We start from the raw sequence: 132,480 nt of genomic DNA, 5'->3' as shown, positions 1-132,480 counted from the left end.
GACAGTGCATACATTATCAGAGTTGTTTTTTTTTGTTTGCATTCCGACCGCAGGTATTGTGGTCAATGTAAACATGACTCCTTGTAAAAAAGGTGTCAGTTTAGTTGCCAGATAAAAGGGTAAAAAAACAATTATCAAAACATTTGTCGTAAAGAACGTCTTGATCTTGTTTTATTACAGAGCCACGTCAATCAACATCAATCAAACTCCGCCCACTGTTGTAAACATCTGGCAACTACTGTACTGCAGAGCGATCACGTGGATTTCGGATTAACCGGAGCACATATTCGGTTTAAGCACCTGACTCGTAATGAACATTTTCTCGAATAACAATGTTGTCTCACTATTTTTAGATGATTAATTTGGGCTTCAAGGAAAATCCATGAGTTATTAATGTCAAAATATCAGGTGCGCGCAGTTAATCCGCAAATCAGATAAGAGTCTGCTGTAAAACTATATATTCTTTATTTTACCAGGTAAGGTCCACTGATTTCTAGCTCTTTTTTTCAGAAGCTACCTGCCAATCACAAATTATAGCTCAGGAAGTGGCTTATTATCATGTGGCAATTTCTAGCAGCAGCCGAACACAATAAACGCGTGGTGACGTTGATTCTAAATGTTGGAGGGAAAAAAACGGAGGACCCGGAGAAAAATCCAAAAAACGGAGGACCCGGAGAGAGAGAGACACGCAAACTCCAAATATACAGCAGCAGGCGTCAGGGTCGGGATCGAACCCATTGCCTCATGTAGACCAGGCGATGTGTGTGCATTGCGTTAGTGTCACGGTTAGGGGCCATCTATTTAGTACGTACGCTTGCGTATGGCGGGTCTACTCACAATGTGCATACGCATAGGAAACGGGGGGGGGGGGGGGGGGTGAAGCCTCAATAAACACATTCCTGCGGAGGGAGCTGGTAGGAACGTTGGGTTGCTCGGTCAATGGGCAGGGTCAACGGCGGCGTGGTGTATTCCGCAAATATGAGTAGGTTAAACGTTGAGTTTTATAAGGGCACCACGGGGTGACCAGCCCCTCCCCACCCAGCCCCACCCTTCCCACCCCCCCACCCAGCCCCACCCTCCCCACTCAGCCCCACCCTCCCCACCCAGCTCCTCCCCACCCAGCCCCTCCCCACCCTCCCCACCCAGCCCCTCCCCACCCAGCCCCACCCTCCCCACCAAGCCTCTCCCCACCCAGCCCCTCCCCACCCAGCCCCACCCTCCCCACCCAGCCCCTCCCCACCCATCCCCTCCCTCCCCACCCAGCCCCTCCCTACACGACGGACGGACACAATAATCCCCTGCGGGCTGGTGGAACCAGTGGGTTCCTACCAATATAATTTGTCTACATTGGCCTTCAACTGAGTTAGATAGTCCGGCGGTGGACTATCTGTTTGCTTAAACACGTTAATATTATTAATCCTTGATCGTTTCGGCGTGGCTTAAATATCAGCCGTTCTATAGGATTCGGGGGGGTGCGTCAGGCGAACGTACGCAGGTGGGGGGGGGGGGTGTAAAATTCCGCGTGCGTACAGAGACGGGGGGTCACGTTTTGACAGATTTTTGCTACCTACTCAATGGATGGGGGCCGTCCGTAAATGGCGTCACGCGATTTTGGACGATTTTTGAACCCCCCCCCCCCTCGTCACACGGCGTCACAAAAAGTCAGACCCCCCCTCAAATATAACGTCACAAAGCTCTGCCCTCTCCCCCCCCCCCAAAACCATATTTCCATTTTGAAAATAAAACATGCTTCGAATCGCTTTAAACTATTGCCATTGTCGTGCGTATTTAATGTGGCGCTGCACTCTGTAATAAATGTTTTCTCCTACAACATCAAAGTCTATTTAATTAAGTAGAACGTGTTGTCTATATTTATTTAAAGTTGCGCATTTTTATGTGACGTCACAATTCTCAACCCCCCCCCCCCCCCATCGTCACACATCGTCACAAATGTCTGACCCCCCCCCCCTCCCTAGGTGCGTGACGTCATTTATGGACGTCCCCTAAGGCGGTTAAAATGTGCCCTTTCTACCTAAGAAATATCGCCAGAATGCATCGCTTCCTGTCGCCTGCTGACTTGGACAGCCTGGTCCATGCTTGTGTGTCATCCCGAGTCGATTACTGCAACGCCTCACTGGCTGGGATACCGAGCAAAGAGCTGGGCAGACTGCAGCTTGTCAAGTTCAAGTTCAAGTTTCATTTATTAGCTATAGCCCTGTGAGCCATTCGGCTCTTGAATCGGGTGCAACCGCAACAAACAAAAAACAAAAACACGAACAAGAAACATATTAAAGAATGCAGCTGATCGAGTGTTTACACCACTCACACCATACCGTGAGCACATTACACCAGGTCCTCTGCCGGCCAAATTCCGAGTGGGTTTTAAGATAATACTATTAACCTATAAGGCTTTAAAAGGACTCATCCCCACATTACTTGCAGGAGCTAATACATTGATAGATTCAATCAACGTCCTTAAGATAATTCTGATCTCGATTTAAAGCTTTCGTGACTGCAGAGATGCATCTTCTTGGTTCTTTCGGTGAAATCACGTAGAAGGGAAATAATAAAATAATAAAAAATAGAACATAATAAAATACAATGTTATTCACCTGAGGACGGCTGCTTGCGTTGTGGCCGAAACGTCGTGAGAATTGTATTTTATTATGTTTTATTTGTATTATTTTATTATTTCCCTTCTACGTGACTTTACCGAAAGAACCAAGAAGATGAATCTGATCTCCAACTGCTCAGCACTCCTAGGTCTAGGCTGGGCTCTTTTGGTGAGCGGTGCTTTTGTGAGCGTGGCACCCACGCCACGGAACGCCTCGCCACTTGAAACCAGGGCAATCGGAGTCGGTAGACAGATTCAAGTCTGCTTTGAAACCCTCATCTCTTTAAAGTGGCCTTCCCTCTTTAATTGTTTCGGTTGCCCCTGGTTCTGCTTTTGTTTCCTGTTTTTCGTGCACTGCGTATTGGGACCCTACGATGGAATTCCGCATTATACATTTGAATTATTATAGGGCTTATTAATCAGGGTGGGCCAAAAGTCGGCTTCGTAATGCTGTGTGGAAGCTGCCTGGTCTCTCGCTCCACGCGACGCTTTGGATCATCTCGGCCGTGGTCATACCAAACCCTTCTCGACGCTTGCGAAACGTGGACCCCTCTAATGTAACAGCTGCGCCAGACATTCAGGCTGGCCTGCCTACGATGCATCCTGGGTTTAACCAGGCTGGATTGTGTGAGCAGCTCACACAATCCTTGACAAATCTGGACAGATTTCCGATCAGTGAGCTCCTCCGGCAGGCAAGGCTGCATTGGCTGGGTCATGTGGCCCGCATGCCCAGCCACCGCATGCCTAAGCAGCTTCTGTGCGGCTGGATCGAGGGGGCTAAACGGGCGCGGCACGGGCTAGAGAAGAGATGGAGTGATGTGGTACAGGAGGACGTGGAGCTGAGTGGACTTGCCTATGACTGGTACCAGCGGTGTCAAGATCGGCCTCAGTGGAGGAGGCTCGTGAAGGACGCTACTGGGCAGTTGGAGGCAGTCGCCCTCCAGCAACAACGGAGGGCGGAGGAGCGGCGCTCACAACAACGAGCGGAGCGCCGGGTGGCTAAATCACAGCAAGTTGGCACAATAGAGGGCACAGGTGGTGGTGCATCTAAACGCCATGTGGACCTGAAAACTCACTTTCCCTGCACAACAATACGGGGTTAAGGAATTTTCACCTCCCTGGGGGTGCGAGATGCCCTTTCTACTGGGTAGGGGGGTGAGGGGGGGTAGGTGCGAGACACGGACAGATTTTAGTTTCGAATGTGAATCGTCGAAACGCAACAAACTCAGCACGGCACGTACGTTACAACTTTGTTTCATCAACCCCCCGATGTCGCCGTTGGTATTAACGACATATTTGTCGTTTCGATTTAAAGCTTTCGTGACTGCAGGGATTCATCTTCTTGGTTTTTTCGGTAAAGTCACGTAGAAGGGAAGTAATACAATAATAAAAATAAAACATAATAAAATGAAACAATTCTCACGACGTTTCGGCCACAACGCAAGCAGCAGGACGGCTGCTTGCGTTGTGGCCGAAACGTCGTGAGAATTGTTTCATTTTATTATGTTTTATTTTTATTATTTTATTACTTCCCTTCTACGTGACTTTACCGAAAAAACCAAGAAGATATTTGTCGTTGCTTACGAATGAGAAGCAAAGGGGCCGTCCATAAATGACGTCACGCGATTTTGGACGATTTTTGACCCCCCCCCCCCATTTCTTCACACTGCGTCACAAAAAGTCAGACCCCCCCTCAAATATGACGTCACAAAACTCTGCCCCCCCCCCCCTCCCAATTTGTTTTTAACATGCTTCAAATCGCTTCAAACTATTGTCATTGTAGTGCGTATTTAATGTGGCGCTGCACTCTGATATTGTAGGAGAAAACATTGATTAGAAAGTATATTTAATTAAGTAGAACGTGTTGTCTATATTTATTTAAAGTTGCGCATTTTGATGTGACGTCACATTTCTCAAACACCCTCCCCCCTTCGTCACACATCGTCACAAATGTCTGACCCCGCCCCCCCCCCTAGGTGCGTGACGTCATTTATGGACGTCCCCTAAGGCGGTTAAAATGTGCCCTTTCTACCTAAGAAATATCGCCAGAATGCATCGCTTCCTGTCGCCTGCTGACTTGGACAGCCTGGTCCATGCTTGTGTGTCATCCCGAGTCGATTACTGCAACGCCTCACTGGCTGGGATACCGAGCAAAGAACTGGGCAGACTGCAGCTTGTCAAGTTCAAGTTTCATTTATTAGCTATAGCCCTGTCATATAATGAATCAATGTTCGCGACAGAACATTGATTCATTATATATTTTTTCAATCCAACATTAATTTATGTCTGTGTTACGTTGCTCAATTCCTCCCGCAAAGCGGTTGTTTCTGCTGCGATGTCTGTCTGTCTGTCTCTGCTGCGATGTCTGTCTGTCTGTCTCTGCTGCGATGTCTGTCTGTCTGTCTCTGCTGCGATGTCTGTCTGTCTGTCTCTGCTGTGGTGTCTGTCTGTCTGTCTCTGCTGTGATGTCTGTCTGTCTTTGCTGCGATGTCTGTCTGTCTGTCTCTGCTGTGATGTATGTCTGTCTCTGCTGCGATGTATGTCTGTCTGTCTGTCTCTGCTGTGATGTCTGTCTGTCTCTGCTGTGATGTCTGTCTGTCTCTGCTGTGATGTATGTCTGTCTCTGCTGTGATGTCTGTCTGTCTGTCTCTGCTGTGATGTATGTCTGTCTGTCTCTGCTGTGATGTCTGTCTGTCTGTCTCTGCTGTGATGTCTGTCTGTCTCTGCTGCGATGTCTGTCTATCTGTCTCTGCTGCGTTGTCTGTCTGTCTGTCTCTGCTGCGATGTCTGTCTGTCTGTCTCTGCTGTGATGTCTGTCTGTCTCTGCTGTGATGTCTGTCTGTCTGTCTCTGCTGTGATGTATGTCTGTCTCTGCTGTGATGTCTGTCTGTCTCTGCTGTGATGTCTGTCTCTGCTGTGATGTCTGTCTCTGCTGTGATGTCTGTCTGTCTGTCTCTGCTGTGATGTCTGTCTGTCTCTGCTGTGATGTCTGTCTGTCTCTGCTGTGATGTCTGTCTGTCTGTCTCTGCTGTGATGTCTGTCTGTCTCTGCTGTGATGTATGTCTGTCTCTGCTGCGATGTCTGTCTGTCTGTCTCTGCTGCGATGTCTGTCTGTCTGTCTCTGCTGTGATGTCTGTCTGTCTCTGCTGTGATGTCTGTCTGTCTGTCTCTGCTGTGATGTCTGTCTGTCTCTGCTGTGATGTCTGTCTGTCTCTGCTGCGATGTCTGTCTGTCTGTCTCTGCTGCGATGTCTGTCTGTCTCTGATGTGATGTCTCTCTGTCTCTGCTGCGGTGTCTGTCTGTCTGTCTCTGCTGTGATGTATGTCTGTCTCTGCTGTAGTGTCTGTCTGTCTCTGCTGCGATGTCTGTCTGTCTCTGCTGTAGTGTCTGTCTGTCTCTGCTGTGATGTCTGTCTGTCTCTGCTGCGATGTCTGTCTGTCTCTGCTGTGATGTCTGTCTGTCTGTCTCTGCTGTGATGTCTGTCTGTCTCTGCTGTGATGTCTGTCTGTCTCTGCTGCGATGTCTGTCTGTCTCTGCTGCGATGTCTGTCTGTCTGTCTCTGCTGCGATGTCTGTCTGTCTCTGCTGTGATGTCTGTCTGTCTCTGCTGCGATGTCTGTCTGTCTCTGCTGCGATGTCTGTCTGTCGCTGCTGCGATGTCTGTCTGTCTCTGCTGCGATGTCTGTCTGTCTCTGCTGTGATGTCTGTCTGTCTGTCTCTGCTGTGATGTCTGTCTGTCTCTGCTGTGATGTCTGTCTGTCTGTCTCTGCTGCGATGTCTGTCTGTCTGTCTTTGCTGTGGTGTCTGTCTGTCTCTGCTGTGATGTCTGTTTGTCTCTGCTGCGATGTCTGTCTGTCTGTCTCTGCTGCGATGTCTGTCTGTCTCTGCTGTGATGTCTGTCTGTCTGTCTCTGCTGCGATGTCTGTCTGTCTGTCTCTGCTGCGATGTCTGTCTGTCTCTGCTGTGATGTCTGTCTGGCTCTGCTGTGATGTCTGTCTGTCTCTGCTGCGATGTCTGTCTGTCTCTGCTGTGATGTTTGTCTGTCTCTGCTGTGATGTCTCTCTGTCTCTGCTGCGGTGTCTGTCTGTCTCTGCTGTGATGTTTGTCTGTCTCTGCTGTAGTGTCTGTCTGTCTCTGCTGCGATGTCTGTCTGTCTCTGCTGTAGTGTCTGTCTGTCTCTGCTGTGATGTCTGTCTGTCTCTGCTGCGATGTCTGTCTGTCTGTCTCTGCTGTGATGTCTGTCTGTCTGTCTCTGCTGTGATGTCTGTCTGTCTCTGCTGTGATGTCTGTCTGTCTCTGCTGCGATGTCTGTCTGTCTGTCTCTGCTGCGATGTCTGTCTGTCTGTCTCTGCTGCGATGTCTGTCTGTCTCTGCTGTGATGTCTGTCTGTCTCTGCTGCGATGTCTGTCTGTCTCTGCTGCGATGTCTGTCTGTCTCTGCTGCGATGTCTGTCTGTCTCTGCTGTGATTTCTGTCTGTCTCTGCTGTGATGTCTGTCTGTCTCTGCTGTAGTGTCTGTCTGTCTCTGCTGTGGTGTCTGTCTGTCTCTGCTGTGATGTCTGGCTGTCTCTGCTGTGATGTCTGTCTGTCTCTGCTGTGATGTCTGTCTGTCTCTGCTGTGATGTCTGTCTGTCTGTCTCTGCTGTGGTGTCTGTATGTCTCTGCTGTAGTGTCTGTCTGTCTCTGCTGTGATGTCTGTCTGTCTCTGCTGTGATGTCTGTCTGTCTGTCTCTGCTGCGATGTCTGTCTGTCTGTCTCTGCTGCGATGTCTGTCTGTCTCTGCTGCGATGTCTGTCTGTCTCTGCTGTGGTGTCTGTCTGTCTCTGCTGCGATGTCTGTCTGTCTCTGCTGCGATGTCTGTCTGTCTCTGCTGTGATGTCTGTCTGTCTCTGCTGCGATGTCTGTCTGTCTGTCTCTGCTGCGATGTCTGTCTGTCTGTCTCTGCTGCGATGTCTGTCTGTCTGTCTCTGCTGCGATGTCTGTCTGTCTGTCTCTGCTGCGATGTCTGTCTGCCTGTCTATGCTGCGATGTCTGTATGTCTGTCTATGCTGCGATGTCTGGCTGTCTCTGCTGCGATGTCTGTCTGTCTGTCTCTGCTGTGATGTCTGTCTGTCTCTGCTGTGATGTCTGTCTGTCTGTCTCTGCTGTGGTGTCTGTCTGTCTGTCTCTGCTGCGATGTCTGTCTGTCTGTCTCTGCTGCGATGTCTGTCTGTCTCTGCTGTGATGTATGTCTGTCTGTCTCTGCTGTGGTGTCTGTCTGTCTCTGCTGTGGTGTCTGTCTGTCTGTCTCTGCTGTGATGTCTGTCTGTCTGTCTCTGCTGTGATGTCTGTCTGTCTGTCTCTGCTGTGGTGTCTGTCTGTCTGTCTCTGCTACGATGTCTGTCTGTCTCTGCTGCGATGTCTGTCTGTCTGTCTCTGCTGCGATGTCTGTCTGTCTCTGCTGTGATGTCTGTCTGTCTCTGCTGTGGTGTCTGTCTGTCTCTGCTGTGGTGTCTGTCTGTCTCTGCTGTGATGTCTGTCTGTCTGTCTCTGCTGTGATGTCTGTCTGTCTGTCTCTGCTGTGGTGTCTGTCTGTCTGTCTCTGCTACGATGTCTGTCTCTGCTCTGGATGTATATTGGACTCCACGTGACGCCCTCTGCTCAAGTGTCCTCACCCTGGCTGGTCAAACACGAGCCATGCCTGCCGCTGAGACCAGCGCGGGCAGACCTCAGCTTCCTCGCCGAATTATTTCCTGAGAACCGTTCGTAAGTCGAACGGTTCGTAAGTCGGAACACGGCAATGGGCTGTATTTAAATGCCCAATACGGTGAGTGTAAATGAAATGCGATGCGGTTCAACTAACGTGGAAACGTTGGTAAACTCATAGTTAAGAAGAAGTGTTGTAGATTTGCATGTAACACTCTTAAACACCTACCTTGAGTCTTGATGCTGGCTTGCTTGTCGGAAAAGGGATAATGAGACACAAAGACAAAGATCCCCCGTGTAGCCTGAACAGACTGTCGGGGCAAGTGCTGTTAGCGAGCACCTATGAAGGTTGGCACGGCACACGAGGGGGTGGGTGGCCAGCAAACACGCCCGGCCGCCTTTGTCTCCCCAGTGGCGATGTTTACACACCGCACCAGGTACTAATTTGAGGCATAGTCGACCTAGGGGATGCCCGGGACGGGTTCAGATAATCGTCACCGGTGTTGGCCGTGAGCGGGAATTGAGACGCTACAATTGCACACGCGCACGGTAGCACGCGCGCACACACACACATACACACACACACATACACACACATACACACACGCGCATGCAACAACAACAACAACAACCGCCATTCGCCACTAAGTGGCGGTGACGTCACCACGACGCTTGTGCCAGGCCATGTGCACCCTGAGGCCACGTGAAGTGTCGAACGCCCGCTGGCAGGAGGTCACGGGGCAGACCCAGGTGCCACGGGTCGACTGACCGAGATGACCGAGATGACTGGCTGATGCACCACCTGTGCCCCCTACTGTGCCAACTTGCTGTGCTTTAGCCACCCGGCGCTCCGCTCGTTGTTGTGAGCGTCGCTCCTCCGCCCTCCGTTGTTGTTGGAGGGCGACTGCCTCCAACTGCCCAGTAGCGTCCTTCACGAGCCTCCTCCACTGAGGCCGATCTTGACACCGCTGGTACCAGTCATCGGCAAGTCCACTCAGCTCCACGTCCTCCTGTACCACATCACTCCATCTCTTCTCTAGCCCGTGTCACTCACACACTCACCCACTCACTCACCCATCACTCCATCTCTTCTCTAGCCCGTGCCGCGCCCGTTTAGCCCCCTCGATCCGGCCGAACAAAAGCTGTTTAGGCATGCGATGGCTGGGCATGCGGGCTACATGACCCAGCCAACGCAGCCTTGCCTGCCGGAGGAGCTCACTGATGGGACTTTGCCCAGATCTTTCAAGGACTTGTGAGCTCCTCACACAATCCAGCCTGGTTAAACCCATGATGGATCGTAGGCAGGCCAGCCTAAATGTTTCCAACCGGCGAAGATGCTCCACTAGGGGGGTCCACGTTTCGCAAGCGTAGAGAAGGGAGGGAATGACCGTGGCCGAGAAGACCTGAAGCTTCGTGCGGAGCGACAGACCAGGTAGCTTCCACACAGCGTTACGCAACCGATGAAAAGATATTGCCGCTCGACTGATTCGGAGTGAGACCTCTGCTGATAAACTGGAGCCGGTCATAAGCACACTGCCCAGGTATGGGAAACTCTCCACTCTCTCCACAACTGCCCCATCACCGATTGGGAGTTGTGGGGGTGGAGTGCCCGATGGTACAAAATACCCAGGCAGGTGCTTAGTTTTGGTGGGGCTGATGGTAAGGCCCCACCTCTTAGTGGCACGCTCCAGTCTCAGCAGCAGCGTCTCCAACTCCTCTTCTGAATGAGCAGCTATTACCAAATCATCGGCATACATAACGTGGTTGACCAATAGGGAGCCATCCCTTGATCGCACCCGGGCGTCGATCAGCCTCCCATTATATCTGTACCAAATGGTAATTCCCCCGGTACGCGCATGCACACACACAAAGACAAACATACACACACACCCCAACGACAACGATCCCCTGTATACTAGCAATACCTACATTTATATATCGCCTTTCATCAAGGATCTCATAGCGCTGTACAGGCACATGAGCAGCAGACACTCCGCATAAAAAGAATATAAATACATTTTAAGTAGCATTTACTAATAGGCTGTTGGGGGCATGGAAGCTGGTTCATACGTACTCGTGTTCGTAAGTGTGGGTGTTCGTATGTACGAGTGTTCGTATGTACAAGTGTTCGTATGTACGGGTGTTCGTATGTTGGGTGTTCGTATGTTGGGTGTTCGTATGTACGAGTGTTCGTATGTACAAGTGTACGCATGTACGGGTGTTCGTATGTTGGGTGTTCGTATGTACAAGTGTTCGTATGTACGGGTGTTCGTATGTTGGGTGTTCGTAAGTGCACGTGTTCGTATGTTGGGTGTTCCTATGTACGAGTGTTCGTATGTACGAGTGTTCGTATGTCGGATGTTCGTAAGCCCGGGTGTTCGTATGTTGGGTGTTCGTAAGCGTGCGTGTTCGTAAGCCCGGGTGTTCATATGTTGGGTGTTCGTATGTATGGGTGTTCGTAAGCCCGGGTGTTCGTATGTTCGGGTGTTCGTATGTTGGGTGTTCGTAAGCCCGGGTGTTCGTATGTTGGGTGTTCGTAAGCGCGCGTGTTCGTAAGCCCGGGTGTTCGTATGTTGGGTGTTCGTATGTACGAGTGTTCGTATGTTCGGCTGTTCGTGAGTCGGGCACTGCCCGTAACTGTTCTTACGGAAGCCGCCCCCTCCCCGCGCCCCACCTCAGCCGTGGCGAGCCAGGCAGGCAGGCGAGTCGGCGGTCAAGGGAACAGCCCCACGTCAAATGGAATAAGCGCGAGACGGGAAACGGCTGATGAAGAAGGCTGCCCGATAGCGCCATATTAGGGCATAGGGGAGAGAGCAGCGGGCAGGGGGGGAGAGGTAGGGGCGGACGTGGGGGGGGGATGTGGGGGGGGGGTGAGGGATGTGTGTGGGGGGTGGTGAGGGATGTTTCGTGGAGAGGAGGAAGCCGGAGGGAGGAGTGGATCGTGAAGGACTCTGCCGAGTGTTCAGAGTTTGCGAGCTCCTCTCCCCCTTGATGCTAAGTGGAAGCGGCGTGCGAGTTGGGAGAGGGGGTGAGTGATTGTGTGCGAGTCGGGGTGTGTGTGTCGGGGTGTGCGTGTGTGTGTGTCGGGGAGTGTGTATGTGTTCTTCGTGTGTTGGAATGTGAGTGTGGGTGGGTGTGTGTCTGGGTGGGGTTGTGTGAGTGTATGTACAGTATGCATGTGTTAAATGTGCGTAAAAGTTGGTGTGTCGGGGTGTGCGAGTGTGTTGGTATGGAGGGGTGTGTGAGTGTGTGTCGGGGTGTGTGTGTGTCGGGGTGTGTGTCGGGGTGTGTGTGTATCTATGTGAGTGTGTGACTGTGAGTGTGTTGGTGTGTCGGGGTGTGTGAGTGTGTGTCGGGGTGTGTGAGTGTGTGTCTGTGTGAGTGTGTCGGGGTGAGTGTGTGTCTGTGTGAGTGTGTGTCTGGGTGAGTGTGTGTGTGTGTCGGGGTGTGTGAGTGTGTGTCTGTGTGAGTGTGTTGGTGTGTCGGGGTGTGTGTGTGTCTGTGTGTGTGTCTGTGTGAGTGTGTGTCTGGGTGAGTGTGTGTCTGGGTGAGTGTGTGTGTCTGTGTGAGTGTGTTGGTGTGTCGGGGTGTGTGTGTGTCTGTGTGTGTGTCTGTGTGAGTGTGTGTCTGGGTGAGTGTGTGTCTGTGTGTGTCGGGGTGTGTGAGTGTGTGTCTGTGTGAGTGTGTGTCTGGGTGTGTGTCGGGGTGTGTGAGTGTGTGTCTGTGTGATTGTGTGTCTGGGTGAGTGTCTGGGTGGTGTAGCGGTTCGCGTGCTGCGCTACGAACCCGGCGACCCGAGTTTGATTCCCGCTCACGGCTAACACCCAGTGACGATTATCTGAACCGGTCCTGGGCCTCCCCTAGGTCGATTCAGCCTCAAATGAATACCTGGCGCGGTGTGTAAACATCGTCACTGGGGAGACAAAGGCGGCCGGGCGTGGTGCTGGCCACCCACCCCCTCGTGTGCCGTGCCGGCCTTTATAGGTGCTCGCTAACAGCACTTGTCCCAACAGTCTGTTAGAGGCTACACAGGGGATCTTTGTATTGTGTTGGTATGCGTGTCTTGAGTGTGTCTTGAGTGTCATTGGGGTGTATGTATGTGTGTATGTGTGTGTATGTATGTGTGTGTATGTGTGTGTGTATGTATGTGTATGTATGTGTGTGTGTTGGGGTGTGTGTCTTGAGTGTGTGATTGGGGTGTATGGGTGTATGTATGTATGTGTTGGTGTGCGTGTGTGTTGGTGTGTGTGTGTATGTGTGTGTGTCTTGAGTGTGTGATTGGGGTGTGTATGTGTGTGTGTTAGTGTGTGTGTCTTGAGTGTGTGACTGGGGTGTGTATGTGTGTGTTAGGTTGGGTGTGTGGTGACTGGAGTGTGTGCTGTAAGCTGTGTATGTCTGGGGGGTGGGGGTGTGTGTGTTTGTGTGTGTGTGCTGGTGTGTGTATGTATGTGTGTGTTGGTGTGTGTGTATCTTGGTGGTGACGATTATCTGATCTGAGCCTCCCCTAAGTCGACTCAGCCTCAAATGAGTACCTGGTGCGGTGTGTAAACATCGGCACTAGGGAGACAAAGGCGGCCGGGCGTGGTGTTGGCCACCCACCCCCTCGTGTGCCACAGTGCCCGGCCTTCATAGGTGCTGCAACTCGCTAACAGCACTTGCCCCAACAGTCTGTTAAGGCTACACGGGGGATCTCTGTCTTGTGTTTATATAATATGGGTGTGCATGTGGGGAAATCGTGGAGTCTGTACGGTTGGATGTGTGTGTGTGAGGCTGTAGGAGTGTGTCATGTTCAAGTGTTGTACAGTACGTTGTGGTAGCACGGTTGGCTACGTACGGTGCGAAAGAAGTCCAACATGTCACGTGTGTTCTGTACGGGGAGACAAAGGCGGCCGGGCGTGGTGCTGGCCACCCACCCTCTAGTGTGCCGTGCAGACCTTAATAGGTGCTCGCTAACAGCACTTGCCCCAACAGTGAGCGCTAGGCTATCCGGGGGATATTTGTCTCTGTGTACACACCCAGACAATCTGTGTATACACACACAGCCACGCACACGGCTGTGTAGGAGTCTGAATTTGCTGAGTGTATTTCCTGTGGTCTGTGGTATGGTGGCGAGATGTTAACTACCTCGCCCGGTGTACAGGAGATCGTGGGTTCGATCCCGACCCTGACGCCTGCTGCTGCTGTATATTTGGAGTTTGTGTGTCTCTCTCATCATCATCATCACGGTGGCTAGGAGATGTCAACTACCTCGCCTGGTACACAGGAGGTCGTGGGTTCGATCCCGACCCTGACGCCTGCTGCTGTATATTTGGAGTTTGCGGTGTCGCTCTCTCTCATCATCACGGTGGCTAGGAGATGTTAACTACCTCGCCTGGTACACAGGAGGTCGTGGGTTCGATCCCGACCCTGACGCCTGCTGCTGCTGTATATTTGGAGTTTGCGGTGTCTCTCTCTTTCTCTCCGCGTGGTCGGGTGGACTTTTTCTCCGGCTCCTCCTCTTCTCACCCTCCACATTTAGAACCACGCCTTGAGAGCATCTGGCTGCTGTACATTTCCACGCGATGATGATGATGATAATCAACCATTTGTGGCCTAGACAGCTCAGTGGGCCTTACCTGATAACATAAACAAAGTTGATGGTTTAGTTTATGGCTTTAACAGCCGCTCAAAAACGTCCGGCAGTAACAACGACGACACCGCGTGTGTGTGGTCTTGGAAGGAAACCGTTTTTACAATATCCGACGTTTCGGGCGATGGCCCTTTTGCCGCTATCGTTGTGGTGACGCCAGGCCACCCGTGCGAATGAGACTCCTCTCCTGGTGGGCCGAGTACTCGCCCTCGCCACGCGGAGAGGAAGCCACGCGGCCGGTCACTGCCGCTCCCCTCACGGGGAGGCCTCGTGGCATGAGAGTCACTCTTGAGCAGTAGCGGTGTCTCACCTGAGCCTCACCTGTGTGTGTCTGTGTGTCACTGTGTGTGTGTGTGTCACCTGTGTGTGTGTCTCACTGTGTGTGTGTGTGTCACTGTGTGTGTGTGTGTCACTGTGTGTGTGTGTGTCACCTGTGTGTGTGTCTCACTGTGTGTCTGTGTGTCACTGTGTGTGTGTGTGTCACCTGTGTGTGTGTCTCACTGTGTGTGTGTGTGTCACCTGTGTGTGTGTGTCACTGTGTGTGTGTCTCACTGTGTGTCTGTGTGTCACTGTGTGTGTGTGTGTCACCTGTGTGTGTGTCTCACTGTGTGTGTGTGTGTCACTGTGTGTGTGTCTCACTGTGTGTGTGTGTGTCACTGTGTGTGTGTGTGTCTCACTGTGTGTCTGTGTGTCACTGTGTGTGTGTGTGTCTCACTCTGTGTGTGTGTGTGTCTCACTGTGTGTGTGTGTGTCACCTGTGTGTGTGTCTCACTGTGTGTGTGTGTGTCACTGTGTGTGTCTCACTGTGTGTGTGTGTGTCACTGTGTGTGTGTGTGTCTCACTGTGTGTGTGTGTGTGTCTCACTCTGTGTGTGTGTGTGTCACTGTGTGTGTGTGTGTCACTGTGTGTGTGTGTGTCACCTGTGTGTGTGTCTCACTGTGTGTGTGTGTGTCACTGTGTGTGTGTCACCTGTGTGTGTGTCTCACTGTGTGTGTGTGTCACTGTGTGTGTGTCTCACTGTGTGTCTCACTGTGTGTGTGTGTGTGTCTCACTCTGTGTGTGTGTCTCACTGTGTGTGTGTATGTCTCACTGTGTGTGTGTGTGTGTCTCACTCTGTGTGTGTGTGTGTCTCACTGTGTGTGTGTGTGTGTGTCTCACTCTGTGTGTGTGTGTGTCACTGTGTGTGTGTGTGTCACTGTGTGTGTGTGTGTCACCTGTGTGTGTGTCTCACTGTGTGTGTGTGTGTCACTGTGTGTGTGTCACCTGTGTGTGTGTCTCACTGTGTGTGTGTGTCACTGTGTGTGTGTCTCACTGTGTGTCTCACTGTGTGTGTGTGTGTGTCTCACTCTGTGTGTGTGTCTCACTGTGTGTGTGTATGTCTCACTGTGTGTGTGTGTGTGTCTCACTCTGTGTGTGTGTGTGTCTCACTGTGTGTGTGTGTGTCTCACTGTGTGTGTGTTTCACTGTGTGTGTGTGTGTGTCTCACTTAGGCCTCGGCAAGGTAAAGTAATTTACCCTTTTTACCGGGTAAAAGGGTAAAGAGTCAAGGTGTCGACATGCCAAGGGGTAAGGTAAAGAGTAGGGTAAAGGTAGCTCGGAAGAATTACCCGGTAGGGTAGAGGTAGCGCGAAGTATTACCCAGTAAATACGGTGCCTTGTTTACCGCTAGAAGCTCCGTCGCGCAGTCCTTGGCCTCCATTTAATAAGTATTATTAAAAAAAACCTTTTTTTTTAAACACGCTTTTATTAAATGTACCCTACTAGTAATGGCAGAACTCCACGACTCCAGGAAGTGGCCCGAAGCTTGCCACAACGTAAGGGGCCGTGGCCAATTACAGCCAACGTCAGTTGACTGTGGACAATTAGACCCAAACCGAAACATAACATATAAACAAGTAATGTTTTAAAACATTTATTTTTTATGATAGAATATAGCGTTGTCATAAGTATGACCTAAGTATACCAAAGTTTGCAGTCTATACCATATTGGGAAGTGGGTTAAAATTGAGTTGCAAGATTTGAGGATACAACAACGACAACAACAACGGCAGAGTGAATGCAAATTGGAATCATCGAGAGTATGTTATATGTATAAAGCGCTCTACCTAGCATTTACCGTTATAAACCTTGTTGATGTGTAGTAGTACCCCAGTAATTACTCTGTAATTGGGTAATTTGTATGGAGTAAGGGTAAAAGGTAGGGTAAAGGTAGGCTCGTTGCTTTTTACCGTTTACCTTTCACCTTACCTGCTAAAGGGTAAAAGGTAGGGTAGAGCGATTGTATTGTGGTAAGGTAAAAGGTAGGGTAAAGTTTGTCTTGTTTTTTTACCGTTTAACTTTTACCTTACCTTGCCGAGGCCTAGACTCTCACTGTGTGTGTGTGTCACTCTGTGTGTGTCTCACTGTGTGTGTCTCACTGTGTGTGTGTGTCTCACTCTGTGTGTGTGTCTCACTCTGTGTGTGTGTCTCACTGTGTGTGTGTCTCACTGTGCATGTGTCTCACTGTGCGTGTGTGTCTCACTCTGTGTGTGTCTCACTCTGTGTGTGTGTCTCACGGTGTGTGTGTGTGTCTCACTGTGTGTGTGTGTGTCTCACTGTGTGTGTCTCACTGTGTGTGTGTGTGTCTCATTCTGTGTGTGTGTCTCACTGTGTGTGTGTCTCACTGTGTGTGTGTGTCTCACTCTGTGTGTGTGTGTCACCTGTGTGTGTGTCTCACTGTGTGTGTGTGTGTCACCTGTGTGTGTGTCTCACTGTGTGTGTGTGTGTGTCACTGTGTGTGTGTGTCACTGTGTGTGTGTGTCTCACTCTGTGTGTGTGTGTCTCACTTTGTGTGTGTGTCTCACTGTGCGTGTGTGTGTCTCACTGTGTGTGTGTCACCTGTGTCTCACTGTGTGTGTGTCTCACCTGTGTCTCTGCTGCGTGTGTCTCCCCCCACCGTAGACATGTGGGAGTCACGCACGCAGCAGGCGGCCGCAGGCCCGGGCCCTCGCAAGGCCCCTCCGCCAGCCGTGGCCCCCAAGCCCAAGTTCAACCCCCACGCGGGGGGGGCCGCCGGAGCCGGGGGGGGCCCCCGCGCCGCGCAGGGCATGCTGGGAACGGTGGGGCGGCTGCCCCTCTTATCCGGAGACGGTGAGTGAACGCCAGTGGCTGCCAAAGGTCACACAGAACCGCATTGCCGTGCGTGTAGCGGATCGTTCGCCCCTCGGGAGAAACGTACGAACGGGAGATCGAGCGAACGGGAGATCGAACGAACGGGAGATCGAACGAACGGGAGATCGAACGAACGGGAGATCGAGCGAACGGGAGATCGAGCGAACGGGAGATCGAACGAACGGGAGATCGAACGAACGGGAGATCAAACGAACGGGAGATCGAACGAACGGGAGATCGAACGAACGGGAGATCAAACGAACGGGAGATCGAACGAACGGGAGATCGAGCGAACGGGAGATCAAACGAACGGGAGATCGAACGAACGGGAGATCGAACGAACGGGAGATCAAACGAACGGGAGATCGAACGAACGGGAGATCAAACGAACGGGAGATCGAACGAACGGGAGATCGAACGAACGGGAGATCGAGCGAACGGGAGATCGAACGAACGGGAGATCGAACGAACGGGAGATCGTGCGAATGGGAGATCGAACGAACGGGAGATCGTGCGAATGGGAGATCGAACGAACGGGAGATCGAGCGAACGGGAGATCGAGCGAACGGGAGATCGAGCGAACGGGAGATCGAACGAACGGGAGATCGAACGAACGGGAGATCGTGCGAATGGGAGATCGAACGAACGGGAGATCGAGCGAACGGGAGATCGAGCGAACGGGAGATCGAGCGAACGGGAGATCGAGCGAACGGGAGATCGAACGAACGGGAGATCGAACGAACGGGAGATCGAACGAACGGGAGATCGTGCGAATGGGAGATCGAACGAACGGGAGATCGAGCGAACGGGAGATCGAGCGAACGGGAGATCGAGCGAACGGGAGATCGAACGAACGGGAGATCGAACGAACGGGGGATCGTACGACGCCGGCCTGACGCCGTCGCCAGAGCGGAGGAAGAGAGTTGGCGCCCGCTGGCTCCTTCCCACCACGGGGTGGCGTCAGAGGCAGCCTCCTTGTGTCCACTGGCACAAATAACTCATCACATAGGGACTGTTAACTGCAGAGTCTGGTATATTACAAAAATATATAATTTTAAAATCTGTCCTGCCGAGCTGCTGCTTACAGCTAGATGCTGGCACGCGTTCTGGGGGCGCTCCTGGCCCCCTGCTGCTGGCTGGAGCTCGAGAGCAGAGATGCTCGTGGCTGGGGTCTTCATCGCTTCACCCTCCACTATTCTGTGGTGTGGTGTGTGGGTGGGGGGGTGGTGGAAGGTGGTGGTGGAGGGAGTTGGTGGTGGTGGAGGGTGGTGGTGGAGGGTGGTGGTGGTGGAGGATGGTGGTGGTGGTGGAGGGTGGTGGAGGGTGTTGGTGGTGGAGGGTGGTGGTGGATGGTGGTGGGTGGTGGTGATGGGTGGTGGTGGGTGGTGGAGGATGGTGATGATGGGTGGTGTTGGGTGGTGGTGGGTGGTGGAGGAGGATGGTGTTGGTGGTGGAGGATGGAGGTGGTGGATGGCCCCTATTTATAGGAAGCTGGGCACATGCACGTGTGATTGACACCTCGCTTGCTGCACGCTTTCATCATTTCCAATCGCTCCCTTTCCCCTATCCAGGTGGGCCCCGCCCACCCCATTGTGTTTCCCCTCCTGACTTACGTGTCACATGTGACACACACAAGAACGTCGCGCCGGGAGCCGACTGTGGTTCATCGCGTTTGTTTCCCACCCAAGCTTGGGTTGGCTAAAGGTCTGGAGGTAGAGATGGGGAGGGCAAGAGGCCCGTGGGAGCGGGGTCACGCGGTGGGCAGGCTTTAATTGAAGTAATGAAAGGGGAAATGAAAATAAACACAAACGTGATTCTTGGAGGCAGCCTGGAGCACTTCCCTTGCTGGGGGAGTGCGAAGCGATCCTCACCCCCCCCCCCCGGGGCCCCCTCCCCCTCCCCCCCGGGAACCCTCCCCCTGCGGCCCCTCCCCCCCGGGGCCCCCTCCCCCCAACCTGCGCCCGCTCGTCGCTTTATTTCCTGACTAGCGGGAAGTACCTGGAGTTGCCCGGGCGAAAAAGATACACACATACATCGACTTGGACACACACACAGACATCGACCCACACACACAAACACATCGACTTACACACATATATTAACTCACACACACAGACATCCACTTTAGAGACACACACATGGAGTTACACACACAAGTCGACGTACACACATACAGCGACTCACACACACACATACGTAGACTCTCACACACACATCGACCTAAGCACACATATGGACTTACACACACACATATCGACTAAGACACACACACATGTGGAACTACACACAAACATCGACTCACACACACATATACATAGACTCACACACACATTGGCCTACACACACATATGGACTCACACACACATCGACTTACACACACATCGACTCACACACACAGACATGGACTTTAGATACACACACATGGAGTTACACACACAAATCGACTCACCCAGCTGCCTCGCGCTGTAGGGAGTTCTCGAACGATGGGTCCCAAGCATCGCAACTGTGGCTAGGAGATGTTAATTACCTCGCCAGGTCTACAGGAGGTCGTGGGTTCGATCCCGACCCTGACGCCTGCTGCTGTATATTTGGAGTCTGCGTGTCTCTCTCTCTCATCATCACCACGGTGGCTATGAGATGTTAACGACCTCGCCTGGTCTACAGGAGGTTGTGGGTTCGATCTCGACCCTGACGCCTGCTGCTGTATATTTGGAGTTTGCGTGTCTCTCTCTCTCATCATCACCACGGTGGCTAGGAGATGTTAACTACCTCGCCTGGTATACAGGAGGTCGTGGGTTCGATCCCGACCCTGACGCCTGCTGCTGCTGTATATTTGGAGTTTGCGGTGTCTCTCATCATCTCCCTGTGGTCGTTTGAATTTTTCTCCGGGTCCTCCGGTTTTTACCCCTCCACATTTAGAGTCAACAACAACGTCGTCACGTGTTTAGAGTCTTTGGCGGCTGTACGTTTCCACACGATGACGGTAAGCCACCTCGTTGAGCAATCGTTTGTGGCCACGTCGATTGGGAAAGAGAGCTAAATAGCTCTGTGAGTGCCTTACCTGGTAAAACTAAAAAAAACTAATTGTGATATAGTAAATAGTTAGCTGGTAACTGAGGTGCTCCATTACTGCCACGGCGTATGGAGAGCTACGGCAAGAGCTGTAGGTGGAAGGTTCATGGTCTCTGTGTGTACGTACGTTGAACTTCTTTCGCACCGTACGTAGCCAACCGTGCTCATCGGCGGGGCGGGGGAAGGACAACAAACTAAACATCACAAAAAATAGTTCCAAAGAAGTGAGTTTGTCAATCTGGGCTTCAAGTGTGCGCACATCTCCCAGTGGCTTCCTCATATCGGAAGGGGAAGAACGTTCCAGACGGCCACAGAAGCGGCGCATCCGAAAGCGCCGCGCGATGCGGCGACCGCCGTCTTTGTTCGATGGGCAGCAAGAGCCGCTGCGAGGAGGCCTGGAGTTGGGGCGATGATGGTTTATCCTTTACACTATGAGACATCTCCTTTACCAGTGGCAAAATATAGTAGTAGGTTTTTTACCCTTTAAACTGGTACAAAACTGACACCTTTATACAAGGCATCATGTTTGCAATAACCACAACACAAGCAGTCAAAATGCAAACAAAAAGAAAAGAAACAACTCTGATAATGATAACAAAGGACAGTGCATTTTATTATCATTATCAAAGTTGTTTATTTTATTATGTTGAGGCTACGTGGTTATTAGAGTGGCCGTGTTGACGTGGTTATTAGAGTGGCCGTGTGGACGTGGTTCCCCGTGTTGATGGAGGCCACAGACAGAAATAGTCTCCGCCAGGAGCCGCGTGTTTACAGCGAGGGGAAGGGGAAGAGGAAGAGGTGGGAGGAGGAGGAGGAGGTGGGGAGAGTGAGCGAGGCCACTGTCCGAGCTAGGGAGCGGTTCACGATCGGTCGTAGTTCTTGTGGGAGACGCAGGTCCCACCGGGCGACAGTCCTGCTGCTGCTGCAGCTGCTGCTGCTACTGCTGCAGCTGCTTCTGCTGCAGCTGCTGCTGCTACTGCTGCAGCTGCTTCTGCTGCTGCTGATGCTGCTACTGCTGCAGATGCGTCTGCTGCAGCTGCTGATGCTTCTGCAGCTGCTGCAGCTGCTGCTGCAGCTACTACTGCAGCTGCTTCTGCTGCTGCTGCTGCAGCTGCTGCTGTGCGCCGTGGTGCACAAGCACAGACAACAGCGCCCTGTGTGGACAATCCGAACAAACAATCGCGTGCACAATTCTCAAAAGCGTCACTTGTATTTCCACAGTGCCCAGACGTCGCACGCAATTTGGGGTCGAAAGCATTTGGAACCGTCAAGTTTCGTGTCTTGTCCTCTGGCTGACTCTCTCATCAAAGTCACCGGAGTTGCAGCGCCAATGTGATTTTACAACATGGGTTGCTTATTATTAATCATCTTCTTGGTTCTTTCAGTAAAGTCACGTAGAAGGGAAATAATAAAATAATACAAATAAAACATAATAAAATAATTCTCACGACGTTTCGGCCACAACGCAAGCAGCCGTCCTCGGGTCTCATTCAGACGCTGTCTCCCCGACAGACCTGTTCTTCACCTGAGGACGGCTGCTTGCGTTGTGGCCGAAACGTCGTGAGAATTATTTTATTATGTTTTATTTTTATTATTTCCCTTTTACGTGACTTTACCGAAAGAACTATGAGAACCTCATTTGCCAGTAAAAATAGGATAATTGTTTTTTTACCCTTCTATCTGGCAACAAAACTGACACCTTTTTTGTGCGCCCTTTGGCGTCATCTGGTCCAACCCATGTGAGACTAGGCTCTAAGGAAAGCTGCCTCGGGTGTGGACCAATCAACTTCAAGGACAGCGCACATTATCAGAGTTATGTCTTTTGTTTGTATTATGACTGCAGGTATTGCGGTCTATGCAAACATGACTCCTTGTAAAAAGGTGTCAGTTTTGTTGCCAGATAGAAGGGTAAAGAACAATTTACCGAAAGAACCAAGAAGAAGATTCTCCCTTCTTATTCTTCTTCTTCCTCAGCACTGCCGTCCGGCGAGGTCACCCATTCCGGCCTTCCGGCCTTCGAATGCCGAGCTCACACACAGGGCGGCGGCGGCGGTGTGGGGTCGGGGGGGTAGTTATGAGTCTTTTAGCTGCAGCGAAGCAATGATTGTGCCGATTGGATGTGCTCACGTCTGATACGGCTGTTGCTCCACAATTTCACCCACGTTGTTTTAATATAATAATAATAATAACATTCAAAGGTCGTTCACGTCCATGGGCACCCAGACCTCGGCACGAACCCGATCCGCCCGCTGTGCCGCGGAGAACGGGCACGGCGGTTGTTGTTCCCTGACGGGGCGTGCACGTGCGTATGTGCACGTGCGTGTGTGTGCACGTGTGTGTGCTTCCTCTGTGGAGAAGGTGTCTATGTAGGCCTTGCCAGTCTCTGTGGGTCTCTCTTTGAGTATATAGCTTGTATGGGAGTCTATTGACTTTTTGTTGTGAGTCTATGCGCCAATAAGCAAGCCTATGAGTCTCTGTGTGAGTCTGTGGGTCTCTGTGGGAGTCTCGGTTTTTCTGGGAGTCTTTGGGTTGATGTGTGAGTCTACGGGTCTCTATGTGAGTCTATGAGTCTCTTTGTGAGTCTATGGGTCTCTATATTAGTCTGTTGGTCTCTTTGGGAGTCTAGGTTTTTCTGGGAGTCTTTGGGTTGATGTGTGAGTCTACGGGTCTCTATGTGAGTCTATGAGTCTCTTTGTGAGTCTATGGGTCTCTATATTAGTCTGTTGGTCTCTGTGGGAGTCTAGGTTTTTCTGGGAGTCTTTGGGTTGATGTGTGAGTCTATGGGTCTCTATGTGAGTCTATGAGTCTCTTTGTGAGTCTATGGGTCTCTATATTAGTCTGTTGGTCTCTGTGGAAGTCTAGGTTTTTCTGGGAGTCTTTGGGTTGATGGTTGATGTGTGAGTCTATGGGTCTCTATGTGAGTCTATCGGTCTCTATGTGAGTCTGTGGGTCTCTATGTGAGTCTATCGGTCTCTATGTGAGTCTGTGGGTCTCTGTGGTAGTCTCGGTGTTTGTATGAGTCGATGCATCTCTGTGGGAGTCTTTGGGTTAATGTGTGAGTCTATGGGTCTCTATGTGAGTCTATAAGTCTCTATTTGGATCAATATGGGTTTATGAGTATAGCGATCAGTTCTGTGCGTCTCTTTGGGTCTCTGCGTGAGTCTATAGGTTCCATGCGAGTCGATGTGTTTAACGTGAGTCTACAGCTTCTCTGTGTTAGTTTGTGGGTCTCTGGTGCAGTAGAGTGACGTGGTTGGCTTGGGCCCTGGTGCATAGACTGAAATGAAGGGCTATTTGGACCCCCCCCCCTTATCCGGCCGTTATGCCCTGGCGCAGTCGCACCGCCCTGCGCACTCCCACTGCCCCATCGCTGCGAGCGCCAGCGTTGTGCAGACAGATCGAGCCTCTGTGCGAGGGCTAGGCACAAGCAGTGGGTCAGGGGAAATTGCTGCTGCGTGTGGAGGAATTTGCGGTTGTGGTCGTGTCGGTGGTGGAAACGTGGGGTGGGTGGTGGTGCCCCTCCTCCCCCTGCCCACCACTGTGGCCCACGCAAAGGGGAAGTGCGTGCTTGGGCTAACACCAGAGATGGGGGGGGGGATAAAGTCGCGGCTACGTGCCGAATGAAATCATGGGTCGTGCCGAATGAATTCGAGGGCCGTATCTGCCCCGAGAGTTGTTGTTCTTCTGCCCCTACTTGACACCCTCTCGCCCGCTCCTTCCCCCGCTCACCCAAACCAGGTGACCTCCCCCCACCGCCGCCACCGCCGCCGTGCGAGGAGCAGGAGGAGGTCTCGGGGGGCCCCGTGTCTCCCCCGGGGGGCTTCCCCCTGCCCCCTCCGGTCGTGTCGCCAATCGCGGTGAGGACGAGGGGAGACACACGGGGGGGGGGGGGGGTGAGGAGGGGTGGAGACACGGGGAGGCACGGAGAGATAAAGGGAGACACGGGGAGACACGAGGAGACACAATGAGATAAAGGGAGACACGGGCAGATACGGAGAGAGCAGGGAGACACGGGGGACACGGGGAGATGCAGGGAGACACAGGGAGATAAAGGGGAGACACGGGGGACATGGGGAGACACAGGGAGATACAGGGAGATACAGGGAGATAAAGGGGGACACGGGGAGACATAGGGAGATACAGGGAGATACAGGGGAGACACGGGGGACATGGGCAGACACAGGGAGATAAAGGGGGACACGGGACATGGGGGACATGGGGAGACACAGGGAGATACAGGGAGATACAGGGAGATACAGGGAGATACAGGGAGATAAAGGGAGATAAAGGAAGACACAGGGAGATAAAGGGAGACACGGGGGACATGGGGAGACACAGGGAGATACAGGGAGATACAGGGAGATAAAGGGAGATAAAGGAAGACACAGGGAGATAAAGGGAGACACGGGGGACATGGGGAGACACAGGGAGACACAGGGAGATACAGGGAGATAAAGGGGAGACAGGCACAGCACGCACGTGTTTAGGACTCACACACAATGTGCACACAGGTGCCTCTGTCCACGTGTTCGATTCCGGCTCGGGGTGACCAACATCTGAACTGGTCCTGGGCTTCCCCTATGTCGTCCGAGCCTTGTGCCTGGTGAGGTGTGCAATCAAAATCAGCATTGGGGAGACAAATGCTGCCGTGGGCAGCTGGCCACCCACCCCTCTCGTGTACCGTTGTGGGCCTTGGTAGGTGCTCACTACCAGCACTTGCCTCAACAGTCTGTGACAGGCTACACGGGGGGGGAATCTTTGTCTTTGTCTTGTAGAAGCAGCCTCTGGGGAAGCAGTCGAGCATCGAGGTGGAGATCGATCAGCTGAACAGCCTCATCGCCGAGATGGAGAGCCTGGCTCCACTGGAGCCACGCGGGTGGCAGGTACGCACGCGCGCACACACACACGCACGCACGCGCACACACAACAACAACAACCGCCATTCACCACTAAGTGGCGGTGACGTCACCACGACGCTTGTGCCAGGCCAAGTGCACCTTGAGGCCACGTGAAGTGTCGAACGCCCGCTGGCAGGAGGTCACGGGGCAGACCCAGCAGGTGCCACGGGTCGACTGACCGAGATGACCGAGATGACTGGCTGATGCACCACCTGTGCCCCCTACTGTACCAATTTGCTGTGCTTTAGCCACCCGGCGCTCCGCTCGTTGTTGTGAGCGTCGCTCCTCCGCCCTCCGTTGTTGTTGGAGGGCGACTGCCTCCAACTGCCCAGTAGCGTCCTTCACGAGCCTCCGAGGCCGATCTTGACACTGCTGGTACCAGTCATCGGCATCCACTCAGCTCCACGTCCTCCTGTACCACATCACTCCATTTCTTCTCTAGCCCGTGCCGCGCCCGTTTAGCCCCCTCGATCCGGCCGAACAAAAGCTGTTTAGGCATGCGGTGGCTGGGCATGCGGGCTGTGGCCGAGAAGACCTGAAGCTTCGTGCTTAGCGACAGACCAGGTAGCTTCCACACAGCGTTACGCAACCGATGAAAAGATATTGCCACACGACTGATTCGGAGTGAGACCTCTGCTGTTAAACTGGAGCCGGTCATAAGCACACTGCCCAGGTATGGGAAACTCTCCACTCTCTCCACCACCGCCCCATCACCGATTGGGAGTTGTGGGGGTGGAGTGTCCGATGATACAAAATACTCAGGCAGGTGCTTAGTTTTGGTGGGGCTGATGGTAAGGCCCCACCTCTTAGTGGCACGCTCCAGTCACAGCAGCAGCGTCTCCAACTCCTCTTCTGAATGAGCAGCTATTACCAAATCATCGGCATACATAACGTGGTTGACCAATAGGGAGCCATCCCTTGATCGCACCCGGGCGTCGATCAGCCTCCCATTATATCTGTACCAAATGGAAATTCCCCCGGTACAGCTTTTGAAGGCTTCACAAACTACGTGGTCAAAATAGATGTTAAATAATGTGGGAGCCAGCGGACATCCCTGTCGCACCCCAAGGTGTACAGGGAAAGGCTCTGACTCCCGGCCACGTAGTTTTACCCAGAGCCCGCTCGCCATCATGAAGGTCCTTAATGATCGTGAGCAGAGGGTCAGGGACTCTGAAAGCACGAAGAACAGCCCAGAGCCCAGGCCTACTGATGGTATCATAGGCCTTGACCAGGTCAATAAAGCAGAAATGTAGGTCTTGTTGGAATTCCCTACACCTCTGCTGTAGCAGACGGACAGAAAATATGGCATCTGTGCAGGACCGCCCTTTCCTGAAACCGCATTAGGGCTCCACAAGCCTCTCCTCAGCGTGCCTAGCAAGGAGATGTTGAATAATCCGTGCCAGGACCTTTCCCGGCACACTGAGGAGTGAGATGCCCCTTTAGTTGTTACAGTCTGTGCGGTCCCCCTTCTTAAAGAGGGGGACCACCAGGGCATCCTTCCAATCCTGCGGAACCCGTCCAGTGGTCCAGACTGTTGTTATCATGTCATATAGGGCAGTATGTGCACAAACGCCACCGTCCCTCAGCATTTCGCCTGGGAGATCATCTCTGCCCGGTGCCTTTTCTGGTCTCAGACTCCGGATCGCCTTCAGAACTTCCTCAACAGATGGCACCTCAGCCAGCCACTCACAGGGGGTGACCTCTTTCAATATTTGAGGCACCGCAGCCTCAGCAGGGTTATCCCCACTTTGTGCCATGATGTTTTCCTGGCTGAGAGATTTCCCCTCCCCCAGGACCTCACTGAAATGTTCAGCAAATCTGCAAACCTGTTCCTGGGGGTCGGAGATTTGATTACCGTTTTTTCCCCTAATGATGGTAATAGGTGTGGCGCTGCAGGTTACTTTGTTGATGGAGTTAAATAGTGATTTGTGATCGCAGGCCACTGAGGCAGACTCTAGCTCCTCAGCAACCCGCGACCACCACCCATCCTTGCAGCGCCTTACGGCTCTCCGAACCTCCGAGCGAAGGCTGCGGTAAACCTCCTCATTCTCTGACGTGGGATGCTATAGCCGATGAGAGTGGGCCTGTCGCTTTTTCTCAACTAACCTGAACACCTCCTCTGTCAGCCAGGGTTTCTGGGGAGGTCTGGACCGCGTACCCAAAGCAGCCATTGCAGCTGCATGAGTCACAGTCCTAAACCTCGCCCATTTACCCTCAACATCAGGAGGAGTGGGGGACGATGCCAACCCCAGCTGCAAGCGATGATGAAATTCTCGCTTGCAACTTTCATCAGCTAACTGAGACCAGGCCACTTTTGGTTGGAATGGGGTCCTGGGTGTACACCCACCACCAGAGTGGAAGAATGGCAGGCGCATCTAACAGATGACTAGTCTATGGTCAGATGGCAGATCAGCTCCACGGTAGGTCCTGGTGTCAAGGACATGGGCTCGCATCCGCTGGTCCGTCACTATGTAGTCCAGCAGATGTTCTTGCTTGGACCCGGCATGCATCCATGATGTTGTGTGGATGCGCCGATGCCGGAAGAGCGTGTTGGTAATTACAAGCCCATGGGCTGCACAAAAATCTAGCAGCCTCCTACCGTTGTTATTGAGCTGATCTGGCCCATGCCTTCCAATCACTCCAGACCAGGTGCCAGCATCATGACCAACTCGGGCATTGAAGTCACCCAACAAGATGACTCTGTCCCGAGTGGCCACTTTAGCCAGCACCTGTGACAGGAGGTCATAGAAGGCATCTGACTCATCGGCTTTGCCTGCATCCCTCCACGGATGTTCATCTTCGGTGGGGGCATAAGAAACCACGACCACCACTCCTCGCCTCCGGTTGATGGGAAGGTGAGCCCAAAGAATCCTGGAGCTTACAGCTTCCCACACCTCACCGCCACGCTCCCACGTCCCCTTCATTCTTTTGTTCAGAAGAAGAGCCACACCCTGTTGTTTGGCAGTCTCCTGTCCCGAGTGGAGGACTGTCCACCCCTCATGGTGGCAGGAGCCAGAACCGGTCCACCGGACCTCCTGAATGCCACAGAGATCCAGGCGCTACCGGTCCAGCTCCCGACAAAGGAGTGGCAGACTCTCCTCCGCAGTGAGCGTTCGAACATTCCACGTGGCCATCCGCAATGGTTTTTCGTTGTTTCTGGAGGAGCCCCGAGGGTGAAGATTCAATCTCCTGGCTCCACCAATTGGGGTTTGGCCGGGAGACGTCATATACGCCTGTTCCCCCGGGGCCTCCGGCACAAGCTTGTTAGTTACATATTTATGTTTAAGTCGTGGTTTCGTGGTAATGAATTGAAGGTGGAAGGGTTACCAGCCCCTCGCACCCGTCCAGAGCCCCCGTTTAGCCACTGTGGTGGTCACAGACGCCATTAGGGGAGAGGCCAATGGGCATTGGCCCTCCCCCTATAGCAATGTCCACGACAGTGTTGCCCGTCCGGCACTGCGAGGAGGTTGGGGGTTGTTTTGCCGGACTACATACACACACGTGTACACACACACACACACGTGTACACACACACACACGTGGGTACAAAGATCCCCCTGTTGAAGAGGCTGTTGGGGAAAGTGCTGCCAGAGCGGAGCACCTTTGAGGGCGCCTCCCCGTGAGTGACCATCTCCTTGTGCTTTCGCAAATGGTGGCACCAAGTGCCGCCGGACGCCCGGCTACCAATGTTAACAATGATTCTTCTTCTCCTTCTGCGTGTCTGTTACAGGCGGCCAAGGTGACGTCCCACGCTGTGTTTGCTGGGGACGCCCAGGGCCCCGTGGCTCCTTCCAAACCCTCCCAGGGCCCCATGGCTCCCTCCAAACCCTCCCAGGGCCCCCTGGCTCCCTCCAAACCCTCCCAGGGCCCCCTGGCTCCCTCCAAACCCTCCCAAGGCCCCATGGCTCCCTCCAAACCCTCCCAGGGCTCCGTGACTCCCTCCAAACCCTCCCAGGGCCCCCTGGCTCCCTCCAAACCCTCCCAAGGCCCCCTGGCTCCCTCCAAACCCTCCCAGGGCTCCGTGACTCCATCCAAACCCTCCCAGGGCCCCCTGGCTCCCTCCAAACCCTCCCAGGGCCCCCTGGCTCCCTACAAGCCATCCCAGGGCTCCACTCAGATCAAGTCGAGTGAGGCCTCCCCTGGGCCCAACCAGGCCGCTGTGCCCCGCCCTGGAGGGGCGGCTGGCAGCGGGGCCCGCTTCAGTGGCACCGCCGTCATGGGAGTGGTGGGAGCTGCCGGTGGTGGTGCGGTAGTGCATGGTGGTGGTGGTAGTGGTGCGGTAGTGCATGGTGGTGGTGGTAGTGGTAGTGGTGCGGTAGTGCATGGTGGTGGTGCGGTAGTGCATGGTGGTGGTGGTAGTGGAGCAGTAGTGCATGGTGGTGGTGGTAGTGGTGCGGTAGTGCATGGTGGAGGAGGTGGTGGTGCGGTAGTGCATGGTGGAGGTGGTGATGCTGGTGGTGCCGTAGTGCATGGTGGAGGTGGTGGTGGTGGAGGTGGTGGTGGTGCGTTAGTGCATGGTGGAGGTGGTGGTGGTGGTGCGTTAGTGCATGGTGGAGGTGGTGGTGGTGTGGTAGTGCATGCTGGTGGAAGTGGTGCGGTAGTGCATGCTGGAGGGGGAGGTGGTGGCATGGCGAGGCCCGCCGGCAGCGCGGGCGTCCACTCCGGCTTCTCGGCGGAGGCCACGCCGAGCCGCCCGGCGTTCAACGTCCAATTCAACACCCAGCCCAAGGAGCACGCCCAGGCAGGGCCCCACAGCGGAGGAGGTCCCCACGGTGGAGGAAGTGCCCACGATGGAGGAGGGGCCCAAGGTGGAGGAGGGGTCCTTGGAGGAGGAGGAGGGGCCCACGGTGGAGTAGGGCCCCACGGTGGAGGAGGGGCCCACGGGGGAGGAGGGGCCCACGGTGGAGGAGGGGCCCAAGGTGGAGGAGGGGCCCACGGTGGAGGAGGGGCCCACGGTGGAGGAGGGGCCCACGGTGGAAGAGGGGCCCACGGTGGAGGAGGGGCCCACGGTGGAGGATCGGCAGTGCCTCCTGATGCGGTGGTCCCAGTTGTGCAGCATGGAAAGGTGAGTCCAGTGGTAGTGGTGGATGGGGGTGGCACCGTGTGTGTGCGTGCGTGTGCGTGTGTGTGTGTCCATGCGTGTTCTGGCTCCTGCCACCATGAGGGGTGGACAGTCCTCCACTCGGGACAGGAGACTGCCAAACAAGGGTGTGGCTCTTCTTCTGAACAAAAGAATGAAGGGGGCGTGGGAGCGTGGCGGTGAGGTGTGGGAAGCTGTAAGCCCCAGGATACTTTGGGCTCGCCTTCCCATCAACCGGAGGGGAGGAGTGGTGGTCGTGGTTACTTATGCCCCCACCGAAGATGAACATCCGTGGAGGGATGCAGGCAAAGCCGATGAGTCAGATGCCTTCTATGACCTCCTGTCACAGGTGCTGGCTAAAGTGGCCACTCGGGACAGAGTCATCTTGTTGGGTGACTTTAATGCCCGAGTTGGTCATGATGCTGGCACCTGGTCTGGAGTGATTGGAATGCATGGGCCAGATCAGCTCAATAACAACGGTAGGAGGCTGCTAGATTTTTGTGCAGCCCATGGGCTTGTAATTACCAACACACTCTTCCGGCATCGGCGCATCCACACAACATCATGGATGCATGCCGGGTCCAAGCAAGAACATCTGCTGGACTACATAGTGACGGACCAGCGGATGCGAGCCCATGTCCTTGACACCAGGACCTACCGTGGAGCTGATCTGCCCTCTGACCATCGACTAGTCATCTGTAAGATGCGCCTGCCATTCTTCCACTCCGGTGGTGGGTGTACACCCAGGACCCCATTCCAACCAAAAGTGGCCTGGTCTCAGTTAGCTGATGAAAGTTGCAAGCGAGAATTTCATCATCGCTTGCAGCTGGGGTTGGCATCGTCCCCCACTCCTCCTGATGTCGAGGGTAAATGGGCGAGGTTTAGGACTGTGATTCATGCAGCTGCAATGGCTGCTTTGGGCACGCGGTCCAGACCTCCCCAGAAACCATGGCTGACAGAGGAGGTGTTCAGGTTAGTTGAGAAAAAGCGACAGGCCCACTCTCATCGGCTACAGCATCCCACGTCAGAGAATGAGGAGGTTTACCGTAGCCTCCGCTCGGAGGTTCGGAGAGCCATAAGGCGCTGCAAGGATGGGTGGTGGTCGCGGGTTGCTGAGGAGATAGAGTCTGCCTCAGTGGCCCGCGATCACAAATCACTATTTAACTCCATCAAAAAAGTAACCTGCAGCGCCACACCTATTACCATCATTAGGGGACAAAACGGTAATCAAATCTCCGACCCCCAGGAACAGGTTTGCAGATTTGCTGAGCATTTCTGTGAGGTCCTCGGGGAGGGGAAATCTCTCAGCCAGGAAAACATCATGGCACAAAATGGGGATAACCCTGCTGAGGCTGGTGAGTGGCTGGCTGTGGTGCCATCTGTTGAGGAAGTACTGAAGGCGATCCGGAGTCTGAGACCAGGAAAGGCACCGGGCAGAGATGATCTCCCAAGCGAAATGCTGAGGGAGGGTGGCGCTTGTGCACAGACTGCCCTATATGACATGATAACAACAGTCTGGACCACTGGACGGGTTCCGCTGGATTGGAAGGATGCCCTGGTGGTCCCTCTCTTTAAGAAGGGGGACCGCACAGACTATAACAACTACAGGGGCATCTCACTCCTCAGTGTGCCGGGAAAGGTCCTGGCAAGGATTATTCAACATCGCCTTGATAGGCACGCTGAGGAGAGGCGTGCAGAGCCCCAATGCGGTTTCAGGAAAGGGCGGTCCTGCACAGATTCCATATTTTCTGTCCGTCTGCTACAGCAGAGGTGTAGGGAATTCCAACAAGACCTACATCTCTGCTTTATTGACCTGGTCAAGGCCTATGATACCATCAGTAGGCCTGGGCTCTGGGCTGTTCTTCGTGCTTTCGGAGTCCTTGACCCTCTGCTAACGATCATTAAGGACCTTCATGATGGTGAGCGGGCCCGGGTAAAACTACGTGGCCGGGAGTCAGAGCCTTTCCCTGTACACCTTGGGGTGCGACAGGGATGTCCGCTGGCTCCCACATTATTTAACATCTATTTTGACCATGTAGTTCGTGAAGCCTTCAATAGCTGTACCAGGGGAATTTCCATTTCGTACAGATATAATGGGAGGCTGATCGACGCCCGGGTGCGATCAAGGGATGGCTCCCAACCACGTTATGTATGCCGATGATTTGGTAATCGCTGCTCATTCAGAAGAGGAGTTGGAGACGCTGCTGCTGTGACTGGAGCGTGCCACTAAGAGGTGAGGCCTTACCATCAGCCCCACCAAAACTAAGCACCTGCCTGGGTATTTTGTACCATCGGACACTCCACCCCCACAACTCCCAATCGGTGATGGGGCAGTAGTGGAGAGAGTGGAGAGTTTCCCATACCTGAGCAGTGTGCTTATGACCGGCTCCAGTTTAACAGCAGAGGTCTCACTCCTAATCAGTCGAGCGGCAATATCTTTTCATCAGTTGCGTAACGCTGTGTGGAAGCTACCTGGTCTGTTGCTCCGCACGAAGCTTCAGGTCTTCTCGGCCACAGTCATTCCCTCCCTTCTCTACGCTTGCGAAACGTGGACCCCCCTAATGGAGCATCTTCGCTGGTTGGAAACATTTAGGCTGGCCTGCCTACGATCCATCCTGGGTTTAACCAGGCTGGATTGTGTGAGGAGCTCACAAATCCTTGAAAGATCTGGTCAAAGTCCCATCGGTGAGCTCCTCCTGCAGGCAAGGCTGCGTTGGCTGGGTCATATAGCCCTCATGCCCAGCCACCGCATGCCTAAACAGCTTTTGTTCGGCCGGATCGAGGGGGCTAAACGGGCGTGGCACGGGCTAGAGGAGAGATGGAGTGATGTGGTACAGGAGGACGTGGAGCTGAGTGGACTTGCCGATGACTGGTACCAGCGGTGTCAAGATCGGCCTCAGTGGAGGAGGCTCGTGAAGGACGCTACTGGGCAGTTGGAGGCAGTCGCCCTCCGACAACAACGGAGGGCGGAGGAGCGACGCTCACAACAACGAGCGGAGCGCCGGGTGGCTAAAGCACAGCAAGTTGGTACAGTAGGGGGCACAGGTGGTGCATCAACCAGTCATCTCGGTCATCTCGGTCAGTCGACCCGTGGCACCTGCTGGGTCTGCCCCGTGACCTCCTGCCAGCGGGCGTTCGACACTTCACGTGGCCTCAAGGTGCACTTGGCCTGGCACAAGCGTCGTGGTGACGTCACCGCCACTTAGTGGCGAATGGCGGTTGTTGTTGTCCGTGCCTGTGTGTGCGTGTTCGTGTGTGGGGAGCGGCGGTGTAGTGGTTAGCGCGCTGCGCTAAGAACCCGGCGACCCGGTACGATTCCCGCTCACGGCCACCACCGGTAACAATTATCTGAACTGGTCCTGGGCCTCCCCTAGGTCAACTCAGCCTCAAATGAGTACTTTGTGCAATGTGTAAGCATCGCCACTCGTGTGCTGTGCCGGCCTTCACAGATGATCGTTAACAGCACTTGCCCCAACAGTCTGTTAAGGCTATATGGGGGATCTTGGTCTTTGTTGAATGTTAGGGAGCCCCAATGTGGTTTTCAAGCCAGGGTGATATTGGACGGATGCCAAATTCTCTGTCCATCTGTTACAGCAGAGGTGCAGGGAATTTCAACATGACCTACATCTCTGCTTTCTTGACCTGGTCAAGGTCTATGATAACATCAAAAGGCCAGGGCTCTGGGTTGTTGTTCGTGTCTTTGGAGTCACTGACCCTCTGCTCACAATCATTAAGGTCCTTCATGATGGTGGGCAGGCCCGGGTAAATTTACGTGGCCTAGGGTCAGAGCCATTCCCTGTTCACCTTGGAGCCCAACAGCGATGTCCTCTGGCTCCTACAATATTAAACACATTTTGACCACGTAGTTTGGGTAGTTTCATGACGTTACTAGCTGGTACAATGGGAAGCTGATCGATGCCCAGGTGCATGCAAGGGATGGCTCCCTATTGGTCAAGCATGTTGTGTACGCTGATGGTTCAGTAATTGCTTCTCACTCTGAGAACAAGGTGTAGGTTCTGCTTCTGAACCTGGAGTGTGCCATTAAGAGGTGGGGCCTTACCATCAAATCCCACCACAAAACTAAGCACCTGCGTTGGTATTTTGCGCCATCAAAGACTCCACTCCCTCAACTCCCCACCAGCAGCATTATATTTTCATCTGCCGCGTAACTCTTTGTGGAAGCTACCTCGACTGTCGCTCAACACGAAGCTTCGGGTCTTCTCGGCCACAGTAATGCCATCCCTTCTCTGTGCTCCCGAAACATGGACCCCTCTGGAAGAACATCTTTGCCGGTTTAAAACCTTCAGGCTTGCCTGCCTACGATCCATCCTGGGTTTAAGCAGGTTGGATTGTGTGAGGACCTTGAAAGATCTGGACACGTTCCCATCAGTGAGCTCCTCCGGTAGGCGAGGCTACATTGGCTGGGTCATGTAGCCCGCATGCACAGCCACCGCATGCCCAAGCAGCTTCTGTTTGGCCGGATAGAGGGGGCTAAACGGGCGTGGAACGGGCTGGAAAAGAGATGGAGTGATGTGGTACAAGAGGATGTGGAGCTGAGTGGACTTGCCGATGACTGGTTCCATCGGTGTCAAGATCGGCCTCTGTGGAGGAGGCTCGTGAAGGACGCTGCTGGTCAGTTGGAGGCAGTCGCCCTCCAACAAGAGCAGAGGGCGGAGGAGTGACGCTCACAACAACGAGCGGAGCGCCGGGCTGATAAAATACAGCAAACGGGGACAATAGGGGCCACAGCTTGTGTATCTTCCAGCCATCTCAGTCGATCAGCCCGTGGCACCTGGGGCTGTCCTGTGACCTCCTGCCAGCGAGCCTTTCACACTCCACATGGCCTCAACGTGCACCTAGCCTGGCACAAAGCGCCGTAGTGGCGTCACCGCCAGTTAGTGGCGAACGGCAGCTGCTTTTGTTGTTGTTGTTGGTGTTGTTGTTGGTGTTGTTGTTGGTGTTGTTGTTGGTGTTGTTGGTGTTGTTGTTGTTGGTGTTGTTGGTGTTGGTGTTGTTGTTGTTGGTGTTGTTGTTGGTGTTGTTGTTGGTGTTGTTGTTGTTGGTGTTGTTGTTGGTGTTGTTGTTGGTGTTGTTGGTGTTGTTGTTGGTGTTGTTGGTGTTGTTGTTGTTGTTGTTGGTGTTGTTGGTGTTGTTGGTGTTGTTGTTGGTGTTGTTGTTGGTGTTGTTGTTGGTGTTGGTGTTGGTGTTGTTGGTGTTGTTGTTGGTGTTGTTGTTGTTGGTGTTGTTGGTGTTGTTGGTGTTGTTGGTGTTGTTGTTGGTGTTGTTGTTGGTGTTGTTGTTGGTGTTGGTGTTGTTGTTGTTGTTGGTGGTGTTGTTGGTGTTGTTGTTGTTGGTGTTGTTGTTGGTGTTGTTGGTGTTGGTGTTGTTGGTGTTGTTGTTGTTGGTGTTGTTGGTGTTGTTGTTGGTGTTGTTGGTGTTGTTGTTGGTGTTGTTGGTGTTGTTGGTGTTGTTGTTGTTGTTGGTGGTGTTGTTGGTGCTGTTGTTGTTGGTGTTGTTGTTGGTGTTGTTGTTGGTGTTGTTGTTGGTGTTGTTGTTGTTGGTGTTGGTGTTGTTGTTGGTGTTGTTGTTGTTGGTGTGCGTGCACACACACACGCACCGCGGGGAGCGGCGGCGGAGCGCTTGGCACCCCGCGCTATGAACCCGGCAACCCGAGTTCAGTTGGCTATCTGAGCCAGTCTCGGGCCTCCCCTAGGTCGACTCGGCCTCAAATGAGTACCCGGTGCATCTGTGTAAACATCGCCACTGGGGAGACAAAGGCGGACGGGCGTGCGGTGCCTGGCCACCCACCCCCACGTGTGCCGTGCAGGCCTTCACAGGTGCTGCAACTCGCTAACAGCACTTGCCCCAACAGTCCGTTGAGGCTACACGGGGCGCCTTTGTCTCGCGTGGTCTCCGGGGGCCACCGGGTTCAGTCGCCCCGGGGCCGCAGCGACGCCGCCGCCGCCGTCTCCGTGACGCCCTGACGCGTGCGTTGCCATGGCGACGCTCCATTGTTACCAGGGACCACGGGGAGGGGATGATGGGGAGGGGAGGTCGGCAAGGGGCGGGGTGGGGTGGCGAGACGCCACCCATCCACGCACTTCTCCTGCGCACGCACGCAGCCTCGTGGTAGATCCACTGCTGGATGGATGCCCCCCGTCCCTCACGCCGTGGGGGTCATCTTGACCATACTTCCCCGCGCTGGTCAGTGCGGGTTGCCGCGCGCGGGAGAGGCCGCTGACAGCGCTGCGCTAAAGTCACGAACCCACGTGACCGCTCACGGCCATTGACGCCGGTGACGATTGTCTGAACCGGTCCCTGGGCCTCCCCTAGGTCGGCTCAGTCTCAAATGAGTACCTGGTGCGGTGTGTAGTAAACATCGCCACGAGGGAGACAAAGGTGGTCGGGCGTGGTGCTGGCCACCCACCCGCTCGCGTGCCGTGCCAGCTTTAATAGGTGCTCGCTAACAGCACTTGCCCCAACAGTCTGTTAAGACTATTCGGGGGATCTTAGTCTTTGGTGGCGGTGGTTGTGATGGTGGTGGTGCTGGTGGTGATTGTGGTGGTGCTTGTGGTAGTGGTGGTGGTTGTGGTGGTGTTGCCCATGCTCTGCACGTGACTGCCCATCGTAGTCACCCAGCGCCCTGTGGAGGCAGCAGCAGGGGGGGGGGAGGTGGGGTTGGTGGCTCACACACGGATGATGTGGAACTCCCTTCCCGCGGCTCGCTAGGAGGAGGCAGTGCAGCAAGTGGGATCATCGCCACCTGTTCATTCCATCTCTACAGGGGGGTGGGGATAGAGCGTTGCCCCCTCGCGCGAGGCGTGGGTTGTCTCCGGGTGCTCCGGTCTCCCCCCCCCCTCCCCCCACGTGCATAATAAACACGACGACTCGTCATTCATCGGCTGTAAACATCTTTAAGTCAATAAACGCACTGTGTGGCAGCAGCAGCAGCAGCTGGAGCAGTTGGAGCAGCTCCCTGGCTGAACAAGAGTCATTGCGACTCGTGTCGCGTTCTCTGGATAAACTCCGTGACACCGCCGTTGTAAGATAAGTGCAGAGCATGTTCGGATATGTCTATCAAGCCAGCACAAGTATTGCTCGCAGCTGCAATGGGCCATGTTAATAGCGTCGCCAAATGAGTATGTGGGTCTCTATGAGAGTCTGTGGATCTCTGTGATTATATTGATGTGTGTGAATTTGTGGGTCTCGGTGTGAGTCTATGGGTCTCTGTGTGAGTCTGTGGGTCTCTGTGTGAGTCGCTGTGTGAGTCTCTGTATTAGTCTGTGAGTCTATGTGTGAGTCTGTGGGTCTCTATGAGTCTATTGATCTGGGTGAGTTTGTGGGTCTCGGTATGAGTCTGTAGGTCTCTGTGTGAGTCTGTGGATCTCTGTGTAAGTCTCTGTGTGAGTCTCTGTGTGATTCTGTGGGTTTCTGTGTGAGTTTGTGGGTGTCTGTATGAGTCTATGGGTCTGTGTGTGAGTTTGTGGGTCTCTGTTTGAGTATATGGCTCTGTGTGTAGGTTTATGGTCTCTGTGTGAGTCTATGGGTCTGTGCAAGTCTATGGGTCTCTGTGTGAGTCTATGGGTCTGTGTGAGTCTATGGGTCTCTGTGTGAGTCTATGGATCTCTGTGTGAGTCTATGGGTCTGTGTGAGTCTATGGGTCTCTGTGTGAGTCTATGGATCTGTGTGTGAGTCTATGGGTCTGTGCGAGTCTATGGGTCTCTGTGTGAGTCTATGGATCTGTGTGTGAGTCGATGAGTCTGTGCGAGTCTATGAGTCTGTGTGTGAGTCTATGAGTCTGTGTGTGAGTCTATGGGTCTGTGTGTGAGTCTATGGGTCTCTGTGTGAGTCTATGAGTCTGTGCGAGTCTATGGATCTCTGTGTGAGTCTATCAGTCTGTGTGTGAGTCTATGGGTCTCTGTGTGAGTCTATGAGTCTCTGTGTGAGTCTATGAGTCTGTGTGTGAGTCTATGGGTCTCTGTGTGAGTCTATGAGTTTGTGCGAGTCTATGGGTCTCTGTGCGAGTCTGTGGGTCTCTGTGTGAGTATATGGGTCTCTGTGTGAGTCTATGGGACTCTATGTGAGTCTATGGGTCTTTGTGTGAGTCTATGGGTCTCTGTGTGAGTCTATAGGTCTCTGTGTGAGTCTATGGGTCTCTGTGTGAGTCTATGAGTCTGTGTGTATGTCTATGAGAACCCTAGATGACTGCTCACTGTGTTTGGAGCTAAAACCCAGATTGAAACCCGGGCTGTCTCAGCCTCGGCGTCACCTTAGCTCCGAACGTAACATATCCACGGCGGAGTGGTGGCGCAGCGATTAGCGCATTGCGCTACGCCAACCTGAGTTCGATTCCCGGCCACATCCAACGTCTTATCAACTACTAAACTAAAGTGCCTGTAATTACTCTACCAGGTGAGGCCCACTGAGCTCTTCTTCAGAAGCGACCTGGCCACAAATGATAGCTCAACGAAGTGGGCTCATCATCGCGTGGAAATGTCTGGCAGCTAAAGACTCTAAACGCGTGACGTTGATTGTAAATGTGGATGGATAAACCGGAATACCCGGAGACAAATCCACGCGACCACAGGGAGAGAGAGACGCAGACTCCAAATATACAGCAGCAGCAGGCGTCAGGGTCGGGATCGAACCCACTACCTCCTGTACACCAGGCGAGGTCGTTAACATCTCCTAGCCACCGTGGCGCTACGTCACCACCAACCCCCCCCCCCCGGGTTGTGCTCCCCCTCGCCAACCCCGCACGGACCGGAGCGGTGAAGTACGGTCAAACAACCCCCCCCCCACCCCCCCAGGGGGGGTGGGGGGAGGCGTTCATCCAGCAGTGGATCGGGAAAGGAGAACATCTCTATTGACATCCTCCTCTCACCCCCCCCCTCACCCCCCTCTCACACCCCCCCCCCAGGCGCGTGAGGGTGAGGGTGAGGCTGCCGCCGTGGACGAACCCCTGGGTGAGTGCGGGCGGTGGGGGCGGTGAGCGGTGTGCGCTCTGTGCGGGGTGCGTGGTGGTGTATGCGGTGTGTGCGGTGTGCGGTGGGGTGGTGGTGTGTGTTGTGTGCGCTGTGCGTGGTGGTGTGCTGTGTGTAGTGTGTGATGGTATGTGGTTGTGTATGGTGGTGTGGTGGTGGTGTGGTGGTGTGTGCGGTGTGCGTGGTGGTGTGGTGATGTGTGCTGTGTGGTGTGCTCTGTGTGCTGTGGGCGCTGTGTGTGCTGTGTGTGGTTGTGTGGCGGTGTGTGGTGTGTGATGGTATGTGGTTGTGTGTGGTGGTGGTGGTGTGGTGCTGTGTGCGGTGTGCGCTGTGTGTAGTGTGCTGCGTGTAGCGTGCGGTTGTGCACTGTGTGTAGTGCGTAGTGGTGTGTGGTCATGTGTGATGGTGGGCTATGTGTGGTGGTGTGGTTGTGTGTGACAGTGTGGTGGTGTGGTGCGGTGTGGTTGTGTGTGGTGGTGTGTGGTGGTGTGGTGCGGTGTGCAGGCCCGTATGCAGTGCGAGTACGGTATCAATCTCTGTGGTGGCACTGGTGGCGCAGTAAGGCTTGTGGTGCGGTGGGAGTGGTGTGGTGACACACGCTGGTGTGGTGCGTGTAGGGGTGTGCGTGTCGGCATGTGGTATTGATCTGTGCGCTGGTGCGCTGGTGCGTGTAGGGGTGTGTGCGTGTAGGGGTGTGGTATTGATCTGTGCGCTGGTGCGCTGTGCGGTGCGTGTAGGGGTGTGGTATTGATCTGTGCGCTGGTGCGGTGCGTGTTTGGTGTGTGCGTGTAGGGGTGTGGTATTGATCTGTGCGCTGGTGCGGTGCGTGTTGGGTGTGTGCGTGTAGGGGTGTGGTATTGATCTGTGCGCTGGTGCGGTGCGTGTTGGGTGTGTGCGTGTAGGGGTGTGGTATTGATCTGTGCGCTGGTGCGCTGTGTGGTGCGTGTATGGGTGTGCGTGGCGTGCATGTGGTATTGACCTGTGCGGTGCGTGTATGGGTGTGGTATTGACCTGTGCGCTGGTGCGTCTAGGGGTGTGCGTGTCGTGCGGGCTGCCCGTGAGTGGCGAGGGCTGCGTGGCGGAGCAGCGGCTGCACCACGTCCACTGCTTCACGTGCGCCACCTGCGCCCGGCGCCTGCAGGGGCTGCCCTTCTACAGCACGCCCGGCGTGGGACACCTGTGCGAGGCCTGCTACCTGGTCAGCCCCCGGCGGCCGGGGTCACCCGCAGGGTCACAGCCGGGGTCACTGGGTCACAGCCGGGTCACAGCCGGGGTTACAGTCGGGGTCACAGTCGGGGTCACAGTCGGGGTCACAGCCGGGTCACAGCCGGGGTCACAGTTGGGGTCGCAGTCGGGGTCGCAGTCGGGGTCACAGTCGGGGTCACAATCGGGGTCACAGCTGGGTCACAGCCGGGGTCACAGTTGGGGTCACAGTCGGTCACAGCTGGGGTCAAAGTCGGGGTCGGGGTCACAGTTGGGGTCGCAGTCGGGGTCGGGGTCACAGTTGGGGTCGCAGTCGGGGTCACAGTTGGTCACAGCCAGGGTCACAGCCGGGGTCACAGTCGTGGTCACAGCCGGGGTCACAGTCGGGGTCGTAGTTGGGGTTACAGTCGGGGTCACAGTCGGGGTCAGAGCCGGGGTCAGAGCCAGGATCACACAATCAGGGCTGATGCTGCCTCCCTCCTGCTGATGTTGACACACCGCACTCCCCGTGCGTCTCCCCATGTCTCGCTGTGTGTCTCCCCCTTGCTTGTCCTGATGTCCCCCCCCCCCGTGTTTCCCCTGCGCGTGTCCCCGTGCGCTCCCCCGTGTCCCCGCGCGACAGGAGACGCTGGAGCGCTGCAGCGTGTGCGGCGAGGCCATCGTGAACCGCATCCTGCACGCCACGGGGCGCGCCTTCCACCCGGCGTGCTTCGCGTGCTCCGAGTGCGGCACGAGCCTGGACGGCGTTCCCTTCACCGTGTGCTCCGCCAACCGCGTGCACTGCCTCGAGGATTTCCACAGGCAAACCGCACAGCCGCCGCCGCGGCCGCCACCGTCGCACAACCGTGATCACCACGATCACCACGATCACCGCGATCGTGGTCGCGCAACCACGATGACCGCAATCATACAACCACCATCACCAGGACCACCACGGTCACTGCAATCACATAACCACGATCACCGGGACCACCACGGTCACCGCCACCACGGACAACCACGATCACCGGGACCACCACGATCACCACCACTACCACGATCACCAGGTCCACCACAACGATCACCAGGTCCACGACCACCACCACCACGATCACCAGGACCACCACGGTCACCGCAACCACGGACAACCACGATCACCGGGACCACGATCACCACGATCACCACCACCACCAAGATCACCACAACCACACACAACCACGATCACCAGGACCACCACAGTCACCACAACCACACACAACCACGATCACCGGGACCACCACCACCACGATCACCACCACCACCACCAAGATCACCACAACCACACACAACCACGATCCCCGCACGATCACACAGCCGAGAAGCAGGAAGGCCTCGCTCGCATCATCATCATCAGCATCATCACTCCGCGTGTTCACCCAGGAAGGCTTTGCCGAGTCTCAAGAGCCCCTTGGTTCGGGAGGGTCCTGCCAGGTTGTATCGGTAGGGGGCGATGCTGCCGCTGTGTGAACCCTCTAGAGTTTACTTTGCAGGGGATGATGTCTCGGCGTTGGGGGACGTTTTTTTTTGGCCGATAGCCGTTCACAACGTGCGATCAGCTACGGGAAGAGAATTGAGAATCCAGAGGAAAGCCGCCGTGTGGGACAGGGGCAGAACGTGCAAGCTCCATTCACTCGCACCAGCCCTGGCGGATAGCGACCCCTAGTGGATAACGGCCGCTTACGATGCGGTGCATGTGTGCGGTGTGGAGTGTATGGTGCGGTGCATGTGTGCGGTGTGGAGTGTATGGTGCGGTGCATGTGTGCGGTGTGGAGTGTATGGTGCGGTGCATGTGTGCGGTGTGGAGTGTATGGTGCGGTGCATGTGTGCGGTGTGGAGTGTACGGTGCGGTGTGGAGTGTATGGTGCGGTGCATGTGTGCGGTGTGGAGTGTACGGTGCGGTGCATGTGTGCGGTGTGGTGTGTACGGTGCGGTGCATGTGTGCGGTGTGGAGTGTATGGTGCGGTGCATGTGTGCGGTGTGGAGTGTATGGTGCGGTGCATGTGTGTGGTGTGGAGTGTATGGTGCGGTGCATGTGTGCGGTGTGGAGTGTATGGTGCGGTGCATGTGTGTGGTGTGGAGTGTATGGTGCGGTGCATGTGTGCGGTGTGGTGTGTACGGTGCGGTGCATGTGTGCGGTGTGGAGTGTATGGTGCGGTGCATGTGTGCGGTGTGGAGTGTACGGTGCGGTGTGGAGTGTATGGTGCGGTGCATGTGTGCGGTGTGGAGTGTACGGTGCGGTGTGGAGTGTACGGTGCGGTGCATGTGTGCGGTGTGGTGTGTATGGTGCGGTGCATGTGTGCGGTGTGGAGTGTATGGTGCGGTGCATGTGTGCGGTGTGGAGTGTACGGTGCGGTGTGGTGTGTACGGTGCGGTGCATGTGTGCGGTGTGGTGTGTATGGTGCGGTGCATGTGTGCGGTGTGGAGTGTACGGTGCGGTGCATGTGTGCGGTGTGGAGTGTATGGTGCGGTGTGGTGTGTACGGTGCGGTGCATGTGTGCGGTGTGGAGTGTATGGTGCGGTGTGGTGTGTACGGTGCGGTGCATGTGTGCGGTGTGGTGTGTATGGTGCGGTGCATGTGTGCGGTGTGGAGTGTATGGTGCGGTGTGGTGTGTACTGTGCGGTGCTTGTGTGCGGTGTGGAGTGTATGGTGCGGTGCATGTGTGCGGTGTGGAGTGTATGGTGCGGTGTGGTGTGTACTGTGCGGTGCTTGTGTGCGGTGTGGAGTGTATGGTGCGGTGCATGTGTGCGGTGTGGAGTGTATGGTGCGGTGTGGTGTGTACGGTGCGGTGCATGTGTGCGGTGTGGAGTGTATGGTGCGGTGCATGTGTGCGGTGTGGAGTGTATGGTGCGGTGTGGTGTGTACTGTGCGGTGCTTGTGTGCGGTGTGGAGTGTATGGTGCGGTGCATGTGTGTGGTGTGGAGTGTATGGTGCGGTGTGGTGTGTACTGTGCGGTGCTTGTGTGCGGTGTGGAGTGTATGGTGCGGTGCATGTGTGTGGTGTGGAGTGTATGGTGCGGTGCATGTGTGTGGTGTGGTGTGTACGGTGCGGTGCATGTGTGCGGTGTGGAGTGTATGGTGCGGTGCATGTGTGTGGTGTGGAGTGTATGGTGCGGTGTGGTGTGTACGGTGTGGAGTGCATGTGTGCGGTGTGGAGTGTATGGTGCGGTGCATGTGTGCGGTGTGGAGTGTATGGTGCGGTGTGGTGTGTACGGTGCGGTGCATGTGTGCGGTGTGGAGTGTATGGTGCGGTGCTTGTGTGTGGTGTGTGCAGTGCACGGTGTGTATGATGCGGTGCATGTGTGCGGTGTGGTGTGTACGGTGCGGTGCATGTGTGTGGTGTGTACGGTGCGGTGCATTTGTGCAGTGCGGTGTGTACGGAGTGGTGCTTGTGTGTGGTGCGTCTGTGTGGTGTGTAAGGCGCGGTGCGTGTGGCATTGTGCGCATTGTTTACGGTGTGTGTGGTGCATGTGTGCGTGTGTGTGGTGCGTGCGGTGTGTGCGGTGCGTGCTGTGCGTGTGGTGCGTGCGGTGTGTGCGTGTGCGTGTGGTGCGTGTGGTGCGTGTGTGTGTAGTGCGTGTGGTACGTGCGGTGTTCATGGTGCGTGCGGTGCGTGCGGTGCGTGTGGTGTGTGCAGGAAGTTTGCCCCGCGCTGCTCGGTGTGCGGCGAGGCCATCGTGCCGGCGCCCGGCGAGAAGGAGACGCTGCGCGTCGTGGCGCTCGACCGCAGCTTCCACGTCGCCTGCTACAAGTGCGAGGTGAGCGCGGGCAAAGGTCCCCCGCGTAGCCTGCGCGGCCTCACTGGGGCAAGTGCTGTTGGCGCGCCACTCCCCCCCCACCCCCCACACCGCCTGGTTCAGATTTTGAGGTGGTTGCCGTGAGCGGGAATGGAACTCGGGTCGCCAGGTTCGCCCGTTAACCGCTGCGCCACCGCTCCCCACCACCCAGATTTGTATTTATTTATTTACCAGGTAAGTTCCTGCTGAGCTCTGTAGATATTTTTCAGAAGTGACCTGGCCATGACAGATGATAGCTCCACGAGGTGGCTTACACTGGTCAACAAAAAAAAAACATTTTTTTCTGGCCTGGACTTTTGCAGCTGTTCTAGACTAATTTCAGGGTGCTGATTCCAAATCTGATGTCAGATTTGCTCTATCACATCTCATTTTATGCTATCGGCATACCCCATTTTCATTGATTTTACCCGAAATTAACTCTGTCACTTATGATTGCAAGTTGTTGCGAGGCAGTGACTGCTTTCGTGTTAAAATATGGTGCTGTATTTTTAGGATAGTGTGTTTATAATATAATTTTATGTAGATATCCACATTTATTTAATACTTTTCTTCTGCAGTTTTCATTGAAAATGCAATATTTGATATCTCAAAAACCTGATGTGATTAACAAAAACTGATGCCAGATTTGGAATCAGCACTCCAAAATTACCTTAAAACCGTTGGAATATCTTATGCCAAGAAAAGTGTGTTGACCAGTGTTATCGTCATCACGTGGAAATGTACAGCAGCCAAATACTCTGAGCGCGTGACGTCGATTCTAAATGTCGGAGGGAAAAACCCGGAGGGCTCAGAGAAATAATTCACGCGTGGAAAGAGAGAGACACACAAACTCCAAATATACAGCTGCAGGCGTCAGGGTCGGGATCGAACCCACGACCTCCTGTACACCAGGCGAGGGAGTTAACATCTCCTAGCCACCGTGATGATGATGAAAGAGAGAGACACGCAAACTCAAAATATAAAGCTGCAGGCGTCAGGGTCGGGATCGAACCCACGACCTCCTGCATACCAGGCGAGGGAGTTAACATCTCCTAGCCACCCTGATGATGATGATGAGAGAGACACACAAACTCCAAATATATAGCAGCAGGCGTCAGGGGTCGGGATCGAACCCACGACCTCCTGCATACCAGGCGAGGGAGTTAACATCTCCTAGCCACCGCAATGCCTCCTGGGATTGCTCTTCTGCTGCTGCTGCTGTGTGAACGGAGTGGAACAACGTGGACGTCCAAGACAATAAACACCTCCTCGTTCGAGAACCGAACATCAATCGCACCACCTCCTGGCTACGACATTCCTCCTCTTCCTCGTCGAAGGCACCGCTGGTGGAGTCACCCATCGCATCGGGACGTCACCAAGAGGCCGATGCCGCCCCCTCGTCCATACAGCAGAGGTCGCAAACGGGTTTTGATTCCTTACCCGTACCCGGCCGCACCAGGGTCGCAAACGGGTACGGGTACCTGATTGCGACCTCTGGGATGAAGCCATGTTGCAGGCGCGGGTGGGTTGATTCTAGGAACTTGAATTGTGAGAAGAGACAAGACGTTGGGAAATGAGTGACAAACGGTGACTCACCAGTGACTCACGGCCTACCCGTACCCGTACCCGGCCGCACCAGGGTCGCAAACGGGTACCCGTACCCGGCCGGGAATAAAAACCCGTTTGCGACCTCTGCTTACTAGGTGTTAGGTGGTGGTGGTGGTAGTGGTGGTGGTGGGCACGGTGTGGGCTGCTCACCACCCCTCTGGCCACCCACCCCCTCGTGTGCCGTGCCGGCCTTCATGAGGTGCTACTCGCTAGCAGCACTTGCCCCAGCAGTTTGTTGACTCCCCGTGTGTCTCTGTGTGTCTCCGTGCGTGTCCCCATGTGTGTCGCTGTGTGTCTCCCGTGTGTCTCGGCGTGTGTCTCCCCGTGTGTGTCTCTGTGTGTCCCCGTGTGTCTCCCCGTGTGTGTCGCTGTTTGTCTCCCCGTGTGTCCCCGTGTGTCCCCGTGTGTGTCTCTGTGTGTCTCCCCGTGTATTTCCGTGTGTGTCCCCGTGTGTGTCCCCGTGTGTCCCCGTGTGTGTCTCTGTGTGTCCCCGTGTGTCTCCCCGTGTGTGTCGCTGTTTGTCTCCCCGTGTGTCCCCGTGTGTCCCCGTGTGTGTCTCTGTGTGTCCCCCGTGTGTCCCCGTGTGTGTCCCCGTGTGTGTCCCCGTGCGTGTCCCCGTGTGTCTCCGTGTGTCTCCGTGTGTCTCTGTGTGTCCCCCGTGTGTCCCCGTGTGTGTCCCCGTGTGTGTCCCCGTGCGTGTCCCCGTGTGTCTGTGTGTCGCTGTGTGTCCCCCGTGTGTCTCTGTGTGTCCCCCGTGTGTCTCCGCGCGTGTCCCCGTGCGTGTCCCCGTGTGTGTCTCCGTGTGTCTCTGCGTGTCCCCCGTGTGTCTCCGGCGTGTCCCCGTGACGCAGGACTGCGGGCTGGTGCTGTCCCCCTCGGAGGGCAAGGAGAGGGGCTGCTTCCCGCTGGACGGCCACATCCTCTGCTTCCAGTGCAGCGACTCGCGGCTGCAGGCGCGGCCCGGTCTGGCTGGCCCACAGCCTCTCTCATCATAAACACACTCACACACACACTCACATACATACATACACACACATACACTCACATACACACACTCACATACATACACACACATACACTCACATACACATACACACACTCACATACATACACACACATACACACACATACACACACTCACATACATACACACTCACATACACACACTCACTCACATACACACACTCACATACACACACTCACATACACACACACTCACATACACACACTCACATACACACACTCACATACACACTCACACACACACTCACATACATACATACACATACACTCACATACACACACTCACATACATACACACACATACACTCACTCACATACATACACACACATACACACACATACACACACTCACATACATACACACTCACATACATACACACACTCACATACACACACTCACTCACATACACACACTCACATACACACACTCACATACACACACACTCACATACACACACTCACATACACACACTCACATACACACTCACACACACACTCACATACATACATACACATACACTCACATACACTCACATACATACACACACATACACTCACATACACACACTCACATACATACACACACATACACACACATACACACACTCACATACACACACTCACACACACACACAAGATATACAGAGATGCACACACACACAGGCCGATCCTATGGGGGATAATTTGTTGGACCCACATTACATACACGTACACACACGTGTACACACACCCACACACATTAACACGTGTACACACACAGTAACACCTGTACACACACACGCACAGTAACACGTGTACACATACATGCAGTGGTCCTATGCAATGTATTAGTCCCTGGATTGGTGTCTCCCCGTGTCTGCCCATGTCTCCCCGTTATCTCCCCATGTCTCCGTTATCTCCCAGTGTCTTCCCGTGTCTCCCCGTTATCTCCCAGTGTCTTCCCGTGTCTCCTTGTGTCTCCCAGTATCTCCCGCATGTCTTCCCGTGTCTCCCTGGATCTCCCCATTTATCCCCGTGTCTCACCCGTGTCTCCCCCTGTCTCCTTGTGTCTCCCTGCGTCTCCCCGCGTCTCCCCGCGTCTCCCTCGTATCCCCCTCCCCCCTATCCACTCACTATGCCAAAGACTGCACGCAAGCGCCTAACATCCTCTTGTTAACCCCGGGGGTTCCGATGGGATGAGGGTCAGGTTGGATCGTGGCTCTGCAGGTCCCCTTTCTCCAGGGGGTCTGGGTCCTGACTGTGCACTTGAGGTGCTGGGCTGGGCTAGCTTAGGGTCAGGACAACGGCCTAGAGTCAGGGGTCCGAGGGGGGGGGGTGACCCCACCCCGCCCACCCCCCATCCCTGTCCCATATTACACCCCCTCCCCCGCAAGCCTCTTCGTAAGCCTGGCACCTCGCCCCCCCCCTCACCACCTCCCCACCCCCCTCACCACCTCCCCCCGTGGAGCCCCGGTGCGATTGCACCGACTGCGCACTCGGTAGCTACTTGACCGCCCCCCCCCCTCCCTCGCTTGCTGCGCCCGCGTGGGAGACCGCGCTAGTCCCCCACCCCCTGTATCGTGCTTCGATGCTCCAACGCTGCCAGTGTCTATACGAGTATAAGAAAGCGAGAGAGAAAGAAACCCCCAACAATATTGTTCTGAGAGTCGATTCTCCGGGACTCGCGGAGCCTGCGAGGGCAGACGCTCGATGCGGCGGGCGGCGACGGACAACGTCGGGTCCCACGATGTTGAGGCGGAAGCCTGTCTGGTTGTGTCCATCCGACTGCCTTGTCCAGATATGGTCGCGATATCTGGACAAACAAATAATCCGGGGTACCTGTGGCTCGCGCTCGCGTCCGGGTATCAATCTGGTTACCACGAAGACAGATAACTGCTGGTCGTCCATCTGGAGTACCTCTGGCTAGCATCCACATCCGGTTGTACATCAATTTTCCTGGATCACATGCATCTGGTTGTCCATCTGGGGTACCTCTGGTTGTCACTCATCCGGTTGTCCATCTGGTTTCCTGGATCACATCTGGTTGTCCATCTGGTTTCCTGGACCACATACATCTGGTTGTCCATCTGGATCACTTGCATCTGGTTGTCCATCTGGATCACATGCATCTGGTTGTCCATCTGGTTTCCTGGAAATCAGACATCTGGTCGTCCATCTGGGATACCTCTATCATGATACCTGTCGCGACGATTTGCGTTCGTTGTAGCTCTCCGTCATCTCCGTCTTCGTTGTTTGGAAAGGGCACCCCCAGTGTCAGCTGTCTCCGTGCGCCACGCGGCGACCTCGGAATCCGGCCCTGCGAGGCGGGCATTCGTCTGCTGCCAGTACGGGGTGGCGGGGGGGGGGGGCGCGATGACCGATACGCATTGTACCCAAATTGAATAACTCCACTGCACTTGGTATCTGTCCGACGAGCTGATAACTCCTTTCACATTCAGTTAGCTCTCTGATGGGTTGCTTTGTAGATGTCCACTCCCATCTGGTTAGACATCTGGTTGGTTGGTACGTGGATGTCCAGTCCATCTGAGCATTTGGGATGAGGGCGTTCAATCTGTACAGTCGCCTCGCCGGATAATTGGCATTCGACTTTTCATCTGGGGGACAATCCACGTGGCGAGCATCCACCTGGGTGTCCCATCTGGGCACGGGTCATTCTGGAAATACTCGTGGGGCGCGCTCGCCTATCGCAAGGGTGAGGGCCCACCAGCTTCCCCACAGCAGAACGAACCACAGACAGATCTCTCCGTCAGCACGAGGTCGACCATCGGTAACCGTGCAGTCTCCTGCGGTAAGAATTCAACCAAATTCTCCCGCCCCCCAAACACAGACGCCAGCTCTCCGGACAGGTGGCAGAGCCTAGGTGAGGACCAACATCCCACCCCTGGCCCGCGATGACTCCTCGGGTCGTCGTCTTCCTTACCACGGAGTGGCCTCGCACAGGACTCGATCCGTACCGCCCCCCTCCCCCCACCCACCTCTGGCGGGTTTGTCCGGATTCGCCGTTGAGTGTTGTGTTCTCGCTGCGCGGTGTCGAGTCCCGCGAGTTTCCGCAGGACCGGGAGTCCAGCGCGGACCAAATAAAAAGATACGCCTTTTGTACTCAGTTCCCGTGCCCGGACCCTGTCGCTGTATCACGGTGGTGGTGATGGTGGTGGTGGTGATGGTGGGGATGGTGGTGGTGGTGGTGATGGTGGTGATGGTGATGGTGGTGATGGTGGTGGTGATGGTGGTGGTGGTGATGGTGGTGGTGGTGATGGTGGTGGTGGTGATGATGGTGGTGGTGATGGTGGTGATGATGGTGGTGGTGGTGGTGATGGTGGTGGTGGTGATGGTGGTGATGGTGGTGATGGTGGGGATGGTGGTGGTGGTGGTGATGGTGGTGGTGGTGATGGTGGGGATGGTGGTGGTGGTGGTGATGGTGGTGGTGGTGATGGTGGGGATGGTGGTGGTGGTGATGGTGATGATGATGGTGGTGATGGTGGTGGTGATGGTGGTGGTGGTGATGGTGGTGGTGATGGTGGTGGTGGTGATGGTGATGATGGTGGTGGTGATGATGGTGGTGGTGGTGATGGTGGTGGTGATGGTGGTGGTGGTGATGGTGATGATGGTGGTGGTGATGATGGTGGTGATGGTGGTGGTGGTGGTGATGGTGGTGGTGGCGATGGTGGTGATGGTATCCGTAATAGGGGAGCGGTAGTGTAGTAGCGGTTAGCTGGCTGCGCTACGAACCCGGCGACCCGAGTTCGATTCCCGGCCAACCACAGTGACGATTCTCTGTACCGGTTCTGGGCCTCCCCTAGGTCGACTCAGACATAAATGAGTACCTGGTGCGGTGCGTAAAGTCATCGCCATTGGGGAGACAAAGGCGGCTGGGCGTGGTGCTGGCCACCCACCCCCTCGTGTGCCGTTCTGGCCTTCGTAGGTGCTACTCGCTAACAGCACTTGCCCCAACAGTGTGTTGAGGCTATACGGGGGGTACTTTGTGTTTGGTATCCGCAATAGAGGTTTTTGGGTTAGATCGCGTAAATATCTAAATGTGTCGTTCAACTCGCCACCACCCGACACAGCCAATTAGCAAGGCTTGTCACGTAAACAGAACGTGCCAATTCGTTACTAGAACAGCACTAGTGTGTAGTATATAGTGTAGTGTATAGTAGTGTAGTGTATAGTGTAGTGTATAGTGTAGTGTACTAGTACAGCACTAACCGGTGTGTTGGAGAGCCAAGCCACAACATTTACAATCTGAGTACGACGTTTCACCAGTAATTACAACCAGCTTCATCAGGCGACAGCCAGATTTTAATTGTAAACGTTGTGGGTGTTCTCTCCAACACACAACCGGCTAGTGCTGTACGAGTCACGAATTGGCCACGTTCTGTTTACGTGACAAGCCTTGCTAATTGGCTGTGTCGGGTGGTGGCGAATTGAACGACACATTTAGATATTTACGCGATCTAACCCAAAAAACCCTTCTAGCATGGATAATATTGGTCGCGAAGGCCTACTAGCAGAGGTCGCAACCGGGTACCTGATACCCGTACCCTACCCGATACCCGGCTACCCGTACCCAGCCGGGTACGGGTACGGGGTACCCGTTTGCGACCCTGGTGCGGCTGGGTACGGGTACGGGTAGGCCGTGAGTCACCGGTGAGTCACCGTTTGTCACTCATTTCGGGTAGGGTACGGGTACCCGTACCCGGCCGGGTACGGGTACCCGTTTGCGACCCTGGTGCGGCCGGGTACGGGTAAGGAATCAAAACCCGTTTGCGACCTCTGCCTACTAGGTGTTAGGTGGTGGTGGTAGTGGTAGTGGTGGTGGTAGTGGTGGTGGTGGTACTGGTGGTGGTGGGCAAGGTGTGGGCTGCTCCCCACCCCTCTCACTGACCAAGCCCCGGGCGTGTTTCCCAGGGAGCACTGCGAGGTTCACCAAGGCAGGTGGCCACCGTCGTGGGTGAGTAATTGAGCGGCTCGCAGCAAATGAACGAGTGAATGATGAAAGTGAGGAGTGGGTGGATGAAACGGGTGGGCGATTTAAGTGAGTGAGTTCGTGGGTGACTTACCGGGCGACTTGGAGAATGAATGAGCGAGTGGGTGAGTGGGTTAGTGGGTGAGCGGGTTAGTGGGTGAGTGGAGATGGTTAGTGAGCTGGTGAGCGCGTGAGTGACCAAACCCAGACAGATTTCTCGGTCGGCCGAGGTCTATCAACATTTCACAGTTTATTGCAATAAGTTTCAAACCAATGCCAGCATCCGGTCTCTACACGCATCAATTCCGGCCATCCGAACGGCGGCGAGATGTTAACTACCTCGCCTGGTCTACAGGGGGTCGTGGGTTCGATCCCGACCCTGATGCCTGCTGCTGCTGTATATTTGGAGTTTGCGTGTCTCTCATCATCACAGCGGCGAGATGTTAACTACCTCGCCTGGTACGCAAGAGGTCGTGAGTTCGACCCCGACCCTGACCCCTGCTGCTGTATATTTGGAGTTTGCGGTGTGTCTCTCTCTCCGTGGTCGCGTGGATTTTTCTCCTGTATCTTACGATTTTCCCCATCCACATTTAGAATCAACATCAATCGTTTAGAGTAGTTGGCTGCCATACACGATGATAATAAGGCACTTTATTGGACTATCATTTGTGGCCAGGTCGCTTCTGAAAAAGAGCTATATAGATGAGTGGGCCTTACCTGGTCAAATAAAAACTAATTGTTTAGTTTTAGTTCAGAGTTTAACTTTTTTTTCATTTTACCAAGTAAGGCCCACTGAGCTACGTAGCGAACTGGCCACAAATGACAGCTCAACGAGGTGAATATCATACACGTGGCAATGCACTGCAGCAAAATACTGTACACGCGTGTTGATTTGAAATGTGGAGGGAAAAACCAGAGGGTTCGGAGAAAAATCCACGCGACCATGGGGCGAATATTCAAACTCCAAATATATAGGAGGCATCACTATGAGACCTCCTTTACCAGTGGCAAAATATAGTAATAGGTTTTTACCCTTTCAACTGGTACAAAAACTGACACCTTTATACAAGGCATCATGTTTGCAATAACCACAACACAAGCAGTCAAAATGCAAACAAAAATAAACAACTCTGATGATGATAATGATATGCACTCAATACTCTGATAGTGCGCTGTCTTTGAGTTGTACGCCTTTTGGCGTCATCTGGTCCAACACCAATGGAGACTAGGCTCTAAGAAAAGCTGTCTCGGGTGTAGACCAATCAACTTCAAGGACAGTGCATATCATTATCATCATCAGAGTTATTTATTTTTGTTTGCATTTTGACTGCTTGTGTTGTGGTTATTGCAAACATGATGCCTTGTATAAAGGTGTCAGTTTTTGTACCAGTTGAAAGGGTAAAAACCTATTACCAAAGGAAGCATCGTCAGGGTCGAGAACGGACCAACGACCTCCTGCAGACCAGGCGAGGGTAGTTGGCATCTCGCCACCGCAGCGCCAGAGTGCACACAATGTCCATTGGGTGCACTGTGTAAAAGCGCACCGTGTGAACACCAATTGGGTGCACTCTGTAAAAGCGCCACGTGTGAACACCCATTGGGTGCACTCTGTAAAAGCGCCACGCGTAGACACCCATTGGGTGCACTCTGTAAAAGCGCCTCGTGTGGACACCCATTGGGTGCACTCTGTAAAAGCGCCCCGTGTGGACACCCATTGGGTGCACTCTGTAAAAGCGCCACGTGTGTACACCCATTGGGTGCACTCTGTAAAAGCGCCTCGTGTGACCACCCATTGGGTGCACTCTGTAAAAGCGCCTCGTGTGAACACCCATTGGGTGCACTCTGTAAAAGCGCCCCGTGTGGACACCTATTGGGTGCACTCTGTAAAAGCGCCCCGTGTGAACACCCATTGGGTGCACTCTGTAAAAGCGCCCCGTGTGAACACCCATTGGGTGCACTCTGTAAAAGCGCCCCGTGTGGACACCTATTGGGTGCACTCTGTAAAAGCGCCCCGTGTGAACACCCATTGGGTGCACTCTGTAAAAGCGCCCCGTGTGAACACCCATTGGGTGCACTCTGTAAAAGCGCCCCGTGTGGACACCCATTGGGTGCACTCTGTAAAAGCGCCACGTGTGTACACCCATTGGGTGCACTCTGTAAAAGCGCCTCGTGTGTACACCCATTGGGTGCACTCTGTAAAAGCGCCTCGTGTGAACACCCATTGGGTGCACTCTGTAAAAGCGCCCCGTGTGGACACCTATTGGGTGCACTCTGTAAAAGCGCCCCGTGTGAACACCCATTGGGTGCACTCTGTAAAAGCGCCACCTGTGGATGTCCATTGGGTGTATTCTGTAAAAGCGCCTCGTGTGTACGCCTATTGGGTGCACTCTGTAAAAGTGCCCTGTGTGAACACCCATTGGGTGCCCTCTGTTAAAGCGCCCCGTGTGTACACCCATTGGGTGCCCTCTGTTAAAGCGCGACGTGTAGACACCCATTGGGTGCACTCTGTAAAAGCGCCACGTGTGGATGTCCATTGGGTGCACTTTGTAAAAGCGCCCCGTGTGAACACCCATTGGGTGCACTTTGTAAAAGCGCCCCGTGTGAACACCCATTGGGTGCACTATGTAAAAGTGCACCGTGTAGACACCCATTGGGTGCACTCTGTAAAAACGCCCCGTAGGTACATCCATTGGGTGCACTATGTAAAAGTGCACCGTGTAGACACCCATTGGGTGCACTCTGTAAAAGCGCCCCGTGTGTACGCCTATTGGGTGCACTCTGTAAAAGTGTCCCGTGTGAACACCTATTGGGTGCACTCTGTAAAAGCGCCTCGTGTGGACACCCATTGGGCGCACTCTGTAAAAGCGCCCCGTGTGTACGCCTATTGGGTGCACTCTGTAAAAGTGTCCCGTGTGGACACCCATTGGGTGCACTCTGTAAAAGCGCCTCGTGTGAACACCCATTGGGTGCACTCTGTAAAAGCGCCCCGTGTAGACACCTATTGGGTGCACTCTGTAAAAGCGCCACGTGTGGACACCCATTGGGTGCACTCTGTAAAAGCGCCCCGTGTGTACGCCTATTGGGTGCACTCTGTAAAAGTGTCCCGTGTGAACACCTATTGGGTGCACTCTGTAAAAGCGCCTCGTGTGGACACCCATTGGGTGCACTCTGTAAAAGCGCCCCGTGTGTACGCCTATTGGGTGCACTCTGTAAAAGCGCCCCGTGTAGACACCTATTGGGTGCACTCTGTAAAAGCGCCTCGTGTGGACACCCATTGGGTGCACTCTGTAAAAGCGCCACGTGTGGACACCTATTGGGTGCACTCTGTAAAAGCGCCTCGTGTGGACACCCATTGGGTGCACTCTGTAAAAGCGCCTCGTGTGAACACCTATTGGGTGCACTCTGTAAAAGCGCCTCGTGTGGACACCCATTGGGTGCACTCTGTAAAAGCGCCCCGTGTGTACGCCTATTGGGCGCACTCTGTCACCGCGTCATCCCGTAGGGGAGAGAGATCCCCGTCGTCACCTGCACACCTCACGCTGCTCGTCTCGCGGCCGCGATGTCGGGGTCCGGACCCCCTCAGCTGCGAACCCCCGAACTTGACATCGACCTGGGCAGCGACTCGGAGCTGACGGGACCCCCTTGCCGGGGTCTCCTGGAGGCGGAGGAGCCCCCGTTCCACGCCAGCTCGCTGCGGCTCGCCATCACCGATCCCGAAGGGGAGCCCGAGCGGTCCCCTTGGCGTGGGGGCGTTGGGGTCCTGGGGGTCCCGTGCGGCCCGCGGGGGACCGTGGTCTCCACGGTGACGAGGCTTCGCGTCGAGACCATCACCCCGGGGCCGAGGACCGCGGCCAAGGAGGCGAAAGTGAAACATTTCTTCGTGTTCAGGGTGAGTCTCTCCCCGCTCCCCACTCCCTTGCTGACCGCGGGGACCCAGCGGGACCCAGCGGGGACCCAGCGGGGGAAGGGGGACGAGAGGGAACGAGAGTGAGGGGTGGGGTGGGGGGCACCACCTTCATAGGCCGCGATTCCGACCGCGGCCTTGCCTAGATGCATTACCCGGCGAGGAGAGGGGAGGACTCGAGGGAAGGGAGGGGGGGGGGGGCCCTGGGAGGGGACCCTGGGAGGGGGGGGGACCCTGGGAGGGGGGGGGGACCCTGGGGGGAGGGGACCCTGGGAGGGGGGGGCCCTGCCTGGTTCAGGTCTCCTTTGCGCAGTGAGCCCCGTAAGTGGAGGGAGATGTTCTACGTCACCACCTCCATCATCAGCCATCGTCAATCCACTGCTGGATGAAGGCCTCCTGCCCCAGTCCACCGCCAGCTCTCACGAGCCCGCGATGTGTTCACGATCCACGCAGCACCTGCACACGAGCTGATGTCACCATCGCGACATCTCCCCGTGGTCAACATGCAGTACTGCACTGGATGCATGTGCGGGGTGTGGCAGGAATGGAGCGGTGGGCATGGAGTGGTGAGATTTGGTGCGGTGAGGGAGGTGTGTCGGAAACTGGTGTGGTGAAAATAGTGTGGTGGGAATGGTGTGTTGATATTTGGTGCGGTGAGGGTGGTGTGGTTAGATTTGGTGCGGTGAGAGGGGTGTGTCGGGAAACTGGTGTGGTGAGATTTGGTGCGATGGGTATGGTGTGGTGAGATTTGGTGCGGTGAGGGTGGTGTGTTGGAAACTGGTGTGGTGAAAATGGTGTGATGGGCATGGTGTGGTGAGATTTGGTCCGGCAATGGTATGATGGGAATGGTGTGGTGGAAATTGGCGTGAAAACGGTGTGGCGGTGTTTGGTGTCGCGATATTTGGTATGGCGGCATGATGTTGTGGTGATGGTGTGGTGTGTGGGGTGTTTGGTGAGGTCCCATCTGTGTTTTGTGATGCGGTGGGTGATGTGTGTGTGGTGTGATTATGGGGAGCGGTGGTGCAATGGCTAGCGCACTGCGCTACGAACCAGGTGACCCGAGTTCGATTCCCACACACGGCCGACACTTTTGACGATTATCTGAACCGGTCATGGGCCTCCCCTTGGTAGACTCAGCCTCAAATGAGTGTGTAAACATCGCCACTGAGGAGACAAAGGCGGTCGGGCGTGGTGCTGGCCACCCACCCCAATAATAGGTGTTCACTAACAGCTATATTGTGGGTGTTTGGTGTGGTATGCTGCCGTGTGACGGTGTGTGTGTGTGTGTGTGGTGTGTGCAGTGTGTGTGTGTGCAGTGTGTGTGTGTGAAGTGTGTGTGAATTGTGTGTGCAGTGTGTGTGTGTGAAGTGTGTGTGAATTGTGTGTGCAGTGTGTGTGTGTGAAGTGTGTGTGAATTGTGTGTGAAGTGTGTGTGTGTGAAGTGTGTGTGAATTGTGTGTGCAGTGTGTGTGAATTGTGTGTGTGAATTGTGTGTGCAGTGTGTGTGTGAAGTGTGTGTGAATTGTGTGTGCAGTGTGTGTGTGTGAAGTGTGTGTGAATTGTGTGTGTAGTGAAGTGTGTGTGAAGTGTGTGTGAAGTGTGTGTGTGTGTGCAGTGTGTGTGTGCGTGTGAGTGTGTGTGTGTGCAATGTGTGTGTGTGTGTGTGCAGTGTGTGTGTGTGTGCAGTGTGTGTGTGGGTGCAGTGTGTGTGTGGGTGCGTGTGAGTGTGTGTGTGTGCAATGTGTGTGTGGGTGTAGTGTGTGTGTGGGTGTAGTGTGTGTGTGCAGTGTGTGTGTGTGTGGGTGCAGTGTGTGGGTGCAGTGTGTGTGTGGGTGTAGTGTGTGTGTGTGTGGGTGCAGTGTGTGTGTGGGTGCAGTGTGTGTGTGTGTGTGCAGTGTGTGGGTGCAGTGTGTGTGTGTGGGTGTAGTGTGTGTGTGGGTGCAGTGTGTGAGTGCAGTGTGTGTGTGGGTGCAGTGTGTGTGTGGGTGCAGTGTGTGGGTGCAGTGTGTGGGTGCAGTGTGTGGGTGCAGTGTGTGGGTGCAGTGTGTGGGTGCAGTGTGTGGGTGCAGTGTGTGTGTGTGTGTGGGTGCAGTGTGTGTGTGGGTGCAGTGTGTGTGTGGGTGCAGTGTGTGTGTGTGTGCAGTGTGTGGGTGCAGTGTGTGTGTGGGTGCAGTGTGTGTGTGGGTGTAGTGTGTGTGTGCAGTGTGTGTGTGCAGTGTGTGTGTGTGGGTGCAGTGTGTGTGTGCAGTGTGTGTGTGGGTGCAGTGTGTGGGTGCAGTGTGTGGGTGCAGTGTGTGGGTGCAGTGTGTGGGTGCAGTGTGTGGGTGCAGTGTGTGGGTGCAGTGTGGGTGCAGTGTGTGTGGGTGCAGTGTGTGTGGGTGCAGTGTGTGTGGGTGCAGTGTGTGTGGGTGCAGTGTGTGTGGGTGCAGTGTGTGGGTGCAGTGTGTGGGTGCAGTGTGTGTGTGTGTGGGTGCAGTGTGTGTGGGTGCAGTGTGTGTGTGTGCAGTGTGTGTGTGCAGTGTGTGCAGTGTGTGTGTGCAGTGTGTGTGTGTGTGGTGCAGTGTGTGTGGGTGCAGTGTGTGTGTGTGCAGTGTGTGTGTGCAGTGTGTGCAGTGTGTGTGTGCAGTGTGTGTGTGTGGGTGCAGTGTGTGCAGTGTGTGTGTGTGCAGTGTGTGTGTTGGCACAGTGGCGAGCACAGGTGGTGCATCTGCCAGTCATCTCGGTTGACCCTCCTGCCAGCAGCGAGCCTTTCACACTTGAATCCCATCACCTCAAAGGGGCAGTCCATAAATGACGTCACGCGACATTGGACGATTTTGACCCCCCCCCTCCCTTCGTCACACGGCGTCACAAAAAGTCAGACCCCCCCTCAAATATGACGTCACAAAGCTCTGCCCCCCCACCATCCCCAAAAAAAACATGCTTTAAACTATTGTCATTGTAGTGCGTATTTAATGTGCCGTTGCACTCTGATGTTGTTGGTGAAAACATTTATTAAAAAGTATACTTAATTAAGTATAACGTGTTGTCTATATTTATTTAAAGTTGCGCATTTTGATGTGACGTCACATTTCTCAAACCCCCCCCCCCCCCTCGTCACAAATGTCTGACCCCCCCTCCCCCAGGTGCGTGACGTCATTTATCGACGGCCTCAAAGTGCACCTAGCCTGGCACAAACTGCATGCTAACGTCATCGTCACTTAGTGGTGATGATTGGGGACTGTCGTCGTCGTTGTTGTTGTGTGTGTGTGATGGCGTGGTGCTGGCCACCCATGCCTTTGTGTGCCGTGCCGGCCTGCATAGATGCTACTCACTATCAGCACTTGCCCCAACAGTCCGTGGGATCTTTGTGTGATGGGGTGAGTGTGTATGGGGCCGTCCATAAATGACGTCACGCACCTGGGGTGGCCAGAACCACGCCAACACACACAGCAACAACAACAGCCGCCAATCACCACCACTAAGTGGCGATGACGTTAGCATGCAGTTTGTGCCAGGCTAGGTGCACTTTGGGGCCGTTCATAAATGACGTCACACACCTGGGGGGGGGGGGGGGTCAGACATTTGTGACGATGTGTGACGAGGGGGGGGGGGGTGTTGAGAAATGTGACGTCACGTCAAAATGCGCAACTTCAAATAAATATAGACAACACGTTCTACTTAATTAAATAGACTTTTTAATAAATGTTTTCTCCTACAACATCAGAGTGCAGCGCCACATTAAATACGCACTACAATGACAATAGTTTAAAGCGATTTGAAGCATGTTTTCTTTTCAAAATGGAAAGTTTTTTTTTTGGGGGGGGGGGGGCAGAGCTTTGTGACGTCATATTTGAGGGGGGGGGGGTCTGACTTTTTGTGACGCCGTGTGACGAGGGGGGGGGGTTAAAAATCGTCCAAAATCGCGTGACGTCATTTATGGACAGCCCCTTATCGTTTCGCGGGAAACCTCTTTGTATACCAATTTAACCATCGCGCGGGGGGGTTAGTTTTGGCGTTTCGCAGGGATGCTGTAGCCGGAAGCACAGTGTCATTGTTTATTATGGCTGGTACCATGGGGGGGAGGGGTGGCGAGGGATACGAGGCATTTCGTGACTGCAAAGATTCATGTTCTTAGGTATTTGTGAAGGATTGTGTTTTTTTTCTTCCTGGAGAAGAGAATTCACCGTTTTGTATGATTTACTTGAGTCTCCCTCGTTGACCAGCCTGTAGGGTGGACGTTGAAGTGCCACCGACTGCCTCGTATCCATATTCTTAGGTTTTTTCGGTAAAGTCACGTAGGTAAAAAATTAATATTTATAAAAGTAAAATAAAAATAGAATAAAAATCACGACGTTTCGGAGGCAACACAAGCTTCCGTCCTCAGGTGGAACCGTCACAGCACGATTGCTGTATCATTTACTTGATACAGCAAGCGTATAATTTACTTGATACAGCAATCGTGCTGTGATGGTTTCACCTGAAGACGGAAGCTTGTGCTGCCTCCAAAATGTCGTGATTTTATTTTAATTTTACTTTTATAAATATTAATTTTTTACCTACGTGACTTTACCGAAAAAACCTAAGAATATGGATACGAGGCAGTCAGTGGCACTTCAACGTCCACCCTACAGGCTGATCAACGAGGGAGACTCAAGTAAATCATACAAAACGGTGAATTCTCTTCTCCAGGAAGAAAAAAAACACAATCCTTCACTGCATCTACATTGGTGGTTTAGTGTGAGAAATGTGTTTCCCATGAAAAAGTACAAAATATCGTACCATAAATCATAACCCCATCTGTGTCATCTCTTGTGCTTTTCGGCCTTCATCTAAACCTCCCTACCTGCACCTTCCACCGTTAGTTTCTGAAAACGACATTGGTAACATTATTCAAAAACAAAAACGCACCGTCAGCCATGAATCACACCATGTTCGCCTATTTTAATTCCACTGTTTCCAAAATTATTCATGAATCTCGACGCTCTTTCGTGTTCCCATCGGCACTCAAGGTAGCAGCCATCGCCCCGGTTCGCACAAATCCATCTCTTGATCCAGTTTCAGTTTTCAGTTTCAGTTTAATTTATTAGGATTTACCCTGTGAGCCATTCGGCTCTTGATCTTGATATGCATGCAAACTATCGCCCTGTTTCAAATCTTCGTTTCTCATCGAAGGCGACCGAACGCGTTGTATGCAATCGTTTAATTAATTATCTTCCGCATAACTCTATGATCAGGTTCAGTCAGGTTTTCGGAAAAATCACTCAACTGAAATTCTTTTACTTCTTGTTTCTATCTTCTTGGTTCTTTCGGTAAAGTCACGTAGAAGGGAGATAATAAAATAATAAAAATAAAACATAATAAAATAATACAATTCTCACGACGTTTCGGCCACAACGCAAGCAGCCATCCTCTAACGATCATCTCCTGTCCGCTGACTCTGGAACTCTTTCTTACCTCGTTCTCCTAGATTCATCTTCTGCATTTGACACTTGATCAGTCTTTATCACGTCGTGATCAACGGTATTTCTTCCTCGAACAAACCTTTACTCTATGCTGTTCCACAAGGCTCTATTCTAGGTCCTCTTCATTTAGACAAACTCATCTCAAGTTTTGGTATACAGTGCCCATTTTATATGCAGATGATACACATTCATATCAGTTTCGGTCAACCTGACGTACATCCAACTTCCACCCTGTCTTCCTGTCTCGACCGCAGTTGCTAACCGGCTTACGGCAAATTCTCTTCAAATGAATAACGCTGAAACTGAAGTTCTCTTAGTTGGGGAAAAAAATCGCGTGCCTCTAAGCATCGGATTCTTGGTTTCATTCTCAACTGTCACCTCTCCTTTTCTTCCCACATTGCCTCATGTGCAAGACTGCAACTTGAATCACTACCTGTGAGATCTTCACTCAAAACTGCTCTAGAGGAGTTGTACACCCCTAGCTGCCACTGCAATTTAGTGGCCTAAAATACAATGTTTCGCTCCGGATGATCGCTGCAAAGTATGCAAAGTATGCAAAGTATGACCTGTGTTTTGATTTAGTGTGCTGATCTTAAAGGTGCATTGAAAAATGTTGATACTCCGACTGATGCCCCTACTGTTGTGGAGTGACTCATGTAGCCAGCTATGGCTGCAGAGTTTGGTGGTACATGTTGTTAACGTCGTTTATTGTGAAAATTCGGTCACAGTTCCTATGACCACTGTTTCATTGCTTTTATGGCTTTATTTTGGTGATTTTCGAAAAGTTTTTTGGTTTAGCCATGTTTGTTTGTTGTAGTACAGAGTTAGACTGATGGCCTTAATCTAAGTTGTCTTGTGGTTGTTGTTGTTTGACTTGCATCCCACTGGGATTTTTGCACACAGCGTTGGTGTACGGTGCTTTTTCCGCAATATTTTGCTGTCTTTTCTTGGATTTTCTGGTTGCACGTAGTCACTTTAAGATGTTTTCTTGTTTTTGGTTTTTGTTTTTTGTTTGCTGCGGTTGCACCCGATTCAAGAGCCGAATGGCTCACAGGGCTACACCTAATAAATGAACTTTGAACTTTGCTTATTTTCATCTCCGTAAGGTTTCTCGTATCCGTAACTGTCCCTCCGATACGGCTGCAGAAACAATAACTCGTGCATTGGTTGCCTCCAGGCGAGACTATTGCAATTCTCTGACCTACGGTCTTCCCTTGTTTCTCTTCCAACAAGTACAGTGAGGAAAAAAAAGTATTTGATCCCCTGCTGATTTTATACGTTTGCCCACTGACAAAGAAATGATCAGTCTATAATTGTAATGGTAGGTTTATTTGAACAGTGAGAGACAGAGTAACAACAACAAAATCCAGAAAAACGCATGTCAAAAATGTTATAAATTGATTTGCATTTTAATAAGGGAAATAAGTATTTGACCCCCTCTCAATCAGAAAGATTTCTGGCTACCAGGTGTCTTTTATACAGGTAACAATCCGAGATTAGGAGCACACTCTTAAAGGGAGTGCTCCTAATCTCAGCTTGTTACCTGTATAAAAGACACCTGTTCACAGAAGCAATCAATCAGATTACAAACTCTCCACCACTACAAGAAACGTCTGACCTCTGTGATTGCCAACAAGGGTTTTGCCACCAAGTACTAAGTCATGTTTTGCAGAGGGATCAAATACTTATTTCCCTCAATTAAAATGCAAATCAATTTATAAAATTTTTGACATGCGATTTTCTCGATTTTGTTGTTGTTATTCTGTCTCTCACTGTTCAAATAAACCTACCATTAAAATTATAGACTGATCATTTCTTTGTCAGTGGGCAAACGTACAAAATCAGCAGGGGATCAAATACTTTTTTCCCTCACTGTACAATATGTGCAAAAATGCAGCTGCAAGAGTGCTCACTCATACCTGTAAGCGTCATCATATTACACCCATCTGACGATCCCTCCACTGGCTAACTAGTCAGTCTAGAATCACTTTCAAGATTGCACTTACTTCTTGACTTAAAGCTTTCGTGACTGCAGGAATTCATATTCGTTGGGTCTTTCGGTAAAGTCACGTGGATAGGTAAAAAATAAATAATAAAATGTATAATGGGAATAATAATAGAAATAAAATAATAAAAACCACGACGTTTCGGAGGCAACACAAGTCTCTGTCATCGGGTGGGACCGTCACAGCTAAATTTACTGTCTCAAGTGAGACAAAATCCCAAGAATCAAGCTCTTAAATACAAGTTTAAGGGGGGAGGGAAGGGGGAGGGGCTTATCTGAATGTGGAAGCCAATGAGTGGAACGTGTTAGGGGGGGGGGCGGGGCTAAAAGAGAGGAAAAACCTAAGAGTATGAATCCTTGCAGTCACAAAAGCTTCAAATCTAGAATTCACGTTGACAGGTTCAAAGCCTTTAGAGGCTATAACCCCCTTTTCCTGATGACGATCGCTGGCGTTGCAATCGAAACGTCGTAGATTTTTTTGTTATTTTCTTTGAACCGATCTACGTGACTTTTACCGAAAGACCCAACGAATATTGCACCTACTGTTGTCTACGTGACTTTTACCGAAAGACCCAACGAATATTGCACCTACTGTTGTCTACGTGACTTCTACCGAAAGACCCAACGAATATTGCACCTACTGTTGTCTACGTGACTTTTACCGAAAGACCCAACGAATATTGCACCTACTGTTGTCTACGTGACTTTTACCGAAAGACCCAACGAATATTGCACCTACTGTTGTCTACGTGACTTCTACCGAAAGACCCAACGAATATTGCACCTACTGTTGTCTACGTCACTTCTACCGAAAGACCCAACGAATATTGCACCTACTGTTGTCTACGTGACTTTTACCGAAAGACCCAACGAATATTGCACCTACTGTTGTCTACGTGACTTCTAGCGAAAGACCCAACGAATATTGCACCTACTGTTGTCTACGTGACTTCTACCGAAAGACCCAACGAATATTGCACCTACTGTTGTCTACGTGACTTCTACCGAAAGACCCAACGAATATTGCACCTACTGTTGTCTACGTGACTTCTACCGAAAGACCCAACGAATATTGCACCTACTGTTGTCTACGTGACTTCTACCGAAAGACCCAACGAATATTGCACCTACTGTTGTCTACGTGACTTTAACCGAAAGACCCAACGAATATTGCACCTACTGTTGTCTACGTGACTTTTACCGAAAGACCCAACGAATATTGCACCTACTGTTGTTTGAATTCTTCATGGGCTCGCCCCCTGCCTGTCTTGCCGCTCTCATTTCGGTTTATCCCCCCACCTCGCGGTCCCCGCTCTGCTTCAAGCGAGGTTTGCTGTCCACCCCGAAAATTCGACACAAATCGATTGTGCAGCGCCCACGGTCTGGAACACTCTTCCTGCTGCACATGCGACAAATTAAATCAAGTAACTTATTCACATGTGAGCTAATGGCTTCTTTATTTGTCCAGGCATACGCTAGCACGTAGGCCTTTATATTATAGCATTCACATTGTACTGGTAGGAACCTCCTGGTTACACCAGCCCACAGGGGTTTATTGTGTCCGTCCGTCCGTCGTGCAGGGAGGGGCTGGGTGGGGAGGGAGGGGCTGGGTGGGGAGGGGAGGGGCTGGGTGGGGAGGGTGGGGAGGGTGGGGCTGGGTGGGGAGGGGCTGGGTGGGGAGGGGCTGGGTGGGGAGGGGCTGGTCACCCCGTGGTGCCCTTATAAAACTCAACGTTTAACCTACTCACGCCGGCTTGTGCCCGCCCACACAGTCGGTCATATTTGCGGAATAAACCACGCCGCCGTTGACCCTGGCCATTGACCGAGCAACCCAACGTTCCTACCAGCTCCCTCCGCAGGAATGTGTTCGTCCAACTGGCTTGTACCGTTTTTGGCCACTCCACCACGCTTCCAGTTAGAGTTCTCCAAAATCCGGCGAAATGTTGGGATCGTGGTCAGGGGGTATGAAGACCGACGAGATGAATGAATTTTAATTGATTTTCTCTGTAATAATCTTTTTCTCGTTATTTTGTATTTATTTGCTAAGTAGTTATGCTTTTGTTTTTGTATCGTCTGCGTAAGGGACTGGATTATTGATGTGCAGAGTTGTGGGATGGAATTGCATAAATGACGCTATATCAAATTAAATAATTATTATTAAGTGCTAATCCCCCCCCCCGCCGTATAGCTATCAACAGACTCTGGGGGCAAGTGCTGTTAGCGAGCACCTATGAGGGCCCGCACGGTACACGAGGGGGTGGGTGGCCAGCACCACGCCCGACCGCCTTTGTCTCCCCAGTGGCGATGTTTACACACCACACCAGGTACTCATTTGAGGCTGAGTCGACCTAGGCGAGGCCCGGGACCGGTTAAGATTATCGTCAACCTGGTGTTGGCCGTGAGTGGGAATCGGGTTTATAGTGCAGCGCGCTCACCGCTACACTACTGCTCCCCACAGACAAACACACGTGTACACACAAACACACGTGTACACACACCCGCTTTGGATCAATAGTAGCATAAATACTGTACTTACAGTATTTATGCTACTATTGTCTAGGAGTGTTTTGTGTATCGGGTTATTACGCGTTAATTTAAGATGGTTTTTTTGACATACAGCACGATGCTTATTTCAATTTTGATGTCTATTTTTGGTTGCCTTGTACCTAACACCATTATTCAGGTGAGGCTTAAATGTTGAATATCGCTATTCATTGGGTCTTTCTGTAAAGTCATGTCGATCGGTTCAAAGAAAATAAAAAATATTTTAAAAACTACGACGTTTCGATCGCAACACAAGCGGTCTTTTTGCTTCCTGAACCTATCCACGTGACTTTACCGAAAGACCCAATGAATTCTCGCAGTCACGAAAGCTTTATGTAATATTGAGTATCGCTGTTTTGGCTTTAGCGGCACTTGCCAAGAACGTAACCCCCCGCGATATCCCAGCGTCTCCTGTACCTGGATTCCCAGCGTCGAGGCAATACCTCCTCTCAGTTGACAGACATCTCCAAGGCAGTCAATATCAATGTGGGCACATGGGAGAAAATGTCAGCCAACCGTAAGCAGCGGAGAAGGTTGAAGGCAAAAGGGAAAAGCCTATCAGCATCGACGCCAGCGTCAACGCCAGCGAAGGCACAAGACGACAAATCCCATTCAGGAGACAAGCGGCAACGCTGGCCCGCAGTGCAGCTGGTGCTTCTGCTCAAGGGCTGGCTTCTCATCCCACCAGCGTGCAGGCAAATGCTACCGCTAGCCGTTCTCACAATTAGGGAGACAAAGGTGGCCAGGCGCGGTGCTGGCCGTCCACCCCATCGCGTGCCGTGCCGGACTTTATAGGTGCTCACGAACGGCACTTTCCGCAAAAGTCTGTTAAGCCTGTGCGGGGGATCTTTGTCTTTGTCTTACGAGTGTTTGCTTGGTGTGCTGTGTCGTGTGTGGGCTGCAGCCGGGATCGCTGGAGCAGGCTGTGAGCGATGTCAAGGCGCTGATGAGTCCCGTGGAGGATGGAGAAATGCAGAGCGTGTGGCTCCTCACTGAGTGAGACGCGGGGACACGGAGACATGGGGGCAGAGATTCCGATAGGGACACGCGGACATGGGGGCAGGGACACAGGGACACGGACATGGGGACATGGGGGCAGACATACAGGGACACAGGGACACACGGACATGGGGGCAGATATACAGGGACACAGGGACACGGCCATGGGGACTTGGGGGCAGGGACACAGGGACAAGGGTCCACAGGGACACAGAAACTCAGGGACATGTGGACATGGAGACACATGGACTCAGAGGCACAGAGACATGGGTTGCTTGGAGACACGGAGGCATAGGGACATGGAGACATGGGGGTATGGAGGCACGGGGACACGGGGACACAGGGACATGGGGACACGACTACGCGGGTGGCCGTGCGTCGCAGTGCGTTCTCGGTGAGCGTCACCGGCTCCTGTAGTCGTGCGTGTACAGACGTGTGCGTGGTAGCATCACAGTGGGGATCGTGTGCTAGCGATGGTGAGTGGGGAGCGCTAGTGCAGCGGTTAGCGCTCTGCGCGAGGAACCCGACGATCCGATTTCAATTCCTGCTCACGGTCATCGACATCAGTACCAGTCCTGGGCCTCTGCTAGGTCGACTCGGCCTGAAATGAGTACCTGGTGCGGTGTGTAGTAAACATCGCCACCGGGGAGACGAAGGCCGGCCGGGCGTGGCGCTGGCCACCCACTCCCTCGTGAGCCGTGCCGGCCTTCACAGGTTGCTACTCGCTAACATCAACATGCCCCAAGTGTCTGTTAATAGGCTATACGGGGTGGGGGTCTTTGTCCGCGAGATGCTTGCACGACAAAGTGTGAGGTGCCACCCACGCGGGGGGGTGAGGGGGCGATCTTTGTCATGTGACGGCGGTGGCGAGGGTGGCGGTGGCGGTCGTGCACGTGGTGAACGCGGCAGCGCACGCGGTAGCGAAGGTGGCGCTCGTGCCCGCCCCCCCCCCCCCCCGTGCCCCCCCCCCCCGTGCCCCCCCCTGTGCCCCCCGCAGGGTGGACCACTGGAACACGGAGCGCGAGCGGCTGGTGCTGCTGGCGGAGCGCTCGATGCTCGTGTGCAAGTACGACTTCATGAGCCTGCACTGCCGCCGCGTGCGCCGCATCCCCCTGCGCTACGTGGAGACCGTCACCACGGGGGCCTTCCTCTTCCCGCACAAGTCGCTCAGCAAGTGCGTCGCTCGCTCAGTCACTCGCTCAGTCCGCGACGTGGCATATCGGGTTGTATCTTGAACTTCTTTCGCGCCGTACGTAGCCAACCGTGCTCATCGGAGGCGCGGGGGGGTGGGGAGGACGACAAACTGAACACAAGAAGCAGTTCTAAATCAATGAGTTTTGAAAGTGCGTAGCGTCCGAATGATACCACTTCCGCGCGTGGGTGTGTGCGCCAGGCGTGAGGGCGTGGGCGTGCGCGTGGAGTGGGACCGCGTGGCTCACGCGCCGTTCTGGACCCAGTGGAACCCGTTCTCGGAGGAGCTGCCCTACACCACCTTCACGCAGCACCCCATGGCCTCCGCCGACGAGAAGATTGCCGCGCTCTGCCAGGTGACGCCGCTGCCCTCTCTGTACCCTTCGTTGAACTGCTGTCGCGCCGTACGTAGCCAACCGCGCTAATCGGAGGTGCGCGAGAAGGACAACGAACTAAACGCAAGGCAGTTCTAAAGAAATGGGTTTACAATATATGTTTGGCTCCAGTGGCTTCCTAATATTGGAAGGAAGAGCGTTCCAGGCGGCATCTGAAAGTGCACGATACGGTGACCGTCTTTTGTTCGATGGCTAGCCAACAGCTGCTGCTGCTGCGAGGCTGATGGAGTTTGCGTGATGGTTTATGCTCCTTGGCGAGATCGGCAAGGTATTGTGGTTCGTTTGTGGCAAGCACTTTGTCTGTAGTGAGTGCGACCTTGTGACGTATTCATTCAGCAACCGGAAGCCAACACAACATTGGACAGACATGGTCAGATCTTGCAGAACCCATCATGACATGTGCCAGAGAATTTTGTAAACGGAGTCATGAATTGCAATAGTCGAGCCTTGTCAATACGATGCTAACCACCGCCTTGTTCGCTATGTCACACTTCAACAGGTCGATTGTGTCGTAGAGGCCTGATGTGAACATTTTAGGGCCTGACGATAGTTTGCGCGCTGTGAAAAAACGACACGGTCTGGTCGTGGATGGTGCCCGAGGCTCTGTAGGGAAGTAGAAAACTGAATGCTGGAGCCCGTGACCGCCCCACACGCGATCCTCCCACAATTTGTTTCGCCTGAACCCGAGCGCCAACCAGCAGAACCTCCGAACCGTTCTGGATTAAGCAGTAGACCGCACGTGCACCGCTCACGTGCAATATTCAAGGTTACCGGGGCTCTCCATATCTAACTTGGACTTCACTGCGGTGTACAATTGTTTTATTATCAGCATATTGATGTAACTTGATGTCATGCAATGAGATGACATCGGTGACCGGAGAGACGTTTGTTGAAAATAAGAAGGGCCCGAGGAAGCATCCCTGCGGTACGCTGACGAGGCACGGCACAGACGATGACTGATCGTCACTCAGCTTAACGAACTGTGATCGACCACGTAGGCACGACTCAATCCACTCCAGTGCCGTATCCGACACGCCAAACCTTGACCGTAGCCACCCGATGAGTATCTCATGCTCTTTGGTTCTTTCGGTAAAGTCACATAGGTATAAAAAATAATAGATCACGACGTTTCGATCGCAAAGCAAGCAATCGTCATCAGGCGGAAGAAAGAATATGGATTCCTGCAGTCACGAAAGCTTCAAATCAAGATTGAGTATCTCGTAGTCGATGGTGTCGAAGGCGGCTGAGAGATCGAGGCCGACCAACGCTGCGGCGCACCGGCCATCTGTGATCTTGTAGAGGTCATCCGTGATCTTGTAGAGGCCATCCGTGATCTTGTAGAGGTCATCCGTGATCTTGTAGAGGCCATCCGTGATCTTGTAGAGGTCAGCCGTGATCTTGTAGAGGCCATCCGTGATCTTGTAGAGGTCATCAGAGATCTTGTAGAGGTCATCCGTGATCTTGTAGAGGTCATCAGAGATCTTGTGGAGGTCCTCCGTGATCTTGTAGAGGCCATTCGTGATCTTGTAGAGGCCATCCGTGATCTTGTAGAGGCCATCCGTGATCTTGTAGAGGCCATCCGTGATCTTGTAGAGGCCATCCGTGATCTTGTAGAGGCCATTCGTGATCTTGTAGAGGCCATCCGTGATCTTGTAGAGGCCATCCGTGATCTTGTAGAGGCCATCCGTGATCTTGTAGAGGTCAGCCGTGATCTTGTAGAGGCCATCCGTGATCTTGTAGAGGTCATCAGAGATCTTGTAGAGGTCATCCGTGATCTTGTAGAGGTCATCAGAGATCTTGTGGAGGTCCTCCGTGATCTTGTAGAGGCCATTCGTGATCTTGTAGAGGCCATCCGTGATCTTGTAGAGGCCATCCGTGATCTTGTAGAGGTCATCCGTGATCTTGTAGAGGCCATCCGTGATCTTGTAGAGGCCATCCGTGATCTTGTAGAGGCCATTCGTGATCTTGTAGAGGCCATCCGTGATCTTGTAGAGGCCATCCGTGATCTTGTAGAGGTCATCCGTGATCTTGTAGAGGCCATCCGTGATCTTGTAGAGGCCATCCGTGATCTTGTAGAGGCCATCCGTGATCTTGTAGAGGTCCTCCGTGATCTTGTAGAGGTCATCCGTGATCTTGTAGAGGCCATCCGTGATCTTGTAGAGGTCATCCGTGATCTTGTAGAGGTCCTCCGTGATCTTGTAGAGGTCATCCGTGATCTTGTAGAGGCCATCCGTGATCTTGTAGAGGTCATCCGTGATCTTGTAGAGGCCATCCGTGATCTTGTAGAGGTCATCCGTGATCTTGTAGAGGTCATCCGTGATCTTGTAGAGGCCATCCGTGATATTGTAGAGGCCATCCGTGATATTGTAGAGGCCATCCGTGACCTTGTAGAGGTCATCCGTGACCTTGTAGAGGTCATCCGTGATCTTGTAGAGGCCATTCGTGATCTTGTAGAGGCCATCCGTGATCTTGTAGAGGTCATCCGTGATCTTGTAGAGGCCATCCGTGATCTTGTAGAGGTCATCCGTGATCTTGTAGAGGTCATCCGTGATCTTGTAGAGGCCATCCGTGACATTGTAGAGGCCATCCGTGACCTTGTAGAGGTCATCCGTGATCTTGTAGAGGCCATTCGTGATCTTGTAGAGGCCATTCGTGATCTTGTAGAGGCCATCCGTGATCTTGTAGAGGCCATCCGTGATCTTGTAGAGGCCATCCGTGATTTTTTAGAGGTCATCCGTGATCTTGTAGAGGCCATCTGTGATCTTGTAGAGGTCATCAGACATCTTTAGCAGGGCCGTCTCAGTGCTGTGAGACTTCCGGTACGTCGACCACAACGAGTTGAAACTGCCCGTTGCAGCGACGTGGGGAAGTGACTGCTTCAGACACAGGCGGCTCTCTGACCTTTGAAACCGCACTCATGTTTGAGATGGGGCGATAGTTTGCGGAGTCACTACGTCTCAAGGCAACTTTTTTCAGGAAGCGGTGTTACCTGCGCCATTTCGAACCGGTCTGGGAAACAGCCCTCGCTCAACGAAAGATTTGCCAGGTGGACAATCAGCGGCGCAAGCAACGTCCAAGCACAATTTGAGTATAATTTGAATCGACGTGTGGATGTAGTCGAGCGGCGGCGATGTCTTATTTGTCAGCCGTGTGATGAACATCGACACCTCTGCCACTGATGTTGGCGCCAGGGTCTCGAGTTTCACGTTGGTTCCAGTTTGATCAAACTCAGATGGCAGACCGGGAGAATGCGTTGCCTTCAAGTTACAACCTGCCGTCTTGACCATCACTATTTCATCGGGAAAGAACGTAGCAAGTCCTGCGCGCGGACCGGCTTGACGAGTTGATGTGTGGTTGGAGTCCAGCAGACGCTGCACGACGTGTCGCCAGAGCACGTCACGCGCGTCCTCACCTCCCCCCGTGTGCGTGTCTCTCTCTCCGCGGTGCTCAGATCGCCAGCTTCCAGACGCAGCTGGTGCAGGCGGTGCAGCGGGCGCAGCGGGGGGGCGGCGGCGACGGCGGGTCGCGCGCGCCGGGCGAGGTGGGCGTGGAGGTGTGCGCCACGCTGGCCGTGCAGGATGCGCCGCTCCGCATCGACACCTACGTGGGGCTCGTGTCGCTCATCGGCAACGAGGCCCGGCTCGGCTACTCCATGGCGCGGGGCCTCTTCGGCTTCTAGGCGAGGGTGGGCCCGGGCGGGCTCCCCCGACCGCCCCCTGGGTTGCGGGGGGGGGTGGTCACGGGGGGGGGGGCGATGGGCACCGCCGGAGACACACGCGCACGCACGCACTCAACGGAGACGCACACGCACGCACTCGCCGGAGACACGCACACATTGCAGACAAAGACACGCACGCACGCTGGAGACACACACAGATGGTACTCGCTGCCTGTTTCTGGTAGTGGTGTGGAGGTACCGCCTCACTCCCGGTTGGTGACCGTCTCCGGTGATACCTCGCCGTGGCTGTGCGCCCCCAGCTGTTTGAGCCGGCGCCGCACGCTGTGCACTTTATTTACCCGTCGTCGCCCTCGCTCGCCCGCTCGCCCGCTCGCTTCACCGCCCTTTAGCGCGAGGTGGGCCCGCGGCGTAGCGAGGAGGTGGCGTTGGCGGAGGTGGGCGTTCAAAGCCTCTGCGTAACCAGCGTCGGCCCTTCTCTTGCAAGCTGCCGGGCTTGCGCGTGACGAGAGTCGCTCCCTGGCTGACCGTGTGAATTGCCACGATTCGCGTGTCGCGTCGTCGTAGCTCGAGAACGGATTTCTTGGTGCCCGTGTTGTTCGTTTACTTCGCTTCGTTGATTCGGTGTGACTCAGTGTTGCTCAAAACTTGTTTGGCCCCCCGCGGACCGCTCAGTCGATGGTGACCCACCCGTCCCCCGAACCCCAGGTGACAAAACGTATTCGTGTCTCTCTCTAAATTATTCATTTTACAGGAACGTCTTTTATTTTACGCAGCTGAAAGGTTTTTTTTTTGTTGGGGGGGGTGGGTGGGAGGCCATTTAGATCTTGGGGTTCGGGTCGTTCAATCAGGGACGTTCTCTGGTCTGCTGGTGAGACGAGGCCATAGAGAAGGCTGCTGTCTCTGTGTCTCTGGTGTAGGCCAATCAGTTTCAAAGACGAGAGGCGTAGGTTAGAGAATGTTTGTGTGCATGGTCACCACAGGTACTCTGTGTGTGGTTAATGCAGTATTTGATTCCTTGCAAAACGTTTCTATTTTGTGTTTGCCAGAAAGGCTGAAACCTCTTCTTATTGTTCATACTTTATCGGGGCAGTTTACCCGACTTTATTTAAAAATTAAATATAAGTAAAGTGTTAACTATTGTCATTATTTGCTGCGGATCGACTCGCGTTTACATCGCAGCGCCATCCACTGAACCACCTGGGGGACCGTCGTGGTTCTGGGTGGGGAGGGGGGCGCTGGGTTTAACCAATTCCGGTTTATTTTGCCGTGAGCGCGCGTCCCGTCGACGTAGCAACTGAATATCGATCGGGGTGCGTGCATCGTGATTTGGCTTCAGCGGCACAGCGGGTGGGCGGTGTGCCGCTAGACTATAGCGCTGGTTTATTTTATGCTTCGTTACATATCTATATAATATAATATAACAAAAACCCCCACCGGTTTGGGAAGTCGTGCGTGCGTGCGTGGAGTCTTTGACGCGGTCCAGCACGTGATTGGTACTCGCCAGGCGTGCAGGGCACGGCACTACGAGCGTCAGGCTGCGGTGAGACAAGGGGGGGGGGGGGCGGTGGGGGCGGTGGGGGCGAGTGTTTGAATTGTGGCTCTACCAGGCAGGGTGCGGGCAAACCCTCGGGATAAAAATTGCCCGGCTGTCTCCCAGGGTACAATCGCAGACGTCAACGCAACACTACTTGCCACTAAAGTTGCACTGATAGTGAAACGTCTGTAATAACTCCCGTTCAGACGACGTCTTGACTTCAAAGTTTTTTATTCGTTTCTCCCGTTCACAGCCTTCCACCGCCTTCACACACTCGGTTCCCTTGCCTCCCTCTCCGCCCCCTCACGCTGCTGGCTGACGGCGTGAGAGAGACTGCCACGTGGCTGGAGCGGGACCACGGCACCAGCGTGGCTTCCCCCTTCGTTCCTCCTCACACTGACCACGTGCTGTCTTTCTCCACCCCTTATAATCCCTGGCCCACGTGATACCACGCAGCCAATCCTCAGCCACACCCCTGGAACTTTCTCGAAGATACTGTCCAGCTCCAGGGCCACGCCCCTGGCTCGACTCCCCATTGGCTGCGGGCTGAGGACGGCAGAGCCAATCACTATCGGCCAGGTGTAACCTCACATTACACTTGCTCGGGAGAGTTGTCGTGAGTGGGCTGCGATGGCTCATTAGGAGGAGGGCAGGGTCGCCAGAGCGTGGTACTTGCAGCGCTGGCTGGGTCTCCCAAGTTTTTTTAGAAATAATCCCGCACCTCCGATTAGCGCAGTTGGCTATGTACGGTGCAAAAGAAGTTCAACGTACATTCGTACTTATAGATTTGAAGCTTTCGTGACTGCAAGGATTCATACTCTTAGGTTTGTTCGGTAAAGTCACGTGGGTAAAAAAATAACAAAAATACAAATAATAATAGAAATCAAATAATAAATCACGACGTTTCGGAGGCAAAACAAGTCTCCGTCATCAGGTGGGACCGTCACAGCTAAAATTTAAATGACGGTCCCACCTGATGACGGAGGCTTGTGTTGCCTCCAAAACGTCGTGATTTATTTGATTTCTATTATCATTTCTATTATTTATATTATTTATCTTTACCTACGTGACTTTACCGAAAAAAACCTGAGAGTACGTACATACGTACTTGGTCGACGTGGCGGGTTTCCTCCGTGCGAGTGAATCCCTGGTAGTATCACAAGCTCCTACTCGAGTATCATTCATGTTGGATCATCTCTACTGGAGTTACCGTGACTCACTCCCCCCTCCTCCCGCTGTTATGCAGACAGATGGACGCAGCTGATACATCAACGTTTTTAACCCAAGTTAAACATCTAAGACGAGGGCAATTCAATTTGTAACCGCGCAAGCTGTATCGCGGTCCCGCGAGAAACAGAGTTTGGGCCTTTTAAGTGTCTCTTGAAAGTCCGTGTAGGTTGAAGGCTGCTCCTGCTGCTGCTGTGAATGTGAATGTGCAGCGGTGAATGTGCAGCGGTGAATGTGCAGCAGTGAAAGTGCAGCAGTGAAAGTGCAGCAGTGAAAGTGCAGCAGTGAAAGTGCAGCGGTGAATGTGCAGCGGTGAATGTGCAGCGGTGAATGTGCAGCGGTGAATGTGCAGCGGTGAATGTGCAGCGGTGAATGTGCAGCGGTGAATGTGCAGCTGTGAATGTGCAGCGGTGAATGTGCAGCGGTGAATGTGCAGCGGTGAATGTGCAGCGGTGAATGTGCAGCGGTGAATGTGCAGCGGTGAATGTGCAGCGGTGAATGTGCAGCGGTGAATGTGCAGCGGTGAATGTGCAGCGGTGAATGTGCAGCTGTGAATGTGCAGCGGTGAATGTGCAGCGGTGAATGTGCAGCGGTGAATGTGCAGCGGTGAATGTGCAGCGGTGAATGTGCAGCGGTGAATGTGCAGCGGTGAATGTGCAGCGGTGAATGTGCAGCGGTGAATGTGCAGCGGTGAATGTGCAGCGGTGAATGTGCAGCGGTGAATGTGCAGCGGTGAAAGTGCAGCGGTGAATGTGCAGCAGTGAATGTGCAGCAGTGAATGTGCAGCAGTGAATGTGCAGCGGTGAAAGTGCAGCAGTGAATGTGCAGCAGTGAATGTGCAGCAGTGAATGTGCAGCAGTGAATGTGCAGCAGTGGGATGATGACGATGGCTGAGCTCCAGACGAAGGGGGCTGCCACGGATACGCGACGGGCGTCAGTGGCCGTGGTCCCGGTCCTTGGTGTGTAGAGAGGAGGAGGTTGTGAGTCGTGCTGCTGCTGCTGCTGTAGAGGAGGAGGAGGTTGTGAGTCGTGCTGCTGTAGAGGAGGAGGAGGTTGTGAGTTGTGTTGCTGCTGCTGCTGTAGAGGAGGAGGAGGTTGTGAGTTGTGTTGCTGCTGCTGCTGTAGAGGAGGAGGTTGTGAGTCGTGCTGCTGTAGAGGAGGAGGAGGTTGTGAGTCGTGCTGCTGCTGCTGCTGTAGAGGAGGAGGAGGAGGTTGTGAGTCGTGCTGCTGCTGCTGCTGTAGAGGAGGAGGGGGAGGTTGTGAGTCGTGCTGCTGCTGCTGCTGTAGAGGAGGAGGTTGTGAGTCGTGTTGCTGTAGAGGAGGGGGAGGTAGTGAGTCGTGCTGCTGCTGCTGCTGTAGAGGAGGAGGAGGTTGTGAGTCGTGCTGCTGCTGTAGAGGAAGAAAGGGGGGAGGATGAGGGGAGTGCTCCCGTGAGCTGCAGTGCAGGGCGACGGGAGAGCGAGGAGAGGTGTGGAGGACGCCCGAGAGTAGAGGCGTCGTGGTGGCGCGGGCAGGAGGTCGTGCAGCTGACCCCGCTGCCGATGGGCAGCCAGCCGAGGGGGAGTCTAGCCGAGGGCGGTGCGGGCGAGGTGGCTTTGACACCTAGATTTGAAGCTTTCGTGACTTCAAGGATTCATACTCTTAGTTCTTTCGGTAAAGTCACGTAGGTAAAAAATGAAATTAAAATGAATAAAAATAAAATAAAAGTTTATTTTATTTTTATTCATTTTCATTTTAAATTCACGTAGGTAAAAAATGAAATTAAAATTAATAAAAATAAAATAAACATTTATTTAATTTTTATTAATTTTTTTTTTATTTTTTACCTACGTGACTTTACCAAAACAACTAAGAATATGGCTTTGACACCGTTGGGAGTTTCTCGAGTTTGCAGCCTGCCCACTGAGGTGTCGCCTTGCGAGAGCGGACGAGGCGGTCGGTCTGCTGCCCCGTCGAAGGATTAAAGAGCGGTTGGTTGGCAAGGACCGCGACGCGCTTGGGGAAGTGGACGGTGGAGCCAGCGAGTGGTCGGCTGGGCGCCACGGCAGACGCGTTGAGGGAGAGACCGCGGCCCAGAGAGCCACCGCTGCCCGCCGGCGGGGTTGGCGCACTACTCGGAGAGCCTCTCCTCCCACCGCCGCACCTCCGATTAGCTGCGGTTGGCTACGTACGGTGCGAAAGAAGTTGAATGCCTACGTACGTACAGGCGCGTCGGTGGGACCGGCAGAGGTGGGGAGGTGATCGTCGTAGGACCGGTGGTTTGACGCCGGTCAGTTCGAGGCGGGAGACGTGCCGGCCGCCAACAGCTCGGGGCCGAGGATGAAGACTCCCCCCCCCCACCCCCACCCCCCACCCCCTCCCTACCGTGACCGAGAAACTACAGCCTGAGAGGTCAGGCCTGGTCCTTTGTAGGCAGGGCGTGGCCACCGATGCCAAAGTCAGATCCCAGGAGGGCGGCGGTGTGGGAGACCGACACGCCGACGAGTGCAGGGATTGTGGAAGGGTGTGTGGGATTGTAACGGGGTGCGGGGATCGTGGAAGGGTGTGTGGGATTGTAACGGGGTGCGGGGAGGGAACGTCGCCAGCGCGCACCCTTGCGGCAGTCCCGGTGGAATGAAAGAAAGTGAATGACGATCATTTATGTTGAATCAATTCGAGATTCTCAATGAAAGTGAATGATAATCATTCGCGATTTGACCTTCGGAGTGAATTCATTCAAGGTTTTCTCAACGAGAGTGAACGAGAGTGGAATCGACGCGAGGTTCTCGGTGAGAGTGACGCTCGGCTTGCCGCTCTCGTCGTGGGGACTCGACGGCCGTGGGATTCCAACGGTGACGATCGCCCGAGATCCGACCTCCGTGTGAGACCACAGCGATCCGTTCTCAGGATCCCGCCACGGAGACTGCCCTCCGGCCATTTAGGATTTGCCCTCGGTGGCCCGGATCAAAGACGCAATCTCGGTGAACGTGACCGACCATCGTGTCGGATTTGACATCTCGCCGCGGTGGCTATGAGATGTAAACTCCCTCGCCTGGTACGCAGGAGGTCGTCAGTTCGATCCCGACCCTGACGCCTGCTGCTGCTGTATATTTGGAGTTTGCGTCTCTCTCATCATCATCACCACGGTGGCTGGGAGATGTTAACTACCTCGTTTGGTACGCAGGAGGTCGTCGGTTCGATCCCAACCCTGACGCCTGCTGCTGTATATTTGGAGTTTGAGTGTCTCTCTCTACCCGTGGTCGCGTGGATTTTTTTTTTCTCCGGGCCCTCCGTTTTTTTCCCTCCACATTCAGAATCGACGTCACGCGTTCAGAGGATTTGGCTGCTGTACATTCCCACGTGATGATAAACCACTTCTCTGAGCTGTCATTTGTGGCCAGGTCGCTTCTGAAAAAGAGCTCTACAGCTCGGTGGGCCTTACATAGTTAAAATAACAAAAAAACTGTCTAAGTTTTAAAAAATTGATAGATCGTGTTGGATGAAAGCGACAGATTGTAAAACTTGCAGCGGATTTCCAAGTTTATCCCTGGGTTATGTTTTAGCATTCCGCAGGTGTTCTGGATCATCTCCAGGCCGGCTCCGTGTTAGGATAGCCGCGTGACCAAGTTCGACCCGGTACGGTCCTTGAATTTTGACTCTCTGTGAGTTCGGTTGGAAGGAATTGACGTTTACCGATATCTGGTTGCGGCAATGCGTTTGAACAGTTCTGGTGAACCTTGCTGCTGGCCGAGGGATATGCCTGGGTTTGGTCTCCAGGGGAAAGAGGCGGCGTCCCTACTCTGCACACAGATTCATCAGACTATGCACGTGTACTGGAGGAATCCGACGAGCTGTATTTGGCCGCAGTGCATTGCCACGTGATGATACGCCACCTGGTGGAGATATCATTTGTGGCCGGTTGGCGTCTGGGAAAGAAAAGAAAAGAGAGCTACCCAGCTCAGTGGGCCTTACGTGGTAAAATGAGAAAAGCAAAGTTAAACAATGAACTAAAATTCAACAATTAGTTTTTTATTTGACCAGGTAAGGCCCACTCATCTATATAGCTCTTTTTTCAGAAGCGACCTGGCCACAAATGATAGTCCAATAAAGTGCCTTATTATCATCGTGTATGGCAGGCAAATACTCTAAACGATTGATGTTGATTCTAAATGTGGAGGGGGAAATCCGTAGACCCGGGAGACAAATCCACGCGACCACGGAGAGAGAGAGAGAGACACACCGCAAACTCCATGCAGCTCTTTCAAAAGCGGCCTGGCACGGGGTTGGAACGTAACGACAAAGAAAGAGGAGAAAGACAGTGCACACTATAGGAAAGGTAAACACGTGACTTAAATATATACATGTACAAATAAAACTAAACCATGTTTTATACGCTTTGGTTCTTTCGGTAAAGTCACGTGGGTATAAAATCATCATGATGATCATAATGATCATGATGATTGCTTGTGTTGCGATCGAAACGTGGTGATTTAATTTATTTAATTTTCTACTCTACGTGACTTTACCGAAAGAACCAAAGAGTATGGATCTCTGCAGTCACGAAAACTTCAAATCTAGATTAAACTACGTTCTATCTTCATAATAGGGGTTTTCCCATCCTTTTTTCTGGCAACAAAACCATGTTCTGTCTTAGCAGCTAAAGCCCACTCGCTGCATTAACTTACTTTTTCAGGAGCGACCAAAGGGAAGCTCATGGTACAAAACCCTGAGCTGCTCCCTGATATAACCCCCCCCCCCCACGGGCTTTGGAGAACCCCAGCTGTGACGGAACCATGGATCTGCAATAGATGTTCCAGTCGTGATGTTAACCACAGCGGCCGCTGCTCAACGCGCAACACGCCGATCGATCAGATCTCGCTCGCCACCCACAGGGCTGTGCACCACGGAGTGAAGAATTGGCGGTGTGGGGTGATTGTGCGATGGGGTAAAACCAAAACAACAACCACAACCACCACCACAACAACACACGCACACAATCGGTGATACATCACAACGGTGGGAAAACCCGCGGTGTGTGTAATCGTCTGGAGCAGCAAGGGGAGACTGATGCTGCCCGGCACAACGGGGGTGGGGGGGTATCGTTGTCGTCTGTGTGTTGGGAACATCGGTGGGATGCCGTGAAGCCGGCGAGACGAGTTCGATTCCCGCTCGCGGCCAACAGCGGATGTTTGAACCGGTCCCGGGCCCTCCCCTAGGACAACTCGGCCTCAAATGAGTACCTGGTGTGCGGTGTGTAAACATCGGCACCGGGGAGACAAAGGCGGACGGGCGGGCGTGGTACTGGCCATGCCACCTAATCGTGAACCGTGCACGGCCTTAGTAAGGTACTTGCTCAAAGCACTTTCCCCCACGGCTGGTGGAGGCTCCACTGGGGATGTTTGTCTTTGTGACTGGCGCATTGTGGGTTAGGTGGACGCGATAGGCCGGGAGCGTGCGAGCGGTGGACCCGTGTTGCACCCCCTGGGTTTACTGCCCCTCCGCCCCCCCCTAGCTTGACCCCTCCCCTAGCTTGACCCCCCACCCCTGGGTTGACCCCTCCCTGGATTGACCCGCCCCTGGGTTGACCCCCCCTGGGTTGACCCACCCCTGGGTTGATCCCCCCCACTCCTCTGGGTTGACTCCTCCCCTGGGTTGTCACCCTTGTGTTGATCGTCCCCCTACCCTGGGTTGACCCCCCCCCCCGAGTTGATCCCTCCCCCCACTGGGTTGACCCCCCCACCCTGTGTTGACCGCCCCCCCTAGGTTGACCCCCCTCCCCTGGGTTGACCCCCCTCCCCTGGGTTGACCCCCCTCCCCTGGGTTGAACCCCCTCCCCCCGGGTTGACCCCTGGGTGGTAGAGTATACGCCGTGACCCCTGCTGCCTTGTCGTGTGTGTGTGTGCGCGCATATAAAGTGTAAACGTGCTCCTGCGGCGTCCGCCTGCGTCATTCCGCGGGCTTCCTCGACTCGTCATCGCACGCGCAACATCTGACCGCTGGCCGCCTTGAAAGGCGACAAGAGGCCGGAGTGGTTGAGTGCGCGCACCTCCTGAAGTTTACATCGCAATCGGATTCTGGCTACGAAGCTCTTAATAACTAGATTTGAAGTTTTCGTGACTGCAAGGATTCATACTTTTTCGGTAAAGTCACGTAGGTCAAATATTAAAATTAATTAAATGACGACGTTTCGGAGGCAACACAAGCTTCCGTCTTCAGGTGGAACCGTCACAGCAAAATTACTGTACCTGAAGACGGAAGATTGCTTTGCCTCCGAAACGTCGTGATTTAATTAATTTTGTTTCAAATTTTTTACCTACGTGACTTTACCGAAAAAACCAAAGAGTACGAAGCTCTTCTACGCAGATGTGCCCAGTCGGAGCGGGTCAAACAATACAATAGGAGTGTAAAGTATAGGGAAGGTAAGCAAATCACGAAAAATAAATTTAGTAAACAAAGCTGAACTTTTTATTTTACCAGGTAAAGCCCACTGAGCTATCTCGCTTTCTACTGGTAGCAACCTCCTGGTTACACCAGCCCACAGGGGATTATTGTGTCCGTCGTGCAGGGAAGGGCTGGGTGGGGAGGGGCTTGGTGGGGAGGGGCTGGGTGGGGAGGGTGGGGAGTGGCTGGGTGGGGAGGGACTGGGTGGGGAGGGGCTGGGTGGGAGGGGAGGGGCTGGTCACCCCGTGGTGCCATTATAAAACTCAACGTTTAACCTACTCACGCCGGCTTGTGCCCGTCCTCACAGTCGGGCATATTTGCGGAATACACCACGCCCTGGCCGTTGACCCTGGCCATTGACCGAGCAACCCAACGTTCCTACCAGCTCCCTCCGCAGGAATGTGTTTTCAGAAACGACCTGGCCACAAAACAAAGTGGCTTATGTGGAAATGTACAGCAGATAGGCAGTGATACCATCAACCGTGCCACGGTGTCGAGATGTTAACTGCTTTGCCAGGTATACAGGAGGTCGTGGGTTCGATCCTGACCGTGATACCTGCTGTATATTTGTAGTTTGCGGTGTCTCTCTCTCTCCCCGTGGTAGCGTGGATTTTTCTCCGGGTCCTCCGGTTTTCCCCTCCACATTTAGAACCGATGTCCGTTTTGAGTATTTGGCTGCTATAAATTATTTCCACTTGATAAATCACTTAATTAGGATATCATTTGTGGCCAAGTCGCTTCTGAAAAAGAGCTATGTAGCTCAGTGGGTTTTATCTGATAAAATAAAAAAATGTATAGTTCAGGTTTATCATCACCAGGCCAATGCTGCAACACCTCTTCATACCATGGAAATTTAAATGCACAAGACATCGTGGTGCGATTGTCACCATGTGACACACACGCTGGAATAACCCCACAGAGACCCATAGAGATGCATCGAGACACGACGTACATTAAAAACCTTTTTTTTTACTTTATTGGGATTGTCAGATTTCTCACAATTTTGATTCAAAACGCATTCAACGTAGCTGCACCAAAGTGTTTGGAACCACCCAGTCCTGTCCCTTGGCATCTCCACGCTGGTGTCTTAGTCATTTAAACTGACTCTTAAAATTACTAAAGTATAAGTGTGAAAGTCCCCCCACCACCTCATAGTTGTGTTTTTGTGTAATTGTGGAATGGTTTTGTAATGAGAGCGCCATCTCCTGTATTATATGGGGCGTTACTTGTTATGCAGTTATGGTTTATCTATGTGTAGTAACGCTTATGACTCGTTCACACCGGAGTTGGAGGCACACTTGTTTATTTAACACCACACGTTGTGACATACACACTGAGGGGGTATCGGCCCCCTCACCCGTCTATCTGAGGACACACCTCTAGGCTAACCCTAGCCTGCCTCTGAGTCCTCCTCTAATGGGCTAGGGGAGGCTATCTTGGCCCGACACTGGTCAGTCGGGCCCGGTACCCAGAGTCCAGACCAGCACTGGCTCTGGCTCTGGTACCACGCCACTGGCTCGAGCCTGCGCGGTCCTGATAAGGACGGCGTGCCAGGGGGAGACCAGGGCTCTATCTAGGACGTCTTCCTCTTCTCTTCTTAGCTAACACAACACTCCCGAGCCCCTCGATACATTCCCCTTTTATACCCAACCCCTCCCTGAGGGGTGGGGCCCCGGGGGATCATAATGACCGAATCGACCCCCCAGGGTGTCTGGCGCGGACGTCGCAGAGGGCACCTGCTCGTGCACTCATGTAGCCCCGCCTACTGTGTTTGTTTACCATAGGCTGCCATGCATAACGGGCTCTCTCTCTAACACCCCTACATCACTCCCCCCCGCATAGCATGCAGCCGTCCCGGCTGCCAACATACAAAAATTTGACAATAAAGGTGCCTTCACCCCCTGACCGCGCGTGTGCCTCACTATTTTTGAACAATAACAGGAACCAGAACAAGAACGCAACAGCAAGATGAGAAAACAACCCGTCACACCCCCCCCGAATAAATACGAATTCCGTAAAAAAAACAGCCTATATACAATCAGCAGGGAACCCACCACGCACACACAACACACGGTGAAGCCAACATATGTACATCCGAGGAGTGGGGAACACACCACCCACACAACATCCAATGAACACAACAGCTATGTACACATTTTCCGGCCTCACAACAGTTTGCGCATTTTAGCGCGCGTCCTTGCAGCGGGCCCCTCACACGGGGTAACCGCGTGTGGCGGACCATCAGGTGGCAATTGTCCGTCTTGGGGTGAGCATTCATCCGACTCCGCGTGACCCTCGGTATCCGCAGGAGGGGTGATTGGGCGTGAGCCCGTCACTCCTGATGCACCTGAAGGTGGCACAGCCGGCAAGGCATTAGGTGAGAGCGACGGAGACGGACCCAGCGAGTCGGCCGACCCCCCACATGCTTGGCCACGCGCGTGTGAAGTGTGATTGTGTACCGCAGAGAAGGGTTTTAACCTAGAGGGGTGCACGAACCATCGCCGCTTCCCCCACTTGATGCGCACGCACTGCGGTCGTAACACCTCCACCACTTCCACAGGGCCCCGCCACGGCCGCACCAGTTTAGAGGAGGTTGCCAGTGGCACCTGGGGGCAGTGCAGCCATGCCTTGTCCCCCGGCTTCCACTGCAGCATGTGCGCTCGACTCAATCTGAGGCGCTCATTCGCCTTCTGACGGAGGTCAGAGTTTTGCATTGCAGCATCCCGTGCCTCGGTCAATTTGTCCAGATTAAATTTAACGTGGTCAGCCAGATTAGTTTTTCCCTGCGGCACGGGGATCTGCAACTGGGCACGAACAGGCGGGTCTGGTTCTCGGCCGTACATGAGGTAAAAGGGAGAAAACCCCGTAGCTGCATGGGGTGCCATCCGGTACGCCGCCAAGACCCCCTGAATTTGTAGGTCCCAATCCGTTTGCGAGTCCGAAACTTGTTGTGATAACATGGACGTGATGGTGCGATGCAACCGTTCGACCATCCCGTCAGTTTGTGGGTGATATGGGGAGGTCCGAATTTTCTTTGTGCCCAGGAGATCACAGACTTGTCTGAGTAGTTTACCGGAAAAATTTCTGCCCTGGTCGGTCAGCAGCCTCTCCGGAGCACCTTTGTCCAGGACATAACCCTGAACAAAGGCCTCCACGATGGCTGCTGCCGACTGGTTGGCCAGAGGCCAGGCCATAGGCCAGCGTGTAAAATACTCGACACCAGTCAACAAATATCTATTCCCCCTGGGGGTGGCGGGGAATGGTCCCAAAATGTCCAGAGCGACCAGCTCGTTTATCCTGGACACTTTGATCGATTGCAAGGGCGGGTTAGACTCCCGTGCCGGCGGTTTGCGTTGTGCACATCGAGGGCATGATCCCAACAAATCCCCAACATCCCTCGTCATGCCAGGCCAATAAAAATCAAGTTGCAGCAAGGCGAGAGTCTTTTGGGTCCCCAGGTGTAGGAGGCGCTCATGAGCGGCCCATACCACCCTGCCCCGCAACCCAGTAGGGACCACCAGCCGATGTCGACGCGACTTCCCGTCCCAATGCATCAGCAGGCCTTGGCACATTTCCCATGCGTCGGAACCACCTCTTTTTCCCCCCGCCGCACCGCCAACGCGACGTCGCCACCCGAGGAGGGACACATCCTCCATCTGGAGGCGCCCCCAGTCAATGACGGGCAACCCCAACAGGGAATCTTTGCCCTGTTGTTCGATCGAATTAGTAACTACTGTATCGTCGTCGTTGGCGGCCGCCAAGACAGGAACCGATGTGTCCCCTGGAGGTCTGCAACGTCCAGACCCCAGGAGGCATGCACACTCGGAGGTGGTTGGCAAGCGCGACAGAGCGTCCGCGTTGGTGTGGCGAACGCCCTTACGGTATGTGGTTTGGAAATCGTAATCCTGGAGGACCTCCAACCATCGGGACAATTGTCCCGATGGCTGTTGAACCCTCAGGGCGTACTGCAGTGCCGCATGATCTGTGCGGACGGTGAAATGGCGACCGTACAGATATGGGCGATACTGTTGGATGAAATGGACAATTGCCAACAGTTCCCTACGGGTGACACAATATCGTTGCTCCGCTGGAGACAACACCCGACTGCCGTACGCAACCACACGTTCCACGCCGTCAACCACCTGGGAGAGCACGCCCCCAATACCCGTGTTGCTCGCATCGGTGTCGAGCAAGAATGGTTTTGAAAAATCAGGGTAAATCAGGGGAGGAGCGTTTACCAAAGCGTCCCGAAGGGAGCAAAAAGCAGCTTCCTCCTCCTGACCCCAGCAGAACCGAACCCCTTTTGATGTTAAAGCGTGTAGGGGTTTTGCTATAGTCGCAAAATTAGCGACGAAGCGTCTATAATACGACGCAAACCCAATAAAACTCCTAACCTCTCCCACTGAGGTGGGAGTCGGCCAGGAGCTTACACACTGCGTTTTGGCGGGATCGGTAGAAATACCTGAGCGTCCCACGATGTGCCCCAAATAACGCACCGACTCGCGTAACAAATGGCATTTTTGGGGCTTAAATTTCAAATTAGCAGCCCGCATCTTTAGGAAAACCGCCCGCAACCTCTGGAGATGTTCATCAAAAGTTTTGCCAAAGACAATAACGTCATCCAAATAAATCAGGCACGACTCCCATTGCAATCCAGCCAAAACCAATTCCATCAACCGCTGGAAAGTTGCCGGCGCTGAGTGTAAGCCCATCGGCAACCGGTTGAATTGAAACAGGCCGTGCGGAGTACGGAAAGCAGTTTTAGGCTTTGAATCATCGTCCAGAGGAAGCTGCCAGAATCCCGAAAGTAAGTCCAATGTGGAGAAGAATCGCGCTCCCGCCAAGGCGTCAAGCGATTCGTCCATCCGTGGGAGCGGGTATGCGTCGGCAACCGTAATTTTGTTAAGGCGCCGAAAGTCAACGCAAAACCGCAACGAACCGTCCTGCTTCTTAACCAGGACGATCGGCGCTCCCCAAGGGCTGTTGGAGGGAGAAATGATGTCGGCGGCTAGCATGTCATCAACAGCCGATTTGACATGGTCCTTTTCGGCGGGACTCAACCGAAAAGGATTCTGGCGTATTGGCGCGCTGTCACCCGTATCAATATGGTGACGCAGCAGATTAGTGCAGCCCAAATCGTATTTATCCCGACTGAAAACGTCGGAAAATTCCCTTAGTAGTGTCTTAAGACGTTGACGCTCTAAATTTGACAGGTCCGTCGATCCCGCACAAAGCGCCTCGAGCCACCCTTCATCGCTGTCCGAATGTGGTCGCGGTGCAGGGACAGCGCCGACATGACTCGCGACGGGTTCCTCACAGGGCACCGGCGTTGCGTGAGCAAGCACGGTCCCCTGTGGGACCACCACCGTCTGCGAGCCCACATTGAGGACCGCGATGAAGGGTTCTCCTTCCCCTCTCACTATGGTCTGGGCCGGGAGTAAATCAGGTCCACTGACCCCGGCCCTAGACGGTCCCAACAGAACCCCTTGAGCCCCAATGCCCTTAGCGAAGGGCCGCCGAAGTTTCAAGGGAATCAACATTTGCGCCCCCGGAGGAACGCGCACCGTTCTATCTACGAACGCCGGCACCGTCGCGAACGCCGTCCGGCTCGTAGCGGGGGATGGCAGAAACGCCATGCGTCGGCCCGATGGGAGCTCAATGCATCCCTGGTCGATTAATATCCTAATCGGCATTTTGGCCAGGAAGTCCGTCCCCAGCAGGCACGGAACCGCCAGCGAGGAGGAAACAAAAATCGGCCCAGACAATTTAATATCCCCGACACAAATTTGGGCACGAATTTGTCCGATGATGCCAAGTGAACCCCCGTTAGCAGCAAAGAATGGCACGTTAACAGGCATCAAAGGACGGCTTTGGGCAGGGAGAATGTTATAAATCAACTCCGAAATAATGGTCGCCGATGCTCCTGTATCGACCAGGATGCGCACCTCGACCCCATCGATGTGGCCCACAACGGCCGACGACCCTGACGACGCGGCTACAACCCGATGGGCCAACACGGACCACTGGCTGGGTTCAATCTGAGTACCCAGAGCGGTGCGTGTTGGTGCCATGGTACGCGATATTGGCCCCCCCTTCGCTGCGGTGTTTGAGTGTGTGACGGGCGTGTGCGTGGGCCAAGCATGAGGGGTGCCGCGACTCGCCGGATTATGATGGTGGAGCTTGTGACGAGGGCCAGCGTCCCGTTGAGGTGTCGTCCTGCGCTGCCCAGGAGAGCGGCACCCCGAGGCGACGTGGCCCCGGATGCCGCAGTTGTAACAGCGTGGAAGCGCTGGTGACGACGATGGATGTTGTAGACGGCTTGAACCGGCCCGGTCCTCCCGTACTCCCGCTCCATGCTGCCGTTGATGGTCGATGGCGCAAACCTCTTCCGCCGGGAGGGTGGCTGCAGCGACGGCACGCCCGCTCGCCGCCTTGCTGGCCTTCCGTCGTTGAGAGGACAGGTTTGCGTGGAGAAGACGGGCCGCTTGGAGGGAGCACATCTCTGCATCGTCCTGTGCGACAATGACGATGTCTAAGTCGTCCGCTAGCAAAAGTATCTTCTCTGTCACCATGGCGTCGACACCCTCGTCATCCATTCGTGGAAAGGCCTCCTTCGCCAGTGCCAGGAGGCTTGTGCGGTACGCCAGGGGCGACTCCTTCGTCCCTCGCTGGCGATCGTAAAAGAGTTGGCGACAGTCCGATGGTGGACCATATACCGCCGACAGCACCTGCATCGCCTTCTGCAGCGTGGAGCGCCTCTCCTTCGAAGCCGATGTTAGAGTGGCGAGGGCGTCGCTGTCGAGAAGTGCTGGCAGCGCGCGGAGAGCCTCGGCGTCTGTCCACTGTGCCATCTCCTGGTGAGCGAGGAAGCGCCGCTGGAAGCCGCCCCAGTCGCCATCCTCGCCCACAAATTCCTTGAGTGGAGGTAGCCGCTGATGTAAGGCAGCGGCTGCAGAGGAAGAACGCACTCCCTCGTCCGCCTCACTCAAGTCAGCGTCGGCACGAACCAGTGATGGCATCGCCGGTCGCACCCGTGGTGACGTTCCGCCCGTTGGTGGTGACGCGGCAGGTACTGTACTCCCGCCGTTGGACGCGATGCTTAGAGCGGCCACGCCCTCAACAGCAGCTGCGGCGATGGCGGGAGTTTCAAAATGTTGCTCCGTGGAAATGGCGGGAAGGCGCTGTGATCGTCGGCTGCCGTTGCCCCGTGGCGGTCCCGCAGCCCCCAGCTGCGTGATGGTGTCGAGCATGGCGGCTGCGGCGTACAGCAGCTCGGTCAGCTTCGCGTGCGCCTCCCTCAGCCCCTCCATCGACGGCTCCCCTTCCTCCAGCTGCTGTGGCGTGGATGCGCCCAGCTCCGGCTGGTCGATGGCATCTTCAGCCGTCTCGGGCCCTCCGACTGCAGTGGTGTCTTCTGCCTCTGGTACCCCGACTCGAGTCGTCCGGCGTGTATCCATGTTCGTACTTTGTTTCACTTCTGACGCCAGATGTAGTAACGCTTATGACTCGTTCACACCGGAGTTGGAGGCACACTTGTTTATTTAACACCACACGTTGTGACATACACACTGAGGGGGTATCGGCCCCCTCACCCGTCTATCTGAGGACACACCTCTAGGCTAACCCTAGCCTGCCTCTGAGTCCTCCTCTAATGGGCTAGGGGAGGCTATCTTGGCCCGACACTGGTCAGTCGGGCCCGGTACCCAGAGTCCAGACCAGCACTGGCTCTGGCTCTGGTACCACGCCACTGGCTCGAGCCTGCGCGGTCCTGATAAGGACGGCGTGCCAGGGGGAGACCAGGGCTCTATCTAGGACGTCTTCCGTCTCCTCTTCTTAGCTAACACAACACTCCCGAGCCCCTCGATACATTCCCCTTTTATACCCAACCCCTCCCTGAGGGGTGGGGCCCCGGGGGATCATAATGACCGAATCGACCCCCCAGGGTGTCTGGCGCGGACGTCGCAGAGGGCACCTGCTCGTGCACACATGTAGCCCCGCCTACTGTGTTTGTTTACCATAGGCTGCCATGCATAACGGGCTCTCTCTCTAACACCCCTACATCTGGTAGGGTTTTTATCTGGAGCAGAGGTGGGGGGGGGTGCGGATCCACCCGGGAAGCCTCCGGAGCGTTCTCGAAAGTTTCAGGAGGAGGCGTGGCCAGAGGCGGGGCTTAGCCGCCGGGGAGCGAATATAAGCGGGGGTCGGAGCACGGTGCGGGGTCGGTGTTGAAGATCAAGAGGAGCTCCCCGTCGCTGGTGCCTCGCCATCTCCATCAGCCACGTGGCGGCTCGACCTCCAGCCGCTCAACCGCTCCCTAGCGCGCTGTCAGTCAGCGGCGTGTTAGCGAGCGGGCGAGCGCCACGTGGCACGAGGCAGCGAAGTCGCCTGGGCGGTGTAACATCCGTAGTGAGAGAGAGAGAGACAAGCTGTACCGAAGATGTATTAATAAACAACATCAAGTTCTTACCGTGTCGGAGCCACTTATTACAGTTTGATGCGGCGTTCTTCATTGCAAGTGTAGTGAGTCCAACTGAGTCGCAGACGTCGTCTTGGGAGCAACACTATTTATTTCAGTAACTCAACACAACACAACCTACACTTGGGTGTTGAATGCCCATCGAGCCACGATACGGCAAAACTAGACACGGTTCACTATCCCGGCCCGGACCACAAGCTGGGTCCCGGACCGCGTGGCTGGAGGCTTTTCTCCGACGTGGATCTTCATCACCAGCAACACGGGGTCCCCGTTATATTCCCCTGGGCTGGGGCTGGCTCCGCCCCTCGCCCCGCCCACCTTCTAGATCTCTCGGGCTCTTTCCCGAAGGCTCCCGAGAGCTCTTTTACACCACGTGACCACCCAGTAGCCCCCGTCCACCGGTGGCCCCCCTCCGATATCATCCGGTCTCGTGTCGGCAGGTCACCCAGCGCATCATGCCCCAACGTCACCCTGGCTGGCTGACGGTCCCTCTCGTTCCCTCACCGGGAGCCCGCACCGCACACTGCTCGTGGTGCCTCCGCGCTGACCAGCGCTCACCCAGCCCCGCTAGGGCTGGTGGTGCTACGCCCAGTAAGCGGGCTACACGTAATGCCAACACATTATCTGCTGTGGCTTCGTAAACCCGGCAACACACAGTGACAATCACAGTCACTACACAAGGCCCACGGGGCCCCTGGTGGCCCCTGGCGGCCCCTGGGTGGCCTTCAGTGCGGCCCGTGACGTAAGGCTCCCCAGACAATCTACAACGAGTGACAACACCACCCATCATCATCGCGCTGCTGTCAAACCCCCCCCCCCCCCCCCCAATGGTGTCAAATATTGTGTGGCGGTCCTCACACTGATGGTGTCTTATCGGCGAAAATGCCCCCGTCTGAAATGTTGTGAAGAACACCAGTTTCATGTCTGCCGGCCGAGTCGCCCCCGGAAAAAAGACCTTAGCTCAATGGACTTGGGGAAGCACGCTCCTGGTTCTGAACTTATGAAGATAAGGAAGGCACAGTGGTGCGATTGTGGCCATGCAACTCAATTATGGACCGCAGAGTGAGTGTGAAAGCCACTGTGGCCTGTGCTGCAACGAAGGAGGAGGAACAGCAGAACCACAGGAACTCTGTAAACCCCTGAAGCCCTCTCGTCCTAGCCAGTAGCAGGACATGGGTGGTCTAATAGCTCCTGAACATATTGCTGCTGTCATAGGCAAGTGAGAAGGCGATGATGCCCTTAAAAAATACGAGATTGTATGGTTGGGGAAGCATCTTCTGGGCTCGGATGTAAACTCAACTTTTGATTTTATAGCTATTTATATATTTTATAAGCGACCTGGCCACAAATGATATCTCAATGATGTGGCTTGGCACGTGTAAAATGAAGGAGGTGGTGGGAGGGGTGAAGGAGTTGGTGGGGGAGTGAAGGGGGGAGCAACACCGCGTATTGGCTAACCGAGCGCACGTGACGCAATCGCCACCATGTTGGGTGAGGGAAGAGACCGGCAGCGGGCAGCTCAAGATGGCAGCGCCGGAAGTGACGCGCCGTGTTGACGGAAGTGACCGTGGGGGGTGCGTGGGGGGGGTCACCGGCGCGGAGCTTGAACGGCGGCGAGAGGAGCGGGAGACTGAAGGGTGGGAATCGATTACAATTAATCATATCGATTCCAACATTCGCGATCCAGGCATTGTTCCTACAGGAAATAATGGTTTTAACTAAATTATATGCCTAAACTATCCGTAGGAACAGCTGCGGCTAACGCTACAAAGCAATTTGGGCCGAGCGAAACCGCTATCGACTGTAAAAGAGGGACTAGAACGGTGGAGTCGATTCGTAGGATCGACTATCGCCGATTAAGAATGAAGTAATCGCTGCCCCGGGTGGAGGAGGAGGAGGTTGTTGTTGGTGGTGGAGGTGGAGGAGGAGATGGAGGGGGAGATGGAGCCCCCCGTGGGGATGGAGTTCTCGGAGCTGGTGCGGCACACGGGGCGCCTGTGCGCCTTCTCTCCCGACGGGGCCTATCTGGTGAGGCGGGGAGGCACACGGGGAGGGGAGGGGGGGGCATGGGGAGACGGGAGACACGGGGGGGGGGGGCATGGGGAGACGGGAGACACGGGGGGGGGGGGCATGGGGAGACGTGGAGACACGGGGGGGGGGCATGGGGAGACGTGGAGACACGGGGGGGGGGCATGGGGAGACGTGGAGACACGGGGGGGGGGGGCATGGGGAGACGTGGAGACACGGGGGGGGGGCATGGGGAGACGTGGAGACACGGGGGGGGGGCATGGGGAGACGGGAGACACGGGGGGGGGGCATGGGGAGACGTGGAGACACTGGGGGGGGGGCATGGGGAGACGGGAGACACGGGGGGTGGGGCATGGGGAGACGGGAGACACGGGGGGGGGCATGGGGAGACGTGGAGACACGGGGGGGGGGGGGCATGGGGAGACGTGGAGACACGGGGGGGGGGCATGGGGAGACGTGGAGACACGGGGGGGGGGGCATGGGGAGACGGGAGACACGGGGGGGGGCATGGGGAGACGTGGAGACACGGGGGGGGGGGGCATGGGGAGACGTGGAGACACGGGGGGGGGGCATGGGGAGACGTGGAGACACGGGGGGGGGGGCATGGGGAGACGGGAGACACGGGGGGGGGGGCATGGGGAGACGTGGAGACACTGGGGGGGGGGCATGGGGAGACGGGAGACACGGGGGGGGGGGGCATGGGGAGACGGGAGACACGGGGGGGGGGCATGGGGAGACGGGAGACACGGGGGGGGGGGCATGGGGAGACGTGGAGACACGGGGGGGGGGGCATGGGGAGACGGGAGACACGGGGGGGGGGGGCATGGGGAGACGTGGAGACACTGGGGGGGGGGCATGGGGAGACGGGAGACACGGGGGGGGGGGCATGGGGAGACGGGAGACACGGGGGGGGGGCATGGGGAGACGTGGAGACACGGGGGGGGGGGCATGGGGAGACGTGGAGACACGGGGGGGGGGGCATGGGGAGACGTGGAGACACGGGGGGGGGGGCATGGGGAGACGGGAGACACGGGGGGGGGGCATGGGGAGACGTGGAGACACGGGGGGGGGGCATGGGGAGACGGGAGACACGGGGGGGGGGGGCATGGGGAGACGTGGAGACACGGGGGGGGGGCATGGGGAGACGGGAGACACGGGGGGGGGGGGCATGGGGAGACGTGGAGACACGGGGGGGGGGCATGGGGAGACGTGGAGACACGGGGGGGGGGCATGGGGAGACGTGGAGACACGGGGGGGGGCATGGGGAGACGTGGAGACACGGGGGGGGGGGCATGGGGAGACGTGGAGACACGGGGGGGGGGGGCATGGGGAGACGTGGAGACACGGGGGGGGGGGCATGGGGAGACGTGGAGACACGGGGGGGGGGGCATGGGGAGACGTGGAGACACGGGGGGGGGGCATGGGGAGACGGGAGACACGGGGGGGGGGCATGGGGAGACGTGGAGACACGGGGGGGGGCATGGGGAGACGTGGAGACACGGGGGGGGGGGGGTATGGGGAGACGTGGAGACACGGGGGGGGGGGCATGGGGAGACGTGGAGACACGGGGGGGGGCATGGGGAGACGTGGAGACACGGGGGGGGGGGTATGGGGAGACGTGGAGACACGGGGGGGGGGGGGGCATGGGGAGACGTGGAGACACGGGGGGGGGGCATGGGGAGACGTGGAGACACGGGGGGGGGGGGTATGGGGAGACGTGGAGACACGGGGGGGGGGCATGGGGAGACGTGGAGACACGGGGGGGGGCATGGGGAGACGTGGAGACACGGGGGGGGGGGTATGGGGAGACGTGGAGACACGGGGGGGGGGGGGGCATGGGGAGACGGGGAGACACGGGGAGACACGGGGGGACATGGGAGACGTGGGGAGACGTGGTGACAGGCATAGAACGTGGGGCCACGGGAGACATGGGGTCTGGGAGTCACGAGATACATTGGTGATGTGTGTGTGTGGATGTGTGTGTGGATGTGTGTGTGTGATTGTGGTTATGTGTGTGTGTGGATGTGTGTTTGTCATTGTGGGTGTGTGTCTGATTGTGGTGTATGTGTGTCTGATTGTGGTGTGTGTGTGTCTGATTGTGGTGTGTGTGTGTCTGATTGTGGTGTGTGTGTCTGATTGTGGTGTGTGTGTCTGATTGTGGTGTGTGTGTGTCTGATTGTGGTGTGTGTGTGTCTGATTGTGGTGTGTGTCTGATTGTGGTGTGTGTGTGTCTGATTGTGGTGTGTGTGTCTGATTGTGGTGTGTGTGTCTGATTGTTGTGTGTGTGTGTCTGATTGTGGTGTGTGTGTCTGATTATGGTGTGTGTGTGTCTGATTGTGGTGTGTGTATGTCTGATTGTGGTGTGTGTCTGATTGTGGTGTATGTGTGTCTGATTGTGGTGTGTATGTGTGTCTGATTGTGGTGTGTGTGTCTGATTATGGTGTGTGTGTGTCTGATTGTGGTGTGTGTGTGTCTGATTGTGGTGTGTGTGTGTCTGATTATGGTGTGTGTGTGTCTGATTATGGTGTGTGTGTGTCTGATTGTGGTGTGTGTGTGTCTGATTGTGGTGTATGTGGTTGTGTATCTGATTGTGGTGTGTGTCTGATTGTTGTGTGTGTGTGTCTGATTGTGGTGTGTGTGTCTGATTATGGTGTGTGTGTGTCTGATTGTGGTGTGTGTGTGTCTGATTGTGGTGTGTGTGTGTCTGATTATGGTGTGTGTGTGTCTGATTATGGTGTGTGTGTGTCTGATTGTGGTGTGTGTGTGTCTGATTGTGGTGTATGTGGTTGTGTATCTGATTGTGGTGTGTGTCTGATTGTGGTGTGTGTGTGTCTGATTGTGGTGTATGTGGTTGTGTATCTGATTGTGGTGTGTGTCTGATTGTTGTGTGTGTGTGTCTGATTGTGGTGTGTGTGTCTGATTGTTGTGTGTGTGTGTCTGATTGTGGTGTGTGTGTCTGATTATGGTGTGTGTGTGTCTGATTGTGGTGTGTGTATGTCTGATTGTGGTGTGTGTCTGATTGTGGTGTATGTGTGTCTGATTGTGGTGTGTATGTGTGTCTGATTGTGGTGTGTGTGTCTGATTATGGTGTGTGTGTGTCTGATTGTGGTGTGTGTGTGTCTGATTGTGGTGTGTGTGTGTCTGATTATGGTGTGTGTGTGTCTGATTATGGTGTGTGTGTGTCTGATTGTGGTGTGTGTGTGTCTGATTGTGGTGTATGTGGTTGTGTATCTGATTGTGGTGTGTGTCTGATTGTTGTGTGTGTGTGTCTGATTGTGGTGTATGTGTATCTGGTTGTGGTGTGTTTGTGTCTGATTGTGGTGTATGTGGTTGTGTATCTGATTGTGGTGTGTGTCTGATTGTGGTGTATGTGTATCTGGTTGTGGTGTGTGTGTGTCTGATTGTGGTATATGTGTGTCTGATTGTGGTGCGTGTGGTTGTGTGTCTGATCGTGGTTGCGCAGGCCACGTGCGTGGGCTACCGCGTGGTGGTGCGTGACGTCCGCACGCTGCAGGTGGCGCAGCTGCACTCGTGCCTCGACTGCGTCTCGCACATCGAGTGGTGCCCCGACTCGCGCTTCCTCCTCTGCGCCATCTACCCCCGCGCACTCGTCCAGGTGACACAACGGGGGCGGTGGCGCCGCGCGCGGTGGTAACACCTCGCCTTGCCTCGCAGACAGATCGACTTGCACACACAGTCTTCGCTGTGGGTGCGTGCGTGCGTGTGTGTGTGGGGAGCGGTGGAGCAACGGTTAGCGCGCTATGAACCCGGCGACCCGAGTTCAAGTCCCGCTCACGCCCGACACAAGTGGCGGTAACACCTCGCGTTGCCTCGCAGTCAGACGCCTGGGTTCGATTCCCTGCGCGCGTGCGGTGGTACCTGCGCGCGTGCGGTGGTACCTGCGCACGTGTGCACGTCGAACTTCCTCTCGCACCGTTGCGTAGCCAGCCGTGCTAATGGGACGTGCGGGGGAGCGGTGGCGCAGCGGTTAGCGCTGCGCTACGAACCCGGCGACCCGAGTTTGATTCTCGCTCACGGCCACCGGTGACGATTGTCTGAACAGGTCGTGGACCTCCCCGAGGTCGACTTGCACACACACAGTCTTCGCTGTGGGTGTGTGCGTGCGTGCGTGTACGTGCGTGTGCGTGCATGTACGTGCGTGTATGTGCGTGTACGTGTGTGTGCGTGTACGTGTGTGTGCGTGCGTGTGCGTGCGTGTGTGTGCGGGGAGCGGTAGAGCAACGGTTAGCGCGCTATGAACCCGGCGACCCGAGTTCAAGTCCCGCTCACGCCAGACACAAGTGACGATCATCTAAATCGGTCCTGGGCCTCTCCTAGGCAGACTCGGCCTCAAATGAGTAACCTGGCGCTGCGTGTAATCACCGCCACTCGGGTGACAAAGGCGGCCGGGCGTGGTGCTGGCCGTCCACCCCCTCGTGTGCCGCAGTGCCGGCACCCTTCACCGGTGCCGCTGCTGCTACTCGCTAACCGCACTTGCCCCGCGACGGTCTGTAAATATCTTCTTGGTTCTTTCGGTAAAGTCACGTAGAAGGGAAGTAATAAAATAATTAAAAAAACATAATAAAACACAATTCTCACGACGTTTCGGCCACATCGCAAGCAGCCGTCCTCAGGTGAAGAACAGGTCTGTCGGGAAGACATCATTCAGACGCTGTCTTCCCGACAGACCTGTTCTTCACCTGAGGACAGCTACTTGCGTTGTGGCCGAAACGTCGTGAGAATTATTTAATTCTGTTTTATTTTTATTATTTTATTATTTCCCTTCTACGTGATGACTTTACCGAAAGAACCAAGAAGATGAATCCCTGCAGTCACGAAAGCTTTAGGTCTGTAAAGAGGCTATGACGTTGAGGGGGTATCTGTGCCTCTGGTGTCTTGGTGTGCGTGCAGGTGTTCTCGATGGAGCACCCGGACTGGCGCTGCAAGGTGGACGAGGGCTCGGCGGGGCTGGTGGCCTCGCGGTGGAGCCCTGACGGGCGCCACATCCTCAACACCAGCGACTTCCAGGTGCCCTGCACAGTCTTGTATCGACAGCGAACCCTTGCTCATCCGACACACATGGGGCTCTCTGGCCTGGCCGAATTAGCCAATGTTCTGAATTATGTACAATGGTGCTTATTCTTAGGTTTTTTCGGTAAAGTCACGTAGGTAAAAAATAAAATTAATAAAAGTAAAATAAAAATAAAATAAAAATCACGACGTTTCGGAGGCAACACAAGCTTCCGTCTTCAGGTGGAACCGTCACAGCACGCTTGCTGTATTTGGTACTTGATACAGCAATCGTGCTGTGACGGTTCCACCTGAAGACGGAAGCTTGTGTTGCCTCCGAAACGTCGTGATTTTTATTTTATTTTTATTTTACTTTTATTAATTTTTATTTTTTACCTACGTGGCTTTACCGAAAAAAAACAAGAATATGAATCCTTGCAGTCACGAAAGCTTCAAATCTAGAATTAATACAATGGTGCTTCCCAGTGCCTCCTGCCCCAATAGAAAAGAAAAATCCAAATTTGTTTTTACCAAACTCTTCACGCAACATACGCATTGACACGCACCCTGCATCAGTTCTAACCAAAAAGCTTTGGATTTGTCTCGCAGACTCGGGGATTTCTAGCTCGGTCCCTTTCTAGGACTTCTCGGTGGACGACATTTGTGCTGTGCTAGTGACGAATTGGCACGTTCTGTTCACGTGACAACCCTCACTAGTTGGCTGTGTCGGGTGGTGGCGGGTTTTAACGACACATATTTACGCGATCTAACACCAAAACCTATTATGGATGATATTATATTCTTGGTTCTTTCGGTAAAGTCACGTAGAAGGGAAATAATAAAATAATAAAAATTTTACGTAATAAAATTCTCACGACGTTTCGATTGCAACACAAGCAATCTGATGAAGAAGGGAAATAATAAAATAATAAAATTTTACATAATAACAGCACAAGCAATCTGATGATGATGATTGCTTGTTGCAATCGAAACGTCGTGATAATTTGATTGTTTTATTTTTATTATTTTATTATTTCCCTTCTACGTGACTTTACCGAAAGAACCAAGAATATGAATCGCTGCAGTCACGAAAGCTTTAAATCGAAATGGACGATATTGGTCGCGAAAGCCTCCCACGTGTTAAACTGATTTCTGAGAGGGTTGGCTTGCACAGAGTGCACAAGCTAGGTGAAGTCTGCACTCACACTCACCACGCTCACCACGCTCACACCACACTCACCACACGCTCACCACGCTCACCACACGCTCACCACACGCTCACCACGCTCTCCACACGCTCACCACACGCTCACCACGCTCACCACACGCTCACCACACGCTCACCACACGCTCACCACGCTCACCACACGCTCACCACACGCTCACCACGCTCTCCACACGCTCACCACGCTCACCACGCTCACCACACGCTCACCACACGCTCACCACGCTCTCCACACGCTCACCACACGCTCACCACGCTCACCACACGCTCTCCACACGCTCACCACGCTCACCACGCTCACCACACGCTCACCACACGCTCACCACGCTCACCACACGCTCACCACACGCTCACCACGCTCACCACACGCTCACCACACGCTCACCACGCTCACCACGCTCACCACACGCTCACCACACGCTCACCACACGCTCACCACGCTCACCACACGCTCACCACACGCTCACCACGCTCACCACACGCTCACCACACGCTCACCACGCTCACCACGCTCACCACGCTCACCACACGCTCACCACACGCTCACCACGCTCACCACGCTCACCACGCTCACCACACGCTCACCACACGCTCACCACGCTCACCACGCTCACCACGCTCACCACACGCTCACCACACGCTCACCACGCTCACCACACGCTCACCACACGCTCACCACGCTCACCACATGCTCACCACGCTCACCACACGCTCACCACACGCTCACCACGCTCACCACGCTCACCACACGCTCACCACACGCTCACCACGCTCACCACACGCTCACCACGTTCACCACGTTCACCACACGCTCACCACGCTCACCACGCTCACCACGCTCACACCACGCTCATCACGCTCACCACGCTCACCACACGCTCACCACGTTCACCACACTCACCACACACTCACCACGCTCACCACGCTCACCACGCTCACCACACTCACACCACGCTCACCACACTCACCACACGCTCACCACGCTCACCACGCTCACCACGCTCACCACGCTCACCACACGCTCACCACGCTCACCACACACTCACCACGCTCACCACGCTCACCACGCTCACCACACGCTCATCACGCTCACCACGCTCACCACGCTCACCACACGCTCACCACGCTCACCACACGCTCACCACGCTCACCACACACTCACCACGCTCACCACACACTCACCACGCTCACCACACGCTCACCACGCTCACCACACACTCATCACGCTCACCACGCTCACCACGTTCACCACGCTCACCACACGCTCACCACGCTCACCACACACTCACCACGCTCACCACACACTCACCACGCTCACCACACGCTCACCACGCTCACCACACACTCACCACGCTCACCACACACTCACCACGCTCACCACGCTCACCACACACTCACCACGCTCACCACACGCTCACCACGCTCACCACACGCTCACCACGCTCACCACACGCTCACCACGTTCACCACACGCTCACCACGCTCACCACGCTCACCACGCTCACCACACGCTCACCACGCTCACCACACACTCACCACGTTCACCACACACTCACCACACTCACACCACGCTCACCACACGCTCACCACGTTCACCACACGCTCACCACGCTCACCACACGCTCACCACGTTCACCACACGCTCACCACGCTCACCACACGCTCACCACGTTCACCACACACTCACCACACTCACACCACGCTCACCACACGTTCACCACACGCTCACCACGCTCACCACACGCTCACCACGTTCACCACACGCTCACCACGCTCACCACACGCTCACCACGCTCACCACACGCTCACCACGCTCACCACACGCTCACCACGCTCACCACACGCTCACCACGCTCACCACACGCTCACCACGCTCACCACACGCTCACCACGTTCACCACACACTCACCACACTCACACCACGCTCACCACACGCTCACCACGTTCACCACACACTCACCACACGCTCACCACGCTCACCACACGCTCACCACGCTCACCACACGCTCACCACGCTCACCACACGCTCACCACGCTCACCACACGCTCACCACGCTCACCACACGCTCACCACGTTCACCACACACTCACCACACGCTCACCACGCTCACCACACGCTCACCACGCTCACCACACACTCACCACACGCTCACCACGTTCACCACACTCACACCACGCTCACCACACTCACACCACGCTCACCACGCGCTCACCACGCTCACCACACGCTCACCACGCGCTCACCACGCTCACCACACGCTCACCACGCTCACCACACGCTCACCACGTTCACCACACACTCACCACACTCACACCACGCTCACCACACGCTCACCACACTCACCACACGCTCACCACGTTCACCACACACTCACCACACTCACACCATGCTCACCACACTCACACCACGCTCACCACACGCTCACCACGCTCACCACACACTCACCACGCTCACCACGCTCACCACACTCACACCACGCTCACCACACGCTCACCACGCTCACCACACACTCACCACGCTCACCACTCTCACACCACGCTCACCACACGCTCACCACGCTCACCACTCTCACACCACGCTCACCACTCTCACACCACGCTCACACCACGCTCACCACACGCTCACCACACGCTCACCACACGCTCACCACACGCTCACCACGCTCACCACGCTCACCACACGCTCACCACGCTCACCACACGCTCACCACGCTCACACCACGCTCACTACACTCACACCACACTCACCACACACTCACCGCACGCTCACCACGCACGCCGCCACCAGACTGAGCTGTTGTTTTGATCGTGGCTCGATGTGGCGCTCCACGTGCACGCCCAAATTGGACCATTGAGTACGGCAATTCAGCTCGGGGCGAATTAACAATCCCGTGCAGATGCCGAAAGCGCAGCCGTGCCGAATTATCCCCAATTACGAATGATCAAATGATCAAAAATACCGAAATTGCGAGGTTTTACTGGATATATATATTTGAAAAAATGCGGCTAAAGTGAAAATGTATTCACGTGACACTCGTGCAAGCCGTGGGTTTTCACCGGGTGCTTCGGTTCCCTCCTCCACCCTCCCTCCTGCTCCTCCACCCTCCTCCTCCTGCTCCTCGCACGAGCAGAACAATCGAGGCGACTCGCTCGCCGGATGACATTTTCTATTATCATGTGCAATGTGTTTCGGGGACAGTCACTCCAACTCTCCTCCTCACGAAAAACTATACACATCCATCACTTTTACCAATGCAACAAAATAATAATATTGAGTGTAAATATTGAGACGATTGAATAACAAGAATAATGAATTCAAAGCCAAAAACAATCCACCCTTTCAGGGAACTCGCCAGATGATCTGCCGCTTGTCGGCTGGGACTGGCGAGGTGGTGTGCAGGCTTTGCCGCTGCACCGCGGGGACACGCCGATGGGTGACGCGGCCTCCCGGGGTGCCTCTCGTTTGACGATGTCGCGGCGCGCGCCGTGCGACGTTTCGTCAACGGATGCCATTCGATCTCGTCGGCCGAAGGGGGGGTGTCCGTTATTTGAGAGTTTGCGCGAACGCGAAATTTCGTCAGCCGAACGTTCCTGAAGCGCGGGAGGAGGCGGGAGGTGGGCGGATATCACGGCGCCCGCCCCCCACTGTGTCCCCAAGTGCTCGCCAACGGCACTTGCCCCGACGTTTGAGCAAGGCTACGGGGCACCTCTGTCTTTGTGTTATTTCGAACAGCTGCGCATCACCGTGTGGTCACTGAGCAGCAAGGCAGTCTCGTACATCCGCTACCCCAAGGCCTGCGCGCAAGGTACGACCCCTGTGCCCACTCTGAGCCCCCAGCTGCCTTAACCTCCTCTTCCAAAACTTAAACCCCCGTCCCCTTGACCCCAAGTCGCCCACATACCTGTGTGTGTGTGCGTACGTGTGTGCGCGTGTGTGCGTATGTGTGTGCTTGTGTGTGTGTGCGTGCGTGTGTGTGCACTCAGGTGGGGGGTGGTGGCGCGGCAGTTAGCGCATTGCGCTACGAATCCTGCGACCCAAGTTTTATTTCCCGCTCACGGCCAACGCCATCGACGAGTATTTGAACCGGTCCTGGGCCTCCCCTAGGTCGATTCAGCCTCAATTGAGTACCGAGTGCGATGTGTAAAAAGCATTGCCACTGGGGAGACAAAGGCGGCCGGGCGTGGTGCTGGCCACCCACCCCCTCGTGTGCCACAGTGCCGGCCTTCGTAAGTGCTGCTGCTCGCTCGCAGCACTTGCCCCAACCGTCTGTTGAGACTATACGGGGGATCTTTGCCCAGGTGTGGACTTCACGAGGGACGGCCGCTTCATGGCCCTGGCGGAGCGTCGCGACGGCACGGACTGCGTCAGCATCTTCTCCTGCGGCGACTGGCAGCTCCGGCAGGTGTGAGCACACACGGTGTGAGCACACACGGTGTGAGCACACACACGGTGTGAGCACACACGGTGTGAGCACACACGGTGTGAGCACACACGGTGTGAGCACACACACGGTGTGAGCACACACGGTGTGAGCACACACGCGGTGTGAGCACACACGGTGTGAGCACACACACGGTGTGAGCACACGCGGTGTGAGCACACATGGTGTGAGCACACACGGTGTGAGCACACACACGGTGTGAGCACACACAGTGTGAGCACACATGGTGTGAGCACACACGGTGTGAGCACACACACGGTGTGAGCACACACGGTGTGAGCACACACGCGGTGTGAGCACACATGGTGTGAGCACACACGGTGTGAGCACACACACGGTGTGAGCACACACAGTGTGAGCACACATGGTGTGAGCACACACGGTGTGAGCACACACACGGTGTGAGCACACACGGTGTGAGCACACACGGTGTGAGCACGCACGGTGTGAGCACACGCACGGTGTGAGCACACACGGTGTGAGCACACACGGTGTGAGCACACTCACGGTGTGAGCACACATGGTGTGAGCACACACACGGTGTGAGCACACACGCGGTGTGTGTGCTCACACGGTGTGTGTGCTCACACGGTGTGCACGGTGATTGCCAAACCAGCCCCTCGTGCGCTGTGCTGGCATTCGTGGGTCCTCCTTCACAGCACTTGCCCCGGCAGTCTGTTCAGGCTTGACGGGGGATCTTTGTCTTTGTGTGTGTGCGCAGCACTTTAAGGTTGAGACGGAGGACTTGGAGGGACTGGTCTGGTCTCCCAGTGGGAGTGAGTTGTGCGTGTGGGACTCTGCCCTACAGGTGAGTGTGTGTGTGTGTGTAGGTGAGTGTGTGAGTGTGTGTGTGTGTGGAAGTGAGTGTGTGTGTGTGTGGAGGTGTGTGTGTGTGGAGGTGTGTGTGTGTGGAGGTGTGTGTGTGTGGAGGTGTGTGTGTGTGGAGGTGTGTGTGTGTGTGTGGAGGTGAGTGTGTGTGTGTGGAGGTGTGCGTGTGTGTGTGCGTGTGTGTGCGGGGAGCGGTAGAGCAACGGTTAGCGCGCTATGAACCCGGGGACCCGAGTTCAAGTCCCGTTCACGCGCGACACAAGTGGCGATTATAATCGTGGGTGTGTACCTGTTTTAGATAACTATCTAAATCGGTCCTGGGCCTCCCCTAGGCAGACTCAGCCTCAAATGAGTAGCTGGTGCGGTGTGTCACCATCGCCACTCGGGAGAGAGACGGCCGGGCGTGGTGCTGGCCACCCACCCCCTCGTGTGCCGTGCTGGCCTTCATAGGTGCTCGCTAACAGCCCCAACAGTCTTATACAGGCTTTACTGGGCATCTTTGTCTTGTGTGTGTATGTGCGTGCTTGTGCTCGCGAACAGCACTTGGTCCTACAGTCTGTTAAGGCTATACGGGTGATCTTTGTCTTGTATACGTTAGGCGATCCAGAGTCTAAGATCAGGTAAAGTGCCGGGCAGGGATGATCTCCGAAGCGAACTGCTGAGGAAGGTTGTTATTTGTGTGCAGACTGCCCTATTTGACATCATTACGACTGTCTGGACCGCAGGATGGGTCCCGGAGGATTGAAAGGATGCCCTGGTGGTCCCCCTCTTTAAGAAGGAGGACCACACAGACTGTAACAACTACCGGGGCATCTCACTCATCAGTGTGCTAGGAAAGGTTCTTGCAAGGATTATTCAACATCGCCTTGCAATGAAAAGCTGAGGAGAGATTTGCGGAGCCCCAATATGGTTTCAGGCCTGGGCAGTCTTGCACAGATGTCGTATTCTCTATCTGTCTGTTACAGCAGAGTTGTGGGGAATTCACAACAGGTTCTGCATGTCTGCTTTAATGACCTGGTCAAGGCCTATGCAACTATCAATAGGCCAGGGCTCTGGGTTGTTCTTCGTGCTTTCGGAGTCCCTGACTCTGCTCACAATCATTAAGGACCTTCATGATGATGGCTGCTACTGGTGGGGCCAAGATCAGCCTCTGTGGAGGAGGCTCTTGAAGGACGCTCCTGGGCAGTTGGAGGCAGTTGCTCTCCCAACAACAACGAGCGGAGCGCCGGGCGGCTAAAACACAACAAGTTGGCACAGTAGGGGGCACAGGTGGTGCATCTGCCGGTCATCTCAGTCAATCCATGGCACTTGGGTCTGTCCCGTGACCTCCTGCCAGCTGCCTTTCAACAAAGTGCACATCACCTGGCACAAGCGCCGTCGTGATATCGCTGCCACTCAGTGGCGAATAGCGGTTGTTGTTGTTGTATGCGTGCGTGTGTAGTATGGTGTGTCCATGTATGTATGCATACGTGTGCGTGTGTTTCGTACGGCTAATGAGTGTGCGCGTGTAGTATGGCGTATGCGTGTACGTGTGCGCGTGCAGTATGGCTTGTGAGTATATGTATGCGTGAGCGTGCGTGTGTGTAGTATGGCTTGTGAGTATATATATGTGTGTGCGTGTGTGCGTAGTACGGCGTGTACGTGTACTCCTGGGAGGGGCGTCCCCTGTGCCGCCTGCGTGCGTACTCCTGGGCGCTGGGCGTGCGCTGCGTGGCCTGGAACCCCGCGGGGAGCGTGCTCGCCGTGGGCAGCTACGACCAGAAGGTGGCGACGCGCGGGTAGAGACACGGGGAGACACGGGGAGACACCGGGGAGACACGGGGAGACACGGGGACACGCGGGGGAGACACGGGGAGACACCGGGGAGACACGGGGAGACACGGGGAGACACGGGGAGACACGGGGAGACACGGGGAGACACGGGGAGACACGGGGAGACACGGGGAGACACGGGGAGACACGGGGGAGACACGGGGGAGACACACGGGGGAGACACGGGGGAGATACGGGGAGACACGGGGGAGACACGGGGGAGACGGGGGAGACACGGGGAGACACGGGGAGACACGGGGAGACACGGGGAGACACGGGGAGACACGGGGAGACACGGGGAGACACGGGGGAGACACGGGGAGACACGGGGAGACACGGGGGAGACACGGGGAGACACGGGGAGACACGGGGGAGACACGGGGAGACACGGGGAGACACGGGGGAGACACGGGGAGACACGGGGAGACACGGGGAGACACGGGGGAGATACGGGGAGACACGGGGAGACACGGGGGAGACACGGGGAGACACGGGGGAGACACGGGGAGACACGGGGGAGACACGGGGAGACACGGGGAGACACGGGGAGACACGGGGAGACACGGGGGAGACACGGGGGAGACACGGGGAGACACGGGGGAGACACGGGGAGAGACGGGGAGACACGGGGAGACACGGGGAGACACGGGGGAGATACGGGGAGACACGGGGGAGATAGGGGGAGACACGGGGGAGACACGGGGAGACACGGGGAGACACGGGGAGACACGGGGAGACACGGGGAGACACGGGGAGACACGGGGGAGACACGGGGAGACACGGGGAGACACGGGGGAGACACGGGGGAGACACGGGGGAGACACGGGGAGACACGGGGAGACACGGGGGAGATACGGGGAGACACGGGGGAGACACGGGGAGACACGGGGGAGACACGGGATACACGGGGGAGACACGGGGAGACACGGGGGAGACACGGGGGAGACACGGGGAGACACGGGGGAGACACGGGGGAGACACGGGGAGACACGGGGAGACACGGGGGAGATACGGGGAGACACGGGGGAGATACGGGGAGACACGGGGGAGATACGGGGAGACACGGGGAGACACGGGGAGACACGGGGAGACACGGGGAGACACGGGGAGACACGGGGAGACACGGGGAGACACGGGGAGACACGGGGGAGACACGGGGAGACACGGGGAGACACGGGGAGACACGGGGGAGACACGGGGGAGACACGGGGGAGACACGGGGGAGACACGGGGAGACACGGGGAGACACGGGGGAGATACGGGGAGACACGGGGGAGACACGGGGAGACACGGGGGAGACACGGGATACACGGGGGAGACACGGGGAGACACGGGGGAGACACGGGGGAGACACGGGGAGACACGGGGGAGACACGGGGGAGACACGGGGAGACACGGGGGAGACACGGGGGAGACACGGGGAGAGACGGGGAGACACGGGGAGACACGGGGAGACACGGGGGAGATACGGGGAGACACGGGGGAGATACGGGGAGACACGGGGGAGATACGGGGAGACACGGAGACACGGGGAGACACGGGGAGACACGGGGAGACACGGGGAGACACGGGGGAGACACGGGGAGACACGGGGAGACACGGGGGAGACACGGGGGAGACACGGGGGAGACACGGGGGAGACACGGGGAGACACGGGGAGACACGGGGGAGATACGGGGAGACACGGGGGAGATACGGGGAGACACGGGGGAGACACGGGGAGACACGGGGGAGACACGGGATACACGGGGGAGACACGGGGAGACACGGGGGAGACACGGGGGAGACACGGGGAGACACGGGGAGACACGGGGGAGACACGGGGGAGACACGGGGAGACACGGGGGAGACACGGGGGAGACACGGGGGAGACACGGGGAGACACGGGGAGACACGGGGGAGACACGGGGAGACACGGGGGAGACACGGGGAGACACGGGGGAGACACGGGGAGACACGGGAGACACGGGGGAGACACGGGGGAGACACGGGGAGACACGGGAGACACGGGGGAGACACGGGGGAGACACGGGGGAGACACGGGGAGACACGGGGGAGACACGGGGGAGACACGGGGGAGACACGGGGGAGATACGGGGAGACACGGGGAGACACAGGGGAGACACGGGGGAGATACGGGGAGACACGGGGGAGACACGGGGAGACACGGGATACACGGAAAGACACAGGGATGCATGGGGACATACAGGGACGCATGGGAAATATGGGGATGCACGGGGAAACACTGGGAGACACGGGGACGTAGAGTGAGACACGGGACACACGGGGAAACGCAGGAGACAGGGGAGACTTGGGGAAATATGGAGACGCACAAGGAGACGTGGGAGCCTTTAAAGTTCAGTTTGCGTGCGTCTTCATGGCACTAATGGAAGCGACGTCACAGTCGCACCATAATGACCCTTGAGCCCGAGTATAGTCACCTCTGACCCCTCACCTTTGCCCTCCCTCCATACAGGTCCGGTTGCTGAACCACGTGACCTGGCAGAAGGTGGCGGAATTGGTGCACAGCAGCAGCATGAGCGACCCCTGTGTGGTGAGCCCTCGGGGTGCACCGTGCCTGGCACGAGCGCCGCTGGTGATGTTATTGCTGCCGTGTGACTGAATCGCGGCGATGCAAATCCAGCGGCCTGGGCCCGACTCCTGGCTGTGAGCCTTCGTCACCACCGATGGGCCAGCTGTACCCAAACAGGACTCCCTTAGGTCCGCTCAGCCTTGATGGGATAGCTGTCACTGCTTAGACTATGCCTGCCAGTTTTAGTGGGTGCGTGTGTGAGTGTGTAGTGGGTACGTGTGTGTGCGTGCAGTGGGTACGTGTGTGTGCGTCTAGTGGGTACGTGTGTGTGTGCAGTGAGTACGTGTGTGTGTGTAGTGGGTGCGTGTGTGTGTGTGTGCAGTGGGTACGTGTGTGTGTGCAGTGAGTACGTGTGTGTGTGTAGTGGGTGCGTGTGTGTGTGTGCAGTGAGTACGTGTGTGTGTGTAGTGGGTGCGTGTGTGTGTGTGCAGTGAGTACGTGTGTGTGTGTAGTGGGTGCGTGTGTGTGTGTGCAGTGGGTACGTGTGTGTGTGTGCAGTGAGTACGTGTGTGTGCGTGCAGTGGGTACGTGTGTGTGTGTGCAGTGGGTACGTGTGTGTGTAGTGGGTACGTTTGTGTGTGCAGTGAGTATGTGTGTGTGTGTAGTGGGTACGTTTGTGTGTGCAGTGAGTATGTGTGTGTGTGTATAGTGGGTACGTGTGTGTGCAGTGGGTTCGTGTGTGCAGTGGGTACGTGTGTGTGCAGTGGGTTCGTGTGTGTGCAGCGGGTACGTGTGTGTGTGTGTCTTCTTGGTTCTTTCGGTAAAGTCACGTAGAAGGAAAATAATAAAATAATAAAAATAAAACATAATAAAATAATTCTCACGACGTTTCGGCCACAACGCAAGCATCCGTCTTCAGGTGGAGAACAGGTCTGTCGAGAAGGCAGAGTCTGAATGGCACGCCCCGGGCTTGGAGCGACTATTTATGCTGGGATGGAGGGGCGAAGAGCGTCTTGACAAAATAATTTGCATATCAAGAGGAATTTAGTATATTTATGGGAAATGCAGATATACGATTAGTACTACTTGTGAAATGCGTAGGAGGTTTGGCGAGGGGTTTAAAGTCATTATGCCCGTGCATTATGCAGGATTAGCAGCATCAATGGGAGGGAGTAAGGTTAGAATTAATAAAGGGAAGGAATGTTAATAATATGGCGCCGCAGCATCTAATATGCTTATAGACTATACATTGTAATATTACACTGTATCATTCTACCCAACCAACTGTAGTCACGAAAGCTTTAAATCGTGTGTGTGTGTGTTTAGTGGGTATGTGTGTGTGCAGTGGGTACGTGTGTGTGTGTGCAGTGGGTACGTGTGTGTGTAGTGAGTGTGTGTGTGTGCAGTGAGTACATGTGCGTGCAGGGGGTACGTGTGTGTGTGTGTAGTGGGTACGTGTGTGTGTGTGTGTAGTGGGTACGTGTGTGTGTGTGTGTGTAGTGGGTACGTGTGTGTGTGTGCAGTGGGTACGTGTGTGTGTGTGTAGTGGGTACGTGTGTGTGTGTGTAGTGGGTACGTGTGTGTGTGTGTAGTGGGTACGTGTGTGTGCAGGGGGTACGTGTGTGTGTGTGCAGTGGGTACGTGTGTGTGTGTGCAGTGGGTACGTGTGTGTGTGTGTGCAGTGAGTACATGTGCGTGCAGGGGGTACGTGTATGTGTGTGTAGTGGGTACGTGTGTGTGTGTGTAGTGGGTACGTGTGTGTGTGTGTAGTGGGTACGTGTGTGTGTGTGTGCAGTGAGTACATGTGCGTGCAGGGGGTACGTGTATGTGTGTGTAGTGGGTACGTGTGTGTGTGTATAGTGGGTACGTGTGTGTGTGTAGTGGGTACGTGTGTGTGTGTAGTGGGTACGTGTGCGTGTGTAGTGGGTACGTGTGTGTGTGCAGTGGGTACGTGTGTGTGTAGTGGGTACGTGTGTGTGTGTAGTGGGTACGTGTGTGTGTGTAGTGGGTACGTGTGTGTGTGTAGTGGGTACGTGTGTGTGTGTAGTGGGTACGTGTGTGTGTGTAGTGGGTACGTGTGTGTGTGTGTAGTGGGTACGTGTGTGTGTGTAGTGGGTACGTGTGTGCGTGTGTAGTGGGTACGTGTGTGTGTGTAGTGGGTACGTGTGTGTGTGTGTAGTGGGTACGTGTGTGTGTGCAGTGGGTACGTGTGTGTGTGTAGTGGGTACGTGTGTGTGTGTAGTGGGTACGTGTGTGCGTGTGTAGTGGGTACGTGTGTGTGTGTAGTGGGTACGTGTGTGTGTGTAGTGGGTACGTGTGTGTGTGCAGTGGGTACGTGTGTGTGTGTGTGTAGTGGGTACGTGTGTGTGTGTGTAGTGGGTACGTGTGTGTGTGTGTAGTGGGTACGTGTGTGTGTGTGTAGTGGGTACGTGTGTGTGTGTGTAGTGGGTACGTGTGTGTGTGTGTAGTGGGTACGTGTGTGTGTGTAGTGGGTACGTGTGTGTGTGTAGTGGGTACGTGTGTGCGTGTGCAGGGGGTACGTGTGTGTGTGTAGTGGGTACGTGTGTGTGTGTGTAGTGGGTACGTGTGTGTGTGCAGTGGGTACGTGTGTGTGCGTGCAGTGGGTACGTGTGTGTGCGTGTAGTGGGTACGTGTGTGTGTGCAGTGGGTACGTGTGTGTGCGTGCAGTGGGTACGTGTGTGTGCGTGCAGTGAGTACGTGTGTGTGTGCAGTGGGTACGTGTGTGTGCGTGTAGTGGGTACGTGTGTGTGTGTGTAGTGGGTACGTGTGTGCGTGTAGTGGGTACGTGTGTGTGTGTAGTGGGTACGTGTGTGTGTGTAGTGGGTACGTGTGTGTGTGTGTAGTGGGTACGTGTGTGTGTGTGTAGTGGGTACGTGTGTGTGTGTAGTGGGTACGTGTGTGTGTGTAGTGGGTACGTGTGTGTGTAGTGGGTACGTGTGTGTGTGTAGTGGGTACGTGTGTGTGTGTAGTGGGTACGTGTGTGTGTGTAGTGGGTACGTGTGTGTGTGTGTGTAGTGGGTACGTGTGTGTGTGTGTAGTGGGTACGTGTGTGTGTGTAGTGGGTACGTGTGTGTGTGTAGTGGGTACGTGTGTGTGTAGTGGGTACGTGTGTGTGTGTAGTGGGTACGTGTGTGTGTGTAGTGGGTACGTGTGTGTGTGTAGTGGGTACGTGTGTGTGTGTAGTGGGTACGTGTGTGTGTGTGTGTAGTGGGTACGTGTGTGTGTGTGTGTAGTGGGTACGTGTGTGTGTGTAGTGGGTACGTGTGTGTGTGTAGTGGGTACGTGTGTGTGTGTGTGTAGTGGGTACGTGTGTGTGTGTGTGTAGTGGGTACGTGTGTGTGTGTGTAGTGGGTACGTGTGTGTGTGTAGTGGGTACATGTGTGTGTGTAGTGGGTACGTGTGCGTGTGTAGTGGGTACGTGTGTGTGCGTGTGTAGTGGGTACGTGTGTGTGCGTGTGTAGTGGGTACGTGTGTGTGTGTAGTGGGTACGTGTGTGTGTGTAGTGGGTACGTGTGTGTGTGTGTGTAGTGGGTACGTGTGTGTGTGTGTGTAGTGGGTACGTGTGTGTGTGTAGTGGGTACATGTGTGTGTGTAGTGGGTACATGTGTGTGTGTAGTGGGTACGTGTGTGTGTGTAGTGGGTACGTGTGTGTGCGTGTGTAGTGGGTACGTGTGTGTGTGTAGTGGGTACGTGTGTGTGTGTAGTGGGTACGTGTGTGTGTGTAGTGGGTACGTGTGTGTGTGTGTGTAGTGGGTACGTGTGTGTGTGTGTGTAGTGGGTACGTGTGTGTGTGTAGTGGGTACATGTGTGTGTGTAGTGGGTACATGTGTGTGTGTAGTGGGTACGTGTGTGTGTGTAGTGGGTACGTGTGTGTGCGTGTGTAGTGGGTACGTGTGTGTGTGTAGTGGGTACGTGTGTGTGTGTAGTGGGTACGTGTGTGTGCAGTGGGTACGTGTGTGTGTAGTGGGTACGTGTGTGTGTGTGTAGTGGGTACGTGTGTGTGTGTAGTGGGTACGTGTGTGTGTGTAGTGGGTACGTGTGTGTGTGTAGTGGGTACGTGTGTGTGTGTGTAGTGGGTACGTGTGTGTGTGTGTAGTGGGTACGTGTGTGTGTGTAGTGGGTACGTGTGTGTGTGTAGTGGGTACGTGTGTGTGTGTAGTGGGTACGTGTGTGTGTGTAGTGGGTACGTGTGTGTGTGTAGTGGGTACGTGTGTGTGTGTAGTGGGTACGTGTGTGTGTGTAGTGGGTACGTGTGTGTGTGTGTGTAGTGGGTACGTGTGTGTGTGTGTGTAGTGGGTACGTGTGTGTGTGTAGTGGGTACGTGTGTGTGTGTAGTGGGTACGTGTGTGTGTGTGTGTAGTGGGTACGTGTGTGTGTGTGTGTAGTGGGTACGTGTGTGTGTGTGTAGTGGGTACGTGTGTGTGTGTAGTGGGTACATGTGTGTGTGTAGTGGGTACGTGTGCGTGTGTAGTGGGTACGTGTGTGTGCGTGTGTAGTGGGTACGTGTGTGTGCGTGTGTAGTGGGTACGTGTGTGTGTGTAGTGGGTACGTGTGTGTGTGTAGTGGGTACGTGTGTGTGTGTGTGTAGTGGGTACGTGTGTGTGTGTGTGTAGTGGGTACGTGTGTGTGTGTAGTGGGTACATGTGTGTGTGTAGTGGGTACATGTGTGTGTGTAGTGGGTACGTGTGTGTGTGTAGTGGGTACGTGTGTGTGCGTGTGTAGTGGGTACGTGTGTGTGTGTGTGTAGTGGGTACGTGTGTGTGTGTAGTGGGTACGTGTGTGTGTGTAGTGGGTACGTGTGTGTGTGTGTGTAGTGGGTACGTGTGTGTGTGTGTGTAGTGGGTACGTGTGTGTGTGTAGTGGGTACATGTGTGTGTGTAGTGGGTACATGTGTGTGTGTAGTGGGTACGTGTGTGTGTGTAGTGGGTACGTGTGTGTGCGTGTGTAGTGGGTACGTGTGTGTGTGTAGTGGGTACGTGTGTGTGTGTAGTGGGTACGTGTGTGTGCAGTGGGTACGTGTGTGTGTAGTGGGTACGTGTGTGTGTGTGTAGTGGGTACGTGTGTGTGTGTAGTGGGTACGTGTGTGTGTGTAGTGGGTACGTGTGTGTGTGTAGTGGGTACGTGTGTGTGTGTGTAGTGGGTACGTGTGTGTGTGTGTAGTGGGTACGTGTGTGTGTGTAGTGGGTACGTGTGTGTGTGTAGTGGGTACGTGTGTGTGTGTAGTGGGTACGTGTGTGTGTGTGCAGTGGGTACGTGCGTGTGTAGTGGGTACGTGTGTGTGTGTGTAGTGGGTACGTGTGTGCGTGTAGTGGGTACGTGTGTGTGTGTGTGTAGTGGGTACGTGTGTGTGTGTGTAGTGGGTACGTGTGTGTGTGTAGTGGGTACGTGTGTGTGTGTGTAGTGGGTACGTGTGTGTGTGCAGTGGGTACGTGTGTGTGCGTGCAGTGGGTACGTGTGTGTGCGTGTAGTGGGTACGTGTGTGTGTGCAGTGGGTACGTGTGTGTGCGTGCAGTGGGTACGTGTGTGTGCGTGCAGTGGGTACGTGTGTGTGTGCAGTGGGTACGTGTGTGTGCGTGTAGTGGGTACGTGTGTGTGTGTGTAGTGGGTACGTGTGTGCGTGTAGTGGGTACGTGTGTGTGTGTAGTGGGTACGTGTGTGTGTGTAGTGGGTACGTGTGTGTGTGTGTGTAGTGGGTACGTGTGTGTGTGTGTAGTGGGTACGTGTGTGTGTGTAGTGGGTACGTGTGTGTGTGTGTAGTGGGTACGTGTGTGTGTGTGTAGTGGGTACGTGTGTGTGTGTGTGTGTAGTGGGTACGTGTGTGTGTGTAGTGGGTACGTGTGTGTGTGTAGTGGGTACGTGTGTGTGCGTGTGCAGTGGGTACGTGTGTGTGTGTAGTGGGTACGTGTGTGTGTGTAGTGGGTACGTGTGTGTGTGTGTAGTGGGTACGTGTGTGTGTGTGTAGTGGGTACGTGTGTGTGTGTGTAGTGGGTACGTGTGTGTGTGTGCAGTGGGTACGTGTGTGTGTGTAGTGGGTACGTGTGTGTGTGTGTAGTGGGTACGTGTGTGTGTGTAGTGGGTACGTGTGTGTGTGTGCAGTGGGTACGTGTGTGTGTGTAGTGGGTACGTGTGTGTGTGTGTAGTGGGTACGTGTGTGTGTGTGTAGTGGGTACGTGTGTGTGTGTGCAGTGGGTACGTGTGTGTGTGTAGTGGGTACGTGTGTGTGTGTGCAGTGGGTACGTGTGTGTGTGTAGTGGGTACGTGTGTGTGTAGTGGGTACGTGTGTGTGTGTAGTGGGTACATGTGTGTGTGTAGTGGGTACGTGTGTGCGTGTGCAGTGGGTACGTGTGTGTGTGTGTGTAGTGGGTACATGTGTGTGTGTGTAGTGGGTACGTGTGTGTGTGTGTAGTGGGTACGTGTGTGTGTGTGTAGTGGGTACGTGTGTGTGTGTAGTGGGTACGTGTGTGTGCAGTGGGTACGTGTGTGTGTAGTGGGTACGTGTGTGTGTGTAGTGGGTACATGTGTGTGTGTAGTGGGTACGTGTGTGTGTGTGTGTAGTGGGTACGTGTGTGTGTGCAGTGGGTACGTGTGTGTGTAGTGGGTACGTGTGTGTGTGTAGTGGGTACGTGTGTGTGCGTGTGTAGTGGGTACGTGTGTGTGTGTGCAGTGGGTACGTGTGTGTGTGTGTGCAGTGGGTACGTGTGTGTGTGTGTAGTGGGTACGTGTGTGTGTGTGTAGTGGGTACGTGTGTGTGTGTATAGTGGGTACGTGTGTGTGTGTAGTGGGTACGTGTGTGTGTGTGTAGTGGGTACGTGTGTGTGTGTGTAGTGGGTACGTGTGTGCGTGCAGTGGGTACGTGTGTGTGTGTAGTGGGTACGTGTGTGTGTGTAGTGGGTACGTGTGTGTGTGTAGTGGGTACGTGTGTGTGTGTAGTGGGTACGTGTGTGTGTGTAGTGGGTACGTGTGTGTGTGTAGTGGGTACGTGTGTGTGTGTAGTGGGTACGTGTGTGTGTGTAGTGGGTACGTGTGCGTGTGTAGTGGGTACGTGTGCGTGTGTAGTGGGTACGTGTGCGTGTGTAGTGGGTACGTGTGTGAGTAGCGACATTGTCGTGGTTCGTGCGTTGCGCTACGAACCCGATGACCTGAGCTCGATTCCCGCTCACGATCAACACCAGTGACCTATTTATGAACCGGTCCTGAGATAGGTCGACTCAGCCTTAAATGAGTACCCAGTGCGGTGTGTGTAAATATCACCGCTGGGGAGACACAGGCGGGTAGCTGGCCGCACCACCCCCTCGCATGTGCCACGCTGTGCTGGCCTGCACAGGTGCTCGCTAACAGCACTTGCCCCAACCGCCTGTGTAGGCTACACGGGTGATCTTTGTCTGTGTGTGTGTAGGTGGTTTACCGGGAGACGGAGCGGAGGGTGGTCTCTTCTAGGGGAGGGGCTGCCACCACGGGCCCCTCCCCTCCCCCTGTGTTCCACCCGCACAGCCGATGTGAGTCTGCCTGTGTGAGTCTCTCTACCTGCTGTCTGTGACTGTCTGTGTCTGCCTGTGTGAGTCTCTCTACCTGCTGTCTGTGACTGTCTGTGTCTGCCTGTGTGAGTCTCTCTACCTGCTGTCTGTGACTGTCTGTGTCTGTCTGTGTGAGTCTCTCTACCTGCTGCCTGTGACTGTCTGTGTCTGCCTGTGTGAGTCTCTCTACCTGCTGTCTGTGTCTGCCTGTGTGAGTCTCTCTACCTGCTGTCTGTGACTGTCTGTGTCTGCATGTGTGAGTCTCTCTACCTGCTGTCTGTGACTGTCTGTGTCTGCCTGTGTGAGTCTCTCTACCTGCTGTCTGTGACTGTCTGTGTCTGCCTGTGTGAGTCTCTCTACCTGCTGTCTGTGACTGTCTGTGTCTGCCTGTGTGAGTCTCTCTACCTGCTGCCTGTGGCTGTCTGTGTCTGCCTGTGTGAGTCTCTCTACCTGCTGTCTGTGACTGTCTGTGTCTGCCTGTGTGAGTCTCTCTACCTGCTGTCTGTGACTGTCTGTGTGAGTCTCTCTACCTGCTGCCTGTGGCTGTCTGTGTCTGCCTGTGTGAGTCTCTCTACCTGCTGTCTGTGACTGTCTGTGTCTGCCTGTGTGAGTCTCTCTACCTGCTGCCTGTGGCTGTCTGTGTCTGCCTGTGTGAGTCTCTCTACCTGCTGTCTGTGACTGTCTGTGTCTGCCTGTGTGAGTCTCTCTACCTGCTGTCTGTGACTGTCTGTGTGAGTCTCTCTACCTGCTGCCTGTGGCTGTCTGTGTCTGCCTGTGTGAGTCTCTCTACCTGCTGTCTGTGACTGTCTGTGTGAGTCTCTCTACCTGCTGCCTGTGACTGTCTGTGTCTGTCTGTGTGAGTCTCTCTACCTGCTGTCTGTGACTGTCTGTGTCTGCCTGTGTGAGTCTCTCTACCTGCTGTCTGTGACTGTCTGTGTCTGCCTGTGTGAGTCTCTCTACCTGCTGTCTGTGACTGTCTGTGTCTGCCTGTGTGAGTCTCTCTACCTGCTGTCTGTGACTGTCTGTGTCTGCCTGTGTGAGTCTCTCTACCTGCTGTCTGTCGCTGTCTGTGTCTGCCTGTGTGAGTCTCTCTACCTGCTGTCTGTGACTGTCTGTGTCTGCCTGTGTGAGTCTCTCTACCTGCTGTCTGTGGCTGTCTGTGTCTGCCTGTGTGAGTCTCTCTACCTGCTGTCTGTGACTGTCTGTGTCTGCCTGTGTGAGTCTCTCTACCTGCTGTCTGTGGCTGTCTGTGTCTGCCTGTGTGAGTCTCTCTACCTGCTGTCTGTGACTGTCTGTGTCTGCCTGTGTGAGTCTCTCTACCTGCTGTCTGTGACTGTCTGTGTCTGCCTGTGTGAGTCTCTCTACCTGCTGTCTGTGACTGTCTGTGTCTGCCTGTGTGAGTCTCTCTACCTGCTGTCTGTGACTGTCTGTGTCTGCCTGTGTGAGTCTCTCTACCTGCTGTCTGTGACTGTCTGTGTCTGCCTGTGTGAGTCTCTCTACCTGCTGTCTGTCGCTGTCTGTGGCTGCCTGTGTGAGTCTCTCTACCTGCTGTCTGTGGCTGTCTGTGTCTGCCTGTGTGAGTCTCTCTACCTGCTGTGTGTCGCTGTCTGTGTCTGCTTGTGTGAGTCTCTCTACCTGCTGTCTGTGGCTGTCTGTGTCTGCCTGTGTGAGTCTCTCTACCTGCTGTCTGTCGCTGTCTGTGTCTGCTTGTGTGAGTCTCTCTACCTGCTGTCTGTCGCTGTCTGTGTCTGCCTGTGTGAGTCTCTCTACCTGCTGTCTGTGGCTGTCTGTGTCTGCCTGTGTGAGTCTCTCTACCTGCTGTCTGTCGCTGTCTGTGGCTGTCTGTGTGAGTCTCTCTACCTGCTGTCTGTCGCTGTCTGTGTCTGCCTGTGTGAGTCTCTCTACCTGCTGTCTGTCGCTGTCTGTGGCTGTCTGTGTGAGTCTCTCTACCTGCTGTCTGTCGCTGTCTGTGGCTGTCTGTGTGAGTCTCTCTACCTGCTGTCTGTCGCTGTCTGTGTCTGCCTGTGTGAGTCTCTCTACCTGCTGTCTGTCGCTGTCTGTGTCTGCCTGTGTGAGTCTCTCTACCTGCTGTCTGTCGCTGTCTGTGGCTGTCTGTGTGAGTCTCTCTACCTGCTGTCTGTCGCTGTCTGTGTCTGCCTGTGTGAGTCTCTCTACCTGCTGTCTGTCGCTGTCTGTGGCTGTCTGTGTGAGTCTCTCTACCTGCTGTCTGTCGCTGTCTGTGGCTGTCTGTGTGAGTCTCTCTACCTGCTGTCTGTGACTGTCTGTGTCTGCCTGTGTGAGTCTCTCTACCTGCTGTCTGTCGCTGTCTGTGTCTGCCTGTGTGAGTCTCTCTACCTGCTGTCTGTGACTGTCTGTGTCTGCCTGTGTGAGTCTCTCTACCTGCTGTCTGTGGCTGTCTGTGTCTGCCTGTGTGAGTCTCTCTACCTGCTGTCTGTGACTGTCTGTGTCTGCCTGTGTGAGTCTCTCTACCTGCTGTCTGTGACTGTCTGTGTCTGCCTGTGTGAGTCTCTCTACCTGCTGTCTGTCGCTGTCTGTGGCTGCCTGTGTGAGTCTCTCTACCTGCTGTCTGTGGCTGTCTGTGTCTGCCTGTGTGAGTCTCTCTACCTGCTGTCTGTCGCTGTCTGTGTCTGCTTGTGTGAGTCTCTCTACCTGCTGTGTGTGGCTGTCTGTGTGAGTCTCTCTACCTGCTGTCTGTGGCTGTCTGTGTCTGCCTGTGTGAGTCTCTCTACCTGCTGTCTGTCGCTGTCTGTGGCTGTCTGTGTGAGTCTCTCTACCTGCTGTCTGTCGCTGTCTGTGGCTGTCTGTGTGAGTCTCTCTACCTGCTGTCTGTCGCTGTCTGTGTCTGCCTGTGTGAGTCTCTCTACCTGCTGTCTGTCGCTGTCTGTGGCTGTCTGTGTGAGTCTCTCTACCTGCTGTCTGTCGCTGTCTGTGTCTGCCTGTGTGAGTCTCTCTACCTGCTGTCTGTCGCTGTCTGTGGCTGTCTGTGTGAGTCTCTCTACCTGCTGTCTGTCGCTGTCTGTGGCTGTCTGTGTGAGTCTCTCTACCTACTGTCTGTGGCTGTCTGTGGCTGTCTGTGGCTGTCTGTGTGAGTCTCTCTACCTGCTGTCTGTGGCTGTCTGTGGCTGTCTGTGACTGTCTGTGGCTGTCTGTGGCTGTCTGTCTCTGCCTGTGTGAGTCTCTCTACCTGCTGTCTGTGGCTGTCTGTCTCTGCCTGTGTGAGTCTCTCTACCTGCTGTCTGTGGCTGTCTGTGTCTGCCTGTGTGAGTCTCTCTACCTGCTGTCTGTGACTGTCTGTGTCTGCCTGTGTGAGTCTCTCTACCTGCTGTCTGTCGCTGTCTGTGGCTGTCTGTGTGAGTCTCTCTACCTGCTGTCTGTCGCTGTCTGTGTCTGCCTGTGTGAGTCTCTCTACCTGCTGTCTGTCGCTGTCTGTGGCTGTCTGTGTGAGTCTCTCTACCTGCTGTCTGTCGCTGTCTGTGGCTGTCTGTGTGAGTCTCTCTACCTACTGTCTGTGGCTGTCTGTGGCTGTCTGTGACTGTCTGTGGCTGTCTGTGGCTGTCTGTCTCTGCCTGTGTGAGTCTCTCTACCTGCTGTCTGTGGCTGTCTGTCTCTGCCTGTGTGAGTCTCTCTACCTGCTGTCTGTGACTGTCTGTGTCTGCCTGTGTGAGTCTCTCTACCTGCTGTGTGTGGCTGTCTGTGTCTGCCTGTGTGAGTCTCTCTACCTGCTGTCTGTCGCTGTCTGTGGCTGTCTGTGTCTGCCTGTGTGAGTCTCTCTACCTGCTGTCTGTCGCTGTCTGTGACTGTCTGTGTCTGCCTGTGTGAGTCTCTCTACCTGCTGTCTGTGGCTGTCTGTGTCTACCTGTGTGAGTCTCTCTACCTGCTGTCTGTGGCTGTCTGTGTCTGCCTGTGTGAGTCTCTCTACCTGCTGTCTGTGACTGTCTGTGTCTGCCTGTGTGAGTCTCTCTACCTGCTGTCTGTGGCTGTCTGTGTCTGCCTGTGTGAGTCTCTCTACCTGCTGTCTGTGACTGTCTGTGTCTGCCTGTGTGAGTCTCTCTACCTGCTGTCTGTGGCTGTCTGTGTCTACCTGTGTGAGTCTCTCTACCTGCTGTCTGTGGCTGTCTGTGTCTGCCTGTGTGAGTCTCTCTACCTGCTGTCTGTGGCTGTCTGTGGCTGTCTGTGGCTGCCTGTGTGAGTCTCTCTACCTGCTGTCTGTGACTGTCTGTGTCTGCCTGTGTGAGTCTCTCTACCTGCTGTCTGTGACTGTCTGTGTCTGCCTGTGTGAGTCTCTCTACCTGCTGTCTGTCGCTGTCTGTGTCTGCTTGTGTGAGTCTCTCTACCTGCTGTCTGTGGCTGTCTGTGTCTGCCTGTGTGAGTCTCTCTACCTGCTGTCTGTCGCTGTCTGTGGCTGTCTGTGTGAGTCTCTCTACCTGCTGTCTGTCGCTGTCTGTGTCTGCCTGTGTGAGTCTCTCTACCTGCTGTCTGTCGCTGTCTGTGGCTGTCTGTGTGAGTCTCTCTACCTGCTGTCTGTCGCTGTCTGTGGCTGTCTGTGTGAGTCTCTCTACCTGCTGTCTGTGACTGTCTGTGGCTGTCTGTGGCTGTCTGTGACTGTCTGTGGCTGTCTGTGTGAGTCTCTCTACCTGCTGTCTGTGGCTGTCTGTGACTGTCTGTGGCTGTCTGTGGCTGTCTGTCTCTGCCTGTGTGAGTCTCTCTACCTGCTGTCTGTGGCTGTCTGTGGCTGTCTGTGTGAGTCTCTCTACCTGCTGTCTGTGACTGTCTGTGGCTGTCTGTGGCTGTCTGTGACTGTCTGTGGCTGTCTGTGTGAGTCTCTCTACCTGCTGTCTGTGGCTGTCTGTGACTGTCTGTGGCTGTCTGTGGCTGTCTGTCTCTGCCTGTGTGAGTCTCTCTACCTGCTGTCTGTGGCTGTCTGTCTCTGCCTGTGTGAGTCTCTCTACCTGCTGTCTGTGGCTGTCTGTCTCTGCCTGTGTGAGTCTCTCTACCTGCTGTCTGTGGCTGTCTGTGGCTGTCTGTGACTGTCTGTGGCTGTCTGTGGCTGTCTGTCTCTGCCTGTGTGAGTCTCTCTACCTGCTGTCTGTGGCTGTCTGTCTCTGCCTGTGTGAGTCTCTCTACCTGCTGTCTGTGGCTGTCTGTCTCTGCCTGTGTGAGTCTCTCTACCTGCTGTCTGTGACTGTCTGTGACTGTCTGTGTGAGTCTCTCTACCTGCTGTCTGTGACTGTCTGTGACTGTCTGTGTGAGTCTCTCTACCTGCTGTCTGTGGCTGTCTGTGACTGCCTGTGTGAGTCTCTCTACCTGCTGTCTGTGACTGTCTGTGTCTGCCTGTGTGAGTCTCTCTACCTGCTGTCTGTGGCTGTCTGTGTCTGCCTGTGTGAGTCTCTCTACCTGCTGTCTGTGGCTGTCTGTGTCTGCCTGTGTGAGTCTCTCTACCTGCTGTCTGTGTCTGCCTGTGTGAGTCTCTCTACCTGCTGTCTGTGTCTGCCTGTGTGAGTCTCTCTACCTGGGTAAACAATAACAAGAATGATAACGTGCGGTAACCTGGATACTCATCTTCTTGGTCCTTTCGGATACTCACTCACGCGGCTGTGTGCAGCTGACTGTTGCTGTCCGCTGCTGTCTGCGGCTTTCTGTGGCTGTCTGCAGCTTTCTGTGTCTGACTGTGGCTGCCTGCGCTTGCCCACACAGATGAGATTGTGGCTGACTGTGGCTGCCTGTGTCTGACTGTGACTGCCTGCGCTTGCCCACACAGATGAGATTGTGGCTGACTGTGGCTGCCTGTGTCTGACTGTGACTGCCTGCGCTTGCCCACACAGATGAGATTGTGGCTGACTGTGGCTGCCTGTGTCTGACTGTGACTGCCTGCGCTTGCCCACACAGATGAGATTGTGACTGACTGTGGCTGCCTGCACTTGCCCACACAGATGAGATTGTGACTGACTGTGGCTGCCTGCACTTGCCCACACAGATGAGATTGTGGCTGACTGTGTCTGCCTGCGCTTGCCCACACAGATGAGATTGTGGCTGACTGTGTCTGCCTGCGCTTGCCCACACAGATGAGATTGTGGCTGACTGTGTCTGCCTGCGCTTGCCCACACAGATGAGATTGTGGCTGACTGTGGCTGCCTGCGCTTGCCCACACAGATGAGATTGTGGCTGACTGTGTCTGCCTGCGCTTGCCCACACAGATGAGATTGTGGCTGACTGTGTCTGCCTGCGCTTGCCCACACAGATGAGATTGTGGCTGACTGTGGCTGACTGTGGCTGACTGTAAATGTCTGTGACTGTCTGTGGCTGCCTGCGCTTGCCCACACAGATGAGATTGTGGCTGACTGTGGCTGCCTGCGCTTGCCCACACAGATGAGATTGTGGCTGACTGTGTCTGCCTGCGCTTGCCCACACAGATGAGATTGTGGCTGACTGTGTCTGCCTGCGCTTGCCCACACAGATGAGATTGTGGCTGACTGTGGCTGACTGTGGCTGACTGTAAATGTCTGTGACTGTCTGTGGCTGCCTGCGCTTGCCCACACAGATGAGATTGTGGCTGACTGTGGCTGCCTGCGCTTGCCCACACAGATGAGATTGTGGCTGACTGTGGCTGCCTGCGCTTGCCCACACAGATGAGATTGTGGCTGACTGTGGCTGCCTGCGCTTGCCCACACAGATGAGATTGTGGCTGACTGTGTCTGCCTGCGCTTGCCCACACAGATGAGATTGTGGCTGACTGTGTCTGCCTGCGCTTGCCCACACAGATGAGATTGTGGCTGACTGTGGCTGACTGTGGCTGACTGTAAATGTCTGTGACTGTCTGTGGCTGCCTGCGCTTGCCCACACAGATGAGATTGTGGCTGACTGTGGCTGCCTGCGCTTGCCCACACAGATGAGATTGTGGCTGACTGTGGCTGCCTGCGCTTGCCCACACAGATGAGATTGTGGCTGCGCCCGTGGCGGTGCCGGTGGTGAAACCCGACGGTGACCGCGCCAACCCCCGGGTGGGGGTGGCGCTCGCCGCCTTCAGCAGCGACGGGCGCTACCTGGCCACGGTGGACGGTGCGTGGGGGTCGCCGCGCTTGGGGGTCGTCAGCCGCTATCCGCCCCCAGACTCGGCCTCAGGCCATCCCCACGCTGAACGGCACACCCAGGGCACTACAGCACGAGGCATTGCACTTGAGACGATGTTTCAGGCAACAGACCTCCTTAATAGAACTTCTCTAAACTTTTACACTATACACTGCTATACACTACTATACACTACTACACTACTATACACTACTACATTATACACTATACACTACTATACACTACTACACTACACACTACTACACTACACACTACTACACTATACATTACTACACTATACACAACCACCTCTGGGACACACTTAAGCGGTTGTGCTTTCGCTGAGTTGTCCCCACCTGACGAAGGACGCTTGTGTTGTGCCCGAAACGTCGTGATAAAGTTTATTTATTTATTTTACCTACGTGACTTTACCGGAAAGGAAAAAAAAAGTATCGGGCTACATAGTCGCGGTCAGGGTTCATCGTCTGTGTTGTGGCGTGCGTGCAGACAGCATGCCGCGCGCCGTCTGGCTGTGGGAGCTGTGCTCCTGCCGCCTGCTGGTGCTGCTGCTGCAGGCGGCGCCCGTGCTGGGCCTGGCCTGGGAGCCGCGGGGGCCGCGCCTGGCGGTGTGCACCGGCTCCGCCTGCGCCTACGTGTGGACTCCCGCGGGCAGCGTCTGTGTCGCGGTGCCCCACGCGGGTGAGGGGCTCGGGAGGGGGAGGGGGGGCTCACGGGGGAGACAGTTGTGCGTGGTGGTGGCGTGGTGATGGTGTGCGTGGTGATGTGCGTGGTGATGTTGTGGTGATGTTGTGGTGATGGTGTGGTGATGGTGTGGTGATGGTGTGGTGATGGTGATGGTGTGGTGATGTTGTGCGTGGTGATGGTGTGGTGATGTGCGTGGTGATGGTGATGTTGTGGTGATGGTGTGCGTGGTGATGTTGTGGTGATGGTGTGGTGATGGTGATGGTGTGGTGATGTTGTGCGTGGTGATGGTGTGGTGATGTGCGTGGTGATGGTGATGTTATGGTGATGGTGTGCGTGGTGATGTTGTGGTGATGGTGTGGTGATGGTGTGGTGATGTCGTGGTGATGTTGTGGTGATGGTGGTGATGTTGTGCGTGGTGCAGGCCGCTTCTGCGTGCTGTCCGTGGCGTGGGCAGCAGGCCGTGGCGACGCGCTGCTCCTGGTGGGCAAGCAGCGAGCCTGCCTCTGCTACCTCCGCTGTCTGCCCGGCAGCTAGCGCCTCGCACGCCGCTCTCTCACTCATTCCCTCCCTCCCTCGCTCGTTCGCCTTGAATCCTTCTCTGAATCATTCGTCCCCAATCATTCTCTCTCTGACTCATTCTCTTTCTCAAGCATTATCTCCGTTTCATTATCTGATGCATTCTCTCTCCCTGAATCGTTCTCTGAATCATCTGTATAATTCTCTGAATCATTCTCTCTTTCTCTGAATCATTCTCTCTTTCTCTGAATCATGTGTTCTACTCATTCTTTATTTGTATCATTCTCTGAAGCAACCTCTCTCTCTCTCCCTGAATAATCTCTCTGAATTCACGTGCATCCTTCTCCGAATCACTGTCTATGAATCACTCTTTCTGAATCACTCTCTCTGAATCATTCTCCCTCGCTGTCTGATTCATTCCCTCCCCGCACAGGGGAATCTCCACCATCTTCTCTACTAGGACTACGGTTATTTATTGTCGCCAGCTTTTTATTCTCCGTCAGACGGTCGCTTTCCCTTACGAAATATTGACGAAGTGTCCCAACGCGATGGGTTATCATTATTATTATAATTTTTTAAATAAATGAATCTATTTGCCAATTAAACGACGTCACGTTTTGTAAACCTCTCGCTGTCGCCGACTCGACGCTTCCCGCGTGTGACGCGGCGCTCATCCCACCGCTCGTCTCGGTCAGCGGAACCCCGTGGGGCGGCTGGGGCGCTCTGCCCCACCCAGATCCTCTTCCTCCTCCTCCTGGTCAGCCAGCCCTCGACACTTGCACGCGGTCGCCCCGAGGTGCACCGGGCCTGGCACGTCACTTGGTGGTGTTGTGGCGGTGGCGTTGTGGTGGGCAGTGGCGTTGTGGCGGGCGGTGGCGTTGTGGCGGGTGGTGGCGTTGTGGCAGGTGGTGGCGTTGTGGCGTTGTGGCGGGGGGTGGCGTTGTGGCGGGCGGTGGCGTTGTGGCGGGCGGTGGCGTTGTGGCGTTGTGGCGGGGGGTGGCGTTGTGGCGGGCGGTGGCGTTGTGGCGGGGGGTGGCGTTGTGGCGGGTGGTGGCGTTGTGGCGTTGTGGCGGGTGGTGGCGTTGTGGCGGGTGGTGGTGTTGTGGCGTTGTGGCGGGTGGTGGCGTTGTGGCGGGTGGTGGCGTTGTGGCGGGCGGTGGCGTTGCGGCGTTGTGGCGGGTGGTGGCGTTGTGGCGGGTGGTGGCGTTGTGGCGGGTGGTGGCGTTGTGGCGGGTGGTGGCGTTGTGGCGGGTGGTGGCGTTGTGGCGGGTGGTGGCGTTGTGGCGGTTGGTGGCGTTGTGGCGGGGGTTGGCGTTGTGGCGTTGTGGCGGGTGGTGGCGTTGTGGCGGGCGGTGGCGTTGTGGCGGGGGTTGGCGTTGCGGCGTTGTGGCGGGTGGTGGCGTTGTGGCGGGTGGTGGCATTGTGGTGGCGTTGTGGCGTTGTGGCGGGGGGTGGCGTTGTGGCGGGTGGTGGCGTTGTGGCGGGTGGTGGCGTTGTGGCGGGGGGTGGCGTTGTGGCGTTGTGGCGTTGTGGCGTTGTGGCGGGGGGTGGCGTTGTGGCGTTGTGGTGGGGGGTGGCGTTGTGGCGGAGGGTGGCGTTGTGGCGGGCGGTGGCGTTGTGGCGGAAGGTGGCGTTGTGGCGGGAGGTGGCGTTGTGACGTTGTGGCGGGTGGTGGCGTTGTGGTGGGCGGTGGCGTTGTGGTGGGCGGTGGCGTTGTGGCGAGGGGTGGCGTTGTTGCGGGGGGTGGCGTTGTGGCGGGTGGTGGCGTTGTGGCGGGTGGTGGCGTTGTGACGTTGTGGCGGGTGGTGGCGTTGTGGTGGGCGGTGGCGTTGTGGTGGGCGGTGGCGTTGTGGCGAGGGGTGGCGTTGTTGCGGGGGGTGGCGTTGTGGCGGGTGGTGGCGTTGTGGCGGGTGGTGGCGTTGTGGCGGGGGGTGGTGTTGTGGCGGGGGGTGGCGTTGTGGCAGGTGGTGGCGTTGTGGCGGGTGGTGGCGTTGTGGCGGGGGGTGGCGTTGTGGCGGGGGGTGGCGTTGTGGCGGGTGGTGGCGTTGTGGCGGGTGGTGGCGTTGTGGCGGGGGGTGGTGTTGTGGCGGGGGGTGGCGTTGTGGCAGGTGGTGGCGTTGTGGCGGGTGGTGGCGTTGTGGCGGGGGGTGGCGTTGTGGCGGGGGGTGGCGTTGTGGCGGGTGGTGGCGTTGTGGCGGGTGGTGGCGTTGTGGCGGGTGGTGGCGTTGTGGCGGGTGGTGGCGTTGTGGCCGGGGCCAGCGGTCGGGGGCCTCTTTTGAGGGCTGCAGTTCGGCTCATGAGATATTGAAATATTCTGGGGGGGGGGGGGGGGGGGGAAGGCCTCTTCTTGTTAGTTTGGTTTTTGCTGACGCCGGACCATGGGAGTCCATATTCTAAAGTCACGTAGAAGGGAAATAATAAAATAATGGAAGTCCAGTTCACCATGGGAGTCCAGTTTACCATGGTAGTCCAGTTTACCATGGAAATCCGGTTTGCCATGGAAATGCAGTTCACCATTGAAGTCCAGTATACCATGGGAGTCCAGCTCACCATGGGAGTCCAGTTTACCGTGGAAGTCCGGATTACCATAGAAGGCCAGTTTACCATGGGAGTCCAGTTCACCATGGGAAATCCGCATTACCATGGAAGTCCGGATTGTTTACCTGCTGTTTGTTTACCAGCTATTTATTTACCTGTGTATTGTTTAACCGATGTTTATTTACCTGATATTTTGTTTACCGGCTGTTTATTGACCAGCTGTTTGTCGCCGTGTTGCGGGGAGAGAGGGGGGGGTCTTCGCGGTTGCAATGTCCAAGGGCTCCTCGACTTACGAACATCCGACTTACGAACTTTGAGAGATACGAACAAATCTGATAATTGGTAATTTTATCTGGCAACAAAACTGACACATTTTTTACAAAGAGTCATGTTTGCATTGACCTCGGTACCTGCAGTCGAAATGCAAACAGAAAACATAACTGATAATGTATGCACTGTCCTTGAAGTTGATTGGTCCACACCCGAGACAGCTTTCCTTAGAGCCTAGTCTCACATGGTGTTGGACCAGATGACGCCAAAAGGCGCACAACTCAAGGACAATGCACCAATCAACTTCAAGGACAGTGCATACATTATCAGAGTTATGTTTTTTGTTTGCATTTCGACTGCAGGTATTGTGGTCTATGCAAACATGACTCCTTGTAAAAAAAAGTGTCAGTTTTGTTACCAGATTAAAGGGTAAAAAAACAATTATCATATTTTGCTACTGGCAAAATGAGGTTCCAATGATGACGAACAAATCTGTTCCATGTGTCCCAGTTGCCTGTGCGGACGGAGAGCCGTGAGTTTGTAGTGGGTTGAATAACCAGAGGAGAGCTTCTCTGAAGGCGGCACAGTTTTTATTTAACAATCAACACTGAACACAGAGGGGTATAACGGCCCCTCACACCCGATACTTTATGGAGGTTACTCCCCAGACTACGACGCCTCTCGCTGGCTAAGGGGCCGTCCATAAATGACGTCACGCACCTAGGGGGGGGGGGCAGACATTGGTGACGATGTGTGACGAGGGGGGGGTGGGTTTGAGAAATGTGACGTCACATCAAAATGCGCAACTTTAAATATATATAGACAACACGTTCTACTTAATTAAATAGACTTTTTAATAAATGTTTGCTCCTACAACATCAGAGTGCAGCGCCACATTAAATACGCACTACAATGACAATTGTTTAAAGCGATTTGAAGCATGTTTATTTTCTTTTTGGGGGGCAGAGCTTTGTGACGTCATATTTGACTTTGTGTGACGACGGGAAGGGGGGTCAAAAAAATCGTCGAAAACCGCGTGACGTCATTTATGGACGGGCCCCTAATCTTCAAGTCCTCCGTGAGTGAAGCTTTAATCTTCGCCGGTCTACGAGCTGGAGGCGACCCCCCCCCCCCTTGCCAGGGGTGTGGCTCTGACCTCCTCGGGGCTCTGCGGCCTCCAGGAGGCTTCTCGTCTGCGGCCTACAGGAGGCTTCTCGTCTTCAGCTGGACGACGACTGCCGCCGGGCCCGTCCACAGCTCCGACTTTTATAGAGAGCCGTGGCTCGCTCCGCCCCCCCAGGCCACGCCTCCCTTCCAGAACCTTCGAGAAGGATCCGGGGATGATGTCATCCCCCGGCCCCCCCCCCCCTCCTCGGGGTAACCGTTGGGCCCTATGGCCCATAGAATCTCAGCATTGGGGCTCAGCCCCTCTGTTGTTCCCTATTGGCCTGTGGCCGGTATTGCCGGCAACTGCATGGGAACGGCGCATCTTGGCCCAATGGCACCGTTACAAGTTCAACCACCACGCTAGAGATGGCGGTGGTGGCATCTACATCTGCAGAACGTGAAGAACCAGTGGCATCTACATCTGCAGAACGTGAAGAACCAGTGGCATCTACATCTGCAGAACGTGAAGAACCAGTGGTATCTACAGAACGTGAAGAACAAGTGGCATCTGCAGAACATGAAGAACCAGTGACATCTACATCTGCAGAACGTGAAGAACCAGTGGCATCTACATCTGCAGAACGTGAAGAACCAGTGGCATCTACATCAGCAGATCGTGAAGAACCAGTGGCATCTACATCAGCAGATCGTGAAGAACCAGTGGCATCTACATTTGCAGAACGTGAAGAACCAGTGTCATCTACATCTGCAGAACGTGAAGAACCAGTGACATCTACATCTACAGAACGCGAAGAACCAGTGGTATCTACAGAACGTGAAGAACAAGTGGCATCTGCAGAACATGAAGAACCAGTGACATCTACATCTGCAGAACGTGAAGAACCAGTGGCATCTACATCTGCAGAACGTGAAGAACCAGTGTCATCAACATCTGCAGAACGTGAAGAACCAGTGGCATCTACATCTGCAGAACGTGAAGAACCAGTGTCACCTACATCTGCAGAACGTGAAGAACCAGTGGCATCAACATCTGCAGAACGTGAAGAACCAGTGGCATCTACATCTGCAGAACATGAAGAACCAGTGACATCTAAATCTGCAGAACGTGAAGAACCAGTGGCATCTACATCTGCAGAACGTGAAGAACCAGTGTCATCAACATCTGCAGAACGTGAAGAACCAGTGGCATCTACATCTGCAGAACGTGAAGAACCAGTGTCATCTACATCTGCAGAACGTGAAGAACCAGTGGCATCAACATCTGCAGAACGTAAAGAACCAGTGGCATCTACATCTGCAGAACGTGAAGAACCAGTGGCATCAACATCTGCAGAACATGAAGAACCAGTGGTATCTACATCTGCAGAACGTGAAGAACCAGTGGTATCTACATCTGCAGAACGTGAAGAACCAGTGGCATCTACATCTACAGAACGTGAAGAACCAGTGGCATCTACATCTGCAGAACGTGAAGAACCAGTGGCATCAACATCTGCAGAACATGAAGAACCAGTGGCATCTACATCTGCAGAACGTGAAGAACCAGTGGTATCTACATCTGCAGAACGTGAAGAACCAGTGGCATCTACATCTGCAGAACATGAAGAACCGGTGGTATCTACATCTGCAGAACGTGAAGAACCGGTGGCATATAGATCTGCAGAACATGAAGAACCAGTGGCATCTACATCTGCAGAACGTGAAAAACCAGTAGCATCTACATCTGCAGAACATGAAGAACCAGTGGCATCTACATCTACAGGAGATTACACAACATTTACACTAATTCCCCATGTTTAGTGTCACTGGTGTAGGTGAATTGACGGGAGTAAATTTGGACTTACGAACAAATCGACTTACGAACAGACCTCAAGGAACTTCAACTCGTTCGTAAGTAGAGCAGTCCCTTGTCATGGTTTGGGTGTGGGGGAGTGGTCAGCACGCTGCGCTACGAACCCGTTCACCCGAGTTTGAATCCCGCGCGCGGCCACCAACACCAGTGACGATTATCCGAACCGGTCCTGAGCCTCCCCTAGGACGACTGGGACTCCAATGAGTACCTGGTGCAGTGTGTAAAACATTACCACTGGGGAGACAAAGGCGGCCGGGCGCGATGCTGGCCACCCATCCCGTCATGTGCCACCGTGCCGGCCTTCATAGGTACTGCCCGCTAACAGCACTTGCCCCAACAGTCTGTTGAGGTACATTCTTGACTTTACCGAAAGACCCAAGAATATGAATTCCTGCAGTCACGAAAGCTTTAAGTCAAGTCTGTCGGGGCTATACGGGGAACCTTTGTCTTGGGGGGGGGTGCATGTGTAGTGAGCGACTTCCGACACACGTCTAGTAGAAGGCGTCTTTATTAAGAGCGCGCGGGGCGATACACTTGGTAACGGGGCCACACCTCGTAACGGGGCCACACCGCGGCTGTCCAAACACGCAGCCCATGTCCGCCCTGCGCTCCGCGGGCTGGCCGACGGGCGTAGCGGCGGAGACGGAGGCGGTCTCGCAGAAGAAGAGCCACGTGGCTGAAGATGAAGAGATGTCGGCGACGCTACCAGGACCCCGACCCCACACTCGCAGCCCCGAATGGAGGCGTGGTCAAGCTCCAGCTCTGGCCACGCCCCCTTCTAGACCCTTCGGGATGGTTCCCGGAGCTTCTCGAATGACACCCCCCTGAACCTTTACCCCAGATGGGCCCCTTCGCAACAAGGCGTTATGTAATGCAGCTACAGCCGTAATTACCCTCACAGGCCGGCAGGTGTCACCCTGTCACTACATCACCCCCCCCCCCCCCCCGCTTGGTGAAAACAGCCGTCCCGGCTACCAATAATACCCAAACGCAACGGAGCACAAAAGCACCGCTCGAACTTAAACAACATCACAAAACGTCGATTTAAAGCTTTCGTGACTGCAGGGATTCATATTCTTGGTTCTTTCGGTAAAGTCACGTAGAAGGGAAGTAATAAAATAATAAAAATAAAACATAATAAAATAAAATAATTCTCACGACGTTTCGGCTACAACGCAAGCAGCCGTCTTCAGGTGAAGAATGAGACACTACCAAGCTAGGAGCTTATATATAAGCTGGGTTGGAGGTGGAAGAGCGCCTTAACAAAAAGAATGTGCATATGAAGAGGAATTTAGCATATTCATGGGAAATGCGTAGGAGGTGGGCAGGGGGGTTTCAAAGTCATATGCCCATGCATTATGCAGGATCAGCAGCACCAAGGGAGGGTGCAGGGAGTAGCATTAACAAAGGAAAGGAATGTTAATAGTATGTAGCTGCAGTTACTAAACAACCACGTAGAAAACTAAAGTATAAACTACATAAAAAACTAAAGTATAAACTGCATAGCACCATCAGTATACTTACTATACTCTACAATAAGCTGAGTTACTAACAGCAAGTAATACATTACAATTCTACGTCGTAAAAATTATATAATATGCTTCCATCTAAACGTTATTCTCTTACATCACACGAGCATACACCGTACTATATACTGCCATAGATAAACCCAACATTAAATTATATACTGTATTGCTATAAACCACCCTATACCTTATACATTTTAATATAACACTATGTATTATTCTACCCACCCTAATGTGTATCACACTGCTATTTGTTTACTATACAATTACGATACTATATATTACTTTGTACATTGTATTAAGCATATAAATGTTATACTATTTGTTATTATACACTGTACCATTGACCGTCGTGTCAATGGGTGAGTCGTGGGGGGAAAAACTTGCAGCGGAGCAAAGAATCCATTCCCTGCGGAGAATACAATGCCATTGAGTGGAACGCGGTCTGAAAGTCACCGTAAACGTGAACACAATCAGTTAAGATCCGAAATGGTTTATTACGTCCTTCCAATGATTGCTAAGCCAGAATCCATCTTCTCGGTTAAAATTGTCTCTGTGTTTGTATATGTGGATCGCCTCATGAACGAATCTCTCATGATAGCCAGATGGCTTGCAGAGAACCTCTGTCTTGGAGAAGTCAATGTCATGTGAGCCCACTGAGTTGTAACAGTGATCTGCCACGGCTGAGGTGTTTGTCCTACCGTGTTTCAGGTCTGCTTTATGTTCACGGATGCGGTCCGAGACATGTCGTTTGGTTTCCCCAATGTAACTGCTACCACAGAGGCAACTTAGTTTGTAGACGCCAGGGTACTGTATGTCTGGAACCACATATTTTACAGACGGTACCAGATCACGGATTTTATGTACTGTGTTGAATCGGACCTGGATCTTGTGTTTAATCAGGATTTTGGAGATCTTTTTTGTGACCCCAGCAATGTAGGGTAAGGTGATGGTCTTGAAAGGCTCCTCAACAGGATCCTTCTTGATGGTTGGAGTGATGGCTTTGCGGATTGTGTAGTCGGAGTAACCATTAGCCTTAAGAGCTTGGCGTACGTGTTTGAGTTCACTGGAAATGTGTTCCTGGTCGGAGATGCATTGGGCTCTATGATATAGAGTCTTGATGAGGGAATTCTTCTGGGATGGATGGTGGTGGGAATCCGGTTTTAGGTAAGCATCCGTATGGGTGGCTTTCCTGTAGACAGAGTGGCTCATTGAACCATCGGGTCTCCTTTTGATTAGGACATCCAAAAAGGGTAGCTTGCCATCTTTTTCGACTTCCATGGTGAATCTGATGGCTGGGTGTATGGAATTGATGTGGTCGAGAAATTGGTCTAGAGCAGGCCGGCCATGTGGCCAGATGACAAAAGTGTCGTCTACGTACCTCTTCCATAAGGTCGGGCGTAGAGTGGCAGTTTGGATGGCGTCCGTCTCAAATTTCTCCATGAAGATGTTGGCTACAACCGGAGATAGGGGGAGCCCATTGGGGTGCCCTCAGTTTGCTTGTAGAAGGTTCCATTCCAGGTGAAGTATGTATTGGTTAAGCAGTGTCTCACCAGGGGGGGTACCCCAGCATTCAGTCCTTGATGAACCAAGTCTTCAATGATTGCGATGGTGTCAGGTACAGGAACCTTGGTGAATAAGGAAACCACATCAAAACTGACAAGCAGGTCGTCTGGGGACAGGGCAATCCCCTTGATTGTCGATACCAGGTCAGTAGAGTTTAGTACCGCAGAGGTGGTTTTTCCAGGGAATGGATTCTTTGCTCCGCTGCAAGTTTTTCCCCCCACGACTCACCCATTGACACGACGGTCAATGGTACAGTGTATAATAACAAATAGTATAACATTTATATGCTTAATATAATGTACAAAGTAATATATAGTATCGTAATTGTATAGTAAACATATAGCAGTGTGATACACATTAG

The 132,480-nt window shown here is 54.6% G+C and overlaps 3 protein-coding genes across 3 annotated transcripts; all 3 read left to right on the top strand.

Annotated features, from left to right (window-relative positions):
- Window positions 1-11,200: 11,200 nt before the first annotated feature.
- On the top strand, window positions 11,201-49,839 carry LOC144945089 (uncharacterized). Its single transcript, XM_078873332.1, has 10 exons — window positions 11,201-11,325; window positions 16,867-17,055; window positions 23,887-24,005; window positions 24,924-25,031; window positions 28,777-30,111; window positions 39,047-39,092; window positions 40,142-40,308; window positions 40,936-41,114; window positions 43,966-44,086; window positions 46,564-49,839. The coding sequence occupies exons 1-10, from the start codon at window positions 11,289-11,291 to the stop codon at window positions 46,705-46,707; spliced, it is 2,445 nt and encodes an 814-aa protein (XP_078729458.1). The 5' UTR covers window positions 11,201-11,288; the 3' UTR covers window positions 46,708-49,839.
- Window positions 49,840-55,160: 5,321 nt separating this feature from the next.
- Window positions 55,161-72,593, top strand: LOC144945088 (tumor protein p63-regulated gene 1-like protein). Its single transcript, XM_078873331.1, has 5 exons — window positions 55,161-55,590; window positions 66,503-66,594; window positions 67,595-67,771; window positions 67,991-68,144; window positions 71,635-72,593. Exons 1-5 carry the CDS (start codon window positions 55,261-55,263, stop codon window positions 71,860-71,862), a joined length of 981 nt encoding a protein of 326 aa, XP_078729457.1. The 5' UTR covers window positions 55,161-55,260; the 3' UTR covers window positions 71,863-72,593.
- Window positions 72,594-91,340: 18,747 nt separating this feature from the next.
- WRAP73 (WD repeat containing, antisense to TP73) lies at window positions 91,341-123,844 on the top strand. The gene is made up of 12 exons (XM_078873460.1): window positions 91,341-91,547; window positions 95,011-95,163; window positions 96,459-96,575; window positions 101,516-101,588; window positions 102,082-102,185; window positions 102,946-103,032; window positions 104,682-104,816; window positions 107,341-107,418; window positions 114,815-114,914; window positions 121,884-122,009; window positions 122,526-122,717; window positions 123,145-123,844. Exons 1-12 carry the CDS (start codon window positions 91,449-91,451, stop codon window positions 123,255-123,257), a joined length of 1,377 nt encoding a protein of 458 aa, XP_078729586.1. The 5' UTR covers window positions 91,341-91,448; the 3' UTR covers window positions 123,258-123,844.
- Window positions 123,845-132,480: the final 8,636 nt, after the last annotated feature.

The sequence above is a fragment of the Lampetra fluviatilis genome, chromosome 36 (genome assembly GCF_964198595.1).
Source record: "Lampetra fluviatilis chromosome 36, kcLamFluv1.1, whole genome shotgun sequence".
Classification (NCBI taxonomy): Eukaryota; Metazoa; Chordata; class Hyperoartia; order Petromyzontiformes; family Petromyzontidae; genus Lampetra; species Lampetra fluviatilis.
This window is presented reverse-complemented; position numbering and strand designations above follow the sequence as displayed.

What these genes read in the sequence shown, in the direction of transcription:
- LOC144945088 (XM_078873331.1), top strand. Translation starts at nt 55,261, where the DNA reads ATGTCGGGGTCCGGACCCCCTCAGCTGCGAACCCCCGAACTTGACATC. An exon ending in AACATTTCTTCGTGTTCAGG is followed by an intron (nt 55,591 to 66,502) that starts GTGAGTCTCTCC and finishes TGTGGGCTGCAG; the next exon opens with CCGGGATCGCTGGAGCAGGC. An exon ending in AGATTGCCGCGCTCTGCCAG is followed by an intron (nt 68,145 to 71,634) that starts GTGACGCCGCTG and finishes CGCGGTGCTCAG; the next exon opens with ATCGCCAGCTTCCAGACGCA.
- WRAP73 (XM_078873460.1), top strand. Translation starts at nt 91,449, where the DNA reads ATGGAGGGGGAGATGGAGCCCCCCGTGGGGATGGAGTTCTCGGAGCTG. An exon ending in TGTGGGACTCTGCCCTACAG is followed by an intron (nt 103,033 to 104,681) that starts GTGAGTGTGTGT and finishes GTGTGTGCGTAG; the next exon opens with TACGGCGTGTACGTGTACTC. An exon ending in CTACCTGGCCACGGTGGACG is followed by an intron (nt 122,010 to 122,525) that starts GTGCGTGGGGGT and finishes GCGTGCGTGCAG; the next exon opens with ACAGCATGCCGCGCGCCGTC.
- LOC144945089 (XM_078873332.1), top strand. Translation starts at nt 11,289, where the DNA reads ATGCTAAGTGGAAGCGGCGTGCGAGTTGGGAGAGGGG. An exon ending in GCCCCTCTTATCCGGAGACG is followed by an intron (nt 17,056 to 23,886) that starts GTGAGTGAACGC and finishes CACCCAAACCAG; the next exon opens with GTGACCTCCCCCCACCGCCG. An exon ending in CGGTCGTGTCGCCAATCGCG is followed by an intron (nt 24,006 to 24,923) that starts GTGAGGACGAGG and finishes TTTGTCTTGTAG; the next exon opens with AAGCAGCCTCTGGGGAAGCA.